The sequence below is a fragment of the Pelobates fuscus genome, chromosome 10, assembly GCF_036172605.1.
Source record: "Pelobates fuscus isolate aPelFus1 chromosome 10, aPelFus1.pri, whole genome shotgun sequence".
NCBI lineage: Eukaryota > Metazoa > Chordata > Amphibia > Anura > Pelobatidae > Pelobates > Pelobates fuscus.
This window is the reverse complement of record NC_086326.1, coordinates 10,053,942-10,198,120: the sequence shown is the minus strand read 5'-3', so window position 1 is coordinate 10,198,120 and position 144,179 is coordinate 10,053,942. Positions and strand designations below refer to the sequence as shown.

The window sequence follows — 144,179 nt, the reverse complement described above, 5'->3', positions numbered from 1 at the left end:
GTGCCGCGAGCGGACAACCTGCAAAGGAGAGAAGAGACAAAGTAAGCAGGGTGAATAGAAGAATGGAACATATTAAGGGATAAAGATGAGGGGGACAAATGCGAAATGGGGAGGGTGATGAATTGGACCTCATCATGGGACCTTGGAGGGGCATACTTGCCAGCCTCTTACCCTGTGACTATTATCTCTGTGTTAAACCCTGGTTGAAAACACTATTTGTGCCTGTTGGGACTTACAACAGCAACAATTTGAAATTTCGAAGCAACACTTCGAACTTCCGAAGCCATTCGAAATAGCATTCGAACACGTGGTGGCGGCCATCTTGTTTGCATGGACCAAAACCGCGAATAGACTTCAGGGGGACTTAGCCACGAATGCCATGGAACTATTTTCGGCATGAAAACTTTGCGGTTCCCGGTCGATTCCCCAGCGACACTTAGCCATGATTCTATGGAACTATTTTCAGCTATGGGACCATGCCTGCGGTCAGTGAAAACTATGACTTTCATAAAATTTCTGAACCCCTGAACCGTTCTGGGTGATTTTTGTACATGTTGGTCACCCAGATCAGGGCTATCAGGAGATGTAACTTGTATGGGGATTTTATGTGTTTTAAGGTATTTTGGGGGGTTTTGCAAAAATTTGTGTTTGGAGATAATTGAGTTTAGTATAGTGCTTGACTCAATTATCTCCTAAGTAAAGGGGAAGGCTTATTGTATTATGTGTGGGAATGCATTAGATTGTAACTCTATTGTGATTGGTTTGTAAGCTTTGTGTCCCTGTCCCCAACAAGGTCCATGTGGGCGTACACCTTGCTTAGGGACTTGCATTAAAGGCCAGTGTGGCTACCATTAAACAAATCCTGTTTTACCCTCAACATAGAGCCTTGCCTCGTGTTTGTAGGGACTTACTATACAAGCTATAACCACTAGCTCTTGTAAGAGCTTCACAGCTATACCTGCTATACTCTCTTGGAGGAGAGGCCTTCCCTCTGCCCACTGGAAGCAAAGTCCTGGTTTTGGGTCCGGGGTGGGTGGAGGACGGCAAGACCCCCAGCCAAGCTATGGCAGCTAGGGGGCTACAGCTGCCATAGGTGTCTGGTGGAGTGCTTGGAGTCCTCGGTGAACACTAGGAGCATCAATTGATGGAGGTACCCGGTTGGGGTGGCAGGTGGTCCGTCACATTTGGCGGCAGCTGTGGGATGGTTTCCTAGTGTGAGGAACAGCATCCTGGAGACACCGGTTTTGGATTGGAGGGATAGAGCTAGCTACGTGCAGCATCCTTGTCTACAGTGATATGGAACCTGCTAGTTCTCGTACGGCATTCGCAAAGGAAGAGGAGTTTCACTGTAGGATGCAGGACCTCTTGGCCCTACAGGATGGGCCTGTATCAGAGGAGGCCATGTTGGACTACCGAGAAGCCCTAAAGGGTGTACAGTATCGGCGGCTGTGAGCATCCCCAGCAAGGAGCAGCGGCTGCAGTTACGAGTGGTGCTGCAGATGCCTCTCCTTGGAGAGCAGCCCCTGGATGAATGGGTGATGAACCTTGAGAGACTGGTATAGAAGGAACTGTGGATCGACGACGCATACCAGGCGCTATGGTGGTACGCAACTCGGTGTGTTTCCTGGATGGCTGAGTACGACAGGCCTGAGGGTGATGATTATAATGGCCCTGGCCTGTTATGGGAGGCCTTTGCTGAACCGGAGTTCGGTAGTGCTACCGAATCACGTTTTTGGGTCATACACAACCACAGCGAGACCATACTTTTATGTACGTAGTGGGGAATCGCGATGCAGCCTAGAACAAAACTAACCCCATTCAACCCCCCAATAACGACAGACCACTTAGTATGGATGAAACAGGCCACAGCATTTATTATCACAAACTAAATTACTGCATAACACATCCATAACTTTATTTATTAAATCTCTTCTTTTTCTGTAACCAAAAACGTTAGACATAAATAAGCATAAATTAACATATATACATATATAACTCCACACATAGTGTTATACAGTGACCCAACCATCCTTGCGAATAAACATCCAGTGGTTCCTAATCACCACTTCCTCTCACCTCTCCCCTCGTCATAAAATCATATCTTTCCAATGCCCGCCATCAGCCGACCTTATCCACGCTCGATGGGCACGAGACCTTAAGGCAACCTAATGTTAAACCTTTGAAGCAGGGGAGGTTGAGACCTTAAAAACTTGTTCATCTCATTCCATATACTTAAACGTAACCCCTCAAACTCAGTTGGCAAGGACATACCCCCGGCTAGCTGTGACTAAATATACCAATAGGGTGGGCGAGAGGGAAGCTGTTTGCTGGCACGAATCCCAAGTGGCACTGAGTTAAGACCTCCCCCACACTAACTTACACAGACGATAATCCCACCCACACACTCTTTTCCAGCCAATCCCATGCATCTATCCCCACACTCCTACATGTGCCCTTGTCCGCTTAGCTGCGCTATCACCCCAGGGCCTGAACCTCCCTCGAGCTGGCGACCTAGGGCCAGACCTGATCCATCTGGCCAACCTGGAATGGGATCTAGAGCAGGAGTACCAGCACCTACTCAGCTCAAATCAGCCCCAATATACCCTGCAGGCAGAGCCCTACAGCTGGAGAGACATCAAAGACTGGTCCTGGGAAGACCCCCCCGAGGCGAAAGTGACCTCGCCACTGGTTTTTGGAGGGGCCTGGTTGCCAGCCTCCTGCCCTGTGACAGAAGAGGGGGGCAAGTAAAGGATAGGGAGAAATAATGATCACACTATGATAAATGTAACAATGATTTGTGAAATTCCACAATACCTCTAGTAAAAATACAATATGTAAGAAGTTCAAACTCTAATAAATAACATACGTACCTGGGTGCAGAGTTCAGGACCCATGGCCAGACATGAACAAAGAGAAAAAGAAATGGACTCTGCAACACCAGGAATTATCCGTGACTGCTCCTTTATCTCACCCACAAAGTGGCCCGGCCCATGTTTCGACCTGTGACAGTCGTAACATCACACAAGTAGGCTTATAATAACCAAGGCATCATGTGATTGGTTATAGACCATGGAGACTGCAGGGCACTCGAATTAAAACAACTTTAAAGGGGGGCTATGATCTAAACAGAACGAATGTTAAAAAAAATAGATATTAATTTCTGTTATTGTATCTTCAAAATTTAAAAATGGCTGATCTGAAAAGGTCTAGGCCGACTTTGACAATTCCACTTTGTACCCAAGTTGGGTTCAATAAGGTAAGCGTTATCATGAACACAACGTGTCGTGGTCCAGGTGGGAGGGCAATACACCAGCGAGCCAACGGGCTTGGGTGCGCATGTATAAAACGAACGTGTCTGCAGCTTCCTCTTTAACTAGAAAGATCTGCCATTTCTAATAAAATAATAACCATAATGTATTACATGGCTTTCCTTTCCAGAGATTCTAACCTTTGTGTTTAAAGAATTGTGTTTGATTATTAACTCCTAGCATCACGTGACATGTAGCAAGCTCCATTCTCGCCCTCTTTCTGTCCTATGTTGGTTTTTACAGCTCAGACAATGACTCACTCTCCTGCAATGCAAACATTCTGGAACTCTGTGTGAATTCCAGTCGTCCGGCCCCGCTGAGCCAAACAGAATTTACTGGCACATTACTCCCAGGTAGAGACTTGCAGAGACAGAGGCCGGTCGTTATTATCCGGTGACTGCTACAAACATATCCCTTCATTGACTTTTCTAAAAACTATTTATTGACAAGAGAAAGTTTTCTATGCACTGCATGTAACTCTGTGTTGTAGTCATTTCAAACATTGGGGGTCACATCGAGGGCTAAATGATTTATTTCAGTCCTTGACAGGGATACTCCTTTGTTAAACATATAATTCTAACCATTTGGAGGATTTTGAACACTATTTAATACTGAGCCCCGGAGCTGACATTTTTTTTCCCTGTAAGCTGTACTATCAGACCCCATGCACATAATTTAGTAGATCATGCTCTTGTGTGCATGCCCATGCATGGGCTGTTCTGAAAAATTTTAGGTGACTTACTAAGAACAATTTAAAAAACTAAAATGTTATTGATGACAAGAACAATATATCTAATATACACAGCCTGTTTGATGACACATAACTGGGAGTATTATTACTGTGGGGCTCTGTTATACACTCAGACACATTACTGGGAGTATTATTACTGTGGGGCTCTGTTATACACTCAGACACATTACTGGGAGTATTATTGCTGTGGAGCTCTGTTATACACTCAGACACATTACTCAGAGTATTATCACTGTGGAGCTCTGTTATACACTCAGACACATTACTGGGAGTATTATTGCTGCGGAGATCTGTGATACACCCAGACACATTACTGGGAGTATTATTACTGTGGAGCTCTGTTATACACTCAGACACATTACTGGGAGTATTATTGCTGTGGAGCTCTGTTATACACTCAGACACATTACTGGCAGTATTATTGCTGTGGAGCTCTGTTATACACTCAGACACATTACTGGCAGTGGCGTACATACCAGGGTCGCAGGGGTCGCGGCTGCGACAAGGCCCGGCCCACCAGGGGGCCCGGCCGCCCCTGCGACCCGGTATGTATGTCACTGGGCCAGCCTCTTCTCCTGGGGGGCCCAGGAGCCACCCACCTCCGGGCCCCCCGAGGCTGGCCCTGCTTACACCCGGCGGGCAGGCTGGCTGGTCTTGCGGGCGCGCGAGGGAGCACTCTCCCCTGAGTGCTTCCTCTTCAGCTCCCTCGCGCACCGCAATGTTACCGGAGCCGGAAGATGACGTCATCTTCCGGTGCCGGTATCATTACGCGGCGCGCGAGGGAGCTGAAGAGGAAGCACTCAGGGGAGAGTGCTCCCTCGCGCGCCCGCAAGACCAGCCAGCCAGCCTGCCCGCCGGGTGACCGCCCCCCCAGGAGCCCAGCAGCACCACTGGACCCCAGGGAATCCCCTCAGCACTCCAAAAGGTAAGGAGGCTGGGGGGATTAAATTGAAAAAAAAAATGTGTTAGTGTGTGTGTGTGTGTGTTACTGTGAGTGTTACTGTGACTGTTAGTGTGTGTGTTACTGTGAGTGTTAGTGTTACTGTGAGTGTTAGTGTTACTGAGAGTGTTACTGTGAGTGTTAGTGTTACTGTGAGTGTTAGTGTTACTGTGAGTGTTACTGTGAGTGTTAGTGAGTGTGTCTGTTGAGTGTGTGTCTGCTAGTGAGTGTCAGTGAGTGTGTTACTGTGTGTGTCTGTTACTGTGAGTGTTAGTGTTACTGTGAGTGTTAGTGTTACTGTGAGTGTTAGTGAGTGTGTCTGTTGAGTGTGTGCCTGCTAGTGAGTGTCAGTGAGTGTGTTACTGTGTGTGTCTGTTACTGAGTGTGTTTGTGTTAGTGAGTCTGTTTGATGTCTGTTAGTGAGTGTGTGTTTGTCAGTGAGAGTGTATGTTTTGTAAGTGAGTGTGTATGTATGTCTGTCTGTCGCTGAGTGTGTCTCTGTCAGTAAATGTGTGTGTCTGTTAGCTAGTGTGTATGCGTCTGTTCGTGAGAGTGTGTGTGTGTGTCTTCAGCACTTACCTTTCTCCAGTGCCGGACTCCCTTGGCGCTGGGGATCCCTCCGCCTCTCAGCTCCGAATGCGCATGCACAGCAAGAGCCGTGCGCGCATTCAAACCGCCCATAGGAAAGCATTACTCAATGCTTTTCTATGAACGTTCAGTGTCTTAGAATCGCGGAAGCTCCTCTAGCGGCTGTCAGTGAGACAGCCACTAGAGGCTGGATTAACCCTCAGTGAAACATAGCAGTTTCTCTGAAACTGCTATGCTTTCAGCTGCAGGGTTAAAACTAGAGGGACCTGACACCCAGACCACTTCATTGAGCTGAAGTGATCTGGGTGTCTGTAGTGGTCCTTTAAGTGTGTGTGCATCTGCATGCACTGGTGTACATACAGGGGTCGCAGCCCTGCAACCCCTGCGACCAGGTGCCCGCCGCCCGCCGCCATGTGTTGCGGCCCCGGCCCCGGCCCGCGCAGATTAAGTGTGCGGGGATCGGGGGGGGCCCACAGATCAATTTTCGCACCGGGGCCCCATAGGTCATGTGTACGCCACTGATTACTGGGAGCATTATTGCTGCGGAGATCTGTGATACACCCAGACACATTACTGGGAGTATTATTACTGTGGAGCTCTGTTATACACTCAGACACATTACTGGGAGTATTATTGCTGTGGAGCTCTGTTATACACTCAGACACATTACTGGGAGTATTATTACTGTGGAGCTCTGTTATACACTCAGACACATTACTGGGAGTATTATTGCTGCGGAGATCTGTGATACACCCAGACACATTACTGGGAGTATTATTACTGTAGAGCTCTGTTATACACTCAGACACATAACCGGGAGTATTATTGCTGTGGAGCTCTGTTATACACTCAGACACATTACCGGGAGTATTATTGCTGTGGAGCTCTGTTATACACTCAGACACATTACTGGGAGTATTATTGCTGTGGAGCTCTGTTATACACTCAGACACATTACTGGGAGCATTATTGCTGTGGAGCTCTGTTATACACTCAGACACATTACTGGGAGTATTATTGCTGTGGGGCTCTGTTATACACTCAGACACATTACCGGGAGTATTATTGCTGTGGAGCTCTGTTATACACTCAGACACATTACTGGGAGTATTATTGCTGTGGAGCTCTGTTATACACTCAGACACATTACTGGGAGCATTATTGCTGCGTAGATCTGTGATACACCCAGACACATTACTGGGAGTATTATTACTGTGGAGCTCTGTTATACACTCAGACACATTACTGGGAGTATTATTGCTGTGGGGCTCTGTTATACACTCAGACACATTACTGGGAGTATTATTGCTGTGGGGCTCTGTTATACACTCAGACACATTACTGGGAGTATTATTGCTGTGGAGCTCTGTTATACACTCAGAAACATTACTGGGAGCATTATTGCTGCGGAGATCTGTGATACACTCAGACACATTACTGGGAGTATTATTGCTGTGGAGCTCTGTGATACACCCAGACACATTACTGGGAGTATTATTGCTGTGGAGCTCTGTGATACATCCAGACACATTACTGGGAGTATTATTGCTGTGGAGCTCTGTTATACACTGAGACACATTACTGGGAGTATTATTGCTACGGAGCTCTGTTATACACGCAGACACATTACTGGGAGTATGTGGAGCTCTGTTATACACTCAGACACATTACTGGGAGTATTATTACTGTGGTGTTCTGTTATACACTCAGACACATTACTGGGAGCTCTGTTATACACTCAGACACATTACTGGGAGTATTATTGCTGTGGAGCTCTGTTATACACTCAGACACATTACTGGGAGTATTATTGCTGTGGAGCTCTGTTATACACTCAGACACATTACTGGGAGTATTATTACTGTGGAGCTCTGTTATACACTCAGACACATTTCTGGGAGTATTATTGCTGTGGAGCTCTCTTATACACACAGACACATTACTGGGAGTGTTATTGCTTTGGAGCTCTGTTATACACTCAGACACATTACTAGGAATATAATTACTGTGGAGCTCTGTTATACACTCAGACACATTACTGGGAGTATTATTGCTGTGGAGCTCTGTTATACACTCAGACACATTACTGGGAGTATTATTGCTGTAGGGCTCTGTTATACACTGAGACACATTACTGGGAGTATAATTACTGTGGCGTTCTGTTATACACTCAGACACATTACTGGGAGTATTATTGCTGTGGAGCTCTGTTATACACTCAGACACATTACTGGGAGTATAATTACTGTGGCGTTCTGTTATACACTCAGACACATTACTGGGAGTATTATTGCTGTGGAGCTCTGTTATACACTCAGACACATTACTGGGAGTATTATTGCTGTGGAGCTCTGTTATACACTCCGACACATTACTGGGAGTATTATTGCTGTGGAGCTCTGTTATACACTCAGACACATTACTGGGAGTATTATTACTGTGGAGCTCTGTTATACACTCAGACACATTACTGGGAGTATTATTGCTGTGGAGCTCTGTTATACACTCAGACACATTACTGGGAGTATTATTGCTGTAGAGCTCTGTTATACACTCAGACACATTACTGGGAGTATTATTGCTGTGGGGCTCTGTTATACACTCAGACACATTACTGGGAGTATTATTACTGTGGAGCTCTGTTATACACTCAGACACATTACTGGGAGTATTATTGCTGTGGAGCTCTGTTATACACTCAGACACATTACTGAGAGTATTATTGCTGTGGAGCTCTGTTATACATTCAGACACATTACTGTGAGTATTATTGCTGTGGAGCTCTGTTATACACTCAGACACATTACTGGGAGTATTATTGCTGTGGAGCTCTGTTATACACTCAGACACATTACTGGAAGTATTATTACTGTGGAGCTCTGTTACACAGACACATTACTGGGAGTATTATTGCTGTGGAGCTCTGTTATACACTCAGACACATTACTGGGAGTATTATTGTTGTGTATCTCTGTTATACACTCAGACACATTACTGGGAGTATTATTGCTGTGGAGCTCTGTTATACACAGACACATTACTGGTAGTATTATTGCTGTGGAGCTCTGTTATACACTCAGACACATTACTGGGAGTATTATTGCTGTAGGGCTCTGTTATACACTCAGACACATTACTGGGAGTATTATTGCTGTGGGGCTCTGTTATACACTCAGACACATTACTGGGAGTATTATTGCTGTGGAGCTCTGTTATACACTCAGACACATTACTGGGAGTATTATTGCTGTGGAGCTCTGTTATACACTCAGACACATTACTGGGAGTATTATTACTGTGGAGTTCTGTTATACACTCAGACACATTACTGGGAGTATTATTGCTGTGGAGCTCTGTTATACACTCAGACACATTACTGGGAGTATTATTGCTGTAGAGCTCTGTTATACACTCAGACACATTACTGGGAGTATTATTGCTGTGGGGCTCTGTTATACACTCAGACACATTACTGGGAGTATTATTACTGTGGAGCTCTGTTATACACTCAGACACATTACTGGGAGTATTATTGCTGTGGAGCTCTGTTATACACTCAGACACATTACTGAGAGTATTATTGCTGTGGAGCTCTGTTATACATTCAGACACATTACTGTGAGTATTATTGCTGTGGAGCTCTGTTATACACTCAGACACATTACTGGGAGTATTATTGCTGTGGAGCTCTGTTATACACTCAGACACATTACTGGAAGTATTATTACTGTGGAGCTCTGTTACACAGACACATTACTGGGAGTATTATTGCTGTGGAGCTCTGTTATACACTCAGACACATTACTGGGAGTATTATTGTTGTGTATCTCTGTTATACACTCAGACACATTACTGGGAGTATTATTGCTGTGGAGCTCTGTTATACACAGACACATTACTGGTAGTATTATTGCTGTGGAGCTCTGTTATACACTCAGACACATTACTGGGAGTATTATTGCTGTAGGGCTCTGTTATACACTCAGACACATTACTGGGAGTATTATTGCTGTGGGGCTCTGTTATACACTCAGACACATTACTGGGAGTATTATTGCTGTGGAGCTCTGTTATACACTCAGACACATTACTGGGAGTATTATTGCTGTGGAGCTCTGTTATACACTCAGACACATTACTGGGAGTATTATTACTGTGGAGTTCTGTTATACACTCAGACACATTACTGGGAGTATTATTGCTGTGGAGCTCTGTTATACACTCAGACACATTACTGGGAGTATTATTGCTGTGGAGCTCTGTTATACACTCAGACACATTACTGGGAGTATTATTGCTGTGGAGCTCTGTTATGCACTCAGACACATTACTGGGAGTATTATTGCTGTGGGGCTCTGTTATACACTCAGACACATTACTGGGAGTATTATTGCTGTGGAGCTCTGTTATACACTCAGACACATTACTGGGAGTATTATTGCTGTGGAGCTCTGTTATACACTCAGACACATTACTGGCAGTATTATTGCTGTGGAGCTCTGTTATACACTCAGACACATTACTGGGAGTATTATTGCTGTGGAGCTCTGTTATACACTCAGACACATTACTGGGAGTATTATTACTGTGGAGTTCTGTTATACACTCAGACACATTACTGGGAGTATTATTGCTGTGGAGCTCTGTTATACACTCAGACACATTACTGGGAGTATTATTGCTGTGGAGCTCTGTTATACACTCAGACACATTACTGGGAGTATTATTGCTGTGGAGCTCTGTTATGCACTCAGACACATTACTGGGAGTATTAGTGCTGTGAAGCTCTGTTATACACTCAGATACATTACTGGGAGTATTATTGCTGTGGAGCTCTGTTATACACTCAGACACATTACTGGGAGTATTATTGCTGTGGAGCTCTGTTATACACTCAGACACATTACTGGGAGTATTATTACTGTGGAGTTCTGTTATACACTCAGACACATTACTGGGAGTATTATTGCTGTGGAGCTCTGTTATACACTCAGACACATTACTGGGAGTATTATTGCTGTGGAGCTCTGTTATACACTCAGACACATTACTGGGAGTATTATTGCTGTGGAGCTCTGTTATGCACTCAGACACATTACTGGGAGTATTATTGCTGTGGAGCTCTGTTATACACTCAGACACATTACTGGGAGTATTATTGCTGTGGAGCTCTGTTATACACTCAGACACATTACTGGGAGTATTATTACTGTGGGGCTCTGTTATACACTCAGACACATTACTGGGAGTATTATTGCTGTGGAGCTCTGTTATACACTCAGACACATTACTGGGAGTATTATTGCTGTGGAGCTCTGTTATACACTTATACACACCAACAATATGGAGCTCCTAGAAAAGAGGGACATTAGGATAAAAAAGACAGATTTGAGTCCAAAATAGGGACTGTCCCTTCTAAATAGGGACACTTGGAAGGTATGTTCTTTAATTCACAGTCTGAAATGAAAGGAGAACAATTATAGCATATTTCCTTTTACAAGTTTGACAAATTTTCAGTTCATACACAGTTGCATTGACAGAAAAAAAAGTGATTTATCTCCTAAATGGCAGAGAGTTGAGCGGTGAGATTGCAGAGGAACAATCTATACACCAAAACTGCTTCATTAAACTAAAGTTGTTTTGGTGATTGTAATGCCCCTTTAAGTAAAAACACGGAATTGCATTGGTTTAAAAACTGAATTGCAAAACTGCAGATTTGTGACTATTTTAGAAAGAATAAGAAGAGGGGGTAGTGCCTTGGTATATTTTCTGAGGTAGGTACATTCTCAGAGGTAGTTAAATACCAGGAAACAGAAGAATACAACAATATAGTGTAATACGTCCCACTTCACGCCTACACCTTTGAAAAAGCCTCTGTGAAGGTGAAACATGTTAAGTATTCTATTACCGCTTTGTACTGCTTTTATTATTTTATTAACTCTTAGATTGAAGTTTATTAAATAAATTAGTTAATTTTAATGCACCTTTGGACTTTAATGCAACTCTGGACACGCATTCCTTTGGTGGGGAAAAAACACCTGAATGCTGTGGATTGAGAATAACCTTAATTTTGCTCTTTACTTATGTTTCCAAAACTTTTTATCATTGTACAGTAACATCAGTGAGCACTATATTTTAATTTCTGTTTTTTAAATATATTACGAATCTGCCTAGAAGCCTGCCAGACCCCAAGGTGGGGTTTACCCTGAGCCACCATGCGTGCGTGAAGATCCTTTGCACAGAGCACTTAAATAAGACACTGACTATCCCAAAGCACATCACAGTAGCTCTAGCTCTAAAATCTGTAAGTGCGTTTTCAGTTTTTACATAATCTTTATATATGCAATATTTTGTTGTATTCTTCTTTTTCCACATATTCAACTACCTCTGAGAACTATCTTCCTAAGAAAATATATCAAGGAGCTTCACCTTCTTCTTAGTTTACCTACCTTCTGCTGGACCGGAATAGAGAGATTCTGGTTTGGGTGTTTGAACTGCTAATCCGTCTCAACTAGAAACCTAGTACCCAGGTATTTTAGAGATCATTTTGTCATTCACAGTTCAATTTCACCTATCAAGAGCCTGTCTCAATACTTCCTGAAAACCTAAGTTCAAGTCTATACCAACATCAGAAAGATGTTCTCCATCATACCTGAAATAGCCAGGAAGCATAGCTTCCAATCCTTTGTGCTTAATCAACACCCCCCAATCAGTGGCGGATCCAGAGCCTGATCTCGGGAGGGGCACTTGTAGATAATTTAAAGAAATAATCCAGGCACAATAACCACTACAGCTCAGCGTAGTAGTTATGGCACCAGTAGTGTCAGGATCCCATCCCAGAGTACGTAGTCAAACCGTTTAAGAACAGTCTGACAACTTATCTGGGGTCTGCTGGGATATGGGGCTGTATTAGGGCATAGGAGCAGTGATGTGTGTAAAAGGTGCAGTGTGTGTGTGTGTGTGTGAATGTGTGAGGGCGGCAGTGTATGTCAGGGTTGCAGTGTGTGAGTTGGGGCAGTGTGTGTGTGTTTGGGGCAGTGTGTGTATGGGGAGCACTGTATATGTGTGTGGGGCAGTGTGTGTATGGGGGGCACTGTATGTGTGTTTGGGTCAGTGTGTGTGGGGGCGGGGCAATGTGTGTATGGGGGCAGTGTATGTGTGTATGGGGAGCACTGTATGTGTGTGTGGGTGTCAGGGTGGCGGTTCAGATGCCCGGGACCCAGACACTGTCCGGGCGGCGGTGCAGGACCGGGACCCAGTGTGCCTGATGTTCAGAGTAGGAGTCACAGCGTGGAGGTGGATTAGCAGGGTCTGGTGCAGGGTAACCGCACGCCCCCTGGTGTTGAGCACCAGCGTTTGTGCAGCCACATACCAAGACCCTGAATCAGCTTCAGCGGATACCAGGAACTAGGAGCATGGAAATTAAGCAGACCTCACAGGAGCTTAATAGGGAGGCTCTGCAGCAAGATTGTATCCAGTACTAGAAACAAGGCTAGACTAGAGATAGGCACCAAACATGAAAACAAGACAGAACTAGTAGAACCCAGAACCAGAGAAGGATAGTAAGCTAAACCCAGAACATATACACAAGACAAGAGGAAAACATGAACATAACATGGGCATGACTGGACAGGACTGTACATGGGCTGGGTATACAAACTAAAACAAGACAAGAAAACATAGGTAAAACAAGAGGAGCAATAACTAAGTACTACATATGAAATCATGGGGATTTAGTCACACTATATGATCATACATTGCATAAGCCTGCCAACAACGCCAATGTACCTCATATCCCATATCTGCCTAATGTATGCTAAAACAACCAGAAGACATATATAGCACTTACCTGCAAGAAAGGGCAGAAGCCTTGAGGAGCTGCCTGCAGGAACACTGAAACAGAGTGAATGAAGGAAAACAAACGGGTGTGGCAACATAAAACAAACATTTAAATGAAACCTGGAGACTGGGAATCCCAGGAATCGATTGCAGGAATGAACCCAGAAATCCCAGCATAAAGAAAACCAGACATAGAATAGAAAACCAAAAACCAAGAAAAACTAAACAAGAATTGTAACAAGAGTACTGGATACTAGAAGCCATTGCCAGACATCTCCACAGAACAGAGCAGGACGTGACACTGGGGCAGTGTGTGTGTGTGTGTGTGTGTGTATGGGGGGCACTGTATGTATGGAGGGGCAGTGTGTGTATGGGGGGTTCATGTGTGTGTGTGTGGCAATGTGTGTATGGGTGTGCAGTGTATGTGTGTGTGTGGCAATGTGTATATGGGTGTGCAGTGTATGTGTGTGGGGGGCAATGTGTCTATGGGTGTGCAGTGTGTGTGTATGGGTGGCAGTGTGTGTGGGGCAGTGTGTGTGGGGGCAGTGTTTGTGGGGCAGTGTGTGTATGGCAGTGTTTGTGGGGCAGTGTGTGTGTGTGGCAGTGTTTGTGGGGCAGTGTGTGTGTGGGGGGCAGTGTTTGTGAGGCAGTGTGTGTATGTGGCAGTGTTTGTGGGGCAGTGTGTATGTGGGGCAGTGTGTGTGTGGGGGCAGTGTGTGGGGGGCAGTGTGTGTGTGGCAGTGTTTGTGGGGCAGTGTGTGTGGGGCAGTGTGTGTATGTGGCAGTGTTTGTGGGGCAGTGTGTGTGGCAGTGTTTGTGGGGCAGTGTGTGTGTGTGTGTGTGTGTGTGGAGGGGGAGGGTAGGGAGGCTTTTTAATAATGTTTTTTATTTTATTTAATAAAATAAATATAGATTATGTCCCCCCTCCCTTCTTACCTTTATTGAGGAGGAGGGGGGACATTTCTTGATCCCTTGTGGTCCGGTGGGGATTCCCTGGTCGTCCCAGTGGTTACAGTGAACTCTAGCCCGCGTACCAGGGATAGAGTTCACTCTCGCGAGATTTGGAGCGCTGCCGTGGTAACGGCAATGGCACTGATCTCTGATCTCCCCGGTCCGCAGGCACATTGCAGGGCTGGCACTTGGACAATGCATTAGCCGGCAGGAGAGAATCTCGGGGGGGCGGGGCAATTGCCCCATTGCCCCACCCCCTGGATCCGTCACTGCCCCCAATCTTTTAATGTAAACTGCCATCGACTGATTGACCTTAATGCGACTTGTAGCTATCGCCGCAGGAGTTCTAGCAAAATTCCAATGTATCCCCGGCACCAACACAGACAAAAACATAATTACTCCGGGAACCAAACCCCTCACCCTATCCACGTCCTTCTTCATGGACCATATCAATTCCCTTTGGGGTATAAGCCCTAAATCATTACCCCCGGCATGGATTAAAATACAATCCAGGACTATGCCCTGCCCTATTTTTCTAAATAATTCAGAGCATATGTTACTCCAACAAAAACCACAAAAACCAAACCAATGTAATGTAAGTAAATCATGAGGAAAGCAGGTCTGACATAAGACCTAAACCTCACCGATTCCCATCAACCAATCTTTTTAACCAGCTCATCAGTGAAACCCAACCGTGCTTACCAAATTGTGACACAACCAGACAGAGTTTACACGGGTAAACTGATATTTGGACATGTATGCACGTAGTGGGGAATTACGATGCAACATAAACATAACTAACCCCATTTAACCCCCCAATAACAACAGACAACTTAGTATGGATGAACAGGCCACAGCATTTATCATAACATAAATAAATTACTGTATAACACATCCATAACTTTATTTATTAAACTCTTCTTTTCTGTAACCAAATTGTTAGAAATAAATAGTCATAAATTAACATATATACATATTTAACTCAACACATAGTGTAATACAGAGACCCAACCTTGACAATAAACATACAGTGGTTCCTAATCACCACTTCCTCTCATCTCCCCCCTCGTCATAAAAACATATCCTTCCAATGCCCGCCATCAGCCGACCTTATCCACGCTCGATGGGCACGAGACCTCAGGCAACCTAATGTTAACCCTTTGAAGCAGGGGAGGTTGAAACCTGCAAACATAATGAACTTACTCCATCCTTAAACATAACCCTTCAAACTTAATTGGCAAGGACATACCCCCGGCTCGCTGTGACTAATCCTACAAGGGGTGGGCGGGCGGGAAGCTGTTTGCTGGCCGAATCCCAAGTGGCACTGAGGTAAGACCTCCCGCCTACCAGCTCACATAGCCCTAACCCCACCCACACACACACACACTTCCAAAGACACTCCCACGCATCTATCTCCACACTCCTACATGTGCCCTTGTCCGCTTAGCTGAGCTATCTCCCCAGGGCCTGAGATGATCCATCATTGTGAATGAAAAAAGAACCCCTCGCTCGCGAACAAATGGCCAGATACCGTGAAGTGCATCACACTGGACATGCCCACTGGCCAGGTAAACAAGACAGTTTGACCAGGCAGCACATACCGAACACATCAGTTTCAGAACGACGTAGATAAATACCAACCTTATCTTCTTCAACCTCCACATCAGAAAATAGAATGCCCCCCGCCTGCACCCAGCTCCTATTCACCAATTCACTAATACGAAAGGCTCAGAAGAATGCCCAAAGAAATTCCACCGTAAACAAAAGCACTCCATATTGCTAAAACAAAGATCTTGCAATGCCCCAACCAGCCAGAGGAACAAGTCAAAGGAGACCGGTCTTCCAGTATCAGGAGCTTTCTTCCCTTTATGGAACCTTTAAGAGCTTGACGGACCAGAAAGTGCTTTGTCAAGTCTTCCCAACCATTTGAATAGAAATGCGGCTAGATTATGGTCAACAACCGACGGGGAGTCAGCTGACGCTGCAACAGACACATAAACCATAACAAAACATCTAGACATATTTCCGCCGAGTGAATCCCTTCAATACAGCCCCAAGCCCAATCCTATGAGTCCCATACTTTACTGTATGCTGCCCACATGCTTGGCGCCAATGACTCTCTGATTAGTCTTCCAAGCATGAATCCCGAGATGCCACAGCTCAGCCGGGCAAGATAAACCTTCCGCCTGTGCTTCCGGAGCCTCCGCTCAGAATCTCGCCCACTGGAAACGAGAAAGCGCATCAGCAATTACATTCAAGAAACCCGGCACATGGCGCGCATGAAAAACAATTTTAAATTGCATGTAATGTAGGACAAATTTACGTAACAACCGCACCACTGGTACTAAAGAGGCCGACAAATTGTTTACTGCGTCCATTACAGACATGTTATCAGTGAAGAAGACTACTTTCCTGTCCCGCAATATAGGACCCCATAGTGACAAGGCCACCAGTAATGTAAACCGTTCTAAAAACGTCAAATTCTGAATGAGCATGCTGGCCACCCAAGATGCAGGCTATCGCTCAGCGCACCATTGGCTGGCGAAGAAGGCGCCAAAACAGCACTACCTAAAGCATCTGTCGGGCAGCTCCAAGTCAGGCAACGAGACTGATTTCTCCCAAAAGAAAACCTGGCCATTAAACTCACGCAAGAAACGTTCCCAAATTCCCAAGTCCTCCTTCATGGTTCCTGACACCCTGATGAAATGGTGTGGTGACCGTACACAGCCGGTGGCTTTAGCCAAGAATCTATTGAACACCCTCCCCACCAGGATCACCCGGCAAGCGAAATTGAAGTGCCAAATTACCTACTGCAGCGTGCATAATGTCACTTTCTTAGCTCCCCACACCTCTGCAACATGTTCCCTAAGAGCAACCAATTTGTCTTGTGGCAAGCAACATTCACCTGCCACGGTGTCAATTTCAAGCCCCAAGAAACTCAAACAAGTTGCTGGCCCCATGGTTTTGTCCCCCGCCAGTGACACCCCGCAAACGATAGCCACCCATTCCAGTGTTCTTAAACCGATCCTGCAAGCATCGGAATTAGAGGGACAGATGCAAAAGAAGTCGTCTAAGTCAGTGTTTCCCAACCCAGTCCTCAAGGCACACCTACCAGTCCAGGATTTAAGGATTACCCAGTTTTGTCTAAGGTGTTTTTTCTTTTTTTTTCTAAAAATACCTTAGACAAAACTGGGTAATCCTTAAATCCTGGACTGGTAGGTGTGCCTTGAGGACTGGGTTGGGAAACACTGGTCCAAGTAATGGACCACCAACTTAGTGCCTGCCTACATCGTGACCATCAATTCTAGGAAGGTGCTACATTTTCAAAGTACGCACATGAGATGGAGCAACCCATGGGTAGACAGAGATCAACGTAGTATTTGCCTTCAAAGAAGCAACCTAATAAATGGTGGCATGCGGGATGAATGGGCAGCATGCAGAATGCCGACTCCACATCAGCTTTTGCCAACAGCGCACCTGGATCCGCCTTTTTAACCAATTCAACAGCTTGGTCGAATGATGAATATAACACAGAACAGAGAGCACCATCAATATATTTGTCATCATTCACTGATGACCCTTTACGGTAAGAAAGGTGGTGAGTCAAACGGAACCTACCTGCTTCTTTCTTGGGCATGACACCCAAGGATGAAACTCTTAAATCCTGGATCGGCGGTTCTACAAAAGGTCCCGCCATCTGTCCCAACTGTATTTCTTTAAGCAATTTGTCACGCACGACTTTAGGAAAGTGACAAATCAAACGTAGATTATGTAAACGATGCTCCGCCACCCTATTTTGAAATGGAATCACGAAGCCCCAAGTGAAACCGTCCCAAAAAAGCACCGCATCCTCACGATTACCGTACTTGTTTAACCATGGGAGCATCTGGGCGACCCTCACTGGTGGGAACCCCAGTGGCAGAGGGTGATGCATTGGCACCTCCAGTGACTCAGGCAGGTGCATTTTTCCCAGTTTGAAGCATCGATTGAAACCGTGTCCACTGCCACACCCTGAACATTCATGCTTAAATCTACATGCTGTCCCCCCATTTACACTGTCCCTCATTGAAGAGCCAGCAATATCCCCTCATATGCATAGCTGACAAGGCGTCAAAGGAACTGGCGCCAGATTCAGATTGAAAGCACGATGCTTTTTGCGCCATCATCAATTTCATTCAGAGTGTCAGATCCATTTGATCCCAAATCATGCCTGTATTTACAGAGAGACGCTAACGGAACTGCTCGTCATATATCCACCATGCAAGCCCCCCATATGTGTGACAGGCCTCCCAAACACCATCCTGATAACAGAACAATTGGGAGCACTTATCCAGTGATTTATCTCCTAACATGCTAGCCAGGATACTGAAAGCCCTAAGCCAATTTCTGAAAGTTTTCGTAATCTTTCTATACTTACGTCTTTTTCTTCCTCCTCCTTCTTGTAGTCCTTCTTGTCCTCTTTTTTTAAGTCTAAATATTCCTCTACGGGGAGGAGAGAAAAAATTGCTACAAACTCACCTTTCCAGATCCTTTCCTTGACTTCTGGCTTTAGATGGCAGCCCAAAGGACCCGCAAAAGAGACGTGCACGTTTTGCGAGCATCCTCAGGAATATCCCCTACTAACAATGCCCTTTCGGCCACTGCTTCAGTTAACACGGATGTTGCTGAAGGTTTGACCGAATCACCACCCGCAATAGATACCGCCTCAGCCTCATCTAGCGTACTCACTGCCCCCCCAAGATGCTTTGCTTACCCTTTTCAACCCCAGCGATCCAGGAGCCCAGACCTGACCGAAAGAGCCTTTTCCACCTGTACCCGCCTAGGACATGCTGCCCTAGATGTAGAGCCACAGTGACTTGCTTCTTGAATAGAGTTAGGTGAGGCTCTGCTATTGCTGCCATGTCTGCTTCTATGGCTGCTCCTGGAGCGAGTGCGAGATGCACGGCTATCTCCCCCGTTACTTACTGATGAACCTGGTGAGCTGGCGAAGCGCTCCCGGGTGCGGCCTGCCCTGCCCACCTGCTTCCTTATAGACCTAAGGTCACCCCCATTGGCCTTTACTTGTTTGGGCACCCTGTTGTGGTGTAAAGTGACTGTCTTAGCATCTGCACTGTTCTTAGTTCCCTGTAGCCGATGTGCAGTATGGTACGGTTGTTTGGATGCTGTGGGGACAAGCCCTAAATTAAGGCGTGTAGAGTCTGGGGCACCCTGGAACTTTTCTAGCTGTGTAATGTGTCCCCACTGCTTTCCAACCCCCTCCCCACCATGCCTGCATTGTTCCTTTTATCCCTGGGGGCCGAGTCACCCGGTAGCTTCAGGACAGGTTCCTTTGGTCACCTGTCCGTTTCCTTTGGAATATAAGCCTCCCAGGAGTAACCCCAATGGCCTCACCGAGGCGTGCGGCCACACATTTGAATTGTCCTCTACCCGAAGTTGGTAACCGAGCGCCTTTATTACCCTTCCTAGATGTGTGGGTCATGCGGGAAGGGGTTCTCCTCCGGCACACTGGTGTCTCCTCTCCATGGCTGAGCATCTGCAGCGGCCTAGTCTGCTGTGCTGTCCATCACGACTGGAGCCCAGCCAGGCATGCTGAGCCAATTGTCATTCACTGGTCCTGCAACCAAGCCACATCATGATCCATCGCGGCAGCCCAAATACTTTCAATGAAGGTGTCCACATCACGCTCCGAATCCCTGGAACCTGAAAGACATAAGAAAGAACTACACACTAACATGCTGCAGCAACAACAGGTAAGTGGGAATTATTTAAAAGAGGGCTCTCCTTAAAATGGCCGCTATTTATGTGGCTATAGACCACACCTTCCCAAATTCTATATTCCACGACCCCTATCCATATGCCTGCCTTCTAGCTGGGTCAAGGCCCACTCCACTTAGCTGTTCCCTGGGCTTCATTCTGTTTAATATGATTTTGTGTGACACTTTTTGTCATTGTTTTGTTACGATTCATCTTGCCTCATCCTTTCCGAGTGCTCTAAAATGTCACCGAAAGGCATGATGTTCCCTGTTAATATCACAGTCAGGCTAAGAGCAATCGACTCCCCGCCGCTGCCTTCCACAAGGACCACATTCACAGATATCATTTTTGCCTCCGTATGATGCGGATAATTGCACAGTAACCACAGTTGCTTGGGGCATTAACATGACACAAGGTGTAATGACTGTGAAATACTTTGCGTCACCACACTAACCACATCGCTATTGGCGTTGGACATGCCTGTCTCAGAGAGCCAAGTCAGATGATGTTCATTTAGAGCACACTATAAGCAATGAGCGGCCCAGGGGGAATGTGTGATGCCCCTTAACTCTCTAACACTAAAATGAATAGAATACACAGCTGGACACTGCTTGAAACCTTTTACTTTCTAGACTCTACAGCCAGCCATTTTCCTGTCTGCGGGGATTCGGCATGTGACATGACAGCAGTGCATCGTGGGTAATTTGAAGCTTGGACAGCCATACATTGTCTGCTCTAAACACAATGCCTAATATATACTTACGCTATCACCGCTGCTGTTAGGGCACGTGTTGATTTCAGCGGTGGGATGGCTTCCTAGTGCGAGGAGAAGCATCCTGGAGACACCCGTTGGATTTTACAAATTGAGGGCAACGCTAGCACTCGTGCAACGTCCCTGTCTACAGAGGAACTGGAAAAGGAGAATGGAGCGAGCAAACGTCCCCACATGAGGAGGTGTTTCTCTGGAGGATACAGCAACACTTGGCCCAACAGAATGGGCCTGTATCATAGGAGGGCATGCTGGACTGGAGAGATGCCATTCGGAAGGTTCTGATTATGAATGGACAGATTCTCAATGTTAATGGACAGGTTCTCAATGTTTATGGACATATCCTTAATGTTAATGGACAGGTTTTCAATGTTAATGGACAGATTCCCAATGTTAATGGACAGAATCTCTGAGTTAATGGGAAGATTTTCAATGTTAATGGACAGGTTCTCAATGTTAATGGACAGATTCTCAATGTTAATGGACAGGTTCTCAATGTTAATGGACAGGTTCTCAATGTTAATGAGACAGTTAACTTTTCTCATAGAAATGCATTGATTAAATTAATCTCTATGAGGAGATGCTGATTGACCAGCACTATTTGGTTTGTGGTGGCTCTGCCCCTGATCTGCCTCCTTGACAGTCTCAGCCAATCCTATGGGGAAGCATTGTGATTGGCTCAGACCACCACTTCTGATGATGTCAGCAGACAGAGATGGTTCACAGGCAGACAGTGGCAGAGGTAACATTGCAGACTTGAATATTTGTAAGATTTTACTATAGTTAGGGAAGCAAGAGGGGCCAGGGGTCTAGATGGTGGTTTTAACACTATAGTGTCAGGAATGCATGTTTGTGTTCCTGACCCTATAGTGTTCATTTAACAAGTGAACACAGGAGAAATAAAAAGTTATTTAAAATATTGACAATCTAAGAAATTGAAACCCTTTGGCCTAAAAGTTTTTTTGTTTTTCCATAATTTCCTGGTTAGTGAACTCATCCTTTTGGAAGTCTCACAACTGATACTTTTTACTTACATTTTGCGGTGCTTTGTTAACTTCCCACAATGCACTTTTCTATTTGTGAATGCACTTGAGAAGAACTAGCTGCAAAATACTTCTACGCTTGAAAAGCAATGACGTTGTGCCTAACCTGCCGTACTAAACTTTTCCACTCGACCAATTCTGTTCCATTCCAGATCTCCAGAGAGATAACTTACTGGTAGAATCCTTATCGAAGATTTCTTTTTATCACCAGGGTTAATCAACAAATACATAAAGGGACCTTTGAGAAATTGTGAACTTCCTTTTAGTATTGATCACAACAATCACGACAAACGATGGTAACGAAAAACAATGTTTTTGAAAAAGTCAGCTGAGAATAAGCAAAGAAGCATCTCAGATGAATTTAAAGAACACTGTATTCACATGCTTTCTTTCCTTAATCATGTAGGTGGTAGAATTGAATTCTGAAACGACTTCTTCTAGTTTGCCATGGGATCGGCAGCGCAGATTCAGACCCCTTCACAGCCAGTTCCTCTTTTGCAGTAGATTCACTTGAGAGACATCCCATGGTGCCTGTCATCCTGTTTAAAAGCATCACTGGAAAATGACAAAACACAGTAGGCACGCAAAACACCATGCCTCTCATTGCTGGCAGCTGGGAAACAGAAGACGGGGCAGAGGAGAATCCTTGGGGCTTTGCTGAGGCGCAAAAGTATAGATTTAAAAGAACACTTTTAGTGTTAGTAATAGAAGTCTGTATTCCTTACACTGTGGTGTCCTAGTGACAGAATAGATTTCGGACCCCTCTGCAGTATAGAGATAAAGGAGATAAAAGATGAACGAGATGTACAAACAGAAGCACGTGTAGCAATTCTCATACTGACAGCCATTAAGGGTGTTATACATGTAATGAAACCATCGCCGTATCTACAAAACGCCAATGTTTGAATATTAATGGATCAAAATAGAGATGGAGTGTTCTAAGTGTCTAGAGTGGCCCATTCAAATAAAAAATGTGTAACCTATGGCTTCTATAGTGTCATACTAGCAGTTTAATCAAAGAAAGACAATACAGACCTGCACTTTTTCTGCACTTGAGCCATTACATGGGAAAAGATTGTCGAGATTATATTACATTGAACCCACCAATTAGTTCAGTCAAGATCGGAAACATCAGGAAAATCTCCCAACATGACAGAAATAGCTCCTCAGTCTTGTGTGGTGTTCAGCTGAGCTTTGCCTGCCCCACCATGTGCTCATTTGAATACTCTACCTTTGAGTAACCACACATTCATGAATGAGATACCCAACTGCAGAGTCTGGAGCAGTAATTTATTTAAACAAATTACTTTCCATGGCATTTGCTGGGCGAGAGATTATGATGTTGGGAAATTAGCTCAGTGACCCATTATTGGAGTGTAATCTAATTAACTTTCACAAAGTTGTTAAACACCTTAATTAGATTCTTCCCAGTGTCGAATGAGTCTCTACTGACCTGGGAAAACGAACTACAGGGAAATACTTAATAATGAATTACAAATTAATAACTTTTAGTGAGCAGTGCTTTAGGTACTTTTTAAATTGGGGCTGCTGGGGTTGCTTTTTAAATTATGGGTTGATTATTACATTAGGGGTGCTGGGGTTGCTTTTTAAATTGGTGTTCTGGAGGTTGCTTTTTAAATTGGGGTGCTGGGGTTTCTTTTTAAATTGGGGGTGCTGGGGTTGCTTTTTAAAATGGTGTTCTGGGGGTTTCTTTTTAAATTGGGGTGCTGGGGTTGCTTTTTAAATTGGGGTGCTGGGGTTAATTATTAAATTGGGGTGCTGGGGTTGCTTTTTAAATTGGTGTTCTGGGGGGTTCTTTTTAAATTGGGGTGCTGGGTTGCTTTTTAAATTGGGGTGCTGGGGTTAATTATTAAATTGGGGGTGCTGGGGTTGATTATTAAATTGGGGGTGCTGGGGTTGCTTTTTAAATAAGGGATGCTAGGGCTTGCTTTTTAAATGGGGGGTGCTTTTTAAATTGGGGTGCTGGGGTTGATTATTAAATTGGGGTGCTGGGGTTGATTATTAAACTGGGGGTGCTGGGGTTGCTTTTTAAATAAGGGAGTGCTGGGGGTTGCTTTTTTAAATTAGGGGTGCTGGGGTTGGGCTTGGTGCCATGCAGAGTGGAATTATGTTGTCACAGCTCCTCTAACACAATTTGATTTTTACTTATTACTGCTGGTTGAATGACTTCACCGACATACATCGGTCATTTTTTCAGCTGGTACATCATAGTGACCATGGCTCCTGTGTTGAGCGTACAATCACTGCCTTAGGTAAGGTGCAGAACACCATCAAACTCAAGACAATAACCCCTCAGGCCATTCTTTCCTCCAGGAGAATGACTATGGCAGATGTGTGGCTTTTGTGAATGATCGTCCAACATACACCAACTCAGGAAGTCATCTAGCATATATTCCCTCTGTTTGGGTAAATAGAGTGGCTGACTAACTTTTTTCCCGCACATTTGGTTTGCTATAACCTTGGGTTTCTCACATGATAGATGATTTCAGAAAAGTTTGTTTATTACCCTGATCAGATCATGCCTCATTAAGTCACTCTTGGAAGACTTACACTAATATGTTTATTGTCTCTATAGGAAAGGTGGTGAGGTTTGACTGGTATAAAATGTCCCTCAATACGTAAATAAAATAAATTAGGTCCAGGCACTCAAGATTGCTGCAGGAAGGCAGGTTTATTGAAGGAAAAACTGCATTGTTTCGGCCTCCACACAGGACTTCATCAAGCCACACAAGCTAGATATTCATAAATGAGGACATTTACTGCCTGTTCTGCTGTTGTTAAACTGGATGATCAAACAGGACTGTGGTGCTTTACAAAGGTAATAAAACTGGTGGTGGCTTGCCTCAGAAGAAGAGTCTAACCCTCTATCTAGACCACAATCTTCTATTGTCGAAGGATATGAACACTAACAAAAACACCTCTCTATGTCCGGGATTGGCAGGTGGCCTGGTCAATGTCAGGGCTATGATCTCACCTATTATTAAGGTTGGTGGGGAGCAGAGCTTGCCGGCACTGTGTGCTCCTGCTAGTACAATTTTTTATTGATACTATTTTATTTGTAACCAGGCTGGCTGGTACACACAGTACAGGAAGGAGCCTCCATCGAGAGCTCAGCCATGCTACAGGTGCAAGGGAGGAAATTTAAAATGTGAATGTGTTGATTTACGTGTATGTGTGTGTTTGTATTGGAGTACGGATTTGTGTACAGTGTGACAAACTCCCCTTTCCACGTGAGTTTGCCACAAGCTCATGGAGGAGCCTGCTTGCCAGCCTCCTGCCCACAGACTGTGGGCCCTGTAATATGCCCTGTAAAAGTCTCCATTCGTGTACTTGGACTATATGGTTCGGGAACCAAACAGCCGCACGAACCGGAGACCACCCGGGAGCTTGTTAAGCCTAATTGATAATTTGTAGCAATTTCCACCGCAGTGTTCTAAGTGTTCGTCTGGGTGGCCGCATTTCCTATGGACAACCACGAGGTGGCGGCCATCTTGTTCGCACGAATGCAGGCAGTGGTGTTTGGTCATCGAGTTCATGGAACTGAAAACGGACGCAGAAACTACTATTTCGGTTTTAAACTACCGAACTAGCCCTGATCTTATGGAACTGTTTTGGGCAGGAGCCTCGTGTGTGGTCAATCAAATTAGAACTTCTAGGAAATTCGTGAACCACTGAACCAATCTGGGTCATTGTTGGATATGTTGGTCTCCCAGATCGGTGCTATCAGGGGATGTAACTTTTTTGTGTCTGAAGATACAAGTTTTGTACAGTTCCTGACTCAATTATCTCCCAGGCATAGGGGAGGGATTATTCTGTTTTCTGTGGGAGTGTCATGGGTGGGCTTCTCTGTGTTTAAAATTGTATAAAAGCAGGCCATCTGGCCAGATTATAGCATTCCAGCTTCTACTCCCAGAACTATGTGTTGTCTGGTTACTGGGAGGGGAAAGGATTCAACGGGGAAAGTCCTTGTAAGGACTAGAGCGCACAGGACTGAGGGTTGTCCAGTGCCTGGGGTTGCTAGAGCGCGTTCCCCATTCGTCTCCAGGTCCCCAGTCAAGCCACAGCGACTGTGGGCAGAAGGTTTGTCCTCTGTTCCAGCTAGGAAGCAGTCCTTGGCAGAGGTACCCAGCCAGGGGTACAGGGAGCCTCGTCACATACAGGTATAAGAATCTGCGGCCCCAATGGGAGATAATGACTTGTACAGTGGTCCCCCAGCTAAATGTACTCAGAGACCCCTTTTTTAAAGTGTTTCTCTTTGCTGAGGGAAGGAAAGAGAGAGAATAACATGAAATTCCATGTCTGTAATAAAATCACGACCTGACGTCATGAAATAGTAAAATCCAGTCATTTTAAAACTCATTCTTGATAAAGAAGTGATAATGAAAAGACAGGCATTAAGGAATGAGAGGAGGCCAGGGCTGGGCTCTGAGCTGGGATAAGTGGGAAGGTCAGAGGTCAGAAAGCCTGCAGTGAGTTCATGGAGGGCAGTGGGGTAGGGGGTTTTAGGAAAAAAAAATGTTAAATCTTTGGTTAAAGGAAGTGTGGTAGGGGCCGGAGAATGGACGCTCAGCTAAATAAAACGTGTTTTTGAAGTAAAGTCTAGGAATGATATAAGGAGACTTGGTGAATGTTCCAAGAAGGGCATTATGGGCTGAAATAAAGAAAAACAGGCTATGCGGATTGATGTATGCGGTGTTTGAAGAGGTAAAGAAGAATAATGGCCTCGCATTAGGTAAAAATACGAATCATGTTAATTGCTTGCGTGTACAAACCCAGTGACCACTAGCATAAAAATATGGTATTTTGGGTTTTTTATTAAGTGGATACTTAATTTAGAAAAAACTAAATTTCAATAGCAGTTTGTATTTTATTGAAAAAAATAAAAAATAATAATTACTGGGTGCATGTGAACCCCAACAATGGCAGAACAGAAGAAATGCAGATATCCAAACTCAACTGGAAGTCTCTTATGGTTCCAACTCGGTCTGACGTGACTGACAACGCCTCTGCATTCCTATTCTGTTTTCCGGGCCAGTATTGTATGTTAACATTAAAGGGTTGAGGGCCAAGCTCTACCTTAACAGCCTCCTGTTATCTCTGGATACCCGATTTAACCAGAATAGTGGGTTGTAGTCAGTGGTGTATATTTAATATGTGCTGCCCTAGGCAGGACAAAACTTGGGTACACCCCCCCATCTAAGTTTGCCCCGCCCTTACCTGTTTAAGACGAACACGCAGTTTGACTGACAGACACACACTGACACACCCATTCACTGACAGACTCACACTCTCAGATACACAGTGACATACATGTTACTGATATACAGTGACATACATTGACCAACACACACTGGCAGACACACATTCACTTAAAGACACACTCACAGACATACAGTGACATACACACACATTCACTCACAGACACAGTGACAGAAACACTCAGCTGCTGGTGGCTGGGCTGGGAGGTCTGGCTGCTCCTGCTGGGCTGGGAGAGCTTGCTGCTGGTGGCTGGGCTGGGAGGGCTGGCGGCTCCTGCTGGTGCTGGGAGGACTAGCTTCTGGTGGCTGGGCTTGCTGGGAGTGCAGGCAGACAGGCTCACAGTTGTGGCAGCGAGGAATCTGTATTCCTCCTGCTCAGTTCCCTCGCGTGCTGCTAAGTGATGCCAGGAGCCAGAGTCACATCATTTCCCGGCTCCAAGCATCATTGCGGGGCGCGAGGGAACTGAGCAGGAAGAGCTCAGAGGACTTCAGATTCCCCAATGATACATTTATCAGGCCTCAGGATCAGGCCATCAGTCTAGATCGGATCCAGAATAAAACCCAGGTGACGTAAGTGGTCCTCCCAGGTGTGGCTATAGATCGCATTGTCATCCAAGTATGAACACACATAATCGTGGAGTCCATCAAGGAGTCGTGAGTTGGAATGTAGCCGGAGCATTGTTTATAACGAACGGCATTTCTCAAAACTGGTATAAGCTAAACGAGTGATGAAAGCCAACTTCTGAATTGCTTCCGGATTCAACAGAATTTGCCAGTACGCCTTACATAGGTCAATGGTGTGAGATAAGTCCCCCCAGCTATCTGATCTAATAGGCCATCTACCCAGGGCATAGGGTAGGCATCAGTGGTGATCCAGTCATTTTGTCGGTGGTAATAGACACAGTAGCGGGTAGTGCCTTCCCACTGTGGTACCAACAGCACAGGTAAAGCCTAAGGACTATTGGAGGGCTTGACCCATTAACCCATTATATATCCCAAATCAAGAGAATACCTAAGTTCTGTTTGAATACACTCCTGAATCGATTTGGGGATAAAGTAGGCTGGTTGGCTTAGTGGCACCTGCACGGGTGTTTCTTCACAGTGCACTGCTGACAAGGCAGCGGCATACATACTGCGGTCGCAGGGGTCACAGCTGCGACTGGGCCCGTCACTGCAGGGGGCCTGGCCGCCCTGCGGACTCCCGTGACCGGGTACCAGCCACCAGCATGTTAAGGGGTCCATCGGGTGGCCCATGGTGTCAGGGCCACCCGATGGATATGGATTGTGAGGAGGCCCGGTCTGACCGGGCCCCCTGTGATGACATCACTGCTGGGAGGAAGTGACTACCCGGTCACTCCTCCCAGCATACAGAGAGCCCGCGCGGGAGGAATCAGGAAGGAGGAGGGAGTCAGAATGGGAATTCTAACTCCCATCAGGCTGAGACCCCACTGGACCCCAGGGAAAGTAACAAAAGGTAGGAAGCATTTTGTGTATGTGTGTGTGTGTTTCTGTTTTGTGTGTTTGTGTGTGTCTGTATGTATCTGTGTCTCTGAATGTGTGCGTGTGTCTCTCTGTATGTGTGTATGTGTGTCTCTGTATGTGTGTGTGTCTCTGTATGTGTGTGTGCGTGTGTCTCTGTATGTGTATGTGTGTGTGTGTGTCTCTGTATGTGTGTATGTATGTGTATATGTGTGTCTCTGTATGTGTGTGTCTGTCGGGGGGGTGTCTGTCTGTGTGTTTGTGTCTATGTATGTGTCGGGGGCCCACGGATCTGGGGAGTGAAGGGGAGAGAGGCGAGAGGGGGGGGGGAGGCCCACGGAGCAGTTTCGCACCGGCGCCCCATGGATTGTGTGTACGCCACTGTGACAAGGCATACATTGGGTGCATAGAAAACATTTCAAGTCGCTCCTGTAGCAACTGCCAAATTTCCTGTCTCTGTCGCTCCCCTAGGCCTTTGCCTAACTGGACCTTTTCCACCTCCCACTCAGTGGTTCCTTTCCTGGGCAGCTCCGGAATAGGAAGATACTCAGAATCTTCTGCTGCTGGGGCGCATATGGCTGCTACTGAGATGTCCCTCTACTAGTATGCCTTCAACATGTTCACATGAAAGGTCTGCCAAACTCTTTCATCCAAACAGTTTGCAACTACATAGGTAGTGTTGCATAACTGTTTCACAAGCTTGTGGGGGCCTTGCCAAGAGGCATGCAACTTATCCTGCTTGGTGGGTCGCAATCCAACACCTTCTGCCCAACTGAGAAAACACATGCACGTGCAGTACAATTGTACCACACCTTTTGCCAATTGTGGGCTGCCTGTAAGTTCTCCTGAACCGTGTCAGTGAGATCCTTCAAAAGAAAAAACAAACTCAAGTACAGCTGGTGCTGGAAACAGACCAAAGAAGTAATAGTGAGAAGCTGCACCTACCACAGTGTACAAGCTCAATAACACTGACAAAAATGGAATAGAAACATAGAAACATAGAATCTGACGGCAGATAAGAACCATTCGGCCCATCTAGTCTGCCCAATAGATAGTAAACAACAAATAAGGTGACTATTATATTTTTAAAATATGTCCTTAAAAATATTTTATAAAATCGTCTGCAAATATAATGTACTAAAGTGCATATTTTATAAAGTGCAATAGTGCATCGGTGCAAAAACCACAATGCAATAAAGTGCAACAATATTTGTGAAAAAAAACTACGAAAACAAAGTGCCACACTCACTTACATGCTCATACATAAATGTATGCATGGATATTGGTTGGCTGCAATAGGAGGGTCGACATGAAAGAGAAAAAGACAAGAACAACCTCATAGCGTAATATAGCAAGGTGAACTGCACTAGATATGGTAGTTTTCAGAAAGGAACACTTACACGTGTAGAGCAGAGGAGCCTGCTCTAACGTAATGGTTTCAAGATATACCACTATGGACAGAGGCGTAACTAGAAACCACGGGGCCCCGCTGCGAAAATTGCCCTAGGGCTCCCCATACATCTACCTCCTACCCCACACGTCCCGGCCCCACCCCCACATGCAGACAAACAGATACACTTGCAGACACATACATACAGACAAACACACACACACAGAGACCCATACATACAGACACATGTAGAGACACACACACATACACTCATATACACACACGTACACTCATATACACACACGTACACTCACAGACACACAAACTCACAGACACACACACTCAGACACACATACACTTACAGGCACATACACTTACAGACACACACAAATATTAATATTAAATGTCCACCCAGCCTCCCTAACTGGAGAGCTGGCGTGGATCTGTCTCTGGGGTCCAGTGGGGCTTCAGTGCGGCGGGCAGCAGAGTACCTGTCAGAGGCGGCAAGGGAGCTATAGAAACATAGAAACATAGAATGTGACGGCTGATAAGAACCATTCGGCCCATCTAGTCTGCCCGGTTTTCTAAATACTTTCATTAGTCCCTGGCCTTATCTTATAGTTAGGATAGCCTTATGCCTATCCCATGCATGCTTAAACTCCTTTACTGTGTTAACCTCTACCACTTCAGCTGGAAGGCTATTCCATGCATCCACTACCCCCTCAGTCTTAAATTAGAGGGGCAAAGGTTTAAAAAATATCAGGAAGTATTACTTTACTATGTCCTCTTGTTGTGGTCGATTTTCTTCTTTTAAATATAGTCTCCTCCTTTACTGTGTTGATTCACTTTATGTATTTAAATGTTTCTATCATATCCCCCCTGTCTTGTCTTCCCTCCAAGCTATACATGTTAAGATCCTTTAACCTTTCCTGGTAAGTTTTATCCTGCAATCCATGAATCAGTTTAGTAGCCCTTCTTTGAACTCTCTCTAAGGTATCAATATCCTTCTGAAGATATGTACTCTCTGCTCTGCTCCCTCGCTGTGTCTGATAGGAACTCTGCCGCCCGCCGGGGGGGGGGTCCATTATGTGATAGGGGGAACAGGGAGGGGGCAGCTTCTAGGCGGCCCACGGTCGCAGGGGTTGTGGCTGCTGCTGGGCCCCCTGCAGTGAGGGGCCCGGTTGCAGCTGCAACCCCTGCGACCATGGTAGGTACGCCACTGACTATGGACTTAACTGTGGTAGTAATAAAGTCCAATCTTTATTGTGACTTTTAAAATAGCAGCAGCTGTCAGCATATACTCTTTGCTTCTCACCTCACCGGTAGAACTCTTCTTAGATTTCACCACTGCCGGCTGTGGGATCAGGTAGTAGAAGTTCCGGTGGTTCCGGTGTGCGTGGCTAGAGTAGCGTGTGTGCGAGTGACCTCAGGGCGTGATGATGCGTTTCGCCAGTGTGCCAGCTTCCTCAGATCTGCCCTCACTCTGCCCACAGTTCGTATTTATGCCCATAGGATGGGTGTGGGTCACCATAACAGTTCGTAATAGATACTAGTCCATAGGTTGAGGCTTGGTGTCTCATGTATGGCCATTGATTGAGGTAAAAGGCCTCACACATATACATAAGTCCCAAAGCTTATCTCTGCTCCATTAGAACAAAGGGGTATATTATCTAAATGTCTTAAAAAGCATGACATTTAAAAAAAAACTAATAAATGTAAAGAAAAGAGCATTTTAACAATTACATCTACTAGGGGGAAAAAGAAGACAACCAACGTTAAGAATAATCTTACTAAAAACACCCTAAATAAGTTGAACTGGTAAATTTTTAATTTTCACTTTGTTGTAGGTATAATAAGAAGTAAGTACCTATTAGTAATACTAAGATTACATATAACAACAACAACAAAAATATTATAAATAATTAAAACGATTATATAAAACATACATAGTGTAAGAAAAAGCTGTTATATGAAAAGGGTTAAACAATTTATAAACATATATTTTTAGAACATAAAAAAAACTGGTAGCGTTGGTTTTTTTTTTCAAGTTGTGTCATGCGTATGAAATATATATATGACAAACAAATCCGTAATTTGTCTCAGTTTATCTTTTGACTGCGTTGCAATTTCAGTAAAATCCCAGCACAGTCAATGTGATTATATTATAAAGTTTGTATCCTATGTTATCATGTTTTTGTGTGTTTGTGTGTGTTTGTAGGGGGTGAGAGTAATTTTAAGTAAATAACTCTTTATATCTAATAAGCGGTACCTTCATCCACATTAACCCATTATATATCCTATCCCAGAATTCCCAGCTCGGCATGCAAATGAGTACAGACTGGTATTGTTCATTTGGCAGCTTTACACAGTGCTTAGCCCTGGCAAGGGTTAAAACCAATGTTTGTTTTGTACTCCGCCCACATTAGACATTGTCGTATGCAGTTCCACAACTTTATAGCCAATCAGGAAGCAGGGGTTTATTATTTGTCGCTAAGACAAACTATGTGTCAGATATGATCAAAATGATAATAATTTCATTGTGTGGGCAGATTTTACAGGGAAATACAAATATCTCACCCAAACTGGTCTGATCTAATCTGTCAAGGTTATTGACTGTGAGCTCGCAAGAAAATAAAAAAGTGGGGGACAGCACATATTCACTGACATAATGCCATTGTATCACATGAAATGACTCCCCACCGATCAGGCTCCACATTGTCCAATCTGCCACAGACTGATGTTAAAGAGCAGATACAGTCTGTTTGATGAACAGGCACTTGCACTGAGCTCCCTCAAACTTTGGAAATGGTGGTTAATAATTCATGTATGTACGTAGTGGGGAATCGCGATGCAGCCTAGAACAAAATCTAACCCCATTAAACCCCCCAATAACGACAGACCACTTAGTATGGATGAAACAGGCCACAGCATTTATTATCACAACTAAATTACTGCATAACACATCCATAGCTTTATTTATTAAATCTCTTCTTTTCTGTAACCAAAACATTAGACATAAATAAGCATAAATTAACATATATACATATATAACTCCACCCATAGTGTTATACAGTGACCCAACCGTCCTTGCCAATAAAAACATGGAGTGGTTCCTAATCACCACTCCCTCTCACCTCCCCCCTCGTCATAAAAATCCTTCCAATGCCTGCCATCAGCCGACCTTATCCACGCTCGATGGGCACGAGACCTCAGGCAACCTAAAGTTAAACCTTTAGAGCAGGGGAGGTTTGAGACCTTAAAAACTTGTTCATCTCATTCCATCTACTTAAACGTAACCTCAAACTCAATTGGCAAGGACATACCCCCGGCTAGCTGCGACAAAATATACTAATAGGGTGGGCGGGAGGGAAGCTGTTTGCTGGCCCGAATCCCAAGTGGCACTGAGGTAAGACCTCCCCCACACTGTCTTACACAGAACATAATCACACCCACAGACACTTCCCAACCAATCCCATGCATCTATCCCCACACTCCTACATGTGCCCTTGTCCGCTTAGCTGCGCTATCTCCCCAGGGCCTAAACTGGAATTATTCATATGGACATGCGTGTTCTCTCCACCCCTCTACCCTCCTCTACCCACCCTATACCCCTACTTGATGTTCAGTTACACAAAAAAGAACCGAGGCACAGTGTATATGGCACTTAATGTAAGAACATTTGAGACGATGTTATGTTTGTTGTCTATGCCATTGTGTATTCTTTACCTTTCAACGGAATGTATCACTTTACGTTGGATTTACAAAAATGCTAAAAAAAATAAACTGGAATAAACAACCAAATCAACATTAAACACAGAGTCTGGGTAGAGTTAGGAAGAGGCGCTTTCCTGATTGTGGGTGAAATTGTGGGCGATGTCTTCTGATTTTATTAACCCCTTAAGGACACATGACATGTGTGACACGTCATGATTCCCTTTTATTCCAGAAGTTTGGTCCTTAAGGGGTTAAAAGAGAATTGCAGAGAGTTTAAACGAGCAACCCAACACATAGATATGACAATGTGCAATGTGACATGAAGATACACACAGTAAGATCAAAATAAGCCTCTGTTCCTGTTCCTGTTTCTGGGAAAACAATGATTATTTTTAAATAGATAAAGAGAAACTCTGCTCTCGCGCATTTTACTTGTTTTACCGTAATGTAAAACCATCAGTAACGCCATTCTGACACACACAATGGGCACACCGCCATCCCAAAATCCTAATACATTTCTTTATTTTATTCTCATTATTTAATTAATACCTAAGAATTACAGTAAAATAAACAATATATATTTATGTTATTGTTATGTCGATGCTATTGCAGCCTGCAGACCCTCGACGTACCATCCATCACCTAAAATATTCTCAGATAAAAGCCATAAACCAGAATAGGAGACATGAGATTGGCCAATTCAGAGCTTGTTTTATTATTATTATTTTATTATTTATATAGCGCCATCAGAATCCGCAGCGCTGTACAATTTAATGTCCAGGTTAGCTGGCTCGATCTCTCAAGCCGTCTTTAATATTTCCAATATCCGAATGGGTTAATTCACTACAGTGACAATTCAAGGCTAATTTCAAATGAAGACAGAACTGGAGATCTTTTCCAATTCGGCGATTTTTGTCTTACATTTTAAATTCACTTTTAATCGTCAGTTTATTAAATAATGATGTGAGTATCTGCTACCTCTCCTACTGACTTTTCCAGGCATCTATAACTGGCAACAAAATGTAAAGGGTCATTCTAATCTGCAACTAACACGTTCAGTTTTAATACAATATATATAGATCATGTGTTTAAAGAAAACTTATACAAAAGTAACGAATTCCAAAAAACAATATTTGTAGTTTTTGTGCAAACCCTCACATTACATTTTCACTTTGTCCAATGCCAGGGAGTGGGTTGGCAAATCCAGTCTACGGAGTTTGACCTGTGGACATGTTTAACCCAATACAATCTCATTACTGCTTAGAGCAAGGGTTTCTGGGTCTTGTAGTTGAGTTATTAGAATTATAGGAGCTTAACTACAACTCCCAGAAATCTTTGCTGTGCTCGTTTGTGTGACCTATGTTTTTAGACAGTGCAGGTTAGGAGGGAGGGTCAGACAGGAAGCAGTTCGCAATATTCAGCAAGAAGGAAGTTTGAGTTTTTTTGGCTAGCTTGATAAAAAATATTGGGCAAGAAAAAAATATATAGCTAGCATTTTAGGTGAGGCGCTATAAAATGAATAAAAGTTGTTTTGGTGGCTGGAGAGTCTTGACTTTCCCCCTGCGTGCCCCACCCTTCATTCTGACTGCTCTCCCACTACCAGCACTGTGTTAAATCCTCAGAATACAAACATTTCTTGCAGGAAGTAAAACTCGATCACCTTAGGACAGAGAGAGAGATTAATTCCTTCCTGAAAAAAACACTTCGAAATAAATATGTAAATATTCAAGATAAATACATGGCCAAACCGTGTTCGATGTTTTCCTACATTTTGCTGGTAACGGTAAATTCATAAAGGATAATTTCATTTGTATAAAAAGAAAACGAATTACCAAACGCTGACTTTGAATCTGGTTCCACAGCTTAGATCGAATAGCATTCCCCTATACAGCTACTTTTAACTGCAGAGATTTACATAAACTACAAAAAAAAAAAAAACAATGGCTACTACGGCTGTCCCCAGCTTCAATGACATTACAGGAGGAACTGAATTTACTGCCAACGCACAAGTTACAGAAAGTGGGGTGTACAGTGATCTGCCCATCCAAATTGTTTAATTTAAAGCCCCCCACCCAATGCCCGTGGTTGGTCTAAACCCCCCTTATTATTTCATGTGTGTACTTTACACATACACACAAATACTGACAATCACATACTGACCTTACACACACACACACACACACAAATACCGACAAACACATACTGACCTTACACACACACACACACACAAATACCGACAAACACATGCTGACCTTACACACACACACACAAATACCGACATACTCTTACACACACACACACACACACACACAGATATACACATACTGACATTACTCATACGCACAAATAACGACATACACACACAGAGATACTACATACACACACAAACAGCGATATACACACAAACTGACATTACATACACAGATATACATGCTTAGTGATATTACAAACACTGATATAGGCACATACTGACAGTACATACACACAGATATACACACATACTGACAGTACATACACACACAGATATTAGTGATGTACCGAACTGTTCGCTGGCGAATAGTTCCTGGCGAACATAGTGTGTTCGCGTTCGCCACGGCGGGCGAACATATGCGCGGTTCGATCCGCCCCCTATTCGTCATCATTGAGTAAACTTTGACCCTGTGCCTCACAGTCAGCAGACACATTCCAGCCAATCAGCAGCAGACCCTCCCTTCCAGACCCTCCCACCTCCTGTACAGCATCCATTTTAGATTCATTCTGAAGCTGCATTCTTAGATAGAGGAGGGAAAGTGTAGCTGCTGCTCATTTGATAGGGAAATGGATAGCTAGGCTAGTGTATTCAGTGTCCACTACAGTCCTGAAGGACTCATCTGATCTCTGCTGTAAGGACAGCACCCCAAAAAGTCCTTTTTAGGGCTAGAACATCAGTCTGCTTTTTTTCCCTATGTAATCTAATTGCAGTTGCCTGCCTGCCAGCTTCTGTGTCAGGCTCACAGTGGATACTGTGCCCCCTTGCCCAGTGCCACCACTCATATCTGGTGTCACAATAGCTTGCATTTATAAAAAAACATTTTTTTTTCACTGTTATAGATTGAATAGCAGTTGGTTGTCTTCAAGCGGATGTCAGGCCTACAGCGTGTACTCTGCCAACCTCTGCCAATGCACATTGCCACTCATATCTGGTGTCACAATAGCGTGCATTTAAAAACCCCAAAACTTTTTTTCACTGTAATAGATTGAATAGCAGTTAGTTGTCTGCAAGCATCTGTGTGTCAGGCCAATAGCGTGTACTCTGCCAACCTCTGCCAGTGCACAGTGCCACTCATATCTGGTGTCACAATAGCATGCATTTAAAAACCCCAAAACTTTTTTTTCACTGTAATAGATTGAATAGCAGTTAGTTGTCTGCAAGCATCTGTGTGTCAGGCCAACAGCGTGTACTCTACCAACCTCTGCCAGTGCACAGTGCCACTCATATCTGGTCTGGTGTCACAATAGCGTGCATTTAAAAACCCAAAAACTTTTTTCACTGTTATAGATTGAATAGCAGTTAGTTGTCTTCAAGCGGGTGTCAGGCCTACAGCGTGTATTCTGCCAACCTCTGCCAGTGCACATTGCCACTCATATCTGGTGTCACAATAGCGTGCATTTAAAACCAAAAAACATTTTTCACTGTTATAGATTGAATAGCAGTTGGTTGTCTTCAAGCGGGTGTCAGGCCTACAGCGTGTACTCTGCCAACCTCTGCCAGTGCACATTGCCACTCATATCTGGTGTCACAATAGCGTGCATTTAAAACCAAAAAACTTTTTACACTGTTATAGATTGAATAGCAGTTAGTTGTCTTCAAGTGTGTGTGTCAGGCCTACAATGTGTACTCTGCCAACCTCTGCCAGTGCACAGTGCCACTCATATCTGGTGTCACAATAGCGTGCATTTAAAAACCCAAAAACTTTTTTCACTGTTATAGATTGAATAGCAGTTAGTTGTCTTCAAGCGGGTGTGTCAGGCCTACAGCGTGTACTCTGCCAACCTCTGCCAGTGCACTGTGCCACTCATATCTGGTGTCACAATAGCGTGCATTTAAAACCAAAAAACTTTTCATACTGTTATAGATTGAATAGCAGTTAGTTGTCTTCAAGCGTGTGTGTCAGGCCTACAGCGTGTACTCTGCCAACCTCTGCCAGTGCACAGTGCCACTCATATCTGGTGTCACAATAGCGTGCATTTAAAAACCCAAAAACTTTTTTCACTGTTATAGATTGAATAGCAGTTAGTTGTTTTCAAGCGGGGGTGTCAGGCCTACAGCGTGTACTCTGCCAACCTCTGCCACTGCACAGTGCCACTCGTATCTGGTCTCACAGTAGCTTGCACGCATAGTACCACTAATCCCCCAAAAAATGACAGGCAGAGGCAGGCCACCCCGCAGGGGCCATCGTGGTCGTGGTGCTGTGATTCCCTTATGCCCTAGAATAATGCCCAGTTTTCAGAGGCCACGTACCCTGAACTTGAAAAGTTCTGAGGACATAGTTGACTGGCTAACACTGGACACCTAATCTACTACAGCTTCCGCACGAAACCTTGATGCACCATCCTCCTCCAGCTTAGCTTCGGGCACCTCTCAAGATACCACTCACCCGCCTGCCGCCACCACCAACACTAGCACCACAGCCGCTTCACATTATCTGTCAGAGGAGTTATTTACACATCCGTTTGAAGAAATGAGTGATGCGCAACCATTATTGCCAGAGGATGTAGATAACAGGGATATGTCTCAGTCAGGCAGCATTACACACGGACGTACGGTGTGATGATGATGATGTTGTACCCGCTGGTGCTTCCTTTGCTGAGTTGTCAGATACAAGTGAAGCGGTTGATGATGACGATGCGTCCATGGATGTCACGTGGGTGCCTGCTCGGCAAGAAGAAGAACAGGGTGAAAGTTCAGATGGGGAGACAGAGAGGAGGAGGAGACGAGTTGGAAGCAGGGGGAGGTCGTCGCAAGGAGCTAGTGGCACAGTCAGACAGCATGCATCGGCACCCGGGGTCAGCCCGGCAGCACGCCAATCAACGCATGCAGTGTCCACCACCAGAATGCCGTCATTGCAGAGCTCAGCAGTGTGGAATTTTTTTTGTGTGTCTGCCTCTGACAACAGCGATGCCATTTGCAACCTGTGCCAAAAGAAACTGAGTCGTGGGAAGTCCAACACCCACCTAGGTACAACTGCTTTGCGTAGGCACATGATTGCACATCACAAACGTCTATGGGATCAACACATGAGTACAAGCAGCACACAAACTCAAAGCCGCCATCCTCCACCTGGTCCAGCATCTTCAGCCACATCAACCACTGCTGTCCTCCTTGCCCCCTCTCAACCATCCGCCACTCCGACTCTCGCCTTGAGCAGTTCCTGCTCATCTGCCCACAGTCAGGTGTCTGTCTCAAAGTGAGCATGTTGGTTCAATGCTCTTCCAGGGCAGATGATGTGCAGAGCTCTGCTAAAGAGCTCTAGCATGATAAAAAAAGGCCCTGTATGTGTTCTGCACATCGCAAGCAAATTCATTAGCATGCTTGCTCTGTGTTTGCTTGTAACTTTTCTCTGGTGTCTCCATAAATGGGATACCAGGAGACAAAAGGGCCAGGGAAGTGTAAAATCCATGTGTTTGGAGCCTGCTTGTGGGATTGCGTGTGTGTAGAGTGAGCTGATTGTGGTGTGGTATTGTGTAAACAGGTCGGTTTCAGTCATGTTGTGTTTTTGGTGTAATATGTGTGTCTAGGGGCTGTAAAGAGTGAGACAGTGTGTGTCTATAGGCTGTAGTGTGTGTAGGGGTTGTAGAGAGTGTGTGTTTAGGGAATGTAGTGTGTTTCCTTACAGGAATGTAGTGTGAGTGTAGGTGGTGCAGTGTGTGTGTAGGGGATCTAGTGTTTTTTTGAAGGGCCTAGAGTGTGTATAGAAGATCTAGTGTGTTGTGTGTGTGTGTGTATAGAGGATTCAGAATGTGTATAGAGTATCTATTGTGTGTAGATGAAACAGAGTTGTGTGTAGGGGTGCAGTGTGTGTGAGTGATTATGTAGTACATATGTTTTATTTGTGTGTGTTTGAGAGGTGCAGTGTATATGTGAGGGTGCTGTGTGTGAGTGAAGGGTACAGTGAGTGTGTGAGGGATGCGGTGTTTGTGTGTGGTGCAGTGTGTGTGAAGGGTGCTGTGTGAACGGTGCAGTAAGTATGTGTGTGTGTGTGTGTGCTATGCATGGGCCGACAGCCGACAGGGGACATCCTAGCCTACTATGTGATCTGTGATCTCCCGTGCCAGACCTCGGCACATGACCAGTCGGGGCCTGTACAATATATGTATAGAAACGCCACTCCCTGCATGGAGACACTAAACTTTCCTTACAGAGATGCATTTATTCAATGTACTTCTATGAGGAGATACTGATTGGCCTGGCCGGAATTTGGCCCTGCCCCACCTGCCTCCTTGGCAATCTTAGCCAACCCAATGCATTCCATATGGGAAAGCATTCGATTGGCTGAGATCATCAATTCTGATTATGTCAGCCAAAGAGGCGTTGTGGGGGGTTGGACCAGAGCTGGCGCACCCGCAGCACCAGAAATAAGGTCAATTTTAACCCTTTCTAAGGGGGCACGATACCTAAATGGTGGGTTTAACTCTATAGGATCAGGAATACATGTGTGTGTTCCTTTAATTAAAATAGCAGGGTCAGTAGCACTCCATGAAGCTTCCATGGGGCTGAAGGTAGTTGATTAACAGAAAATCATTTTATAATCAGCTGTGATGTATTACTAACCAATCATGGATTGGAAGGGTATAATAGGTCATTGTGAAGGCTGAAGATGTCTGGATAATTCCCTGGGGAGAGTTAGTGACAATGATGACTCAATGGCGATTGTGAGAAGGACACACAGTCACAGCATGGGGCACAGTCTGGCTTTATACACAGTGTGCAGGAATCTATAGCAGGAAGCCATGGCTCTATTAACATGCTCTGCTTTCATTTAACCTTGTGATAAAATAAATGGCGTTACAGCAGGCGCTGCTCAGCACACGGATAGAACAGATATCATTTATTTATTTTAATTTAAGTTACTAAATAAATATGGTAAATGTGTTCTGTTTAGTGGTAATTAAGAAATTAAAACATGCATCATTACTGCCCTCTCCCCCTGGTGTAAGAGAACATACAGTGAGGTATGCGAGTACAGGGACACGCAATGAAGTATTTGAGTAAGAGAACATACAGTGAGGTATGTATTTAAAGGGACACGCAGTGAGGTTTGTATTGAAAGGGACACGCAGTGATGTATTTAAAGGGACACGCAGTGATGTATTTAAAGGGACACGCAGTGATGTATTTAAAGAGACACACAGTGAGGTTTGTATTGAAAGAGACAGGCAGTGAGGTATGTATTTAAAGAGACACGCAGTGAGGTATGTATTTAAAGAGACACGCAGTGAGGTATGTATTTAAAGAGACACGCAGTGAGGTATGTATTTAAAGAGACACGCAGTGAGGTATGTATTTAAAGAGACACGCAGTGAGGTATATGTGTAAGGGGACATAGTTGCAGTCCAGGCAGAGACATGCAGTGAGTGAGGTGTGAGTGTTCAGAGAGGGAGGGGTAACTCTGGTATTTCTCCTCATTTCCTGCTGATTTGGGAGTTTGTTCCTTATATGGGCAAACAGAGCAAGCAGGGTGAGGTCACAGCAAGACAGCTGGAGCAAGAGGTGATTACACATTACATAGCTGTATATTGTGCTTCCACCTCTCTGAACACTATCACACTCTGTTATATATCTCTCACACACAGTGTGTACCTCTATAAGCCCTCGTCAGCCTATTATTCCAGTAAGTTTTTGTAATTGTCTCATTTGTTGTTAAATCTCCCCCTTTGATAATATTGTAAAGCGCTACAGAATATGCTAGCGCTATATAAATACCAGTAATAATCACACACACACAGCATATACCTCTATCACTCACACAGTATATAACTCTTGATACACAGTATACCTCTATCACACAGTATATAACTCTGATACACAGTATACCTCTATCACACACTATATAACTCTGATACACAGTATACCTCTATCACACACTATATAACTCTGATACACAGTATACCTCTATCACACACTATATAACTCTGATACACAGTATACCTCTATCACACACACTATATAACTCTGATACACAGTATACCTCTATCACACAGTATATAACTCTGATACACAGTATACCTCTATCACACACACTATATAACTCTGATACACAGTATACCTCTATCACACAGTATATAACTCTGATACACAGTATACCTCTATCACACACTATATAACTCTGATACACAGTATACCTCTATCACACACTATATAACTCTGATACACAGTATACCTCTATCACACACTATATAACTCTGATACACAGTATACCTCTATCACACACACTATATAACTCTGATACACAGTATACCTCTATCACACAGTATATAACTCTGATACACAGTATACCTCTATCACACACACTATATAACTCTGATACACAGTATACCTCTATCACACAGTATATAACTCTGATACACAGTATACCTCTATCACACAGTATATAACTCTGATACACAGTATACCTCTATCACACAGTATATAACTCTGATGCACAGTATACCTCTATCACACACACTATATAACTCTGATACACAGTATACCTCTATCACACAGTATATAACTCTGATACACAGTATACCTCTATCACACACACTATATAACTCTGATACACAGTATACCTCTATCACACACACTATATAACTCTGATACACAGTATACCTCTATCACACATTATATAACTCTGATACACAGTATACCTCTATCAAACACACTATATAACTCTGATACACAGTATACCTCTATCACACACTATATAACTCTGATACACAGTATACCTCTATCACACAGTATATAACTCTGATGCACAGTATACCTCTATCAAACACACTATATAACTCTGATACACAGTATACCTCTATCACACACACTATATAACTCTGATACACAGTATACCTCTATCACACAGTATATAACTCTGATGCACAGTATACCTCTATCACACACACTATATAACTCTGATACACAGTATACCTCTATCACACATTATATAACTCTGATACACAGTATACCTCTATCACACACACTATATAACTCTGATACACAGTATAACTCTATCACACAGTATATAACTCTGATACACAGTATACCTCTATCACACAGTATATAACTCTGATACACAGTATACCTCTATCACACACTATATAACTCTGATGCACAGTATACCTCTATCACACACACTATATAACTCTGATACACAGTATACCTCTATCACACATTATATAACTCTGATACACAGTATACCTCTATCACACACACTATATAACTCTGATACACAGTATACCTCTATCACACAGTATATAACTCTGATACACAGTATACCTCTATCACACAGTATATAACTCTGATACACAGTATACCTCTATCACACAGTATATAACTCTGATGCACAGTATACCTCTATCACACACACTATATAACTCTGATACACAGTATACCTCTATCACACATTATATAACTCTGATACACAGTATACCTCTATCACACACACTATATAACTCTGATACACAGTATACCTCTATCACACAGTATATAACTCTGATGCACAGTATACCTCTATCACACAGTATATAACTCTGATGCACAGTATACCTCTATCACACACACTATATAACTCTGATACACAGTATACCTCTATCACACACACTATATAACTCTGATACACAGTATACCTCTATCACACACACTATATAACTCTGATACACAGTATACCTCTATCACACACACACTATATAACTCTGATACACAGTATACCTCTATCACACACACTATATAACTCTGATACATAGTATACCTCTATCACACAGTATATAACTCTGATGCACAGTATACCTCTATCACACACACTATATAACTCTGATACACAGTATACCTCTATCACACGGGCATATACAATGTATATTGTACATAGAGAGCCTCTCCCATGGATCTAGTTTGTCTCTTTGTTCTGACTCCCTTAGAGTGATGCCCTCTCCCAGGTCTGTCTCATGGTGCTGTCTCTCTGAGAGTGCTGCCTCTCCCAGGTCTGTCTCATGGTGCTGTGTCTCTTAGAGTGCTGCCCTCTACCATGTCTGTCTCCCTTAGAGTGCTGCCCTCTCCCAGGTCTGTCTCATGGTGCTGTCTCTCTGAGAGTGCTGCCTCTCCCAGGTCTGTCTCATGGTGCTGTCTCTCTTAGAGTGCTGCCCTCTACCATGTCTGTCTCCCTTAGAGTGCTGCCCTCTCCCAGGTCTGTCTCATGGTGCTGTCTCTCTGAGAGTGCTGCCCTCTCCCAGGTCTGTCTCATGGTGCTGTGTCTCTTAGAGTGCTGCCCTCTCCCAGGTCTGTCTCATGGTGCTGTGTCTCTTAGAGTGCTGCCCTCTCCCAGGTCTGTCTCATGGTGCTGTGTCTCTTAGAGTGCTGCCCTCTCCCAGGTCTGTCTCATGGTGCTGCCTCTCTTAGAGTGCTGCCCTCTCCCAGGTCTGTCTCATGGTGCTGTCTCTCTGAGAGTGCTGCCCTATCCCAGGTCTGTCTCTCTGAGAGTGCCTCGCCCATGGGGTTGTCTAATGTCCCAGGCCGCTCCCCCTGTGTTTCTGACTGTCTCTCTGAGAGTGCTGCTCCGCCCTCTCTCTCTCTAGCCCCCTCACCCCAGCCCTGCCCCTTGCATGTCTCCCTGTGAGAGTGCTGCCCCTCCCCCAGTCCTGCCTCTGGGCTGTCTCTCTCGCTCTCACTCTGTCTGTCTCGCAGCTTGCACTCAGTCTCTGATCCTAAGAGGTAAGATACAATCACTGCTGTCTCTCCCGGGTCTCTAATAATGGGCTGTCTCTCGCCCTCTCTTTAGCTCTCTCTATCTCTGTCTCTCGCTCTCTCTTTAGCTCTCTCTCTTATCTCGGGCTGTCTCTCGCTCTCTCTTTAGCTCTCTCTCTCTTATCTCGGGCTGTCTCTCGCTCTCTCTTTAGCTCTCTTATCTCGGGCTGTCTCTCGCTCTCTCTTTAGCTCTCTCACTTATCTCGGGCTGTCTCTGTCTGTCTCTCTCTCTTATCTCGGACTCTCTCTCTGTCTCTCTCTCTGTCTCTCTCTCTCTCTCTCTCACGGGGATAATGTGCTCACAAAGGGCAATCAGTGTCTTATCGGGCAATATGGGGGGTTACAAGATAATATGAGATAATTGTACATTATGGGGTGTATTGGGGTAACTGGGGTGTGTTTATTGGGGTAACTGTACATTATGGGGGTGTATTGGGGTAACTGTACATTATGGGGGTGTATTGGGGTAACTGTACATTGGGGGGGTGTATTGGGGTAACTGTACATTATGGGGTGTATGTATTGGGGTAACTGTACATTATGGGGGTGTATCGGGATAATTGTACATTATGGGGTTTATTGGGATAACTGTACATTATGGGGTGTGTTTATGGGGGTAACTGTACATTATGCGGTGTATTTATGGGGGTAACTGTACATTATGGGGTGTATGTATTGGGTTACTGTACATTATGGGGTTTATTGGGATAACTGTACATTATGGTGTGTGTGTGTGTGTATTGTGATAACTGTACATTATTGGGTGTATGTATTGGGTTACTGTACATTATAGGGGTGTATTGGGATAATTATACTTTATGGGGTTTATTGGGATAACTGTACATTATGGGGTGTATTTATGGGGGTAACTGTACATTATGGGGTGTATGTATTGGGTTACTGTACATTATGGGGGTATATTGGGATAATTGTACATTAAGGGGGGTGTATTGGGGTAACTGTACATTATGGGCGTTTATTGGGATAACTGTACATTATGGGTGTGTTTATGGGGTAACTGTACATTATGGGGTGTGTTTATTGGGGTAACTGTACATTATGGGGCTTTATTGGGGTAACTGTACATTATGGGGTGTATGTATTGGGTTACTGTACATTATGGGGGTATATTGGGATAATTGTACATTAAGGGGGGGTGTATTGGGGTAACTGTACATTATGGGGGTTTATTGGGATAACTGTACATTATGGGTGTGTTTATGGGGGTAACTGTACATTATGGGGTGTATGTATTGGGTTACTGTACATTATGGGGGTATATTGGGATAATTGTACATTAAGGGGGGGTGTATTTGGGTAACTGTACATTATGGGGGTTTATTGGGATAACTGTACATTATGGGGTGTGTTATGGGGGTAACTGTACATTATGGGGTGTATTGGGGTAACTGTACATTATGGGGTGTATGTTTTGGGTTACTGTACATTATGGGGGTATATTGGGATAATTGTACATTATGGGTGTGTTTATGGGGGTAACTGTACATTATGGGGTGTATGTATTGGGTTACTGTACATTGTGGGGTATATTGGGATAATTGTACATTAAGGGGGGTGTATTGGGGTAACTGTACATCATGGGGGTTTATTGGGATAACTGTACATTATGGGGTGTGTTATGGGGGTAACTGTACATTATGGGGCTTTATTGGGGTAACTGTACATTATGGGGTGTATGTATTGGGTTACTGTACATTATGGGGGTATATTGGGATAATTGTACATTAAGGGGGGTGTATTGGGGTAACTGTACATTATGGGGGTTTATTGGGATAACTGTACATTATGGGTGTGTTTATGGGGGTAACTGTACATTATGGGGTGTATGTATTGGGTTACTGTACATTATGGGGGTATATTGGGATAATTGTACATTAAGGGGGGGTGTATTGGGGTAACTGTACATTATGGGGGTTTATTGGGATAACTGTACATTATGGGGTGTGTTTATGGGGGTAACTGTACATTATGGGGTGTGTTTATGGGGGTAACTGTACATTATGATGTATGTTTATGGGGGTAACTGTACATTATGGGGTGTATGTATTGGGTTACTGTACATTATGGGGGTGTATCAGGATCATTGTACATTATGGGGTGTATGTATTGGGATAACTGTACATTATGGGGTGTGTGTGTATTGTGATAACTGTACATTATGGGGTGTATGTATTGGGTTACTGTACATTATTGTGTTTGTGTGTGTGTGTGTGTGTGTGTGTGTATTGGGGTAACTGTACATTGTGGAGTTTATTAGGGTGAATGTACATTACAGGGTGTGTGTATTGGGATAACTTTACATTATGGGGTGTGTGTGTATTGTGATAACTGTATCTTATGGTGGTGTGTGTATTGGTGTAATTGTACATTTAAGGGGGTGTGTACTGGGGTAACCACATTATGGGGTGTGTGTATTTGGTTACTGTACATTATGGGGTATGTGTATTGTGTTACTGTTCATTATGCGGTGTGCATATTGGGGTAACTTCACATTATGGAGTGTGCATATTGGTATAACTATACATTATAGGGTGTGCGTATTGCGATAACTGTTCATTATGGGGTGTATGTATTTGGGTAACTGTACATTATGGGGTGTGCGTATTGCGATAACTGTTCATTATGGGGTGTATGTATTTGGGTAACTGTACATTATGGGTTGTGTGTATGTGTATTGGGATAACTACATAACTATATTATGGAGTGTGTTTATATGGGTAACTGTATGTATTGGGCATTATGGTGGTATGTAGATTAAGTGTGTATTATGGGGTGTATTTATTGGGATAACTGGTCATTATAAGGATGTATTGGGGTGAATGGGCATTGTGGGGTATATTTCGGGATAACTGGGCATTATAAGGATGTATTGGGGTGAATGGGCATTGAGGGGTGTGTTTTGCGTAATCGGCCTGCCTTCAGACAGTTGCCACAGCCCTTACTGGGGCCCGCCTTTGTCTAGTTGCCTCATTCCTAACTGGGGCCCACTCTTGGCTAGTTGCCTCATTCCTTACTGGGTCCTGCTTTTGGCTACTTTCCTCATTCCATAATGGTGCCGTTCTATGCCACTTACCTCATTCCTTACTGCCGGGTTCCACTATTGACTATTACCTCATTCCTTATTGGGGCCTGCTGTCGGCTAATTGTTTTGATTCTTTCATGGGGCCCTCCTTCGGCTAGTTGCCTCATTCCTTACTGGGGCCCTCCTTCAGCTAGTTGCCTCAGCCCTTACTGGTGCCCATCTTTGGCTACTTACCTCATTTTTTACTGGGGCCGGCCTTCTACTTGTCGCCTCATTCCTTACTGGGGCCCGCTATCCGCTGTTTGCTTTATTCCTTACTGGGGCCCGCTCTCGGCTAGTTGTTTCTTTCTTTGCTGGGGCACGTTCTTGGCTAGTTGCCTGTTTCCTTACAGGGGCCCCCTCTAGGCTAGTTGCCCTCATTCCCTACTAGGTCCCGCTCTTGGCTAATTACCTCATTCCGAACTGGGGCCCGCTCTCGGCTAGTTGCCTCATTCCGAACTGGGGCCCGCTCTCGGCTAGTTGCCTCATTCCGAACTGGGGCCCGCTCTCGGCTAGTTGCCTCATTCCGAACTGGGGCCCGCTCTCGGCTAGTTGCCTCATTCCGAACTGGGGCCCGCTCTCGGCTAGTTGCCTCATTCCGAACTGGGGCCCGCTCTCGGCTAGTTGCCTCATTCCGAACTGGGGCCCGCTCTCAGCTAGTTGCCTCATTCCGAACTGGGGCCCGCTCTCGGCTAGTTGCCTCATTCCGAACTGGGGCCCGCTCTCGGCTAGTTGCCTCATTCCGAACTGGGGCCCGCTCTCGGCTAGTTGCCTCATTCCGAACTGGGGCCCGCTCTCGGCTAGTTGCCTCATTCCGAACTGGGGCCCGCTCTCGGCTAGTTGCCTCATTCCGAACTGGGGCCCGCTCTCGGCTAGTTGCCTCATTCCGAACTGGGGCCCGCTCTCGGCTAGTTGCCTCATTCCGAACTGGGGCCCGCTCTCGGCTAGTTGCCTCATTCCGAACTGGGGCCCGCTCTCGGCTAGTTGCCTCATTCCGAACTGGGGCCCGCTCTCGGCTAGTTGCCTCATTCCGAACTGGGGTGTTGGATTGCCTGTATACTGCCCCCCTGTGTTGGATTGCCTGTATACTGCCTCGCGGTGTTGGATTGCCTGTATACTGCCCCTCGGTGTTGGATTGCCTGTATACTGCCCCCCAGTGTTGGATTGCCTGTATACTGCCCCCCGGTGTTGGATTGCCTGTATACTGCCCCCCGGTGTTGGATTGCCTGTATACTGCCCCCCGGTGTTGGATTGCCTGTATACTGCCCCCTGGTGTTGGATTGCCTGGATACTGCCCCCCGGTGTTGGATTGCCTGGATACTGCCCCCCGGTGTTGGATTGCCTGGATACTGCCCCCCGGTGTTGGATTGCCTGGATACTGCCGCCCGGTGTTGGATTGCCTGGATACTGCCGCCCGGTGTTGGATTGCCTGGATACTGCCGCCCGGTGTTGGATTGCCTGGATACTGCCCCCCGGTGTTGGATTGCCTGGATACTGCCCCCCGGTGTTGGATTGCCCGTATACTGCCCCCTGGTGTTGGATTGCCCGTATACTGCCCCGCAGGTGTTGGATTGCCTGTATACTGCCCCGCAGGTGTTGGATTGCCCGTATACTGCCCCCCGGTGTTGGATTGCCCGTATACTGCCCCCCGGTGTTGGATTGCCTGTATACTGCCCCCCGGTGTTGGATTGCCTGTATACTGCCCCGCAGGTGTTGGATTGCCTGTATACTGCCCCGCAGGTGTTGGATTGCCTGTATACTGCCCCGCAGGTGTTGGATTGCTCGTATACTGCCCCCCGGTGTTGGATTGCCTGTATACTGCCCCCTGGTGTTGGATTGCCCGTATACTGCCCCCCCCGTGTTGGACTGCCCGTATACTGCCCCCCGGTGTTGGATTGCCCGTATACTGCCCCCCGGTGTTGGATTGCCTGTATACTGCCCCCTGGTGTTGGATTGCCCGTATACTGCCCCGCAGGTATTGGATTGCCCGTATACTGCCCCCCGGTGTTGGATTGCCCGTATACTGCCCCCTGGTGTTGGATTGCCCGTATACTGCCCCGCAGGTATTGGATTGCCTGTATACTGCCCCCCTCCGTCGCACTGCACCCCAATACACCATTACACTGACTTATAGCAATGACACTCTTAGAACTCCCAAATCCCTACTCAGAACTGGGATCCTGCACTCCAGTGCGCACCTCAGCGAGCTGCACTCACATACCATTTAACCTCTTCTTCTGGACGCTGCGACGCTCTGGAAATGACACTCAGCTGCGACACTTCACCCCCATAGTCTAGGATTACATGCCCCCCCAGTTCTGTATTGTGATTAGAGACTGTCTTGGTTTAAATGCTGAGATCTACAAAAACCCCCGGGAAGGTTTCCATGGAAACGAGTGGAGATAGCGGACGGCGTTCAACCTTGGGCTGCAGCATGGGCTGTTCTGCAGCATCACAGAGAGCGTAGGATTACAGAGCTCTGCTATGCATTAACCTCTGCGCGGCCGCCACGCATACCTGTCACATGCACCATGCACGCCGTGCTTCCCACAGGAAACACATGGGTTAAATGAAGAAATCATACACAGAGCTGAGTAATGTCCCTAGGGAACAAAGAGAGACGGCTTAACGCTAATTTAAAACTTGTTTGTGTGTGAGTGGGGGGGGGGGTGTTCTTTTACAAATCCCTTTGGTTATGTTGTTTTCTGCTAAAGACCGTATAATTGATGTTTAAATTATACTTTTTTTTTATTCTATTTCTTTTTAGACTTTAAGATGGATCCAGCTGCGCCGGCCACACGCATGACATCATCATTCACCATCAACATTTCCACTCCATCCTTCTACAATCCTCCCAAGAAATTCGCTCCAGTGGTCCCCCCCAAGCCGAAAGTCAACCCATTTAAAGCATCTGATGAACCAGAGCCCCCACATTCCTCTGTAGGCCCCCAGGAACATTCGGCAGGGCCTGGGGTGCGAGCATTTCTGGGAAAAGTTGGAGAAATCCCCTCATCAGCACCACCTAGTGTTGAGCAGGAAGGTGAGACAAGCATCTGTGGGTTACGTGATCCCCATACGCTGTACACATGCTTTCTTTATCCTCGTGTCTGCGTTGTGAACGCGCTTCCCTTCATTGTGTGAGCTGATTTATATTTTTTGTAGCTACAAGTCAGTTAGGATTGTATCACTGGTTTTATTTGTCTAGTTTGTGTTCCATACAAAGTGTCATCATGAAACTACCATCCTTTGAGCATTGTGTTTCTGTGATGTCACACAATGTTAAACATGGAAATAATAAAAACCCAGAGAGGGCCGATTTAAAGAAAGGTGCCCCAATGCTGCTACCCTTAGGGCATGACCGGTAAGGGTTTTGCTGGGGTGCTTCAAACTGGCATTGTGATCCTGGAGCTCCTGCAGGTAGTGGAGAGAGGCCGGCGCTGTTTATTTTGAACTTTCTGTTTTGGGATATTCAGTAAAATGACGGTACTGATGGTCACAGTGTGAGATACCAGTGACGTCACTGTGCCTTTTGTCATAGAGATCTAGTTCGTTCAGTCTTTAACCTGTGGACTCTTTGCTGGCAGCTTCTCGGTCTCCCCTGAGGGGTTCAAAGGCCGGCCCTTTCTAATCTCCAGGGGTCAGGATTATGCTCTTTAACAAGAAGCATTGCCTACAGGCAAATAACTTAAGGTAATTTAAATGATATCCTTCTCAGGATTCCCCCTCCATAGTATATCACATACCTACCCCCTCCCTGACCTCCATAGTATATCACATACCTACCCCTTCCCTGACCTCCATAGTATATTACATAACTACCCCTTCCCTGACCTCCATAGTATATCACATACCTACCCCTTCCCTGACCTCCATAGTATATCACATACCTACCCCTTCCCTGACCTCCATAGTATATTACATAACTACCCCTTCCCTGACCTCCATAGTATATCACATACCTACCCCTTCCCTGACCTCCATAGTATATCACATACCTACCCCCTCCCTGACCTCCATAGTATATCACATACCTACCCCCTCCCTGACCTCCAAAGTATATCACATACCTATCCCCTCCCTGACCTCCATAGTATATCACATACCTACCCCCTCCCTGACCTCCATAGTATATCACATACCTACCCCCTCCCTGACCTCCATAGTATATCACATACCTACCCCCTCCCTGACCTCCAAAGTATATCACATACCTATCCCCTCCCTGACCTCCATAGTATATCACATACCTACCCCCTTCACCAACCTCCTAAGTATATCACATACCTACCCCTCCCTGACCTCCATAGTATATCACATACCTAGCCCTCCCTGACCTCCATAGTATATCACATAACTACCCCCTCTCCCTCTCTGACCTCCATGGTATATCACATACCTACCCCCTCCCTGACCTCCAAAGTATATCACATACCTATCACCTCCCTGACCTCCATAGTATATCACATACCTCCCCCTTCACCAACCTCCTAAGTATATCACATACCTACCCCTCCCTGACCTCCATAGTATATCACATACCTACCCCCTCTCTGACCTCCATGGTATATCACATACCTACCCCCTCCCTGACCTCCATAGTATATCACATAACTACTCCCTCTTCCTCTCTGACCTCCATGGTATATCACATACCTACCCCCTCCCTGACCTCCATAGTATATCACATAACTCCCTGACCTCCATAGTATATCACATAACTACCCCCTCCCCCTCTCTGACCTCCATGGTATATCACATACCTACCCCCCTCTGACCTCCATGGTATATCACATACCTACCCCCTCCCTGACCTCCATAGTATATCACATAACTCCCTGACCTCCATAGTATATCACATACCTACTCCCTCCCTTACCTCCATAGTATATCACATAACTACCCGCTCCCCCTCTCTGACCTCCATAGTATATCACATACCTACCCCCTCCCTGACCTCCATAGTATATCACATACCTACCCCCTCCCTGACCTCCATAGTATATCACATAACTACCCCCTCTTCCTCTCTGACCTCCATGGTATATCACATACCTACCCCCTCCCTGACCTCCATAGTATATCACATAACTACCCCCTCCCTGACCTCCATAGTATATCACATAACTACCCCCTCCCTGACCTCCATGGTATATCACATACCTACCCCCTCCCTGACCTCCATAGTATATCACATAACTACCCCCTCCCTGACCTCCAAAGTATATCACATACCTACCCCCTCCCTGACCTCCAAAGTATATCACATACCTATCCCCTCCCTGACCTCCATAGTATATCACATACCTAGCCCTCCCTGACCTCCATAGTATATCACATACCTACCCCCTCTCTGACCTCCATAGTATATCACATAACTACCCCCTCCCTGACCTCCAAAGTATATCACATACCTATCCCCTCCCTGACCTCCATAGTATATCACATACCTATCCCCTCCCTGACCTCCATAGTATATCACATACCTACCCCCTCCCTGACCTCCAAAGTATATCACATACCTATCCCCTCCCTGACCTCCATGGTATATCACATACCTCCCCCTCCCTGACCTCCATAGTATATTACATACCTACCCCCTCCCTGACCTCCATAGTATATTACATACATACCCCTCCCCCTCCCTGACCTCCATAGTAAATCACATACCTACCGTCTCCCTGACCTCTGTAGCACGTCCCATACCTCCCCCTCCCCTGACCTTGTTGAGGAGACGTGTAGAATTTCTAGTAACTGCATATTAGTATATTGCACTAGAGAGTGACGGTTTTATTGGAGCGCTGTGATTCAGGAATGTTTCATTCAGCTGTAAATATGCAGTTTAAGGAAATGAAGGTGACTGTGTGCATGGTGTACACACGTATCGTACAATAATAAATCGAATGGAAGCCAATGTGTGCGTTACGCAGTAATGATGCCCAGCCGAGGAGTTTATTGTGCAATAAAATGAATTCCTAGTCAGCTGTCTCTTCTGAAGACACCCTCTAAAATACTTTATTATCTCTCTTTAAACATTATTTCCCTCTTTTAATCACTTTTTAAACTATTATCCTAGAACACACTATAAACGTTCTGCAGCTCTGTATCTGGAGCCACGTATTATCCCATTGAAACACGTATAAGCAGTGTTGCTTTTAAGTGCAATATCTGTAGTGAGGGGTAAAATGTTTGCCACTGGTTTCCAGAGTTGGGGTTTCTAGCAGCGGATGTGCTGTTCTTGGTTGGAGGTTGAAGCGGTTGGGGGTAGAAGGAAGTATAAAGTGATTACTCCGGTGCGTGGGCGACGCTCCCGACGCGTTCATGCCCATCTACTTGGAAATTGCAATATTAGCAGATCGTTCCTGGACGTCCTTCCCATAATGCTGTACGCTGGCATGCGCCCTGACTGTGCCTAGCACTATAAGGGTTAAGCAAATTTCCACTGTATTCTCTGACTGTGCCAGGACAGTCTATCTTACTAAGGGAATTTCTCTATTAATGTGAATACGTGATTAGTAATGGGCAATGTACCAACACGGAATTATTTTAGGAAATGTTGTCAGAGAGATTCCAGAGTATATTATCTTCGTCCTAGTAACCTTGGGGGTAAGCAAGTCGGAGACAGTGTGAACAGTTGGAGGTATCGCAGTGCCAATCTCGAACCTTACTATGTTTTCACTTTTCAGATCTGCAAACCGAATAGCAGCTTCTGCCCCATCGCCCGCTGGTCGGCGTATTGGGAGGGGCCTGGCCTATGCAGAGCGGTTTTGAGCTACTTGTACATGGGCGCAGCCCACAAATGGTCTACATGTTTTAGGAATATTCTCTGCTTCTTTAATTACTCCAGAAATATCTCTGGACTGCTAAACACTAGCGTTTTATTTGTGTAGTCATGACGATTCCTGGAAATCTCGCGGTTTAAAAAATGATTACTGTCCTAAGAAATGGCAACAAAAAATACATTTTGAGGATTTTCTTACTAATTAAGAATAAAGTGTAAAATGCTCAATTTAAAAAAAAAAAAAATCAAACCCAAAAAACATTATTTTATAGATCTAACATTCTGCACCAGCATATTGTCTGAATTAATAAGGGTCTGTTAGTTCACATCCTTTCTTGCTTGGGGTTATCTTGAATGCAGTTTTTATCTTGAAGCTGCTAAAATCTTAAAAGCAGTTGTTTTGGTTTTTAACTATTTCCTGTTTTCTGGTTTTGTAGCCTTCATCTTGTATACATTCGAATCATTTCCTTAATATCTCTAAACATTCTTGGATACAGTGTAACAGGCTTAGTTTATTCTTAACATTGCGCCTGGTTGAGTGCAGTTATTTTCCAGCAGTGCCGGTGGGTGTAAATGTCTGGAGCTGTGCCAGGCTCTGTCTGTCCGTGACTCACTGTCTCCCTATACAGCAGCCACGCCATACTCGCCTGTCACTTGTTTGATACACGTCTTTCCCTTGAGGTTTCCTGTCTTTAATATAGCGCCAGGCGTGAATGTTACGTGGGTGTCTTTGTGCTGATATGTTTTAATAGGGAGATAATATTCTATGAGCAGCTGCTGTTTGATAATCTCTACTGAGCTGTTAGGGTAGATTGAGAAATGAATGGGTGGGCGAGTACATGTATTATGGAGAAAGTACACACACTACTTCTAGTATTGCAGTGAGGAGACAGAATACACGCATCTCCTCTAATATGAAAACCAAGGTGACATCATCTTATATGGAGATATGTGGGAGAAGGTGAAACATCTACACTGGGTATAGGGGATAGACCCATAAACTATGGGTATAAGTATGGAGATAAAGGGGGTTAGTAGAAGCCGTGGGACATAGTATGGAGATAAGGGGGGGCGTTGGTGGACTAGTGGAAGCCGTGGGTTCTGGTATGGCGATATAGGGGGTTAGTAGAAGCCGTCGGCCTTACTATGAAGATATTAAGGTTTAATAGAAACCGTGTGCCTCTAGTATGGATATATAGGGGGTTAGTAGAAGCTGTGGGCTGTAGTATGGAGATATAGGGGGTTAGTAGAAGCCGTGGGCTGTAGTATGGAGATATAGGGGGTTAGTAGAAGCTGTGGGATGTAGTATGGAGATATAGGGGGTTAGTAGAAGCCGTGGGCTGTAGTATGGAGATATAGGGGTTTAGTAGAAGCTGTGGGCTGTAGTATGGAGATATAGGGGTTAGTAGAAGCCGTGGGATGTAGTATGGAGATATAGGGGGTTAGTAGAAGCCGTTGGCTGTAGTATGGAGATATAGGGGGTTAGTAGAAGCTGTGGGATGTAGTATGGAGATATAGGGGGTTAGTAGAAGCCGTGGGCTGTAGTATGGAGATATAGGGGTTTAGTAGAAGCTGTGGGCTGTAGTATGGAGATATAGGGGTTAGTAGAAGCCGTGGGATGTAGTATGAAGATATAGGGGTTAGTAGAAGCCGTGGGATGTAGTATGGAGATATAGGGGTTAGTAGAAGCCGTGGGATGTAGTATGGAGATATAGGGGTTAGTAGAAGCCGTGAGATGTAGTATGGAGATATAGGGGGTTAGTAGAAGCCGTGGGATGTAGTATGGAGATATAGGGGGTTAGTGGAAGCTGTGGGCTGTAGTATGGAGATATAGGGGTTAGTAGAAGCCGTTGGCTGTAGGATGGAGATATAGTGAGTTAGAAGAAACCGTAGGCTGTAGTATGGAGATATACGGGGTTAGTGGAAGCTGTGGGATGTAGTATGGAGATATAGGGGGTTAGTGGAAGCTGTGGGATGTAGTATGGAGATATAGGGGGTTAGTGGAAGCTGTGGGCTGTAGTATGGAGATATACAGGGTTAGTAGAAGCCGTTGGCTGCCATATGGAGATATACGGGGTTAGTAGAAGCCGTTGGCTGCCATATGGAGATATAGGGGGTTAGTAGTTGCCTTTGGCTGTACTATGGAGATATTAAGGTTTAGTAGAAGCCGTGGGTTGTGGCATGGAGATATGGGGCAGTCCTAATAGTTGAGTACAAATAGCTGTACTTTACATCTTTTGAGGGAACACTTTTTTCTAGTCTTTTATCATCTGTCTGTCTTTGTATCTATCTCTCCACACTAACGGTGACAACTACATTTTTTTCTTTCAGATTTTATCCTTCCGCCTCCTCCACCCAGTGATGAACTTGTCACATCTCCCACTGCATTCTTCCCGCCACCTCCACCCTCCTTTGGAGATGACATACTTGGGTCGCCCACTTCCAGTTTCCCTCCACCTCCCCCTGTTGACTTTTCAGAAGCTTTCCCTCCCCCGGTAGAAGATTCCTTCCCATCCCCTCCACCTTTTGAGGATTCACCTGGTGAAGTCACTGTAGGACGGGACAGTCAGGTAAGTTGGATAAAGTATATTTAAATGGTTGCCTACTCTGAAAATTCATCTGATTGCTTTTATTGTTCCTTTTTGCAGGTTCCTCCACCACCCCCAGCTCCTCCTATGTTTACTCCTAAGCCAGCGGGTCCCCCTTTGTTTTCTCCTAAGCCAGCTGTCCCTACATTTTCACCTAAGCCAGTTGCCCCTGTATTTTCTCCTAAACCAGCTGTACCAGAAGTTTCTGCCTCTAGTGTCTTTACCAAACCCTCTGTCCCTGTATTTTCTACTAAACAAGCTTTACCAGAAGTATCTGCCTCTACTGTCTTTCCCAAACCCTCTGTCCCTGTATTTTCTCTTAAACCAGCTGTTCCAGAAGTACCCACCTCTACTGTCTCTCCCAAACCCTCTGTCCCTATATTTTCTCCTAAACCAGCCGCTCCAACATTTGTCCCTAAACCAGTTGCTCACACGTTTGTCCCTAAGCCAACAGCCCCTACATTTGTTCCTGAATCACCTGTACCTAAGTCAACTCCCCCTTCAGCAGTTGCCCCTAAGCCAACTGCCTCTTTTGCAGTTTCCCCTAAACCTTCTACTCTTTTTCCTAAACAATCTGAGCCACAGACATTTTCATCTCCCCCTTCTGCCCCTACTCCCCCATCTTCTAACATATTCTCTCCTAAACCTGTTGGCCAACCCTCATTTTCTCCAAAACCTCCAGCATTCACACCTAAATCTGTCCCTTCCACATTTTCCCCCAAACCATTAGATACAAACATAGACATTTCTCGCCCTCAAAACAGATTTCCCCTATCTCAACCTGTCACTAAAGTGCCCCCTTCTGTCACGAGTGAAGCTGCTCTGCCACCACCAGTACCAGGACCAGGGTTTAACTTCGTGCAGCAACGCGAGAAACCTCGAGTGCTGGAGAAGCCAAAGGCTGATACGGAAGTACCCCAGTTTGAGACTGTCAAGAGTCAGGGGCCCCAAACTGAGAATATCAAGAGCCATGGGTTGCAGTCCAATGGCTTCAGGCCACAACCGGAAGGGTTCTTGGACACAGGATCAAAGGCCGGTGGCATTCCAGTGAAAGAGCCTCCACCCAAAATGCAGAAGTCTCCTGAACCAGTGAGTTGCACCTTATATTAAACAACATATTATTACAGCTGTCAGACAGCTAAAGGTTTGTTTCAGAGTACGGGATCTACAGGGATTTTGTGCTTTGAGCAGCTTTTCATTTTAACATCAACAATAAGTGGAAGAAAGACAATTATGTATAAATAATCTTATTAAATTAGTGAAGTAAAAACCATGTGCCCCTTTCAAGTGCAATAACTGCAAAGCATGCAATATATTGTGACACAAAACATGGTGCAAATGTCCAATGTTTAGAGGGACATATCCACCAACATACTAAAACAACTGCAGTAACGAACACAGAATGCAAGCAAATATCTCTTTAAGTCATAACCCAAATGTTGGTGCTCAAAAAAGTGAATAAATACGAATAATCCATATGTAGTGATATTCCTTAAAGTCTCTTGAGTTGCACCTTAGGAACAAAATCTAGGAAAAAATCTATTGTAGAAAGTTTAGGTAAATTGTATCACGCTCACAAATATCAAGTGCCACTCTCACTATCCAGGCACCGGAGGGATCAGGCTCCTTGTGTTTGATGGAACCAATAGACAGAAGAGTAAGTATCCGGACCGGAAACGCGGGACGCCAAACTGCACTCAGTGCCGTGGTATAGCCGTAGTATGGATCCTGCACTGCCTGCCATGGTATAGCTGTAGTATGGATCCGGCAATGCGTGCCATGGTATAGCCATAGTATGGATCCTGCACTTTGTGCCGTGGTATAGCCATAGTATGGATCCTGCACTTTGTGCCGTGGTATAGCCATAGTATGGATCCTGCACTTTGTGCCGTGGTATAGCCATAGTATGGATCCTGCACTTTGTGCCGTGGTATAGCCATAGTATGGATCCTGCACTTTGTGCCGTGGTATAGCCATAGTATGGATCCTGTACTTTGTGCCGTGGTATAGCCATAGTATGGATCCTGTACTCAGTGCTGTGGTATAACCGTAGTATGGATCCTGCCGTGCCTGCCGTGGTATAGCCGTAGTATGGATCCTGCACTTCGTGCCGTGGTATAGCCATAGTATGAATCCTGCACTCAGTGCCGTGGTATAGCCATAGTATGGATCCTGGACTTTGTGCCGTGGTATAGCCATAGTATGGATCCTGCACTGGGTGCCGTGGTATAGCCATAGTATGAATCCTGCACTTAGTGCCTTGGTGTAGCCGTAGTATGGATCCTGCACTCAGTGCTGTGGTATAGCCGTAGTAAGGATCCTGCACTTCGTGCCGTGGTATAGCCGTAGTATGGATCCTGCACTGGGTACCGTGGTATAGCTGTAGTAGTATGGATCCTGCACTCAGTGCTGTGGTGTAGCCGTAGTATGGATCATGCACTCAGTGCCGTGGTATAGCTGTAGTATGGATCCTGCAGTGTGTGCTGTAGTATAGATCCTGCACTGGGTGCTGTGGTATAGCCATAGTATGGACCCTGCCCTGCACTATTTGCAACTCTGTGGTGAAGTCGTAGTGTAGGACCCTGGAGACAGAAGAAATATTAGCTTGCTTACATGCATTCACACGACTTGTGAAATTATATTAAGCATGCTGTGGTACCATGTCATATAAGGCAGGGCTCAAAGTTTCCACTAGTGAGTGGAATATCCGCCGTGGTGAGTGTGCATGGACACTCCAGGCTTTCAGCAGTAACTCCATTTTGAGACCTGGCTAGTAACGTAGAACTAGTAGCGTAGAACTTGAAATTTAAAGTCAGAGTTTGGAGAAGGCTAAAATATCATCCTGTACCCCGACAAAAATGACAAAAAAATTGAATTCTGTATTGATCTGTATACAACCAAATAAAAGTTCACTATTACTTCAAAGGGACTCTTTAAGTATTTCATGTACCATAGCAGCTCTGTAGTGATTATGGTGCCATTACGCGTTTCACAGCTCTGATTATACTTCACTATTATGAAGTGCAAATTTGTGTAACCTTGGGTGGCATTGAAGTGCTGGACGCAGTGGGAGTAGCTTAGCCCAGTGCTCTCGGATGATTATCACCATCAGTGAATGTTATAAATTGCTCCCGTGTGCCACATTACAGGTTTTTAGTGATAAATTGACGAGCGCAGCACACACTGTCCTAGTTGTCACTGAAAACACTGTCATGCCATGAGTTGACTGAGAGGTTGCTGACCCTTGGTGGCGACTTGGCTAGAACTCTGGCACTCATGGCTTATTTTGGTGGAAGGATGTACATTAAGCGTGTGTGCTTGGACAGTTCTCGAACCCTATCAGTCTACAACTGTTTCTATTTGCTTTGCAGGAACGTGCAGGTCCTCATGGGTTAAACATGAATGAGGTCATGGAGCTGGAGAAGCTGACTCAGCAGCTAATGAAGGAGATGGATAACCAGCGCACGGCTAGCACACAACCGATGGGTACGGGATCACGTTCTGCCGGCTTCCTGAAATGGATCATTGTTTGGGGGGATGGGCCCTCTGCTTTCTAGATTCTAGATAAATAACAATCTTCTGTCAGCCTGGGGTTCTGCTGGTTACATCGGATTAAAGCTCCTCTTGCAGAGCTTTTGCATATAATCATGGCGTGCATTCTAAAAATGAAAGCTTAAATGATAACTGCACATGATCTACAGAATCTGATGGCGCTATATAAATAATAAAATAATAATAATATTGATGTGAAGTGGTCATGGTGCCTGGAGTCTGTTTGGGCAGCGATTCTTTAATTAACCGCAGTGGCCTCTTCTACAGTTAAGGAGATACATTGAGGAAGAATGAAATGTTTATGCAGCTTTTAGTATAATCGGACGAGGAAAGGATTGCAGAGGGTCTCTACTGTAATTAATATATATATGGTGCATCATGCATCCCATTCACTGCACACATCATTCTCCCAAACAAACATTTCTTATTGAACAATAATTTCTTCATTATTGTGCCAATTAATATCATATCCTGTGTGTCACCCTGAATAGCGTCATATCCTGTGTGTCACCCTGTATAGCGTCATATCCTGTGTGTCACCCTGTATAGCGTCATATCCTGTGTGTCACCGTGTATAGTGTCATATCCTGTGTGTTACCCTGAATAGCGTCATATCCTGTGTGTCACCCTGTATAGCGTCATATCCTGTGTGTCACCCTGTATAGCGTCATATCCTGTGTGTCACCGTGTATAGCGTCATATCCTGTGTGTCACCCTGTATAGCGCCATATCCTGTGTGCCACCCTGTATAGCACTTTGATTTATATTAAATATAATGCATATTACAACTTTGAACATCTTCTGTTCCCTCAGATCGATGTGGATTCTGCAAACAGGGGCTTTCTCGGACAGAGACCATTGTGAAAGCTGGTGAGCACCATTATCACGTGGCGTGTTTCACCTGCTCCAAGTGTGACCAGCAACTCCAAGGCCGCCAATACTACGAGAGCGCTGGGAAGCCATTGTGTGAAGATTGCTATGAGGTGTGTCTTGCACTATATATTATACGTGTGGAAAGAGTGAGGTCCGGCTTTCTAGTTAATATAAAACTGGGCCTGTGTGACATCAGACTGTGTCTCTGGATTAGTTGTGACATCAGACCGTGTCTCTGGATTAGTTGTGACGTCAGACTGTGTCTCTGGATTAGTTGTGACGTCAGACCCTGTCTCTGGATATTTTGTGACGTCAGAGCGTGTCTCTGGATATTTGTTGACATCAAAGCGTCTCTCTGGATATTTGTTGACGTCAGACCATGTCTCTGGATTAGTTGTGACATCAGACCATGTCTCTGGATTAGTTGTGACGTCAGACCATGTCTCTGGATTAGTTGTGACGTCAGACCATGTCTCTGGATTAGTTGTGACGTCAGACCATGTCTCTGGATTAGTTGTGACGTCAGACCATGTCTCTGGATTAGTTGTGACGTCAGACCATGTCTCTGGATTAGTTGTGACGTCAGACCCTGTCTCTGGATTAGTTGTGATGTCAGACCCTGTCTTTGGATATTTCTTGACGTCAGACCGTGTCTTTGGATATTTCTTGACTTCAGGCCGTGTCTCTGGATATTTCTTGACGTCAGACTGTTTCTCAGGATATCTTGTGGCGTCAGACTGTTTATCTGGATATCTTGTAGCGTCAGACCGTTTATCTGGATATCTTGTGGTGTCAGATGGTTTCTCTGGATATCTTGTGGCGTCAGATGGTTTCTCTGGATATGTTGTGACGTCAGACCGTGTCTCTGGATATGTTGTGACATCAGACTGTCTCTGGATTAGTTGTGACGTCTGACTGTGTCTCTGCATATGTTGTGACATCAGGCCGTGTCTCTGGATATTTTGTGATGTCAGAGCATGTCTCTGGATATTTTGTGATGTCAGAGCGTGTCTCTGGATATTTTGTCACGTCAGAGCGTGTCTCTGGATACTTCTTGACATCAGAGCGTGTCTCTGGATATTTCTTGACGTTACACCGTGTCTCTGGATATGTTGTGACGTCAGACTGTGTGTCTGAAGATGGTTGGTTTGTGAGGTCAGACCGTGTCTCTGAAGATGGTTGGTTTGTGAGGTCAGACTGTGTGTCTGAAGATGGTTGGTTTGTGAGGTCAGACTGTGTCTCTTAAGATGGTTGGTTTGTGAGGTCAGACTGTGTCTCTTAAGATGGTTGGTTTGTGAGGTCAGACTGTGAGGTCAGACACAAGGGGAGTTTTCCCCAGATTTTCAGTGAGGTGTGTGATTTGGGGAATAGAAGGGATTAATTAGATGCATAGAAGACTGTTCTTTCAAAATATTTTGATATGACATGTCCAGAAGTGGGATAGTCTGTTCTCATATCATATTTTGCTTGGAACTCAAGGGGTAGCAATTTTGTGTATTCTAATTGGTGTCTTCCTTTGATCGCAGTCTGAACCAGAAGAGTGATCCCATTCAGTCATTCTGGGATGCTCTTCGGATAGAATCACTCTTGAGTGCCAGAGTTTTCTAAGTTTGTCCCTAATGCTTAAAAGGTTTATGTCATAAAATGCGTTGGTTCACGTTTCTCATAAAGCGTGTGAGGGACGAGATTGCAATTGCTGCCCGTGCATGGATAAAAACATCTATTACCCCCAGAAAAAGGCACAATTGTGACAAAAAGGCAAAAGAAAAACTCTTGCCTAGTGTTCTGTTTTTATTTATTTACGTGTTGTTCATGCTATTAAAATACATTATAACTGTGCAGGCAATTTGTTTAGACAAGTATTATGGGCAGTGATTCCTACTTCCGACACATTTCCCATCATGCTTAGCTAGCCTAAAGCTCGGATCTGTGTTTTTTTGGGGAAGTTAGTCAGATATCTGCATCTGTCATAGGAAATGTGTACATATAAAAGACGGGGTTTTGACCACACCCCTTGCACAGCACGTCCAAGGGCAGGGTCTGAATTCTACCATTTTATTAAACTTATGAAGTAATCTTGCCCAATTTTTCCGTAAAACTGGATGTTTTGGATTTTAAAAGCAGTAATTAAACAGCCCTGCAAGCTGTATAGTTTATAATCTATACCAGCCCAGACCTCTCAGGGCAGAGTGGATTACTGTACCAGTCAGAGTGCCAGAGGGCTGAATAAAGGGGTTAATAAGCGACAGACGTTTAAATCTTGTATTTTATAGTTATATTGCCGGACGTGCTCTGTATCAGCTGCCGCATTATGATGACATAAATTGAAATTAATGTCCCTGTCGGGGGAGCTGAATCGACATCCTGTGCCCAAATAGCATCTAATTAAAAACTGTACATAACATCACCCACTGCTTGTATGTCCAGAACTAAGAATCTATATTCCCACGTTTGGACGTCCAGATTCTTCTCTGTCTCAATCAGTAACTCTCTATTGTGGTTTATATCAAAGCTCTGTACAAGTTTTTTTATTTTTTTATTTGAGCTCTACACAGGGTTTTTATATTGGCACTCTGTACAGGAGGTGTTTGTGTAAGATTATATCAGAGCTCTGTGCATGGGTGAGCTGTATGTGCAATTATATCGGAGCTTTGTGTGGGATTATATATTGGAGCTGTGTGTGGGATTATATCTGAGCTCTGTGCACGACGGGTGAGCTGTGTGTGGGATTATATCAGAGCTCTGTATATGGGATTATATCAGAGCTCTGTGTGTGGGATTATATCAGAGCTGTGTGTGGGATTATATCAGAGCTCTGTATATGGGATTATATCAGAGCTCTGTGTGTGGGATTATATCAGAGCTCTGTGTGTGGGATTATATCAGAGCTCTGTGTGTGGGATTATATCAGAGCTCTGTATATGGGATTATATCAGAGCTCTGTGTGTGGGATTATATCAGAGCTGTGTGTGGGATTATATCAGAGCTGTGTGTGGGATTATATCAGAGCTCTGTATATGGGATTATATCAGAGCTGTGTGTGGGTTTATATCGGAGCTCTGTGCATGGGTGAGCTGTGTGTGGGATTATATCAGAGCTCTGTGCAGGAGGTGAGCTGTGTGTGATTATATCAGAGCTCTGTGCACGGGTGAGCTGTATATGGGATTATATCGGAGCTCTGTGCAGGAGGTGAGGTGTAGGATTACATCGGAGCTCTGTACATGGTTAAGCTGTGTGTGGGATTATATCAGAGCTCTGTGCAGGAGATGAGCTGTGTGTGGGATTATATCAGCTCTGTGTGTGGGACTATATCAGAGCTCTGTACACGGGTGAGCTATGTGTGGGATTATATCAGAGCTTTGTGCAGGAGATGAGCTGTGTGTGGGATTATATCAGCTCTGTGTGTGGGATTATATCGGAGCTCTGTACACGGGTGAGCTATGTGTGGGATTATATCAGAGCTTTGTGCCGGAGGTGAGCAGTGTGTGTGATTATATCAGAGCTCTGTGCACGGGTGAGCTGTATATGGGATTATATCGGAGCTCTGTGCAGGAGGTGAGGTGTAGGATTACATCGGAGCTCTGTACATGGTTAAACTGTGTGTGGGATTATATCAGAGCTCTGTGCAGGAGATGAGCTGTGTGTGGGATTATATCAACTCTGTGTGTGGGATTATATCGGAGCTCTGTACATGAGTGAGCTATGTGTGGGATTATATCAGAGCTTTGTGCCGGAGGTGAGATGTGTGTGGGATTATATCAGAGCTCTGTGCCGGAGGTGAGCAGTGTGTGGGATTATATCAGAGCTTTGTGCACGGGTGAGCTGTGTGTGGGATTATATCGTAGCAGTGAGTGGGATTATATTGGAGCTCGGTACACGGGTGAGCTGTGTGTGGAATTATATCGGAGCTGTGTGCAGGAGGTGAGCTGTGTGTGGAATTATATCGGAGCTGTGTGCAGGAGGTGAGCTGTGTGTGGGATTATATCGGAGCTGTGTGCAGGAGGTGAGCTGTGTGTGGGATTATATCGGAGCTGTGTGCAGGAGGTGAGCTGTGTGTGGGATTATATCGGAGCTGTGTGCAGGAGGTGAGCGGTGTGTGGGATTATATCGGAGCTCTGTACAGCTGTGTGGAATTATCTAGAGCTTGGTACTAGGAGGAGCTATGTGTGTGACTGTTTTGGAGCTCTGTGCAGGGAGTGATCTGTTTGAGCTCTGTGACTGATTCCATCTTCCTTGCTCTCTGTTAGGACACGTTGGAGCGCTGTGCAGTATGTGATAAGAAGATTACAGAACGCCTGCTGAAAGCGATGGACAAAGCGTATCACCCTGGCTGCTTTACCTGCGCCGTCTGCCATTGCACTCTCCAGGGAGTGCCGTTTATTGTGGACGACAATAATCAACCTCACTGTGTGGCAGACTATCACAGGTCTCTCTCTCTTATCTTTGTGTATTTCTTACTTTAATTCCCCTGGGCAATCTGGGCTGGAAAAATAGCAACAACCAGTCGATAATAATAAACGGTAAAAAAGATACATGCGCCATAAATTCCCAGACGTTTCAGAGTCACCAGCCAACCAGGATGCGCTATTAACTTTCTGTTACTCTGAACAAAGTGCCGATCTTTCCCCTTAATTCACCAGAAAATGTCTTTATGGGCAGAGCAGGGGGTTAACACACAGAATATATAGAAGATAAGCTATATAAAATGCCGCCTGCAAGAAATGCAGCTAATTGGGCTGAAAGCTATAAAATGTATACATGTTATGTTATTAAGCTGTTTCCTTCCCTCTCACAGGAGGTACGCCCCTCGCTGCTCTGTCTGCGGTGAGCCCATCGCCCCCGAGCCTGGCCGAGACGAGACTGTGAGAGTATTTGCCCTGGAAAGAAACTTTCACATGATGTGTTATAAGTGTGAGGTGAGACTAACTCCTATCACTCCATTACGTCAGCTGCATGATGGATCCGAGGCTTGTGAAAAATAGGAAACTAATGTTTCTCATTCCTCTCAATGGATCATTCACTTCTAATAATATAGACATTTCTGGTAAAATTTAGAGAAACACTATAAGGCAAGGGACACAAACATGTATTCCTGACTCTATAGTGTTAAAACCATTGTCCGCCCTCCTGGTCCCCTTTACCTCCATAAATATAGTAACATATTTCTTGTATTCAAGTCTGCCGCTGCTTGCTCTGCCCCTGTCTGCCTTTGACCTGCCTGCTGTCTGCTGACATCAGAAGTGGTGGTCTGATCCAATCGCAATGCTTCCCCATATGATTGGATGAGACTGTCAAGGAGGCAGATCAGGGAAAGAGCCAGCACAAGTCAAACACAGCCCTGGCCATTTCGCATCTCCTCATGAATCAATTAATCTCTATGAGGAAAGTTCAGTGTCTGCATACAGAGAGTGACGACACTGAATTGCAGTGCTGCTTACTGTGCAGCACTGCCTCATAAAGCACCTCTAGAAGCCATCTGAGGAGTGGCCAGTGGAGGTATCCCTGGGCTGTAATGTAAACACTGCATTTTCTCTGAAAAGACCAAAAAGCTTGCAGGGAATGATTCTACTTGCCAGAACCAATGCAATAAGCTGTAGTTGTTCTGGTGACTAGTGTGTCCCTTCAAATATACACAACAATTATGTAATTGTAAATCAGGGATGTGTTCTATGTAGTTATTAATTATACATTGAATTTTCTAAATATGAGCTCTCACTTTAAATTGTCAAGGGATTCAGTGGGGTAAAAAGAAAAGATACCATAGACTAGTATAGGGGAATATGAATTTATTTGCTGGAAAAGCATGGAAATATATGAAAGAGACACTGTAGGCACTATTTAAACTCATTGGAGTGGTAACAGTGCCCGGAGTCCTCTGGCACTGTCCCTCCATGCAGTGTTAAACCATTCCATTTCATTGAAGTGGTTATAGTGCTTGTAGTCCCCTGACACTGTCAGTGTTAAACCATTCCATTTCGTTGAAGTGGTTATAGTGCTTGTGGTCCCTCGACACTGTTCCTCTATTCAGTGTTAAACCATTTATTTTCGAACAGTTTAACACTGAATGAGGGCCCTGGCCACCCATAGCCCAGTGCCCACTGGATGTGTGGCTAAGGCAGAGATTGCCCCCTTCCTTCTAGCCATACCAATTCATCCTGACACCCCTCTCCCAACCTCTCTTTGCAGGACTGCGGTATTCCTCTCTCCGTGGAGGCAGACGATTCAGGCTGTTTCCCTTTCAATAACCACGTCTTGTGTAAGAAATGCTACACTGTGCAGGCCCGTGCCGCACTCTGATGCTCCTACGGCAGCCATCTAACCTACGCTCAGGAACTGGCCACCAAAGACTCCTGGACCCTTGAACCACTCCGTCCATTTTGCTGCTTGTAACGTAGATCAGTGTTATGATAAAAAACAGTTTACAGCTTCTTCAGAGACTGCTAGTCAATTGCTGGTTAGTGGTTCATCAGCTACTAGCCATTAGTTAGTACATTTTATCTCATAGCAAGCTGGAACACAGCTGGTGCCCATAAGTGCCAGCACCTATTCCTATATACTTTTTTTATAATTCTGTATAAAATTCTGTTTAGTTTTTTTGATGTTTATTTTTATTGTTTTGTATTTTTTTAAATCTTTTAGAATTTTTCTTTCTTTGATCTATGCACCTTTATTCTTGGGGGGGTGGGGGGGGGCAGCCAATCAGAGGGCAATGAATGTGATTGGAGGGCTGGGCAAGATTTATTAACCCCTTTCAGGGTAATATTTCAGATGAGCACAGTCCCCTGCTGTGATTGGGATTTACAGGCCATTCTAATGAGTGCAAGTATCGCTGTATCGACTGTCAAGATATTGCGTGTCTATGGTAGATTGGATTTTGAAGAATAGAGGATGGCCTGGTGATGAGTGGGGGAGCCAAGACAGATTGATGCGCTATTTTTTACATTTGGGAGGAATTTCAGATAACCAATAAAGCATTTTATACAAATAACCACTTGTGTTGTATATCTTTTCTTTTACGATATCAAAACAGACTATACCTGGTTAGGAGAGCAAGGGGGGAATGAAATGAATCTCCTAATGTTACTCATACAGGGAGGGGCAGATCGCTAAGCCATGACGCCATAAATCATTGGTCTATAAGAAATTCTATTAATTCCCAACCGATCAAATAAACAATGTACCACAATGTAATTTGAGGAGAGGCCGTTTATTGGTTACAAGAAGAAAAAAACATTAGAACAAATAAAAGAATGTTCCAGTAATGGAGGGCCCAACACCCGTTTCTACATGTTTAGACATGGCACTCGTATGCTTGTGTATGTTACTGTATCTGCTGTATATGTTAAATAATATTTAATAGAGTGTTACTGGTTAGTGTCTGTTGTAGGGTAGACATGTGGTGGTGGATTAACGTTGTGTTAAAAACTAAAAGAAAGGTCATAATATTTCCAATGGTAAACTCGCCCACCAGCCCTGGATCTGATGGTTTCCCGTGACGTTGTGCCACCTCGCACAGCGTCTCAGTGTGGGACTCCAGGTTATGTCTCCCCTACCCCCCATGCTGAATGTTTATGAAAAACCTAACATCAGACAATTGCCATAAATGCTCAGCCTCCCTTCTTTAACCCAATGCCTAAAACCGACCCTATGATAACACACATTACATGCCTCGTTGCTTCACTCTCTCATTTGCCCTATTAAATTTACTCCCTTCAGAACCCAGAAAGCAAACTATTAAAGGGATAACAATATATACAAAAATGTATGTGGATAATAGGAAAAAAATTACATTTAGTGAAAATTTGCAGAACTGGCTTGTGCTGTTAACGCTTGGCATTGCCCAATCAAATGCTTCTCATAGACAAGTACTGAGAACACATCTATAGTGCAAAGGTTCTCATCAATAGGAGGGGTTATAACTGAGATTTAGGGTTTCATACAAAAAAAAATTTTTTTATTGACCATTGGTGCTCAATCGACTATTGGGTGAGATTGATTGGAGTTCTATTCTACATAAGCAAGTGTTTGTCTCAATAATAATTCTATTATATTAGATTTATATTTTAACTCGCCTCAGCCAGATTCTCATTGAACAAGGTATGAGTTGTTGGCAAACAGGGGCAGGCAAGTTATAACACTCAGTTTGACGTACATTTCCAAGAGAGGGGATTGTGATGTTTATTTTATTTTCTTCTGATAGGAAGGGCCAAGCTCATAAACCAGATTTGATTTATATTTTTACTTTAGAGAGTTACATTTCCTGAGAGCCAGACCCGTGGCACTGCCAGGGTGATCACTAAATTCTAAGCCTATAATTCACAAACATTTGTAGCTTAGTTAATAAACCTGCGTGTGTAAGTCACCCAGCCACAGGCAGCTTGTGTTCGCTGTTGGGTGGTTAGCATGGTGTCGGTGCAAACATCAGACGCACAAGTTGCACAAAACCAATTTAAACACATCAATATCGTAACGTTTGGAGGCGCAGAGCCTTTTGACAATGCTGGCATAAGACCTTTTTATTTAACGGAATTCAATCACACAGTAGAACACAAGCGAAGTCTGTGATATTGATTAGGGATTAGAGCAGTTTGTTCTAGGTTACGTGAGGTGTGGTCTATATACATCATGCAGGGATGGAGATGGATTTTAAGAAAGGCATGTTTGCCTGTTGACATGTTCTCGGTAGATTATTTACATTTTTTTTATATTGCATGGTTATTGTGGATTCTGCTTTTACCAGATCTATTGAAGAACGGGGGACTATGGATCTATATAGTGACTGCCATCCCAACATGTAAGCAGCATAAATAAAGACAGTGAACCAGTTTCTCCCCCATGGACAGACATCTGATATTCAAGTCGGTCTTAACTCGGTGAGTCGCCATGACTCCTGGTAGCGTTTTGGGTTCTTGGCGCATGTCACTCATATTAAGAGAACAACCTGGTGAGAGAAAGAAGATGTAAAATCTAAATTCATGCTGTTTTCAAGGATTTTCTTAATTCAGTTGCTGTGAAATCGTGAACGCGTTCAGAAGGCTGGGGACCATTGCACTTTTTTCTGATGCTTCACTCTGTCTTTATTAAATCAGTGTTCCGTGCTGCAAATTGTATTGTATGGTGCTTAAATCTCGCTACCTTGTTTGGAGGTGAGACCCTCACTATAGTGCAGCGATAGAGTGACGCGTTGGGTGGGGCTTACTGCATATTATTAAAATAGCTGTTGAAAAGCACAGCAGCACAACCAGGATCAAACTGAATTGCTAATTTTATTAATTAAAAAGGCACCAACTTACTCTGTAGCGCTGCATAATGGGAGGACAAGACATACCAATTCAACAGGACAAGTTTGTCTCGGATTAAGAAGTTGCTCATGCAAGCTTTCAATAAAAGTCCTTGCACTGGCGTCCCATTTCTCGCCGACTGAGTGGTTTACCACAGTCCCCCATTAACCTGCTTGCTGTCCTAGTGAGAAGGCCCCATTTTTAGCAAATGCTCAGTGGGAGCTCTCTCGCAGCTGCAGCATTGTCCCCCGAGAGTTGGTACAGTTTTAACGAGTCCATACTGAGCTCTGCATGATGCTTTAACCCATAACTAGTCCTTAGGGCACCTTGCGCGGCTAGCTTCTGTGTCCCAGGTTCCTGAGCATTTTTAACATCGAGTTATGTACATAGCATTTCAATTACAATGTATTCCTAAATATTAATATTATAAATAATAAAAACAGCAGTCTTCCCATTAGGACTGGTGTCCTCACTGTGTTGAGCAATAAACAGCTTATTATAGAAAGTTGCCTGGGGCGTGATTTGTTTCAGACGTTGGGGACTCACTGAAATAGCACGGGGATTCACTTTTGGACAAATTTAAGAACCCTCCATACTCCTTACAGTGGCAATTATTTGCCTTTTGAAAAACTGATTCATCCCAACATGGAGGTTATGGGGCCTAGCCTGGAGTGAGCAGTAACACGAGGCGGACCGGTGGGGGTATATCATGGATGCCCTGAGTATACCCAGAGCAGTGCGAGTGTGTGTAATGATATACTGATCAAGAACATTTCCCTGGTGTCCACAGACACGGAACACTAGGGAACAAGCCCGGGAGGGCAGGATAGACCTGAATTGAAGACATTGCCATCAAAACTTGAACAGTTTGTGGTATGAAAAAGAAATTGCAACATATTAGTACATATGAGTAAGACCCTGTTGAATTACTGGATAATTGATCATCTGCGCATTATTGGTTATGGGCTTCAATTCTCTTTATCTAATCGTGAAAATGATGCGACTGCTCTTATCCGGCTGCTATTTCGCAGCCGTTCCAGCAGAGCCAGAGCTAAGAATTTAATTGTGCATTTACGAGGTAAGTGCTGTCTCCACTTAGAGCTTAATAGAACAAACTGGCGTGCAGAGCGAGACCGCGCTGTGTTCATCAATGGATAAAACTGCCTGGTCTAAGAAAGCTTCTGGTATAATTGTGTGTGCAGCCACCAAGGAAGGTGTAAAAAGTGGCCGCATTGAGGCGTTGCTCATGATCGGGCATTCTTACAGGGATATTAACCACCAGTCCAGTACTAGCTAGGGCTTTCAGGAATTGGCTATTATTTTGGTTCACATTGTTGCCAAGACAAACAAATTCTTCATGCTGTGGGGAAAGAGTGTGTACTAGTCGATTTTACTTAGGTAGCACTTGAATTCTGCACTTTGCTGAGTAGCAAAGATCAATCCTTTCATCGCAAGATAAGGAATTTCTTAAATCTCCTAAAAAAATTGTGATGCAGAAACTCAAAGCTAAGTTGTGTGTCTTTTGCACCAAATTAAATTGTAGGGGACCACAGATAACCCGACAGGTTACCTCCGCTAACCCCCTTCCTTCAGCCAGTCAGGAACTATTTAAAGCACAAAGAGATCCATCCCCCCCCTCTCCCCCAAGTAACTGGACGACACACAGTCTTGGCGGCACAATACAATTTTATTGACCACACATGGCTTTTATGCATAACCCCATGCAAGGGGTCTACCACACATTCATGCAAGGTCACATCCCCCCTCAAGATCAAGATCCTCCCCCCTCCCTGGGGTCCCAGCACGGGAAGGGACTCTGTTCCATTTGTCTGCAACTAAATCCACAATATCCCCCACACCAGCCGCCAGGGGTCTTCTTCCCAAGAGCCTCTGTGCAAAGGGACAGTCCCTTTTTCCTGCGCCTAGACTCCCAGGCACAGAAAAGCCCGCCTGTGGGAAAAGAGCAAATCTCTTTGTCCCCAGGCTCAGGAGAGCCCGCCAAAATTGCCAGTGCCCCAAAAGTGCCCACACCAATTTCAGAGATTCTTTCCTCTGTCCCTCGATTGACTAGTCTCCGTTTGCAAGGTCCTGGTGTGAAACCCAGACAAGGGAAGTGTCTCATTTCGGGGTATGCATGCTACGCTTGGCTAGCCTTCTTCTATACGAATGGCGGCCACCCAGGGGAGCACTCATGAATTACTTCCCTTGCGGTTTCACACCTACATTGCGAGTGCGAACGTTCTGATTAATTGGTGTGAACGTTCTATTGGGGCACCGTGAGGTTCTCGTTCGGGAGACGAATGAGTCGGGAAACAATCCACAAATGCTACTCCTGGTGGCGTTCGTCTGCACGAATGGCGGCCACCCAGGGAAGCACTCATTAATTGTTTCCCTTGCGGTTTGCGGTTTTGACACTTATGTTGCAAGGTGTGAACATTCTAACTTAACATTCTAAATGAGGTATTGCGGTGGTCTCTGTTCGGCTAAGCGATTTCCACCTAAATTGTCAGATTACATTTTTAATTCATTCTAGATCGATGTTTAGTAAATAACCCCCATATGGCTCTCACCTCTTTTCGTCAGAGGAGCTCTCTATGGCAATACTGCTGCTCCGGCACCCTCGGGAGAGAGTGTCTCGTGATCTCTGAGGACTTCGCAAAGCGAGAGAGAATGACTGTGAAAAGAAAGAGATGAGACAACTCAGAGACAGACACAATAATAATAAAGACAGCTTACATGCTGTGTTGGATGGTCAGTAAGAAAAATGCTTAAGAGACAGCTCAGAGAGAGAGAGAGAGAGAGAGAGAGAGAAAAGAGCACTTGGATAGAAAGAGTACAGAGACAATTAGATGGCAGACCAAGTGAGAGAAAGACACCGCACAGAGACACTCAATGAGAGATCTAGTGAGAGAAAGAGACAGCATGGAGACCCTCTGTGAGAAATCCAGTGAGAGAAAGAGACAGCATGGAGACCCTCAGTGAGATATCCAGTGTATGAAAGAGACAGCATATAGACACTCAATGAGAGATCCAGTGAGAGAAAGAGACAGCATGGAGACCCTCAGTGATAGATCCAGTGAGAGAAAGAGACAGCATGGAGACCCTCGGTGAGAGAAAGAGACAGCATAGAGACACTCAATGAGAAATCCAGTCAGAGAAAGAGACAGCATAAAGATACTTAATGAGAGCTCAAGTGAGAGAAAGAGACAGCATAAAGATACTCAATGAGAGATCCAGTGAGAGAAAGACACAGCAAGGAGACACTCAGTGAGAGATCCAGTGAGAGAAAGAGACAGCGAGGAGACACTCAGTGAGAGATCCAGTGAGGGAAAGAGACAACAAGGAGACACTTAATGAGAGATCCAGTGAGAGAAAGAGACAGCATGGAGACCCTCAGTGAAAGATCCAGTGAGAGAGACAGTAAGGAGACACTCAGTGAGAGATCCAGTGAGCGAAAGAGACAGCATAAAGATACTCAATGAGAGATCCAGTGAGAGAAAGAGACAGCGAGCAGACACTCTGTGAGAGATCCAGTGAGGGAAAGAGACAACAAGGAGACACTGAGAGATCCAGTGAGCGAAAGAGACAGTAAGGAGACACTCAGTGAGAGATCCAGTGAGAGAGACAGTAAGGAGACACTCAGTGAGAGATCCAGTGAGAGAGACAGTAAGGAGACACTCTGTGAGAGATCCAGTGAGGGAAAGAGACAACAAGGAGACACTGAGAGATCCAGTGAGCGAAAGAGACAGTAAGGAGACACTCAGTGAGAGATCCAGTGAGAGAGACAGTAAGGAGACACTCAGTGAGAGATCCAGTGAGAGAGACAGTAAGGAGACACTCAGTGAGAGATCCAGTGAGAGAGACAGTAAGGAGACACTCAGTGAGAGATCCAGTGAGGGAAAGAGACAGCAAGGAGACCCTCGGTGAGAGAAAGAGACAGCATAGAGACACTCAATGAGAAATCCAGTGAGAGAAAGAGACAGTAAGGAGACACTCAGTGAGAGATCCAGTGAGAGAAAGAGACAGTAAGGAGACACTCAGTGAGAGATCCAGTGAGAGAGACAGTAAGGAGACACTCAGTGAGAGATCCAGTGAGGGAAAGAGACAGTAAGGAGACACTCAGTGAGAGATCCAGTGAGCGAAAGAGACAGTACAGTAACAGTTTAATGACAGATTTAGCCCTGATGTCATGCTATTGGAAGTGTTAAAAGACAAGGCTAATACTATTGAGTTTTTGGGGGTTTCTTTTGCAATCTCATTCCTGCTCAAAAAACAAAAAATATACAAAAGTAAATTCAGTGTCTGCAATTCTTGTGGCTATATTCCCAGAATTATTCCTCCTGAAAGGTTCCACAGGGATTGCCAAGTGATACTTTGTTATTGATTGGATTTACATCCAGCCAATCACATCACAGAAAATGGGCAATCTGACTGCATGGGGAAAGTTGACAATTTTTTTCTTGAGAAAGCCACATTAGGGGGCACTTCATGTCTGCTATGGGTTACTTCCATCTCTTCTTTAGTCACCTTGAAATTTTCCAAAAACCCACTAGTAGTGTTCTCCAGTTTATCCACCGTTCCTTCATCCGCTGTCCCTCCAGCCCCTTCATTCAATGGTCCCAGCACACTCTGACTATGAAGGATAAGTTCCTCATACAGGGTGTCAATAAGAGCGGCCCGTGTGCGTTCCTGAGAGCACAACAAAGAGAGGTTTGGAGATGATGGGATTGGTAAAAGTCATTAAAAATACAAGAAGACAATGGTTTGGCTAATAATGCAGGGTTCAACAGACAATAAACATATTCACTGATAAAGAGTGCAACCAGACAGTGGATTGATTGATTGATTGATTGATTGCTTGAGTGATTGATTAATTGATGGAAGACACAAGCAGACAATTCATTGATCTATTGATAAGGGATAATATAGGATCTTGTATTGGTCCACTGATATATGGACTGATTGACTGACCTGTATCTTCTATGCAGCATACAGGTGAATTAGTCTAGAGATAGAATAACATAATCAGACAATGAAATGATACGATGCAAACGTGTTTTGACTAATAATAGTCTTCCTCAGTGCAAGAGGAAGACTATGATTAGACCATTATTAGTCGAAATGCGTTTGCATCGTAGATATTTTATGAGGACTTGAAATTCATTGCGGTTGTGTATATTATTATTTTCTCTACACACTGCTTACTTAGGTCCTATTTTATTATATTATATTTTAATACTTTTATATCAATAAATACTTTTTTGGACTATGAGATCCTGCATCTGGAGTATTTTCGTAGCCAGTTATTGGCACCCCAACGCTGATCATATAGAGCCTGGTACGGCTCTACACCTGTGAGTAAACATTTCATATTTTCCCTGTTTAACATTGTTATTATACAGATTTCACTATGTGTGGTATAATTTTTCTTTTGTAGACCCTATGAAAGGAATCTCGCTGTAACAACCAGACACAATTATTGGGAAGTATAGCCATATAGGTGTCACACTGAAGGATGTTTAGATGGCCATCTTTCAGTCAGTTCATGAGCTTTCAATGTCACTAGGAACGTGTTTTAATAACGGAGTTTATTTTCACCTGCAGTTTTGAGAACCTCTCAGCACGGTAACAGCTGACCTCCGCATTAATAAGCTTGGTGAGAAGAAATTCCCGGAAATGCTGGTTCTGAGGATAATAAAAAAGGGGTTATTACGATATATTCTACCACTCACTGGAAAACATCCGGAATCCAACAGCCAAACATCAATCACCCAACCCGCAACCTGAGTAGGAAAGTCAAAGCTTTCATATTAGGGCAAGTCCGTACCTAACTAACTCATCCTAGAGACCTTTTGCCATCTACCACTTACTTTATCTTTTCACAGTTCATAGAATGATTTCCTTATTTTATGGTTTTGCACTATATTGTATTTAAAAGATGAAGAAAAAAAATGAGAAAAGTGTGTTTGTGCCTATGTATGTATAAATGATTGTTTTTCTAGGTAAATGGTTTCATATCTATCCATGTAGATGTTTGTGAGGTCAGTAGATTACTATGTATGGAGGGGTAACCATCGGTGGCCTTGGTTTGCCAAAATACATCACTGCCCTTTTGGGTATGAGCAAAACACCAAAAAATGGCAATCTACAATACAGAAATAATAGAGACGGACATAGCGCAATATTGTCACAGAGAATAGAAATAAGTGGTATAGAGGATTGCACTCACAAACATAGTTTGATTGAAGGCAGACGGGGCTTGTTCAGTACAGTGTTTAGAGTATTTTACTGCTGATTTTATTTTACATTTTTATTTTATTTTATGTGTACATCTGGCTTTCCTGCTCCATTGGATTCTTCCATTGGGATTCGTTATTCCATCTGAACCTGATGTGCCTGTTTGACACTTCCATTTTGTAAGTGTATTTGTGAATAAAGCGTGTAACTTTTTTACTTGGATACTCTGCACTATTATTTCTGTATTGTAGATTGCCATTTTTTTGGTGTTTTGTTGTTATTGCCTTGAGGATATAAGAGGAATCCTTTATCTACAATACAGCTAACTAAGGGTAATTTGTGTGTTTGTTTCACCTAATACCCACTAAGTGTGTTTACTGTCTGCACACAGGTGAATTTATATTGTTTTGCTGTTTATTTGATCATTCTTTTGGGTATGAGGCCTGGTAGAGACCCAAAAAGGACAGAAATGTTGCTAGGCCATCACAGAATAGTTATAAAAACTACAACGACTGCTGGTACATCTCCTACAACCTCCAAACAATGTTCCATAAAATGAGTCACACTATGGACTACTGGTGGCACATCATGCATCTCCTACAGCCTCCAAACAATGTTCCATGAAACGGGTCACACTATGGACAAATGGTGGTACATTGTATATCTCCTACAACCTCAACACAATGTTTCATTAAACAGGTCACACTATTAACTATGAGTGGTACATATCACATCTCCTACAACTTTCAAACAATGTTCCTTTAAACAAGTCAAACTATGGACTATTGGTGGCACATCATACATCTCCTACAACCCCCAAACAATATTCCATTAAACGGGTTACACTGTGGACTACGGGTGGTACATAGTACTTCTTGTACAATTTTCAATATTCCATTAAATGAGTCACACTATGGACTATTGGTGTCATATCGTACATATCCTACAACCTACAAATAATGTTCTATTAAACGTCTCACACAGACTACGGTGGTATATTGTGCATCTCCTACAACCTCCAAATCATGTCCCATTAAACGACTCACACTACAGACTACTGTAGTACATTTCACATCTTCTACAACCTCCAGATAATGTTCTACCAAGCAGGCGACACTATGGACCGATCCAATCTATAGGATATTGTCACCAAACGTAACATCTACTATTATCAAACCGTAGATATGGGAAAAACATAAAACTTTCAGAATATTCCAAAAAACAACATTGCACATGGATTCCTTTATAACCAGATAACCAGAAAATAAATATTTGTAACGGTCAGACCTTTTGTTATTTCACACCAGTATGCTATGATTACCTTGGGATATTTCCTGTGTAAACTGTGAGGTCTAGCTGTTATAAAGATTACTTTGAGATCTATATTGTTACTGTAATTCTCAATAAAAACTGATTTAGAGGGAACACCGGTTTTGTTTTGAGAGTTTCCTGAAATATCCTGAGATTTTTCTGGCTATTGTTGGATATTACAGGAACCTTGCTTCCAAACCAGCCACTGCTCTCTTATCGAAATGAAAGACCACGCTCACATAATGCATTCTAGATATTCATAAGTTTCCATTTTTTTCTCAGTATATACTGCTGTGTGATCTGACCTGCCCTTACAAATGGGGAACATGTTTTATTCAGAGTGCTGCTTGCAGTAAATAATTAATGGTGAATTTGATTCACATGAAATGTATAATGTAGTATGATGACAGCACCACCCTTTGGCTGTCTGTGGTACTGATACCTTGACTATCCAATAATGGTTTCTATGTGGTGAATTCATTTGACAAGTTAAAGTGTTCATCTAAATAAGCATAAACAAAAACTCATTAATATTTAGAAGAAAAAAAAATCCCATTATTTCCCAGTCTATAATAAAAGTTTGTTAAACTATTAGTTAACACAATAATGAGTTAGAAAAGGAATTTAATCTTATTGATAACTGAGTCCCCTATCAGACTTTACAATATTATAGTCACTTGGCCACTATAGGCGAGTTGGCAGTCTGGAAAATAAAATTAAATGTAGAAACCAACCTGTGGCAAAGATGCCTCTGCCAAATGTTCCTGGAGGGGCCTGCTGGCTGGCCTCCTGACCAAAGACTATGGGCCATGTAAAAAGAGATGTTAAAAGTTGACCTACCTACCTGGAGAGCTGGCATGAATCTGTCTCTGGGGTCCAGTGGTGCTGCTGGGAGGCATGCTGTTGTGTTTGAATCCGAGGCAGCGAGGGAGCTGTGATCTCCATGCTCTGCTCCCTCGCGCCTGGCAGCAAACGGCATGTAAGGAAGCAGAGCAGGGAAATCAGAGCTCCCTCGCTGCCTCGGATTCAAACACAGCCGCACGCCGTGCCAGGGGTCCATAACATGGACTGGTAGGAGGGAGCACATCCCTCCTGCCAGTCACTAGAATCTTGCGCCCACAGAGCTGGTGCGCCCTAAGGCGGCTGCTTGTGCCGCCTTATGGATGCGCCATCCCAGGATTTAGGGTGGCATGGGGGCAATGCCTTCACCAATCTCAGCCTCTATTGAAATACCAATGTTTGATTATGATTATGATTCCTCTAATTTAGTGAGCTCAAAAGGTCCCTGGAAGGTCTTCTAGCAGTTTGTCTCCTGAATCCAAGCCAAGCAGCCCTCCATAAATTGTCCATTATTGGGTCATCCAGCAGTGGAACTCATGGCCACAGTTCAAAACAGAAGAAATTTGTATGGCAAATATTTGATCCCTTTGCAGAAGAGAGAGATGCTGTTTTGTCTGGCCTATGTTTTTCCTCCAGTTCCAATGATCTTTATTTTACTTAGGAAGCTGTAAAATATGTACTTCTTTTTGGCCCAGGAGAGAGGAGACCTTAGTTCAAGTTGCTACTTCAATTGTCTCCAGGGATCCACTGGAGCTTCCAGTCTTAAAAGATCTTTTAAAACCTTTATGTGCACTCCCAGTCATTCCATCTGATGGCCTGGAAGTTAGGAGGATATGGCTAAAAGGCAAAGGCTTCTCAGATCATGTTACGTATATCCTCCTTCAAATCAGGGAAATGAATACTCCTGCATTCTACTATATGATCTGGGACATTTTGATGATTGAGCTTCTTCACGTAATGCCTCTGTTGTACCTTCCTCCACTAAAGACATCTTTAATTTCTTTCAGAAGGTATTTGAGTCTCAATAGCTGCAAGATTCAGATCTCTACCCTTAGAGGATCGAACCATATATTTCTAGATCCACCTAGATAGCCTTCAATACAATTCTTTGCTCATCCATGGGATCTCCATCAGGTGCTACTCCTTTTGAGCCATTGCAATAAGCCTGCCGCACCTTCGTACTTTAAAATACTATCCCGATGATTTCGGAGCTACACTTCCTGCCTGGAACCAAACATAGTATTTCACATTTATCTTCATAAGTTGGTGTTATTTGAATTCCTGCCACTTTTTATTACTCTTACAAATATTTTGTTCCTTTTTCTCCCCTTTAGGTTTTATCATAGATTACACTAGCAAAATAAGCTAATGAGTAATATTTACTGGGATAAAAGCAGTATTCACAATTTGAAGGATTTGGTTAAACATGAAATAAAAAACTAAGAAAGTGAAAGCTTATTTGCTGTCAATGGAAAATCCGCCACTGTAGAGTGTCCTCTTTTTAATTTACAAACAAAATGCAGATTTCAATTGAAATTGTCACTTTTATAAATTAACCTTGTTACACCCCCCCCTCCCCCCCCTTCCCCCCCCTCCCCCCTCCCCCCCCTTCCCCCCCCTCCCCCTCCCCCCCCCCCCCCCCCAGGTGTCAATCAGAGAACCATTCCTGTTACTTCCTGGTTTGTTTAGCTCAGTGGAGATGAACTCGAGAGGCAGCAGAAGTCTGATTGGACAGCTACAGAAAGTCTGGGCGTGGTTAGAAGGGGAGGGCTTGCAAAGGTAGCAGACAAGAGATTTGCAGGTTTTGCAAGTTGTATTTAAATATAACTCATAATGAAAATTGCATAATTAAATGCATGCATGTTTTCATTAGGAGTATATCTACTAAGTGATTTTTGTATTCTTTATATTTGTGCTGTGGAGGGTCCCTTTAATATAAGTTTAAAGGCATATGAGCATCTCATATAGAGGTTAACATACATAATAGGTGATTTTTAGTGTGTAAAGGGAAAAGCTTGGGAACCAGACCTGTCCTGCTATGTCGCGTGTTGCTTCTCCACTAGCACAACAGACCACCACAATGATTCTTCAGGGTAAGGTCCTCTACCCAGAGGTAACATCACCTGTTCGGAACACTTCTTCTTGTTGAAAAAAAGAATTACCGCTGAGTACTCCTGTCACTATCTTTACAAATATGCTTTTGGCCCACATGCCCAAGTGATTATGCTTTTGACACACAGGTCCACAGACCCTGTCACCATTTGAAAATGTAGTGAAATAGCTTTTCTGTGGTTCTGGCCAGCTTGCGTCCTACATAATAAAATAGTTTACAGTGCACATTGCGCTGAATCCTGTGCCTTTTCCGTGTGCCAGTCACGGACTGTGCCATGTAGTAACAGGAATTGCTGCTGATGCTGTTTCACGTTTCCCTCACTACGTTTCCACTACACTAGACTTGTGTATATAATTTATTCTGAACTACTTATTCAATTTCATAAATATTAACTACCAAAGCAAAGTTCAGCAAGTTCCTGCTCTCAAATGCACCTCTAAGAAACAAGACTTGATTATCTTTGTCAGCGACTGACCCAAAAACCAGAACAAATAGCGCATTTACAATCGTTAAACTGTAAACTGTCCGAAGTTCAGATTGTCCGTAGTGTAGTAAATATATACTATGACATCACAGATCCGACATGTGGGTAGAATTTTATAAAAGTGTCAGAGTGAGATGATTCAAAGTGGAGTAATTACCACTTAAACGAGTGGAACCAAAGAGGAGATTCACTGGTTTCAACTGTTCTGTTGGTCACACTTTTACATCTCTCCCCACTGCGCGCTGGCAACATTATAACCAATGGCTTGTCAGAAAAACATATTCATCACGTGAAGGACATGTTTTATTCTAACCTTCTGAAACACAGCCGGGCTTGGGAGAGCTGGTCCAAACTTTGGCACATCATTCCTGGCTGTGACTGAAACCTGTCAATCACATAAATATGTAATAAAACACCTGTTATAAATGGTGAAACACAAGCTATTTCTGAACGAAGCATCCCTCAAGGTTATCCTATGTTTCAGACCCTTCGATAATACTGGCACCCTCTATTGCTGTGTTTTAGAATGTTTGTTTTTTGTTTTTTTCATTTTGTTTTGTGCAAAAAAAATTAAACAATTCTTTTTTAATGTTTATTGTAAAATTATATTTTGCTACTTTACAAAACAATAGAATATGATTAGCTGGGAAGAGGTAAGACCCAAATTATAATAGCCTTATTTATTATTTACTATTATAAAGATATACCTGTGATCTTAGCAAAGAGATCGATAACGATATCTAAATGTATATATATTAAATATATTATATCTATAAATAAACACACATGCACAAAAATATATATATTGAAGAAATATAAATAAAATAAATTAAAAAGGGAAACGGAGAGGGTTTATTAGCATTAGAAAATTGAACTGTCAAAAGAAAACACAACCCCCTCATACCAAAAAACTAAACAAAAAAAAACCACAAATCCAAGAATTTAGGTGTGTTTCTTTTGCATAAACTTTTTAGATTTTTTTTTTCAAAATATTAACATTTTAAAAATATATCACATATAAAAACATATTAACATATAACTTGTTAAGGGTTTATAACTCGTTAACATTTATAATAGGTTGATACTTGTTTTTTTTCGTAATCTTAAATCATTTCAAATGTTTATCCACAAATATTAAATAATTTGAAAAGCTTAACCAACAATATTAAGTGGACTCCCAAGTTTGCAAAAAATGTTACAACTATGTTTTTGTTTTCCAGTTCATATTTTCTAATGTTACATTTTCTCATTGGGCCAACGTTTCCAATCATTGTAAGCATTCGCCTCCATTCCTGCTAAAGTGAATAGCTGCTACAGACAGGAATAGTAATACATAGATATATTCTGGGTGCACAAAGGGTCGAATGCCAAAATTATAATGACCAATATGGATATCGCACTCTCCTGGATCTTAGGGTGCAACCGGACCTGAAGTTGGCCAATTCTCACAATGCGATTTGCAAAAAAGTAATGATGGTCCAGGCATTCACGTTCAAGTCAGTGGGCAGATTTATTGGGGCAGAATCAAAACAACGTTTCTGCTTACAACAGGGCCTTTATCAAGTCCAAATGAACCATTTCCTTTCATTCACACGTCTAGAGCTTGCTCACCTTGTAGAGAGTGTCTCCGCTGGGACTGAGGTCTGGTTGCACTGCGATAAAACAGTGTAAGAAGTGAGAGGTAATTATATTTGGAGAAAAAACTGCCCCGTCGTCTTGGTAGACAATGGCTACGATATCATTGCCGATGTGGCGCTTCCTCTGTAGCTGGAAAGACACAAAGAGGATGGAAAATAGAAGAGTGGGGACTTACTGAAAATAAATAATGAACTTACTAATATAATCCATATTATTTTATTTCATATAATTATTGTTCTCCTGGTTTATTATTTTATGAAAAGACAGATCTCAGGATATATCAGAACTACACCACAAGGAAAAAAAAGAGAAAAAAGAGGCAGAAGGAGAGAAAAAAAAGGGCAAAAAAGACCAAGTGTGGAGAGAAGGTTAGAAAATTGGGCCATGTTAACATTAGTTGCTCGTTGGTTAATAACATCTGGCAACAATTGTAAAGTGCTGAGGAAGAAGTATGCATGATATAAATAATAACAATCAATTGATGCAGTGAACACCTACCTGCTGAGTGTCTCCAGGGGTGTATGGAAGTTTTGTGGATCCATAATGGATCATTGATGAAGGATGCAGTGAGCACCTACCTGCTGCGTGTCTCCAGGAGTGTATGGAAGTTTCGTTGATCCATTATGGATCATTGATGAAGGATGCAGTGAGCACCTACCTGCTGCGTGTCTCCAGGAGTGTATGGAAGTTTCGTTGATCCATTATGGATCATTGATGAAGGATGCAGTGAGCACCTACCTGCTGTGTGTCTCCAGGGGTGTATGGAAGTTTTGTGGATCCATAATGGATCATTGATGAAGGATGCAGTGAGCATCTACCTGCTGAGTGTCTCCAGTGGTGTATGGAAGTTTCGTGGATCCATAATGGATCATTGATGAAGGATGCAGTGAGCACCTACCTGCTGAGTGTCTCCAGGGGTGTATGGAAGTTTTGTGGATCCATAATGGATCATTGATGAAGGATGCAGTGAGCACCTACCTGCTGCGTGTCTCCAGGAGTGTATGGAAGTTTCGTTGATCCATTATGGATCATTGATGAAGGATGCAGTGAGCACCTACCTGCTGTGTGTCTCCAGGGGTGTATGGAAGTTTCGTGGATCCATAATGGATCATTGATGAAGGATGCAGTGAGCATCTACCTGCTGAGTGTCTCCAGTGGTGTATGGAAGTTTTGTGGATCCATAATGGATCATTGATGAAGGATGCAGTGAGCACCTACCTGCTGCGTGTCTCCAGGAGTGTATGGAAGTTTCGTTGATCCATTATGGATCATTGATGAAGGATGCAGTGAGCACCTACCTGCTGTGTGTCTCCAGGGGTGTATGGAAGTTTCGTGGATCCATAATGGATCATTGATGAAGGATGCAGTGAGCATCTACCTGCTGAGTGTCTCCAGTGGTGTATGGAAGTTTCGTGGATCCATAATGGATCATTGATGAAGGATGCAGTGAGCACCTACCAGCTGAGTGTCTCCAGGAGTGTATGGAAGTTTCGTGGATCCATAATGGATCATTGATGAAGGATGCAGTGAGCACCTACCTGCTGAGTGTCTCCAGGGTTGTATGGAAGTTTCGTGGATCCATAATGGATCATTGATGAAGGATGCAGTGAGCACCTACCTGCTGAGTGTCTCCAGGGGTGTATGGAAGTTTCGTGGATCCATAATGGATCATTGATGAAGGATGCAGTGAGCACCTACCTGCTGAGTGTCTCCAGGGGTGTATGGAAGTTTCGTGGATCCATAATGGATCATTGATGAAGGATGCAGTGAGCATCTACCTGCTGAGTGTCTCCAGTGGTGTATGGAAGTTTCGTGGATCCATAATGGATCATTGATGAAGGATGCAGTGAGCACCTACCGGCTGAGTGTCTCCAGGAGTGTATGGAAGTTTCGTGGATCCATAATGGATCATTGATGAAGGATGCAGTGAGCACCTACCTGCTGAGTGTCTCCAGGGTTGTATGGAAGTTTCGTGGATCCATAATGGATCATTGATGAAGGATGCAGTGAGCACCTACCTGCTGAGTGTCTCCAGGGGTGTATGGAAGTTTCGTGGATCCATAATGGATCATTGATGAAGGATGCAGTGAGCACCTACCTGCTGAGTGTCTCCAGGGGTGTATGGAAGTTTCGTGGATCCATAATGGATCATTGATGAAGGATGCAGCAAGCACCTACCTGCTGCATGTCTCCAGGAGTTTATGGAAGTTTTGTGGATCCATAATGGATCATCGATGAAGGATGCAGTGTGCATCTACCTGCTGCGTGTCTCCAGGGGTGTATGGAAGTTTCGTTGATCCATAATGGATCATTGATGAAGAATGCAGTGAGCACCTACCTGCTGAGTGAGTGTCTCCAGGGGTGTATGGAAGTTTCGTGGATCCATAATGGATCATTGATGAAGGATGCAGTGAGCACCTACCTGCTGAGTGTCTCCAGGGGTGTATGGAAGTTTCGTGGATCCATAATGGATCATTGATGAAGGATGGAGTGAGCACCTACCTGCTGAGTGTCTCCAGGAGTTTATGGAAGTTTCGTGGATCCATAATGGATCATTGATGAAGGATGCAGTGAGCACCTACCTGCTGTGTGTCTCCAGGGGTGTATGGAAGTTTCGTGGATCCATAATGGATCATTGATGAAGGATGCAGTGAGCACCTACCTGCTGAGTGTCTCCAGGGGTGTATGGAAGTTTCGTGGATCCATAATGGGTCATCGATGAAGGATGCAGTGAGCACCTACCTTCTGAGTGTCTCCAGGGGTGTATGGAAGTTTCGTGGATCCATAATGGATCATCGATGAAGGATGCAGTGAGCACCTACCTGCTGAGTGTCTCCAGGGGTGTATGGAAGTTTTGTGGATCCATAATGGATCATCGATGAAGGATGCAGTGAGCACCTACCTGCTGAGTGTCTCCAGGGGTGTATGGAAGTTTTGTGGATCCATAATGAATCATTGATGAAGGATGCAGTGAGCACCTACCTGCTGAGTGTCTCTAGGGGTGTATGGAAGTTTTGTGGATCCATAATGGATCATTGATGAAGGATGCAGTGAGCACCTACCTGCTGAGTGTCTCCAGGGGTGTATGGAAGTTTCGTGGATCCATAATGGATCATTGATGAAGGATGCAGTGAGCACCTACCTGCTGAGTGTCTCCAGGGGTGTATGGAAGTTTTGTGGATCCATAATGGATCATCGATGAAGGATGCAGTGAGCACCTACCTGCTGCGTGTCGCCAGGGGTGTATGGAAGTTTCGTGGATCCTTAATGGATCATCGATGAAGGATGCAGTGAGCACCTACCTGCTGCGTGTCTCCAGAGGTGTATGGAAGTTTTGTGGATCCATAATGGATCATTGATGAAGGATGCAGTGAGCACCTACCTGCTGTGTGTCTCCAGAGGTGTATGGAAGTTTTGTGGATCCATAATGGATTATCGATGAAGGATGCAGTGAGCACCTACCTGCTGAGTGTCTCCAGGGGTGTATGGAAGTTTTGTGGATCCATAATGGATCATCGATGAAGGATGCAGTGAGCACCTACCTGCTGAGTATCTCCAGGGGTGTATGGAAGTTCTGTGGATCCATAATGGATCATCGATGAAGGATGCAGTGAGCACCTACCTGCTGTGTGTCTCCAGGGGTGTATGGAAGTTTTGTGGACACGTGGAACATAATCTCATTGCCTCGGAATCGGGTGTAAACAGACTCTGATCCAGTCTGACCCTGGGAAACGTCCAGGCCACCACGGAACCTAAATCAGTTCCAAAACGGTTAATCATACAGATTCGGGGACCGTCCTCTGCGCTATTATTATTTTATTATTTATTATTTATATAGCGCCAGCAAATTCCATAGCTATGTACAGATATTACATGATCCGCTGTTATCTCACTGAGCACAGCATGGTGATGTCATCCGTGCAATTATTTACTGTTATCAACTGGTAATAATGCACAAACAGGTCATCTCTTGCTTGAGAGTAGTGGGAGTTACTATCACCAATGACAATAGTTTTTAACCCCTTAAGGACCAAACTTCTGGAATAAAAGGGAATCATGACATGTCACACATGTTATGTGTCCTTAAGGGGTTAAACAAGAACAGCTGCAGCTCAGACTATAACTACCGCTATCTCAACTGTAATGTCCCTGTGTTATCCAACACTACCCTAATCCTAACCATTAACCCCTGCACTACCTTAATCCTAACCATTAACCCCTACACTACCTTAATACTAACCATTAAACCCTACACCACCTTAATACTAACCATTAACCCTACACTACCTTAATCCTAACTATTAACCCTACAGAATCTTAATACTATTAATCCCTATACTCTCTTAGTAGTAACCATTAACCCTACACTATCGTATTACTATTAACCCCTACACTACCTTAGTAGTAACCATTAATCCTACACTATCGTATAACTATTAACAACTACACTACCTTAATAGTAACCATTAACCCTACACTATCATATTACTATTAACAACTACACTACCTTAGTAGTAACCATTAACCCTACACTATCGTATTACTATTAACCCCTACACTACCTTAATAGTAACCATTAACCCTACACTATCGTATTACTATTAATCCCTACACTACCTTAGTAGTAACCATTAACCCTACACTATCGTATTACTATTAACCCCTACACTACCTTAATAGTAACCATTAACCCTACACTATCGTATTAATATTAACCCCCACACTACCTTAGTAGTAACCATTAACCCTACACTATCGTATTACTATTAACCCCTACACTACCTTAATAGTAACCATTAACCGTACACTATTTGTATACTATTAACCCATACATTACCTAATAACCATTAACTCATACTGAACCTTATTACTAACCATTAACCCTATATACTACCTTAGTACTAACCACTAACCCTACACTACCTTAATACTATTGACCGCTACACTACCTTCATACAAACCATTAACCCCTAATAGTAACTATTAACCCTACACTACCTTAATCCTAACCATTAACCCTACACTATCTTAATACTATTAACCCCATACACTACCTTAGTAGTAACCATTAACCCTACACTATCTAAATACTATTAATGCCTACACTACCTTAATCCTAACCATTAACCCTACACTATCTTAATACTATTAACCCCTACACTGCCTTAATAGTAAAAAATACCCTACACTATCTTAATACTATCAACCACCACACTACCTTAAGACTAACCATTGAACCCTACACTATCTCACTGCTAACCATTAACCCCTACACTACCTTGATACTAACCATTAACCCCTACACTACCTTTATACTAACTAACCTCAATAGTAACTATTAACGCCTACATAGCATTATCGCTAAACACTGCACTAAACATTAACCACCCCTACAGTACTTTAATACTCCCCATTATCCCCAAAGTACCTTAATACTAACCATTAACCCCTACAGTACCTAAATACTAACCATTAACCCCTACAGTGCTCTACTGCTAAACATCAAACTAGACCTTAGACTATTGCAGGGTTTAATTGTTTGAATTGAGGTAGCAAATAGCTATCGCTAAACATTAACCCCTGCACTAATCCTAACCTAAAAATCTCATGTAATATAAATAATATAAAACAAGCAAAATAAAATATTACAATGAATTAACACTCCCCTGGGGTTCTGGACTTTTTAGGGCATCGTGTAGTCATATAAACCTATAAAAGACATACTGTATACTAGCACATAGTTCTCACCCTTTGAAATTATGTAGATTAATCTGGTCTCCTAAAAAGTTAAGAAATTCAGTGAACCCCAAACTCTCTTCTGTGTTACTGAAAAGTTCTGCTTCATTTACCTGAGGGACAGATTGAGATAAGAATGAATGAATCAGGGACATCAAAGTAAACCAAGACCTTGATTTAATATTCTGGCTAAATGCTTACAATTATTTTTTCAAAATATTAAAATATTAAAAATATATCATTTATGTGACTGACCACCCGGTCACCTAGGGCTAATACATATTTTCCAACCTCTTAAAATTATTATAATCACCACATTTACCCTTCCATCCCATGCCTCCCAGCCAAGCACCCCTTTCCTGCAGCTCAGGAATTATTTCAGGCCAGCAGGGAACCCACCTTTCTCCCTCATCACCATTCCCCGTCACTAAAAAATTCCACAACCACCTATGCACCCTCACCCTCCCCCCACTCCACAAAAAACACACAATTCCCTTTTACCATCCCCCTCACTATAAACCCACCAGCTACCTCTCACCCTTCCCCAAGTTACCTTTCCTTTGCCCCTCACCTGTGAAGCTTTCTGGTATATGACCCCAAACTTGAAGTTGTTGTTTATGAGATGTTCATCGAAAGCCACCAGGAGCTGAGAAGCCTGTGGAGAGAAAATGGCACAATGAAATAGCAGGACCTCAGACTACACCATTTCTAACAAATTCCTAAATTATCAGACACCTCCTTAGAGATATATACTCATAAATCATAATTCCTAGAGTCCGCTGATACATACAGGATCTGTACAAACACAGACACTATGCTACATACAGGATCTTTACATACACAGACACTAATCTATATACAGGATCTTTACAAACACAGACACAATTCTATATACTGGATCTTTACAAACACAGACACTATGCTACATACAGGATCTGTACAAACACAGACACTATGCTACATACAGGATCTGTACAAACACAGACACTATGCTACATACAGGATCTTTACATACACAGACACTATGCTACATACAGGATCTGTACAAACACAGACACTATGCTACATACAGGATCTTTACAAACACAGACACTATGCTACATACAGGATCTTTACAAACACAGACACTATGCTACATACAGGATCTTTACAAACACAGACACAATGCTACATACAGGATCTTTACATACACAGACACTAATCTATATACAGGATCTTTACAAACACAGACACAATTCTACATACAGGATCTTTACATACACAGACACTATTCTATAAACTGGATCTTTACAAACACAGACACTATGCTACATACAGGATCTTTACAAACACAGACACTATGCTACATACAGGATCTTTACATACACAGACACTATGCTACATACAGGATCTTTACATACACAGACACTAATCTATATACAGGATCTTTACAAACACAGACACAATTCTACATACAGGATCTTTACATACACAGACACTATTCTATATACATGATCTTTACAAACACAGACACTATGCTACATACATGATCTGTACAAACACAGCCACTATGCTACATACAGAATCTTTACATACACAGACACTATTCTATAAACTGGATCTTTACAAAAACAGACACTATGCTACATACAGGATCTTTACAAACACAGACACAATGCTACATACAGGATCTTTACAAACACAGACACTATGCTACATACAGGATCTTTACATACACAGACACTATTCTATAAACTGGATCTTTACAAACACAGACACTATGCTACATACAGGATCTTTACAAACACAGACACTATGCTACATACAGGATCTTTACATACACAGACACTAATCTATATACAGGATCTTTACAAACACAGACACAATTCTACATACAGGATCTTTACATACACAGACACTATTCTATATACATGATCTTTACAAACACAGACACTATGCTACATACATGATCTGTACAAACACAGCCACTATGCTACATACAGAATCTTTACATACACAGACACTATTCTATAAACTGGATCTTTACAAAAACAGACACTATGCTACATACAGGATCTTTACAAACACAGACACAATGCTACATACAGGATCTTTACAAACACAGACACTATTCTACATACAGAATCTTTACATACACAAACACTAATCTATATACAGGATCTTTACAAACACAGACACTATTCTATATATAGGATCTTTACAAATACAGACACTATTCTATATATAGGATTGTACAAACACAGACACTGTGCTTCATACAGGATCTTTACATACACAAACACTAATCTATATACATGATCTTTACAAACACAGACACCATTCTATATATAGGATCTTTACAAACACAGACACTATGCTACATACAGGATCTTTACATACACAGACACTATTCTATACACCTGATCTTTACAAACACAGACACTATGCTACATACCGGATCCTTACATACACAGACACTATTCTATATATAGGATCTTTCCAAACACAGACACTATTCTATTTTCTGGATCTTTACAAACACAGACGCTATGCTACATACAGGATCTTTACAAACACAGACACTATGCTATAGAAAATACACACAAGTCCAGGTGTGGAAGTAAATAACCCCTGAACCACCTGGTGATGTTAGTGCAGCACTGTATATTTAAATTTGAAACTCACTATTGGGTCTCACAAACTGGTCAATGCACTCTATTCCCTCAGAATTCATTACAAACCTTAAGGTAGAGGACAGGGAAGAATCGATCCACTGCCAGATCCTCACATAAAATCTAAGAAAGGAACAGAGATGGAGAGTGAGATAACATGGGGATTGAGAGACAGCCATGGGGGTTGAAAGACAGATATGAGGAGTGAGAGACAGGTTGGGTAGTAAGAAACATGATTGGGGAGTGAAATACATGGAGCAAGTGAAATAAAAGCATGGGGTATTAAGATAATAACCCTGTGAGATGAGACGCAGAGATGAAACAGTGAGAGACAGGCATGGGCAATTTTAAGACAGATATAGGGAGATTAGACTGACATGATAAAATAAAGATATGGGGAGCTAGAGGGGGGCATTGACAGACATGGAAGTGGGATAGAGACATTGGAAAGTAAAAAAAAGTTATAATGGACGGTGTCCAACTGTGAGAGTAAGCTGGCATGCTTTGATGGTGATCCACTTGCCAACCCAATAAATGCCAATAAATGTAACTTTCAGTTGTAATTGTTTGCTTTGTTTCATATATTTTATTATTCATCCCCTGGTGGAAAGTCCAGGTATCGACATAAGAAAGCTCACCCCATGCAGAGTGACAATTTGCCCTCTAACCAGAGCCCTTTTTGAGAGACCTCCCCTCTACACCAAAAGCTAAGATGGTGCTTGCCAACATATCAGACTCCAGAAGGCCAGAGGATGGAGGGCCTATGTCTCCTTCTCCTAGCAAAGCTCATGATTCCTCAGATTCAGATCCCAAGGCTGCCCCAGCCACTAGGATAGCTAAGCATCTCATGTCTGGAACCTATACTAGGATGGAAGAAAGACTTGATAAAGGTGCAAAGAGAGGCAACGTTTCTCTAAAAACAAGTGTCAGAGCTTGAAATTTTAGAGGCATATTTGAAGGTGATTCAACTCATCATGGCTGGCTATCCAGCAAGATGACCCGTTTAGCAGTCTCCATAAAGACAAGACATAGGTGGTGAAACTTGGGACTTTGTCTCTATGGTCTGCACTCTTACACCCAACACTGTGTGAATACCATAGTAAGGTAAGGTCCATTGATGATAATCTTGGCATACAGGCTGCTACAGCTGAAGATTAGGCACCAAGAGATGTTATGAAAACTAATTTTATCCTGTGCCCCAACCCTCAATGATACTTAGATCTACAAACTCTCTTTAATGACTAGACATAGCAAAGTGCTTCCGTAAAAGAGAAAGTTATCTCCTATTACAGGATTTTAAATACCAGTGGGGACCACAAAAAGGGGGGACCAGTGACTCTGTCCTGATCGGATAATACAGGTCAAATACTAAAGAGAACAGAGCTTCATTAATATGTTTAAGCCACCCATTAAATGATAGGATTAAGCCCTCAATAGATTATTGAACCAAAAGGGAGCAGTGGGGGGCTTACCATTTTTATTTCTGTATTTAGATAATTAAAATATAACTTTGTCTTATCTCTTGATAAAACCATTGTTAATTAAATCCAAGAAAAAAAAAAAAAAAAAACTAAATGAGTGAAAAGAAAAAATAGAACAAGATTATTTACCAGAAAATAAACAAGGCAGATTATACACAGTATTAACAATGTAACAAATTCTGTTAGAACCCCTTTATCACATGACTGAGCTGCTTTATTGTTATACAACTAGATTAAATAGGACTTTGTCTCCCCCCAGTGGCCACCATAGCCATAACGCGTCAGGTAGAATTCTCAGTGTAGGGAGACCAGGAAAATACATATTTTATTGTACTTTACAAAAACTGTACCTTACAGATCCTTCTGTATTTTATTCTAAGAGATTTTGTTTTTACAGGTTAAGTAAAGCAAATAATATATGCTGATACACCTTTAACTTAGTGAAGCAGTTTTGGTGTGTAGATCGTGTGTAGATCGTGCCCCTGAAGTCTCACTGCTCAATTCTCTGTCATTTAGGAGTTAAATCACTTTGTTTATACAGCTCTCGTCACACTCCTGTTGGCTGAGGACAAAACTGCTTCATTAATCTACATTAATCTACAGTCATTAGTTCTTTTCGTGGTTCAATTAGTTTATTTGTTAATTTCACGAACCAAGGCCACCCCTGAGACTAATTAGAATGTGGAACACCATGTATCAATACGACTAATTGAATGCTCCTAGGTGGCCGCCATTTCGTGCATACGAATACACGTGGTGAGAACAATGGGTGGCAGCCATCTTGTCTCCCGAATGCGGCCAGCGGGACTTGGAACATGACCTCTATGGAACTCAGCTACGTTCTATTTCCCAGCACTTTAGAAGAACGGCGTTCGGGAGTGTGACAAATCCATCTGTATAGACTTATATTGCTGGTTCGTCTGTTTGCCTTGATTTCGTTGGATTTCCTGTCCGTATGCCCCTGTTCGTGTGGTTCCCCAAATACCGATTGAAACTACCGAACAGACGGCCACCCAGGAGAGGAGTGTGCTGCTGGTTAACCTCTTGGCCCCAATTAGAACGTTGTGGTTAACCGCAGACACCTCTCCATTCCATTCGTAGGGGTGGTCGTCGTTCGTATGCCGACCACGAGGTGGCGGCCATTTTGGGACACGAGGAGAATCAGCGGTGTTCGGTGTAAATCTTATGGAACTAAAAATGGATGCTTTATCTGCCGAACACCGCTGGAAGCTGCCGCCCGCCTTCTATTTCATTGAAGCGTACGAACACCGGTCAGTTCGTGAGTTTCTATCATTCGTATGGACTTTACCCAGGTAGTCGTCCCATGGAGTCATTCGTATACCGAAGGACTTATGAAAGACTTTGACTCCATGGTGATTGAACTATGTACATCGGATCTGAGCGCTATTCGGTAGGAATATGCACTCAGATCCAGGCTATCTGGGGATACGTTACACGAACCATATGCAATCGGTATTTCTGAACTTATGTATTTTATTGTATTTTTCTTATTGTATTTTAAAATGGTGGTTGTCTCTATCCTGGGAGATAATTAGGTTTCTTCCTAATTATCTCCGGGATAGAGAAAAAGGATTTATGGGTAAAATGGGAAGGGCTTATATTGAAGCCACAGCGATTGGCTACTGTCCAATATATTGTACAGTCTTCCACAAGGTCCCCTAGGGGAGTGTCCACCTTGTGGAGACCCGCATAAATACTGGGCAGGTAGCCCCCATTAAACACATTCCTGTTTGACCTTCAAGACGGAGCTTGGTCTCGTTTGTGGAGGGATTTATTATTGGGACAGTACTTTTCATTATTTCTAGCTGTGGAAGGATTTCGAATGAATTGCTGATCGGGAGTTGCCACGTTCGTATGCTCCGTTCGGGAGTTTGACGATCGGCTGGATTAAAACTGCATTTCTGGAGAAAAGGGGATTATTCACTAATTCATTCCCCTGGCGGTGAGAGTCGTAACAGGGAGTTTCAAACTACCGAACACAAGGAGTATTCTTCATGAACCAGCTATATTTCACCTATTGCGGTTTTCGGATAAAAACCCACGAACGGAGACCGGCTCTTGCTACATTTCCTCTGGAACTGTTTCTCGGCTACAACCCTGTGGCAAACGTCTACAGCATGAAATAATAGTTAAAAAACAGAACCAAAAATAAATTATAAATAAATATTAAATAAATAAATATACACTGTCCACCAAAGAAAAAGTGCATGGAAGAATATAAAGTGCTAAGTGCCAAACTACCATAATACCTGTAAACCTGTACACATAATATAAATTGCATCAATAAATAACTATACAATATAAAATAGTGTCTGTCAGTTTCCTTATGCACTGAGATAAATGTTCTAATACTCTGAGGGCACAAAGAAATTAAAAATCTATCAAGCAAATTTTCTGGAATACTCTCTTGTCATAGTCCTGCCGCCTGTCCAAATCACGCATATACTCCCACAAACCTAAAAATGCAAAAATCCAAAGATAAAACTACAAAAGTAGAAATAGTGCAAAAAAGGAATAAAAAGGGAAAAAAGGCAAAAAGGTGGAAAAATGCTGATATAAGGTAGTGTATCAACAGAATTTGATCGTATGGATTCCTTATGGTGCAGGAAGAAAGCCAAATAGTACCAGGTCGTTTTCACTGTGTGGGTATCTTTGTGAAGTCCTTCAAGTGCAAGAAAGCGAGGGCAGGCAGTTCCGGGGCTGTGCACTCAGTTCTTTAAAAAGGCTAATGCTCCGGCTATTCCCTCAGGCGGTGCGTCCTTCCATCGTCATAGCTTTGCTACGTAATGACGTCAGTATGTCTATGTTAGCCGCTAGAGTACATTACTGTGAAACATAACATAGAAACATAGAATGTGACGGCAGATAAGATCCATTCGGCCCATCTAGTCTGCCCAATTTTCTAAATACTTTCATTAGTCTCTGGCCTTATCTTATAGTTAGGATAGCCTTATGCCTATCCCACGCATGCTTAAACTCCTTTACTGTGTTAACCTCTACCACTTCAGCTGGACGGCTATTCCATGCATCCACTACCCTCTCAGTAAAGTGCTGTGTATCTCTTCAGTCCTGCAGCATCCTTAGCCTATAGTGCAGTGTTCCCCAACCCACTCCGCATTAACCACGAACAGTCCAGGATTTGTCAGTATCTCCATTGCAATAAAACAGGGAAATACATAAATCCTGGACTGGGTTGTGGAACACTGCACTATAGGCTACGGGCGCTGCAGGACCCAAGAGATACACAGCACAGCAATGTACTCTGACAGCTACCGTAGACGTCATTACATAGCGACGCAATGACGATGGAAGGATGCACCGCTTGAGGGAGTAGTGGGAGCCTTAGCCTTTTTAAAGAACTGTGTTCTTCTCTAAACCAGAGCCATTTCCATTCCCGAGCGTGCATCCCTGGAAACGGCCTTCCCTTGCTTTCCTGCACTTGAAGGACTTCACAAAGATACCCACACGGTGAAAACTCCCTGGGACTATTTGGCTTTCTTCCGGCACCATAAGGAATCCATGCAATCAAATTCTGTTGATCTACCTTATATCATCAGGAGGCCTCCATGATGTATTATGGGTAAGATCAGGCCAAGACCCTCACATAGGACTCTTTTTTTGCATTTTCCCACTTTTTTCCCCTTTTTAAATTTTTTTCCCACTTTTTCTATTTTTGTAGTTTTTTCTTTGGATTTTTGCCTTTTTGGGTTTGTTGGAGTATATGCATGATTTGGACTGATTGCAGGACTATAAGAGAATATTCCAGGAACTTTGCTTGATAGATTGTTAATTTTTGTGCCCTCAGAGTATTAGAACATTTATCTCAGTGCATAAGGAAATTGACAGACTGTATTTTATATTGTATAGTTATATGTTAAAGCAATTTATATTATTATGACGGACCGCCTGGAACCCCGACTGGGTACCTCCATCAATCGCTGCTTCCTAGTACTTGCGAGCACCATAAGCACTGCACTGGAACACCATAACCACTGTAAACTCCACCCACCCTGTACCTAAGACCATGGATCCAGCTTCCAGTGGGCAGACCTCTCCTAGTGCAGAGAGCGTAGCAGGAACAGCTCTTATAAGAGCCAGTGATTATACTCAGGGGAGTATTGTGATATAGCAATCCCCAGAGTGAATGTAGTTCTCCAATCCCCCAAAACATGAGCCAAGACTTCATGCAGGGGTAAAGCATTCTGTTTTAATGGTAGCCACACTGGCCTTTTATGCAAGTCACATTGTTGGGGACTGTGACACAAAGACATAGACCAATAAGAACAGTGATTAAATGCCCGGCACTCCCATAACACACATACAATCAATCAATCCCTCCTCCCTGCTTGGGAGATTATTGGATCAGTAACTGTACTAATTCTAATCCAATTATCTCCAAACACCCCAAAAGTACCCTAACAATACATAAAACCCACATCAATGTTACATCCCCTGATGGCACTGATCTGGGTGACCAACATATCCAAAAATCACTCAGATCAGTTCACGGATTCAAAAAATGTATGGAAGTAATAGTTTTTACCGACCGCAGGGATGGTCCCAGAGCCGAAAATAGTTCCATAGAATCGCGGCTAAGTGCCGCCGGAGGACTGACCGGGAACCGCGAGGTTTTCATGCCGAAAATAGTTCCAGGGAATTCAGGGCAAGTCCCCCTGAAGTCTATTCGCAGTTTTCTTCCGTGCGAACAAAAGGGCCGCCACCTCGTGATCGTCCATAGGAATTGCAGCCACCCAGACGAACCCTTAGACCATAGAGGTGGAAATGGCAACCATGTATCAATTAAGCTTAAAAAGCTCCAGGGTGGTCTCTGGTTGGTGGGGCTGTTTGGTAAACGAACCATATAGCCCCAATTGCACAAACAGAGCATGTTATAAGTCCAAGAGGCACAATTTTCCAATAGGATTTGACACAGGGGCTATAGTCACAGGGTAGGAGGCTGGCAAACAGGCACCTCCAAAAGCTAGTGGCAAAGTTACTTTCGTCACAATTATGTGTACAGGTTTACAGGTATTATGGTGGTTTGGCACTTTGCACTTTATATTCTTCTATGCATTTTTTTTTTTTTTTGGTGTACATGATATGGAGCTGTTGTGTCTGTATTTTAGTCTTATTTTCTGGTTTATAGATTCACTTTTGGACACTTTTGTTATATTAATAAATTATATACTTTGTGCATTATCATAAATGTTGAGTGCGGTATGATTTGGTATTTGATATATTAGGAGGTGACCCAGATACCTGCACCTATGTTGTCATTATGTGCAAGCACACTTTGGATCTTTTTGACACACACCTGCCAAAATCAGGTAACCGTGTCTGAATTGCAAGATTACGAATGGCCCCATTTGCAACCAGATGGTTTTTCCCCGTTTAGTATGGGACCAATTGGAGTTTAGTGAATAATCCTGTGTGTTTATTTGTATGTTATAATGCATAGACAGGCACTTTGCTGAGACTGCTACAATGTAACTTGGGTTAAAGAGCTGGATAGATGAAAAGATTGAATCTGGAACGCGTTGTATTATTATTATTATTATTATTATTATTGCCATTTATATAGCGCCAACAGATTGCGTAGTGCTTTACAATATGATTGTATTCACTCTTTAACTTACTTGTGCCATCTCCACTGTGCTGGGAAACTGGGAAAAGTTTGACAACTCAGTTAACTGGTGTTTGGTCCCCGATTTGGATCTGGAATACATTGTAACAGAGTAACGTAGATATGAATGAGCAGAATGTAGCAGCCCAAACAAGTCTGTGCTCTGGATTGAGATCTTCTATTTACTAACGTTTTACTCTCTGCCTAGATCTGGCAGATTTACTAGTACGTCCTGGAATCAGTGCTGACCGGTCAGGTGTAAAGATGGTGGAACACAAGACTTGCCCCCCGAGAATAGGACTCTCTCCCCCCACTTAATGGGGCATCATAGACATCAAAACAACTTTAGCTTAATTAAGCAGTGTTGGTGTATAGATCATGCACCTACAGTCTCACTGCTCAATTTTCTACAATTTAGGAATGAAATCACTTTTGTTTCTGTTTATGCTGTCCCAGTCACACATCCCCTGGCTGTGACTGACACAGCCTGCATGAAAATATGGATTTCAATCAGACATTAATTTACTTTAGAATTTTTTTATCTCTTGCTCTGTAAATTGAACTTTTATCACACACACACACACACACACACACACACATACACACACACACACACACACACACACACAGCTCCTGCAGGGTATAGCAGGTTATAAACAGTGCTGGAGATAAATTCTAAATTAAACAGACTGTGCAATAAAGAATGTGTAAACATTAGAGCTCTCTTTACAGGAAGTGCGTAGAAAGGCAGATCATTGAGCAATGAGACTGCAGGGGCATGATATATGCACCAAACCTGCTAAAGTTGTTTTGTTGCCTACAGTGTACCTTTAACCCCATGTACTCAACCCCTGACCCAATAAAATATCATGCTCTCTTCAACACCAATAACCTGTGCATTCACTTATTTGGAAAAAAACAACACAAGAAATTCTCCAGGCACTCAAGGTGTTCAAGCCGCAGGCAGTTTAATGGAACAGAAAAGAGCAGCAACGTTTCTACCTGCTAAGAGGTCTTTTTCAATCTAGCTAGAAAAATACCTCTTGGCAGGAGTGCCTGGAGAATTTCTTGTGTTGCCTTATCGTTGTGGGATTGCTGGTCCAGCTACAGAGCACCAGGTGGCTGCTGGGATTGAGTGCGGCTAATACCATCACTTTTGCAATTTATTTGGAAAAAACAACCACAGGTCTAACTTAGGTCAGTATTCTAAGACATCCAGTATCTGATAGCCCAATTAAAAGCCAATAGGTGAAATCAGAAATCCTGTTAGAACACACCAAACATATCTTAAGAATCTAACCCAGAAAATGGGTTTTATTTTTTCACCCCCAAAGTGCCCAAAGTCCTGACATGAATAGTAGCTCAGCCTTTCATCAAAATCTCCAGCCATCACTAGAAAAGTGCATAACTATTCTCCTCTGACGTTAGCCCCCGACTCTAACTTGCTGTGATGTTTTTCTATTTTTACATGGGAGGAATTAGTAACATTTAGTAGATATGATAGCCCCAATGAATATATTTAGTTCTTTTTTTCTTTTTTAACTTTTAACAGATATGGGGGGGGGGGGGGGGGGACTGTATGTTTGTTATATGAATTCGGATTGGGGGGCTGTATGTTTATTGTATGAACACAGATTGGGGGGCTATATGCTTATTATATGAACACAGTTTGGGGGGCTATATGTTTGTTATATGAAACAGATTGGGGGCTATATGCTTATTATATGAACACAGTTTGGGGGGCTGTATGTTTGTTATATGAATACAGATTTGGAGGCTGTGTGGTTGTTATATGAATCATGATAGGGGGCTGCATGTTTGTTATATGAATACAGATTGGGGGCTGTATGTTTGTTATATGAAACAGATTGGGGGCTATATGCTTATTATATGAACACAGTTTGGGGGGCTATATGTTTGTTATATGAAACAGATTGGGGGCTATATGCTTATTATATGAACACAGTTTGGGGGGCTGTATGTTTGTTATATGAATACAGATTTGGAGGCTGTGTGGTTGTTATATGAATGATGATAGGGGGCTGCATGTTTGTTATATGAATACAGATTGGGGGGCTGTATGTTTGTTATATGAATACAGATTGGGGGGCTGTATGTTTGTTATATGAATACAGTTTTGAAATTGTAATTTCTCTGCCCTCACCTTAGGATCAGACGCACGCGCTCTGATTTCTGCTCGAGTTTCACAGAGAGGATGAGGGCTCCAAGCTTCGGATCCTTGGCACAGAAATTCTGATGTTCCTAAAATAAGTAAAAAAAAATCAGTTTTAAGGTACACAAGAAGCATCATGTAACTGTCTCCCAGAGAAATACTGCTGTGAATATGTCACGTTTAAAATATTACTGACCATCATTTGACTCATGCTGGAACTGCGTCACTTGTCTCACACAAAGTGCTAAACACACGAAATGCGTAAGACAGTGGTCCTGGTTTCTCAGTGTGTGGTCCAACACTTAATCTCCAGAATATGTGTTTTTAAAATTAAGAAATAAAAGTGCTGAAATGTTATTTATCTTGGGGGGGATGTGTTTCTTTGTTGTTCCTATGTGGGGACTGACCAACGTGGACATTTAAATGGCGTTTTTACACACAAAGCTCTGCATCTCAATATAAAAAATAGTTATAGTCTTGTGGTTCTCTATTTATAGAGCAGGTATAAGGTGGCCATACCTTACCGAGGAAGTGCCGTCTGTAGAACCGTGCATTGGGATCTGATTGAAGAATTTGCAGTCTGTCATTGGACACTGGGAGATCGGATCCCGGAGGAGGCAAGGAATGGCTGGTTCCCTCAATCCAATACCCACCAAATGGGTGTGGGATAAGGAGAGGGAGAGGACGGCCTTGTTTTAATATCTACAAGGGAGAAGGCCTTTATGTACGAAGAGGTTTATTCACTAAATGACAAATATTGAGGACTAACAGGGGAGTTGCACATTCTAAATCTGGAAGATAACAGGGTAGGAGAATTTTCCATTTTGCAGTAAACCCCAATTCCCGATTTAGTAAATAAACTCCGTAGAGAAAACAAGAAAGCAAGAACATACAGATGGTAAACAATGATAAGATGAAACAAATAGAGCAACGATGAGGAATTAGTCACCTCGTGAATCCCAGGGTGCACTGCTTCGTCCCCTTTACGCTGCAGAAATAAATATTTGTGAAATAAAAGATTAAATTTAAATCCATTTAAAAGAACAGAGAGTCCACATTCCTAGGAAATTCAACAAGATTTATGCAGAAAGATTCAAAGTTCTTCAGCATGCAAAGATCATTAGACTATATCTGTCTGACTTGATTAATCAAGGATAATAAGAACACACAATGAATCGTTTAGTCTGCATTGGGTCCATTAAGGTTGGAGACTGGAGTCCAAGGATGGTTAGGAGTTCTGGGCTGTGAATTTGGGCAAATTTACTTCCCACTTGTCAGAGATATTGTGTAGGAAGGAAATACATACATATATTGTGTGATAAAAAATAATACATGCATAATAGCAAAAAAGGCAATTTAGCTAATATGCCATGAGGTGCTAAAACAAAGAAACAAGATGTTTTTAAAGTATAACCATGTCAGCTAAAAGAGCCAGACAGTGAGTAAATACATCTGTTTCAATAAAAGATAAGAACACAGATAAGAACACAGATAAGACAAGTATGTGTTAGTTAAAAGTACTTGTTCAGCAAAAACATATATATTGCTATGAGGTCTATAAATTAAGTTTAATTATATATAAAAATAGAAATATAGTGTGATATATCCTAAGTTAGCAATTTACATATATAGAAACTATATATATATATATATATATATATATATATATATATGTGTGTGTGTGTGTGTGTGTGTGTAATTAGCAAAGAGATAAATTAAGTAAGACAGCTTAAATATCCTGCAATTTCCATAACACTTAAGTGAACAAGGACACATTGGTTGAACAACCAAAGTCCACATGAAAAGAAGAAATTCTGACCAAAACATCTTGAAATTAAACATTCCTAAATAGTCCTGAGCAAGGTTTAACCCTATATGATAATAGCTGGTAATATTCCTGACGTAAGCCAACAGCTCCACCTGCTGTTTGAGACATATAGAAATATATATATCAAAATGACGTCAACAGCCATTAACATAATGACTTGCCCCAAAATTTCATTGGACCAGGTCAGAAGGTTAGCAGATAAGGAATGACATATAACCCCAGGATGTACATACATAAGGGGAGACAAAGAAAGAAAAACACTACTAAACGGAGAGACAGAGAGACACACATAAGGAGAAAGGAGATAGGACACAAGACAAGAGATGGACAAGAAGACATCTTGAAACAATCTTAAAAATAACATCCAGAACATCTACCAGTAAATATAAGCCAATTATACTAACTGAAAATTACATAACTAAAAGCTAATATTTTCTGGGTAAAAGCTGATACAAAATCCACCAGATTGGGTTTCATGATATCTCATAATAAAGATTGATATCTCAAACTGCAGACTGGAATATTAATCAAAATCACGAAATTAAAAAAATAGAATATCAAGAGTTACCCAATTTAGGGAATATTTACCAGATAAGAACTGTTATAACTAAACCTGCAAAAATGTAGTTACTAGATGAATTACTTAATCAGAATGAATTACTCTGAAACAGCACTGAGCTGGTCAACATTCTATGCTAGCTGGTAAAACTTTGTCATAGAACTTTGTGTATAGATCACCTGAGTAAATAACGAACTCTGTCCAGCTCTAATGAATGGTGTTTACAATAAGCAAACAATCCACATGTGTTTGTAAATTGTACTAAGAAGTAAAAGGCTAAGATTGTATTATGTATTTTAAGATCCTGAAAAATTCTGTTTTTAAATTATAATAATGCATATGCTGATAAACTCATATGGTTCTTTATAATTTAACAAATAGTAACATTCTATTTATTGACTGTCTCAATCAATAGTGTATGAAGAACATAGTCCACATACGAACTTGGTTGATAGAATTTTCATGAACTAACTATCCTATCACTTTAAAGAGTATGAAATTGTTACTGAGATTGTGATACTGTACTATGCCATACCTTATTCAATATTATTGAAAAGCTATTCACTAATTACCTTGTATATTTACAATTATTGACAAAAAGAAATATTATAATTTTTATAAAAAGTTGTGATATTAATGTATGAAATATTAAATTTGAACAACGTGCTCTAAATCTAAGAGTTAAACAGTGAGACCTCTTTGCTTTTAAATTAATAGTTGGGTATTAGCACCAATACAATTTTAACCCCTGATGTTTTAATAAAGATTACTCATTTTAATAATAATAATTAATCCCCATAAATATCCTCACACACTCTGGTAGTTGCCCTTGGCCTTTTATTCTTCTTTGTTTGAAAGTAAGTGCTAATGGCGACAGGAATTTCTTGAGCCTCCTCTGGCTTTAAGTCACCTGAGCAAAGTGATGTGAAATGTATTCAACTATTCAACATATTAAAAAAGAGCAGGACTGACCTTCAAAGGGGAGGGGAAGACACATCGCTGGTCCTCCAACCGGCTGCACTGCAAATAAACCATACACAACATTCTATGTTACTCTATATAACATACACAGTATTCTGTCACTCTATATAACATATACAGCATTCTATGTTACTATAAAACATACACAGCATTCTATGTCACTCTATATAACATACACCACATTCTATTTTACTCTGTATAATATACACAACATTCTATGTCACTCTATATAACATACAGAACATTCTATGTCACTATACAGATGATACTCGAAAAATTTGAATATTGTACAAAAGTTCATTTATTTCAGTAATGCAACATAAAAGGAGAAACTAAAATAAGAGATAGACACATTACATGCAAAGCAAGATAGTTCAAGCCGTGATTTGTCATAAGTGCGATGATTATGGCTTACAGCTCATGAAAACCCCAAATCCACAAATTTCAGTAAATTAGAATATTGTGAAAAGGTGCAATATTCCAGGCTCACGGTGTCCCACTCTAATCAGCTAAGTAAGCCATAACACCTGCAAAGGGTTTCTGAGCCTTTAAATGGTCTCTCAGTCTGGTTTAGTAGGAATCACAATCATGGGGAAGACTGCTGACCTGACAGTTGTGCAGAAAACCATCATTGACACCCTCCATAAGGAGTGAAAGCCTCAAAAGGTAATTGCGAAGGAAGTTGGATGTTCCCAAAGTGCTGTATCAAAGCACATTAATAGAAAGTTAAATGGAAGGGAAAAGTGTGGAAGAAAAAGGTGCACAAGCAGCAGGGATAACCGCAGCCTGGAGAGGATTGTCAGGAAAAGGCCATTCAAAAGTGTTGGGGACTTTCACAAGGAGTGGACTGAGGCTGGAGTCAGTGCATCAAGAGCCACCACACACAGACGGATCCTGGACATGGGCTTCAGATATCGTATTCCTCTTGTCAAGCCGCTCCTGAACAACAAACAACGTCAGAAGCGTCTTACCCGGGCTAAAGAAAAACAGACCTGGTTTGTTGCTCAGTGGTCCAAAGCCCTCTTTTCTGATGAGAGCAACTTTTACATCTCATTTGGAAACCAAGGACCCAGAGTCTGGAGGAAGAAAGGAGAGGCACACACTGCAATATGCTTGAAGTCCAGTGTGAAGTTTCCACAGTCTGGGTTGATTTGGGGAGCCATGTCATCTGCTGGTGTTGGTCCACTGTGCTTCATTAAGTCCAGGGTCAATGCAGCCGTCTACCAGGAGATTTTGGAGCACTTCATGCTTCCTTCCACAGACAAGCTTTATGGGGATGCTGGCTTCATTTTCCAGCAGGACTTGGCACCTGCCCACACTCCCAAAAGCACCAAAGCCTGGTTCAATGACCGTGGGATTACTGTACTTGATTGGCCAGCAAACTCGCCAAGAGAAAGATGAGACGTGAGACCGAACAGTGCAGAAGAGCTGAAGGCCGCTGTTAAAGCATCCTAGTCTTCCATAACATCTCAGCAGTGCCACAGGCTGATAGCTCCCATGCCAAGCCGCATTGAGGCAGTAATTGCTGCAAAAGGGGCCCAAACCAAGTACTGATATGCATTCTTATACTTTTCAGAGGTCCGATATTGTTCTATGTACACTCCTTGTTTTATTGATTGCATGTAATTTACTGAGATTGTGGATTTGGGGTTTTCATGAGCTGTAATCCATAATCATCACACTTATGACAAATCACGGCTTGAACTATCTTGCTTTGCATGTAATGCGTCTATCTCATATATTAGTTTCCCCTTTACTGTTGCATTACTGAAATAAATGAACTTTTGCACAATATTCTAATTTTTCGAGTATCACCTGTATAACATACGCAGTATTCTTTGTCACTCTGTATAATATTCACATAATTCTATGTCACTATATTTAACATGCACAGCATTATATGTCACTCTGTATAACATTCACAGCATTCTATGTTACTCTGTATAACATACACCACATTTTATGTCACTCTATATAACATACACCACAGTTTATGTCACTCTATATAACATACACAGCATTCTATGTCACTCTGTATAACATACACCACATTTTATGTCACTCTATATAACATACACCACATTTTATGTCACTCTATATAACATACACAGCATTCTATGTCACTCTGTATAACATTCACAGCATTCTATGTCACTCTGTATAACATTTACAGCATTCTATGTCACTCTGTATAACATACACAGCATTCTATGTTACTCTGTATAACATACACCACATTTTATGTCACTCTATATAACATACACAACATTCTATGTCCCTCTATATAACATACACAGCATTCTATGTCACTCTATATAACATACACAGCATTCTATGTTACTCTGTATAACATTCACAGCATTCTATGTCACTCTGTATAACATACACCACATTTTATGTCACTCTATATAACATACACCACATTTTATGTCACTCTATATAACATACACAGCATTCTATGTCACTCTGTATAACATTCACAGCATTCTATGTCACTCTGTATAACATTTACAGCATTCTATGTCACTCTGTATAACATACACAGCATTCTATGTTACTCTGTATAACATACACCACATTTTATGTCACTCTATATAACATACACAACATTCTATGTCCCTCTATATAACATACACAGCATTCTATGTCACTCTATATAACATACACAGCATTCTATGTTACTCTGTATAACATGCACAGCATTCTATTCTACACAACTTTCTAACATAGTTATTTACTAAAGCTAAAATTGTAAGTGAATTTGAATTTTATTTGAACGTTAAAGGGACGTTAAACGTCACCAGAGCAACTACAGCTTCTTGTATAGTACACAGCTTATTGTATTTGTTCTGGGGAGTAGAATCATTCCCTTCAGGCTTTTTTGTACTAAACACTGTCTTCTCAGAGAAAATACAGTGTTTACATTACAGCCTAGAAAAAACGTCACTGGCCACTGCTTAGATGGCTACTAGAGCTGCTTCCTGGGGCAGTGCTGCACAGTGTGACTGACATTTAGTGTCTCCACCCTCTGCATGCAGACACAGAACTTTCCTCATAGAGATGTATTGATTCAATGTATCTCTATGAGGAGATGCTGATTGGCCAGGGCTGTGTTTGGCTTGTGCTGACTCTGCCCCTGATCTGCCTCCTTCTCAGTCTCAGCCAATCCTATGGGGAAGCATTATGATTGGCTCAGACCACCACTACTGATAATGTCAGCAGACAGCAGGCAGTTCAGCTGCAGACTTGAATACAATAAAGCATACTTCATTGAAATACACACGATTTCCAAAATAAAACGATTACCTGCATTTTCTCGATCATTTCGAACAGATCAGCTGGCTGGAAAAAAAATGGAAGAATAAACGAGAGTTTTGGAGAAGCTTTCTAGTTATCCGTTTTTAATATAACATTTTCACTGACCAATGCCATGATATGTCCCACCGTTCTCCTTTGTGATGTTTAATAGCTTCCATTTGGCAAACGCCCTCTTATCGCTCGTCTCGCACCTTATTACACTGGTTCTATCCCGCACCCCCCGGGTTATATCTCCAGATTTCCCAATTCATTAACTTTATTCCTCTTACTTTCTTTCTGCTCTCACCTTCCAAACTCTTGTACTTTTTCCACAAGACAAAGCTGAAAATAACATTTAAAAAAAAACAAGACTCCCCGCAGCTGCATTGGAGGGTGCAGAGCCCTGCCAAACTAAGAAGGATTTGTAATGTAAAAAGAAACATCCCTCCTCCCCATCACAGGCATAGCCTGACGAAGACCCTATTAAGGTGGAAACGTTGTTGTGAAAAGGCAAATCATTGGAGGAGTGCCGGGCCACAACTGTAAATGAATCTACTAAGAGTGTGGCATGGTGGCATGGTTACTGCATTTAATCCATTTACTCCTACTTTCCATTGGCTACTGCCACTTTCTGCTAACAGCTCTCTCTATTATAAAACAATCCCAAAATACGTACCTCGGCGTGTAAACATTTTATTGATTCTGTGAAAAATGATGGTCGCCAGGATGTTTTAAAACTGCTGCAATGCCTAATGTATTGTTGAAAAATAATTCCTACCTGTCCTTGGGGTCCAGATATTTCACCTTTCTTTAATGGCTGTAAGGGTGGCCCATAAATTATAATTAACTTATGTCGCAATTCATGTATATTGCTGGGTTTCATTACATAACATACTAGATATTATTATCAGCAAACGACACAGGTGGATTTACAGAATGTTGATATTAGCCAATAGAGGAAGGACAATTAGAGGTCTTTGCTGGGCAGTAGCAAATAATGGGAAGAGTAGTATGGTCCAATGAGTGGGAATAATGGGAGGAGGTAGTGAGGTTCAGTGAGTGGGAATAATGGGAGGAGGTAGTGAGTTTCAGTAAATGGTGATAATGGGAGGATGTAGTGAGGTTCAATGAGTGGGAATCATTGGAGGAGGTTGCGAGGTTCATTGAGTGGGAATAATGGGAGGAGTTAGTGAGGTTCAGTGAGTGGGAATAATGGGAGGAAGTAGTGAGGTTCAGTGAGCGGGAATAATGGGAGGAGGTAGTGAGGTTTAGTGAGTCGGAATAATGGGAGGAGGTAGTGAAGTTCAGTGAGTGGGAATAATGGGAGGAGATAGTGAGGTACAGTGAGTGGGAATAATGGGAGAAGGTAGTGAGGTTCAGTGAGTGGGAAGAATGGGAGGAGGTAGTGAGGTTCAGTGAGTGGGAATAATGGGAGAAGGTAGTGAGGTTCAGTGAGGGGAATAAGTGGTGGAGGTAGTGAGTTTCAGTAAATGGTGATAATGGGAGGATGTAGTGAGGTTCAATGAGTGGGAATAATTGGAGGAGGTTGCGAGGTTCATTGAGTGGGAATAATGGGAGGAGTTAGTGAGGTTCAGTGAGTGGGAATAATGGGAGGAAGTAGTGAGGTTCAGTGAGCGGGAATAATGGGAGGAGGTGGTGAGGTTCAGTGAGTGGGAATAACGGGAGGAGGTAGTGAGGTTCAGTGAGTCGGAATAATTGGAGGAGGTAGTGAGGTTCAGTGAGTGGGAATAATTGGAGGAGGTTGTGATGTTCATTGAGTGGGAATAATTGGAGGAGGTAGTGCGGTTCAGTGAGTGGGAATAATGGGAGGAGGTAGTGAGGTTCAGTGATTGGGAATAATGGGAGAAGGTAGTGAGGTTCAGTGAGTGGGAATAATGGGAGAAGGTAGTGAGATTTAGTGAGTCAGAATAATGGGAGAATGTAGTGAGGTTCAGTGAGTGGGAATAATGGGAGAAGGTAGTGAGGTTCAGTGAGTAGGAATAATGGGAGAATGTAGTGAGGTTCAGTGAGTGGGAATAATGGGAGAAGGTAGTGAGGTTTAGTGAGTCAGAATAATTGGAGGAGGTAGTGCGGTTCAGTGAGTGGAAATAATGGGAGGAGGTAGTGAGGTTCAGTGAGTGGGAATAATGGGAGGAGGTAGTGAGGTTCAGTGAGTGGGAATAATGGGAGGAGGTAGTGAGGTTCAGTGAGTGGGAATAATGGGAGAATGAAGAGAAATGGGAGAAAACATCCAGTAAGTGGGAATAATGGGAGGAGGTAGTGAGGTTCAGTGAGTGGGAATAATTGGAGGCGGTAGTGAGGTTCATTGAGTTGGAATAATGGAAGGAGGTAGTGAGGTTCAGTGAGTGGGAATTATTTGAGGAGGTAGTGAGGTTCAGTGAGTGGTTATAGTGAGGTTCAGGAGTGGAAGTCTGGTGGGAAGTTCGGGTGGTAAAATTAACGCTCATGGGAGATATGGTTAAGGGCCTATCAGTGGATCTCTTTCATACTCGTTCTTGTTTGAAGATGGGGGGGATGTACAGGACATAAACCAATGCGGTGATTTACACTACATTTATGAAATAAAAATAAAGATGGATTAAATCTAGCTGTGATTTGTCAATCAGAAACAAATTGCAACTTCACCGGGATATTTACCTAAATGAATATTTAATGTGAATTTCTATTTTAAGGTCAAAGTTGGCAACGCTAGAATCAGAGCTGACTTAGAGAACGTTTCAAGTTTGACTTTTTTAACCTTATATTTCAAATTCATTTTGCATTCACCTTAAATTCTCACTTTAGTTAATAGGCTACATAAATCCTGGTTACCTTTGAGCACAGTCCGATGAGATTAATACTGTCCAATGAAAGAATAAATATTGTATATATTCCATGTGTCCCTTTATCTATTTAGGAAAATATTAGGGAAAATAGCACAGGAAGATAAAAAGAAAGTTTTTGAATGGTCACTTACCTTTATTCCAGCGCTGAGAGATCGATTTGATCCTCCTCCCATGAAGTCACCGAGCTCGGTGGCTCCGATCCTTCTCATAGAAATCAGAATATAAATGTTGATGACGTATCTCGCAATAGGCACAGTTTTCCTTTGTAAGGCTGCAGGGCATCAACTACCCCTCACAATCACTTCATTACGTTGAAGAGAAATTCTATTTCATACACAACATGCAGACAAAACGGTTGACTTTTTGTAGTTCCATCTGTGTTTGAATCCCAAACTCCTAATGCTGTCAATCCCCAGCCTAAACCAGGCCGAACACAACAACCAAACAACAGTTTGTTTAAGGTAGACATCGTTTGCGTTACTATTGTTAGACACAAATTTAATGCACATCTTACAAAGTGTATCACAAAAGATACTAAAGTGTATCAGGGTTAGTTACCCAAGTCAGAATTCAGTTTCAAAAGTAAGGCTCCTACTTTGAATTCTCACTTCAGTGAATAACTCTGCAAGTCTTTCAATGATAAATATGAGTTGGTCGATACTTAGTGAGACAGCCTGACCTTGCTGCGGGAGCTTGGAGGATTGGACATTTCTTCTGCGTGTGTGTTCAGTACATGGGCAATGTACAGGCTGTCTGGTTTCCTGCAAAAAGACAATAGATATCCACAAAAAAAGGAACAGACAGTGTCTGAAATGACGAATGCAATGGACAAACAGGTGGCAGATCGTTTAGTGTTTGAAATTCATCAAACATAGAGCAAGTTACATACTGAGACCTGGAAGACTCAATCCACCCGTAGAAATAAAAATTAATGAGCCGAATCTATAGGACGGGTCAAGAAAGGACAGATGGGTCCAAAACTGAAACCAAGCCCAAGCAAAGATTAAACGGTGTGTGAAGCAAGGGAGAGACAGAGGGAAAGGGAGAGCGAAATTACAATCTATGCTCATTTGGAACTGTGGTGGAAAGAGACAACTGGCAACTACTTACCCTCCATAGGCACCAATGGGGAAGCTATGTTTTCTAGAAAACATCCAGAATCTGTGTATATTGAGGGCTCTCTTCCTGCCTCGTACATTACGCAGTGCGACTGCTTGGCTTGAAGGTGCACAAGAGAATACATGAGTCAAGGAGAGACCACCTGCAAGGCCATCAGCCTGCCTAATGAATGCCAAAGTCTCCACTTGAAAGAGAGATGAAAATGTCAGATAGACAATCAGTGTGGGATTACTGGGCCCCCCAGCCGGAAACAGACAAGATCCTCTCTCTGATGGCCTTTCCCTGCTTGGAATAGCATCAGCAGTGTTTTCTAAGCTCCTCTCATTGTCCCTCTCCTTCTAAACGGACACATTTTATATCTCCTCCCGCTGCGTTCATTGTCCTGCGGTGAGGATGACATTAACTAGAAAAGCCATAAAGGAACAAGCACTGCATATATTTCCCTATTTAAAACTATGGCAAGCTCTCACAGAAACAGAAATACTAAACATTAACCATTTCTGTAAGCAGAAACCCAAAGGTTATCAAAGGGTATTTATTTCCGATGCACTCTGATGGAATACCTGGGGTGTCTAAAAACAGAGATTCTGTTAAACATAACACAATCTGCAGAACAACTGTCAGAAAATGATCAGAAGCAGCATAAGCCATTTTTATGGTAATGTTTATAATTAACATCAAATAGAACTGGGCTCACTCAAAAATAAAAAACAAAAAACAAAACAAACAAAATATCAAACAGAAAACTGCTTTTCAGGGAATTGATATTAGAGATATCGGACTGAGTTACATTCTTCTGGCTCCTAATTACTGGTCAGCTGCTTCCTTCTAATTGCCTGTCGTTACTTTTAGAGCGACGGAGAGTTACTGAAAAGCCGTTATTAACAGTTCTCATCATTCTCTCTGGGAGCCACTAACCACTACTTAGTGACTGGTCTACAACCTGACACTACTCAATACTGGCTGCCACTAAACCAAAAACTCAACAGCAGCACCTGGAATGGTGGAAGGAAGTTAATTACAGCTAAATCTCTCTACATCCTATTGAATTGAAAAATCGTGTTCCAGCTCTGTCACCAGGGGTGGAGGTGGGGGCTGGCAAGCTTTAACTTGTGAGCCTGTATTGTTCAAATGAATGGCATCATATCTCGGTGAGGATGGTTGTACTCAGATAAAGCACAATACATAAATATTGCCGTTGGCACCTGGTGAAGTTGCACAGATAGAGCAATGATGGAGATAGAAACATAGAATGTGACGGCAGATAAGAACCATTCGGCCCATCTAGTCTGCCCAATTTTCTAAATACTCTCATTATTCCCTGGCCTTATCTTATAGTTAGAATAGCCTTATGCCTATCCCACGCATGCTTAAATTCCTTTACCTACCACTTTAGCTGGAAGGCTATTCCATGCGTCCACTACCCTTTCAGTAAAGTAATACTTCCTGATATTATTTTTAAACCTTTGTCCCTCTAATTTAAGACTATGTCCTCTTGTTGTGTTAGTTTTTTTTTAAAATATAGTCTCCTCCTTTACTGTGTTGATTCCCTTTATGTATTTAAATGTTTCTATCATATCCCCCGTCTCATCTTTCCTCCAAGCAGTGGCGTACATACCGCTGTCGCAGAGGTCGCAACTGCGACTGGGCCCATCACTCTAGGGGACCCGGCCGCCCTGCAGACCCCTGCGACCAGGTACCCGCCATTATCTTATGCTGGGCCCCTGCCTAAATAATTTGCCATTTGGCAAACATAAACCCTGTTACATATCTTAGTATCATCAACTAGATCTCTGCACCAGGGGCGTATTAGCCGCGAGGCAAACAAGGCATTTGCCTTGGGCGGCATTTTCTAGGGGGCGGCAAAAAAAGCCGCCCCCCACATGCCCAAGGCAAATGTCTTGTTAGCCTTGCGGCTAACAGACATGCTGGGCGGTCGGGCGGCGCTCTTTGGCGGCTGGCGAGGGAGCACTTCATCTGAGCTGTCTGCTCAGCTCCCTCGCGTGCCGCAGAGTGAGGCTAGGAGCCGGAATATGACGTCATATTCCGGCTCCGCCTCCCAGCCTCACTGTGCGGCGCGCGAGGGAGCTGAGCAGACAGCTCAGATGAAGTGCTCCCTCGCCAGCCGCCCAAGAGCGCCGCCCGACCGCCCAGCAGCAGCCCAGCAGCCACTGGACCACCAGGGAAAAAAGATGCGCCCCCCCACCCTCCCCAGCATTCCCAAAGGTAAGGAGGCTGGGGGGGGTTGAAGTAAAAAAAAATAAAAAAAGTGTTAATGTGAGTGAGTGAGTGTGAGTGTCTGTTACTGAGTGTGAGGTGTGTCTGTTAGTGTGTGTGTTTCTGTTAGCGAGTGTATGCGTATCTGTCAGTGAATGTGTGTGTGTGTATTTAGAATGCGGGACGGGGTAAAGGTTGGGTGGGGGTGGCGCGGGGGGGGGGGGGGTGCCTGAGTTTTGTCCTGCCTAGGGCAGCACAAAACCAGGATACACCACTGCTCTGCACACATAATAGACACATGCTCTGCTTCCTGACAACTCCAGTGTCACTAGCGACTGATACACTGTTCTGAAATCTGTAATTTGTTAGCAGGTAAAATTTTAGATCCTGCACCCCAGGCCTAGAGGATTTTGATTGCAGTGCGAGGCGACTAACAGCCATGTGCAATCATTGCCACTGGCTCGCTCACTCCAAGAGTACATCCCAACTCCAACCCACATTCCAACACCAACAGACATCCCAATACAAGCATTCATCCCAGTACCAACACGCAAGGCTAACAGTGACATAGAAAGGGTAGTAGATACCTGGAATAGCCTTCCAGTGGGAGCAGTAACAGTGTTATAGAAAGGGTAGTAGATACCTGGAATAGCCTTCCAGTGAGAGCAGTAGCAGTGATATAGAAAGGGTAGTAGATACCTGGAATAGCCTTCCAGTGGTAGCAGTAACAGTGATATAGAAAGGCTAGTAGATACCTGGAATAGCCTTCCAGTGGCAGCAGTAACAGTGATATAGAAAGGGTAGTAGATACCTGGAATAGCCTTCCAGTGGGAGCAGTAACAGTGATATAGAAAGGGTAGTAGATACCTGGAATAGCCTTCCAGTGGGAGCTGAACAGTGATATAGAAAGGGTAGTAGATACCTGGAATAGTCTTCCAGTGGGAGCAGTAACAGTGATATAGAAAGGGTAGTAGATACCTGGAATAGCATTCCAGTGGGAGCAGTAACAGTGATATAGAAAGGGTGGTAGATACCTGGAGTAGCCTTCCAGTGAGAGCAGTAACAGTGATATAGAAAGGGTAGTAGATACCTGGAATAGCCTTCCAGTGAGAGCAGTAGCAGTGATATAGAAAGGGTAGTAGATACCTGGAATAGCCTTCCAGTGGGAGCAGTAACAGCGATATAGAAAGGGTAGTAGATACCTGGAGTAGCCTTCCAATGGGAGCAGTAACAGTGATATAGAAAGGGTAGTAGATACCTGGAATAGCCTTCCAGTGGGAGCAGTAACAGTGATATAGAAAGGGTAGTAGATACCTGGAATAGCATTCCAGTGGGAGCAGTAACAGTGATATAGAAAGGGTGGTAGATACCTGGAATAGCCTTCCAGTGGGAGCAGTAACAGTGATATAGAAAGGGTAGTAGATACCAGGAATAGTCTTCCAGTGGGAGCAGTAACAGTGATATAGAAAGGGTAGTAGATACTAGGAATTACCTTCCAGTGGGAGCAGTAACAGTGATATAGAAAGGGTAGTAGATACCTGGAATAGCCTTCCAGTGGGAGCAGTAAAGGCTAACAGTGACATTGAAATGGTCGAAGGTACCTGGAATAGCCTTCCAGTGGGAGCAGTAACAGTGATATAGAAGGGGTAGTATATACCTGGAATAGCCTTCCAGTGGGAGCAGTAACAGCGATATAGAAAGGGTAGTAGATACATGCAATAGCCTTCCAGTGGGAGCAGTAACAGTGATATAGAAAGGGTAGTAGATACCAGGAATACAAGTAGCAACAAAGTGGAAACCACATTCACATAGAGTTGAAATACAACCTGAGGAATATATCCAAAATTGGATTATTCTATATAAGAATGCAATAAAATCTGAAATGATAAAAAGTGTATATCATAGCGTAACACAGTAAAAATATAATGGTGGAATATGGAGTAAGTAATGCACTCACAAACAGAAGTGTAAATCAGGCCTCTCACCCCCCTGGGGTATATGCAGTATTGGACTTGATAGTAGATCCAAACATATAAGAGTCTTCAAAGAAATAGGAAAAAAGAGCCATACATGGTGAAGTATGTATAAAAATATCAAAAGGGAATTTATTGGTTACACTTACAGACATAAAGTAGTGGTAAGCTTGTCTCCACTCTCAGTGGAACTGGAAGGTAGAGTAGAAATACCGGACACTGATCCAATTGGAGCAGCAGAGTACAGGAACAATAAATGAGAATAAAACAAATAAAAACAAGAAACAGTCCAAAAAGTTCAATATCCAACGCGTTTCGTCCGTGGTAAATAAAGGACTTCTTCAGGGATATGTGTAGATTCGAGTGTGAAAGAACTTTTTATACCCAATTCAATCTTCTTCAATGCCGTTCACCGTTGGCGTGCGTTCCAGACTGGAATGCAAAAGCATACTTCCTATGACGTCCATCCGTTAGTGGAAAGAGTTCTATGCGCTTGTGAAAAACCAGCGCCTCAATACTAGACATATTTTGCAAGATATTAACAATATGCCATGGAAACCCACATATATTCTGGCTACTGCTGACATAACTGCCCTTTATTCTAATATTCCACATGACAAGGGCACTTCAGCTATACAGGACACGCTGGAACATCATCAATTTCTTTCATTGACTCAAATTGAATTCTTGATGCGATGTATGACATTTGTATTAACCAAGAATTTTTTTTGGTTTAGTGGCCAATATTTCTTGCAGAAGTGTGGCGTCGCCATGGGTACCAAATTTGCCCCCAGTTTTGCCAATATGTATGTTTCCCATTGGGAACAGCGTCATATTCGGCTGGGTGCTCATTCTGGGGGCAGTTTGGTCCTATGGCGACGCTACATAGATGATGTGCTGCTGGTATGGGAGGGTTCTGTTGAAAGTCTGGAAGTATTTTTTGAATGTGTAAACTCCAATAACTATAATCTCAAATTTACTTATAATATCAGTCCAACCTCATTGGATTTCTTGGATCTTTCTATTTATATAGAAAAAAACAACTCAAAACTAAAACATTTTTTAAACCAACAGATTGTAATACTGCTATAGATCTGTCTAGTGCCCACCATCCTCCCTGGCTTTCAAATATACCAAGAAGCCAATTAATTCGTCTCAGACGAAATTGTTCAGACGATACAACATTGTTACAACAGGCTCAGACAATCAAAGTACGATATTTGGAAAAAGGTTACGATCAAGATCTAATTAATTCCGATATACAAAACATAATGGATATTGATAGAACACAATTTTTGAAAAATAAAAATAAAAATAAAAAGCGATTTGATAATGGTTCAGAAGCTTTGAAGAACGATTTTCAATTTGCTTTTATAACCCAATACAACCCACATGCCAAAAAGATTAAAAAAAATTCTAAACAAGTATTGGTATATTTTACAGAGAGATAGTGTACTTAGAGAGATCATTCCAAATAGACCTAAAATTATTTATAAACGAGCATCTAATCTTAAAAATAAATTGGCCCCCAGCCTTCTCCCTATACATCCTGCATCCACTTCCAGTAGTTCCTTTCTTCAACCTCCAAAGGGCTTTTACTGTTGCGGTCATTGTTCCACGTGCAAACATCAAAAAAGGAAAATAACAAGCTTTATGAGTACTCAAACTAAGAAAACATATGTAATTAAGAAACATATCCAGTGTTCCACCACTTTTGTCATTTATTTACTTCAATGTGGATGTGGAGCCCAATATGTAGGCCGCACCACTAGAAAACTCCATATCTGAAGCCCATGGAATAAGCAAAGCTAGGTGGAATGGGCCTTGACAGAGCTAGGAGGCAGGCCTATGGAGGAGTGTTCTTGATTGGTCAATTGTAATAAGGGGAGTGGCTTAGCCATATAAATATTCGCCATTTTAAAATTGGGTTCCATTTTAATTCGAAATCTTTACCTGTTGTTAGCTGTTGCTGGCTTCTGGTTGGGATTTCTTCTCTTTTGTCTTTCAGATGGATTCCGTGGCTGAGAGTGATATGGCAGCGATCCTCGAGGGCGTGAAGGCGGCGATCCGGCAGCATGGCACGGCTTGGATGGAGCAGCAGCTGGGGGCAGCACTGAGCATGGCGGGTCCGTCGGCGGCGCCGGCGCGGAGGACTTCGCGCCGGACCAGGCCTCCACAGCGATTGAGCCCTGAGGCCGGTGCTGGCGCGGTTAGGAGTCGCAGCCCGTCAGCAGGCGGGACAAGGACCGGCACTAGGAGAGGTGGTGGCCGGGCTAGGATCCGCGGAGGTAGCGGCCCGGAGGCGACCGCGCAGCAAGGTCGGCAAGCAGCATCTGAGGTGTGCGGTCAGGACAAGATGGCGCCTAGGACCTCGGAGGCAGCGGGCTCGTTATCGGCAGCGGGTCCCGTTGGGAGCAGGGAGCAACCTGCAGGACGGAGTAGACGCGGTGAGTCGCCCCCTGGGTCAGTTAGGGCAAAAAGGGGGAAGAAGCAGGGGTTGTCAAATGAGGCCCTCTTAACCCGTTCAGGTTCAGCGAATGATGGGGCAGCCAGTAAGGGCTTGGACAGCGGGGGACAGTCAGCACCTGCCGCACATTCCCGGGCGGGTGGGGCGGCACCCGGAGCACGCAGCGGGTTGCAGCAAGCGAGGGCTAGGCCGCAAGCGCCCCTTCCATCCGCGCAGCGGCCGCAGGTGACAGGTGATAGGACTGCTCATAGGGCACTAGTGACGGGTGGCGGGGTCGCAACAGGCAGTGGCATGGCCCCCTCCAGAACTGGCACTGATATGGGGCGCTGTAGGCCGGCGGATCAGCGGGCGGGCAGGGAAGGCCGCGCTCAGGATAGGTTGGACAGCCCCGTTAGTTGGCGCAGGGACCGGGGGGGTGTTAGGGGATCGCGTCATCGCTCCAGGAGTAACCGGCGGAGCAGACAGCGCAGCAGCAGCGGGGAGTCGTCGGTTGGGCAGTACCGCGGCTCTCCCGTTCGGGGTCCAGTCTCGCGGGGGAGTGCATCTAGGTCGGCGAGCAGGGGCTCTCCTGACAGGCGAGACAGAAGTTCGTCCAGGGACAGGTGTGGCAGAAAGGGCCGGCAGGCCAGGAGTAGCAGTACGCATAGGAGCGCGAGGGTTGAGGTTAGGGAGGATTTGGATTCTGAAGACGGCCTCCCCAGTTGTGCTTCTTTCGCCACAGGTCACGGGATGTCGGGTCAGCGGGCCGTAGGAGGCCTAAGGACGGCGGAGAATTCGCAGCAGCATCGCCAGGCCCATCGCATGGCGGAGTTCGGGATGCAGCCCCAGGATCAGCAACACCTCGGGGTTTGGTCGGTGAGTTGCACAGTACACCACACTCTGGAGATTTATTAGAGGGTTTAAAATCTTTCCTTACATCTTGGAGTTCAGGGCTGGATAAGGGGGCTTCTTTTAGCAGGGCTTGGTTGCCAGGATCGTCGGGTTTGGGGTCGGGGGCGCTTCCGGTCCCCGAGCGGGCTGGGAGCGGGGCAGGTGAGTTGGCAGCAGCGTTAGGGGGGTCAGTAGCCTCAGAAGTGGCTGTGGAGAGGGACACGCTAGTGGGGGAGATTCCGGATGCAGCACGGCAGAACGTACACGTGTCGTTTGCGGGTCCGCTAGGGTGTCACCTTAAGATGGAGGTTAAAGAAAGGTTGTGGAAGGGTGAATTTGTGGAGATCTTCTCCCTTCTCCCTTTAGATGAGTACCTGGATTTAAAGGAGGAGGATAAAAAGGACGCTAAAAAAGAGGAGGAGGAGAAGCGGCGTCGGTATAGGAAAATCCCGAAAACTTTCGGGAATTGGTTGCGAGCATTTTGCATACTGGCGAGTGTGCTGGGGGAAAAGGCCCCTGAAAAATGTTCCCAGCTGTTTTGTTACTTAGACGGGGTGTGGGAATCTTACCGCACGTATGGGGGGCTGGCCTGGTGGCGGTACGATGAACAATTTCGCCAGAGGCTATCAGCGAATCCAGGGATGAGATGGGACCAGATGGACCTACCATTATGGATGAAGCTGATGATATCCCAAAAGGCGGCCCCCTTTCAGGGGGGGGCTGGCGCCGGTGCCTCTTCCACCGCGTCGGCTGGGCAAAAGAAGGGGTTTTGCTGGCTCTATAACGAGGGCCAATGTAAGTGGGGTGCCTCATGCCGCTTTAAGCATGAATGCTCCGGTTGTGGAGGGGGGCACAGTTACAACAAGTGTTTCAAGCGGGGTAAGTCTGCAGCACCTAGCTCGGCTGGAGGGGCTTCGGCACCATCCGCTGCCGCTGGGTCGGTCTCCAGTGAAGGTAGACGCGATGCTCCCGTGGCTAAACAGCTACGGTAAACGAGACGATGCCAGTTTGTTGTTTGAGGGATTTACGAAGGGTTTTATCATTCCCTTCCGGGAGCGGGTGGTGGCACCTCGTTTCCGTAATCTGCGCTCCGTTGGCGAACATCATGATGTAGTGTGTGAGAAATTGCTTCATGAGGTTCGCCTGGGCCGGATGGCGGGGCCGTATAAAGTGCCTCCGCTGCCTGATCTCAGGGTTTCCCCTCTAGGCCTAGTGCCAAAGAAGGAGGCGGGAAAATTTCGCCTCATCCACCACTTGTCATACCCGAAAGGGTCATCGGTCAATGATGACATTGACGGGGCGCTCTGTTCTGTTTCCTACGCATCATTCGACCAGGCGGTTGAGCTGGTACGGGAGGCAGGACGCGGAGCGTTGTTGGCTAAGGCGGACATAGAAGCGGCTTTTCGCCTTTTGCCCATCCACCCAATGTGTCACCACTTATTGGGTTGTTTTATCGATGACAGCTATTTTGTGGATCTGTGTCTACCCATGGGTTGCTCCATTTCATGTGCGTACTTTGAGAAATTTAGTACGTTCGTGGAATGGGTAGTGAGGAAGGAGGCGGGCACCAAGTTTGTGGTCCATTATTTGGATGACTTCCTGTGTGTGGGGCCGGCCGGCTCCGACGCTTGCCGTTTCCGGTTGCGGTGTTTGGAATGGGTTAGCCAGGTTTTTTGGGATACCTCTGGCTCGCGACAAGACTGTGGGGCCTGTTACTTGCCTTAGTTTCCTAGGACTTGAGATTGACACGGTCGCCGGTGAATGTAGGTTGCCAGCGGATAAGTTGGAGTCCCTGCGCGACGCTATTTCAGAGTTGCGGGGGGCAAGAAAGGCGACCCTGCGAGATATTCAATCGCTGTTGGGACGGTTGAATTTCGCTTGTCGCATTATTCCGGTGGGTAGGGTGTTTAACCGGTTCCTAGCCAAAGCCACGGCGGGAGTGCGGTCCCCCCATCATTTTATTAGAGTCACCGCTCCGATCAAGGAGGACTTGGGGGTTTGGGAGACCTTCCTGAAGGATTTTAATGGGAAGGTCTTTTTCAGGAAAAAGAGTATTGACTCGCCCGAGTTGGAATTCTTTACCGATGCATCTGGGAGTGTAGGCTTCGGGGCCTACTTTGCGGGTCAGTGGTGTGCGGAAAGATGGCCTGAAAAATGGGCAGTCAGCCCGCTGATTCGGAACTTGGCTTTCCTCGAGCTGTTCCCATTGGTGGTGGCACTCTCGTTGTGGGGCCAGGTTTTACGCAATAGGAGAGTGGTTTTCTTTACTGACAACATGGCTGTTGTGGAGGCGGTGAACAACCTGTCAGCGTCCTCGGTCCCAGTGGTCCGCTTGCTTCGTCGGTTTGTGTTGTACTGTATGCAGTTGAACATTGTATTTCGTGCACGTCATGTCCCAGGTTTCTTAAACGTAATTGCGGATGCTCTTTCTCGCTTTCAGTGGGAAAAGTTTCGGGCGGAGGCCCCGACCGCACAGGAGGAGGGTCTGCCATGTCCGGATCAGATGTGGCGGCTCGGGACATCTTGCTTGGAAGACTGATCAGGGATTCGTTGGCCCCGGGCACGTGGGCAGCGTACAGTAAAGTATGGGAAAGGTGGGACGAAGCAGTAGGCTGTACAGGGGGCATGGTATCGGCAAAGGTACATTTAGAGACTTTATTATGGTTACTTTGCCGGCTGTTCGCAGGGGGTGCTTCCCCGGCAGTGGTTGGTCGAAACTTGGCAGCCCTAGCGTTTCTCTTCAAGCTCCGCGGGTGGGAGGATTTGACGAAGTCGTTTATTGTACGGCAGGCAGTTAAAGGTTATCGCAAGGGGAGGTCTGTCCCTGACAGTAGACGGCCGGTGTCTTTCACGGTGCTTCTGCAGCTTCTGGGGGCCTTGCCAAGTTTGTGTTTTTCGCTGTTTGAGGTCTTGCTATTTAAGGTGGTTTTTGTATGGGCCTTTTTCTGGGCTTTTCGGGTGAGCGAGATTGTGAGTGGGAGTAAGCTTAAGCAAGGGGGTCTTCAGTTCGAGGACGTGGAATTGAGGGTAGCAGAAGTAGCTATTCGGCTACGGCGCTCGAAGACTGATGTCTTTGGGAGAGGTCGGACGATTAAGCTGTCTGCTATACCTCAAGTGGAGGCTTGCCCGGTGGGCTGTGCTCAGCGATATGTGGAAGTCCGCCCTGAAGGGAGGGGTTCCTTTTTTCGCCATGCTGACGGCTCGGCGTTGTCAAGGTTCCAATTTACCAGGGTGTTTAAGTTGGGTTTGGAGCGCTTGGGCATGGATCCCTCGCAATTTGGCACCCACTCATTCAGGTTCGGGGCTGCCACGGAGGCGGCGAGATTAGGCTTGGGGGACGAGCTGGTTAAGAAAATTGGGAGATGGGAATCGGTTAGATTCCGTTCATATGTACGACCTGACCTGTTATTATAAATCATGTGGGTGTTTTGGCGGTACAATTCAGGTTGGCCGTGGTTATAAGTTATTTCCTTTCTTTTCAGGTGGAGTCGCATGGATAGTAGGCCATTCATATGTCTACTGGGCGGAACGGAGGGCTGCAGTTCGGAGACAAGGCACGCAGCTCGGCTTTCCGTTGGAGGTGTTACGTGTGTTGTGGTTTGGCTTTCGGGGTTATGGTTGGAGAGATACGTGTTTGGATTTATTTCGGAGGATAGGGCAGGGGGAAGTCCCCGATTTGATATTGTTCCACACGGGGGGGAATGATTTTGGGTTGGTCCCGCAAAGGGAATTAGTTCGTGGAATTAAAAGGGATTTGGATAAGTTGAGGTCTTTGATCCCCGGGGTGGTTATGGTTTGGTCGGAAACGGTGCCGCGTTTCCATTGGCGTCATGCGAGGGATTTCGCAGCGATGGCAAGATATAGACGTAAGTTCAATAAGTTGTTGGCGATTTTTATTAAAAGATCTGGGGGGGTAGTTGTGCGGCACAGGGAGCTGGAGGATATGTTACCGGGATACTTCCGGCGTGATGGGGTGCACTTGTCTGATGTGGGTTTGGATTTCCTTAATTTGGGTTTTCAGGATGGTTTGCGACAGGCTTTGTTTGTTCGGGGTGGGGGCGCCCAGGAGGCTTGAGGGGTCAAGCTCTGTGCTGTGGCGGGGGATGGTTTAGTTTAATTGGGGGTAGGTCGGTTTTTGGTAAGTGGGATAGGTCAAGAGGAATACTTACCTTTAGATTTGGTGGTAGGTTCGAGCTCGGCGGTAGCTACGAACCTGGGGGTGTAGGGGTGTCTCGGTATGCCCCTACACTGGAAATGGATGCCCTTGGTGGCTGGGTCAATGGTGTAGGGGTGTCTTGGTATGCCCCTACAGTGGAAAGGGATGCCCTTGGTGGCTATGTGATGGTGTAGGGGTGTCTTGGTATGCCCCTACTGTGAAATGTGAAATGGGATGCCCTTGGTGGCTATGATAATAGTGTAGGGGTGTCTCGGTATGCCCCTACAAGTGGAAATGGTTGCCCTGGGTGGCTGTGTTAATTGTTATGTTATTTATGATATGTTATATTGTTATATGGTATTATGTAAATATGTTTGAGGTCATTGTCTGGGTAATTAGTTATGTTAATTGGGGGAACGTCTGTTCAAATGTTGGTGACAATTACCTCTTAAATTTTATATTTTAATTTATATATTTATGTAATTAATAAAGCCGTGGAATATTTTTGCCAAACAATCCTGGTGTCTGTGTTTATTGGAGGTAATTGGTTATAACTGGAATAGGCCAAAGAGACGACAATGCGCATGTCATGAAGCCCATGGAATAAGCAAAGCTAGGTGGAATGGGCCTTGACAGAGCTAGGAGGCAGGCCTATGGAGGAGTGTTCTTGATTGGTCAATTGTAATAAGGGGAGTGGCTTAGCCATATAAATATTCGCCATTTTAAAATTGGGTTCCATTTTAATTCGAAATCTTTACCTGTTGTTAGCTGTCCCGCCCACCCTCCCTAATTTAGTGGGTTAATGGTTAAGATTTATGTCTCCCCCGTTTTGTCACGGCGGCGGGGGATGGTTTAGTTTAATTGGGGGTAGGTCGGTTTTTGGTAAGTGGGATAGGTCAAGAGGAATACTTACCTTTAGATTTGGTGGTAGGTTCGAGCTCGGCGGTAGCTACGAACCTGGGGGTGTAGGGGTGTCTCGGTATGCCCCTACACTGGAAATGGATGCCCTTGGTGGCTGGGTCAATGGTGTAGGGGTGTCTTGGTATGCCCCTACAGTGGAAAGGGATGCCCTTGGTGGCTATGTGATGGTGTAGGGGTGTCTTGGTATGCCCCTACTGTGAAATGTGAAATGGGATGCCCTTGGTGGCTATGATAATAGTGTAGGGGTGTCTCGGTATGCCCCTACAAGTGGAAATGGTTGCCCTGGGTGGCTGTGTTAATTGTTATGTTATTTATGATATGTTATATTGTTATATGGTATTATGTAAATATGTTTGAGGTCATTGTCTGGGTAATTAGTTATGTTAATTGGGGGAACGTCTGTTCAAATGTTGGTGACAATGACCTCTTAAATTTTATATTTTAATTTATATATTTATGTAATTAATAAAGCCGTGGAATATTTTTGCCAAACAATCCTGGTGTCTGTGTTTATTGGAGGTAATTGGTTATAACTGGAATAGGCCAAAGAGACGACAATGCGCATGTCAAGACTTTTGGAGCACTTTAATAATATCAAAAAAAGTAAATTGGATCACAGTGTGTCAAAACATTGTAGTACCTGTCCTCTTTTTCAGTGGGAACAATTACAAGCTTTTGGTATAGAACACATTACATTAGGATGTAGAGGAGGAGACAAACTCCAAGAATTAATTCGTCAGGAAGTGTTTTGGATTTACACCCTTAAAACATTACATTGTGGCCTTAACGCTGAAATAGACCTGTTAGGTCTGATTTAATTGGATATAGGTATTATTTATCCATTATTCAGTACTTTCCCCCTCCTTTTTTTCTCTCATCTTATGTATTTTTGCACTTTTTTCTGTATGTATTGACATCTGTTTTTTTGACTATAACCATATATTTATTATCTGTATCAACAGGTTTATTATGTTTAATACCAATATACTCTGAGACTATGATTATTATCTATTTTGGTTGGTTTATTCTGCACATTGTACTATGTTGTTTTGAGATTATTATATACAGTTTGAGATTATTACATATAGTGATTCTGAGACCATGGTTATTATCCATATTTACTGATTTATTCTGTACATTGCACTATGTGGCTTCGAGATTATCACACTTGGGTATGTATATAGATACATTTACTGGTAGTGGGATATTCATACTGGGTACTGGGATACCTATATCCAATATGTCTGCTAGATTTATGCCCATCTACTTGTCTAATTTTTTGTCTCTCTGTAGATATATATACATGCATATTATTCTGTTATCATCTTTATTATGCAGCTTTATATTAGCCAATTTCCGCGGCGAAATTTCGCCGTTTTTTTCTGTTCAAATATTCTACTAATCTCTATGGCGACATTTCGCCTGTTGTGTGTGCATTTTTCTCCATTACTTAGATCTTTACGCATGCGCATTGAGGCGCTGGTTTTTCACAAGCGCATAGAACTCTTTCCACTAACGGATGGACGTCATAGGAAGTATGCTTTTGCGTTCCAGTCTGGAACGCACGCCGCCGGTGAACGGCATTGAAGAAGATTGAATTGGGTATAAAAAGTTCTTTCACACTCGAATCTACACATATCCCTGAAGAAGTCCTTTATTTACCACGGACGAAACGCGTTGGATATTGAACTTTTTGGACTGTTTCTTGTTTTTATTTGTTTTATTCTCATTTATTGTTCCTGTACTCTGCTGCTCCAATTGGATCTGTGTCCGGTATTTCTACTCTACCTTCCAGTTCCACTGAGAGTGGAGACAAGCTTACCACTACTTTATGTCTGTAAGTGTAACCAATAAATTCCCTTTTGATATTTTTATACATACTTCACCATGTATGGCTCTTTTTTCCTATTTCTTTGAAGACTCTTATATGTTTGGATCCTCTATCAAGTCCAATACTGCATATACCCCAGGGGGGTGAGAGGCCTGATTTACACTTCTGTTTGTGAGTGCATTACTTACTCCATATTCCACCATTATATTTTTACTGTGTTACGCTATGATATACACTTTTTATCATTTCAGATTTTATTGCATTCTTATATAGAATAATCCAATTTTGGATATATTCCTCAGGTTGTATTTCAACTCTATGTGAATGTGGTTTCCACTTTGTTGCTACTTGTATTCCTGGTATCTACTACCCTTTCTATATCACTGTTACTGCTCCCACTGGAAGGCTATTGCATGTATCTACTACCCTTTCTATATCGCTGTTACTGCTCCCACTGGAAGGCTATTCCAGGTATATACTACCCTTTCTATATCACTGTTACTGCTCCCACTGGAAGGCTATTCCAGGTATCTACTACCCCTTCTATATCACTGTTACTGCTTCCACTGGAAGGCTATTCCAGGTATATACTACCCTTTCTATATCACTGTTACTGCTCCCACTGGAAGGCTATTCCAGGTATCTTCGACCCTTTCAATGTCACTGTTAGCCTTTACTGCTCCCACTGGAAGGCTATTCCAGGTATCTACTACCCTTTCTATATCACTGTTACTGCTCCCACTGGAAGGCAATTCCTAGTATCTACTACCCTTTCTATATCACTGTTACTGCTCCCACTGGAAGACTATTCCTGGTATCTACTACCCTTTCTATATCACTGTTACTGCTCCCACTGGAAGGCTATTCCAGGTATCTACCACCCTTTCTATATCACTGTTACTGCTCCCACTGGAATGCTATTCCAGGTATCTACTACCCTTTCTATATCACTGTTACTGCTCCCACTGGAATGCTATTCCAGGTATCTATCTGAACAAACTACCGAACGACCAGACCACCCGTATGTGGAATGTGCCACTCATTAACCTCTATCACCTCAATTACATTTCTAAAACTTCAAGCGTTCTAAGTAGTCAGCTGGGTGGTCGTCGTTCAGTATACGAACACGTGGCGGCGGCCATCTTTTGCTGCGGACACATACAGCGTTTTTTGGCGTTGAGTGCATGGAACTATAATCGGACACGGCGCGAACACCGCTGGGACTACCACATCTACGTATGTTTGACTAGATTCATATGGGAAGAGCATTGTTCGCTGGGAACAAGCTCCCGAACAAGAAACATAGACTGAGCAAACCCACGAACCCCTACGTTCGGTATTTTTAGACTGTATGGTGTATTCATGAAAGACCGACTGCACAGCATGATTTCATGGAACTCTTTCGGGCCGGAGCCTTGTGTGCGGTCGGTCAAAATGTGCCCTCCATGGAAATTTTGAACCCCTGAACCAATCTGGGTGATCTTTGGATATGTTGGTCCCCCAGATCAGGGCTATCAGGGGTGGGGTTTCCTTGGGTTTGAAGGGTACTTTCGGGGTACTGCTAAAATGTATGTTCTCTGGGTCTGGAGATAATTGAGTTAATGCAGTTCATGACTCAATTATCTCCCAGGCACAAGAGAGGGATTGTCTTATTCTGTATGGGAGTGTCCTGGATCTGAGAGCCGTTGTAATTGTGTAATTGTTTCTACAGTGGATAACTCTCAGGTCCAGAGGGGAGTGCCCCTTGCATGGGGATTGACATAAAAGGCTGTGTGTGGCTCCATTAAAACCAGTTATCTCACAGCATAGAGCCTCGTCTCATGTTTGTGAAAGCTCTCTTCTGCTTGGAGTGCTAAATCACTAGCTCTTATAAGAGCTGTTCCTGCTCTGCATTACAGCATCCCTTCCAGTAGGGGGAAAAGAACCGACGGCAGAACCCCTCTTCCCATTAGGGTGGCCGCCACAGTTGAATTAATACTGAAATGTTAGGGTCACTATCCCTGTCAATTAAGTGTTCTGGGTGCCAAGTCTGCCCATTTTGCAGGAGAGCAATGTTTTCATTGCAGGATTAAACCGCCTCTAGTGGCTCTCTCTGCACCATGTATAAATGTGACACTATAGCGTTTTAAAGCATTCTTCCTGTTAACTTTGATTCCTCACTGTGTCTTTTATTACCTTTATTAGATTGGCTGTTTCTATATATATATGTAAGGTAGATCACAGCCTGGAGGGTTCCTAACAACGAACACTATACTCACTATAACAACTTTGTCTAAATTCCCAGGCTCCAAAAAAAGTAATTTAAAAAAAATAAAATTAAATGGCTTGGAAGCGCAGGTGTGACTGTTTCTTCTCGGCTCTCACACTCTAGCATACCGCGACGTCAAACATTTATGCACAGTGCTGTCTCAGTCTACCAAAATTGATCCTTGTATTCAATGCTATGGCAGAATCCTAGGAGCATCACAGCCAGTGCCTTGCATGCACTTACAATTTAGACCATCATCCTGCAGGTGTACCTCACTCTAGGACAGTTGCTGCTGAAGAAACGACATATTTTTGTCATTTGGGTTTGTTTTATGTCGTTTTTTTTTTGTTTGGGGCAGGGAGGGGTTGCTTAAATGAACTAGTAACCGTAAGATTACCGTAAGATTACAGTGTCCCTTTAACCCCTTAAGGACCAAACTTCTGGAATAAAAGGGAATCATGACATGTCACACATGTCATGTGTCCTTAAGGGGTTAAGGTTTTTTTTTTACTTGACATTCACAGGGTTAGTTGTTAAACTGGGTATTTTGAACAAACATAATTAATGTATTAGTTAATTACCTCATGTAAGCAAAGCTGAAATTTAAAGGTCTCTGTGAGACTCTATGTTGAGGCTAAGCAGGAATTTGATTAATGGCAGCCACAATTGACCTTGTATGCAGGTCTCCATGCAAGGGGCACTCCCCTCTGGATCTGAGAGTAGACTACAGTAAAAACATACACACGATTGCATTGGCTCTCAGGTCCAGGGCACACCCATACAAAATAGGTCAATCCCTCCCCTGTGCCCGATAATTGAGTCAGGAACTGTACTAAACTCAAATATCTCCAGACACAGAAAACATACATTTTTAAAAATACCTTTAAACACACAGCCCCTCCCCCCCCCCCCCCCCCCCCAAACATTACATTCCTTGATAGCCCCGACCTGGGTGACCAACATATCCAAAAATCACCCAGATCAGTTCAGGGGTTCAGGAATTTTCTGGAAGTCATAATTTGACCGACTGCACGCATGGTCCCATGCCCAAAACAGTTCCAGAGAATCAGGGCTTGCGGTTGGTCTAGTTTAAAAAATAAACAAACTGACGAACATAGTCAAAGTTTGTACCCTGGAGCTTGAACATTTCCACCAAACAGTGCCCTTCTAAGTTCTGTACAACCGAACGCAAGCGATCCTAGAAGCACAGTGGCGTTCGGGTGTGTCAGTGTCTGAAACCCGTTCCATGAACTCAATGACCAAACACGGCTGCCTGTGTTCGCGGGAACAAGATGGCCGCTACCTCATGGTCATTCATGCGAACAGCGGCCACCCAGAGGAACACTTAGAACACTGCAGTGGTAAGTGTTACAAACTGCCAATTAGGCTTAGCTCCTGTGTGGTCTCTGGTGCATGAGGCTGTTCGGGAACCGAACCATATAATCCCAATAGCACGAGCAGAGCCTTTTAAAAGTATTTTAGCCAAGTTTATTGCAGGGGGCAATAGTCCTTGGGAGGAGGCTGGCCAGCAGGCTTCTCCAAAAGCCCGTGGCAAGGTTCTGTTTGCCACAATAAATAAATGGGAATATTTCTGCAATATGTCTCCAGTCACAGCTCGGTTATTTAAGTTTGTGATCTTTATTTAAATTTAGAACCGAAATGCAAAATTCAGCTTACTGAGTAAACTTTAACTGACAAGGACCTAATAGGAAACATTTGGAAAACCCAGCAATCTCTCTACAGCTATAAGTACTGCAGGTCCTGGTTTACTGAATAACTGTCAGGATCGGGACAGGGATCCAACACGCAGAGTACAAACAGGTACAGGATACGTATACCGGACCTTAGAATGCCGGACTAACGTACGGAGAATAAAGAGAATAGTCAAGACAAGCCGAGGTCGAGGGAACGAGAAGACAGGTAAGCGAGGAACAAGCCGGGTCAAGGGTAACAGAGATAAACAGAGTAAGTCAAACAAGCCGGGTCAGAACCAAAGGGATAACAGAAATACAAGAGCACTGTGTGACTAGGCAGACTAGAACCACGACAGGGCAATGAGCAAATCGGAGAAGCAAGTTTAAATACCCTGGCTCGGAAGGGTAGACACACCTCCGACGAGTCCTGATTAGTCTCTGAAGGATTGAGTGACAGGTCGTTCCGGGTCGGCGTCATGACGTCGGTTTCCGGACGTCCTGCTAGAAAAGGAAGTGAATCCCTCGCGGCCGGCGTTTACGTGACCGGATGGACCGCAAGGAACAGAGGAAAGAGCCCGTCCGGACGGATGAACGTCTAAGTCTCCACCTCTCTCGGAGGTAGAGACTTCAGGTACCCTGACAGTACCCCCCCTCTCAGATACGCCCACCGGGCGGAAGGAACCGGGCCAAGATGGGAAGCGGGAGTGAAACGCCCTGCGGAGACGAGGAGCATGAACATCCTCCTGAGGTACTCAACTCCTCTCCTCAGGACCATATCCCTTCCAATCGACCAGATATTGTACTCTCCCCCGGGAGATTCGAGAATCGATAATAGAGTTAACCTCATACTCCTCCTGACCCTCCACCTGAACAGAGCGAGGAGAGGATGATGCAGAGGAAAATCTGTTACAGACTAGTGGTTTCAACAATGAAACATGAAATGAGTTAGGAATGCGTAAGGCAGTAGGAAGAGATAGACGATACGCAACTGGGTTAATGCGAGTTAGCACCCTGTAAGGTCCAATATAACGAGGAGCGAACTTCATGGAAGGCACTTTTAAACGGATGTTTCTTGTACTCAACCATACTCTATCACCTGGAACAAACACCGGAGCCGCCCTTCTACGTTTATCAGCGTGTTTCTTAACCAGCATAGAATTGTGCAGAAGAATCTGTTGAGTCTGATCCCACAACTTCCTCAAATTGGCAACATGAACATCAACCGACGGCACCCCCTGGGAAGAAGAAGCCGAAGGAAGAATGGATGGATGAAAGCCATAATTCATGAAGAAGGGGCTTGAACGAGTAGAATCACAAACGAGATTGTTGTGTGCAAACTCCGCCCAAGGAATCAAACCAACCCAATCGTCCTGGTGTTCGGAAACAAAACAACGTAAATATTGTTCAATCTTTTGGTTGGTGCGTTCAGCAGCTCCGTTAGACTGAGGATGATAGGCAGAAGAGAAATTCAATTTGATACCCAGTTGAGAGCAGAAGGACCTCCAAAAACGGGAAACAAATTGAGAACCTCTGTCAGATACAATTTGGGAGGGTATCCCATGTAATCGAAAAATCTCCCTTGCGAATATCTCCGCCAATTCGGGAGAAGACGGGAGTTTAGGCAGCGGAACGAAGTGAGCCATCTTGGTGAATCTGTCAACCACGGTGAGGATAACAGTCTGTTTTTTAGAGATAGGTAAATCGACAATAAAGTCCATAGCCAAACAGGACCATGGCTTCTCTGGAACCTCTAAGGGGTGCAGAAATCCACAGGGAAGGGTATGAGGTTGCTTGGTCTTAGTACAAACCTCACATGCACCGATGAAATCTTTAATATCCTTCCGTAAATCAGGCCACCAGAAGTCCTTAGAGATCAAAGCACATGTCTTGCGAATACCAGGATGTCCAGCCACCTTGCTGTTGTGGAAACATTGCAACAGTTCCAGTTGTAGAGCAGGAGGAACGAAACGTCGACCTTCAGGAGTCTGTTTAGGAGCTAGATGTTGCAGTTTAATGATCTCGGCAAGTAACGGAGAGTGAATCCTGAGATTCGTGTTGGCGACAATATTGCATTTCGGAACTATAGAGGAAAGAACCGGTTCAGATATAGTAGAAGGTTCATATTGGCGAGACAAAGCATCGGCTTTGGAGTTCTTAGAACCAGGTCTATAAGTAAGCACATAATTGAAGTGGGTCAGGAATAAGGACCAACGGGCTTGTCTGGCGGACAGTCGCTTTGCTTCCCCAATATAAGACAAGTTCTTGTGATCCGTTAAAATAGTAACAGGATGTAAGGTCCCCTCCAATAAATGTCTCCACTCTTTTAAGGCCATAATGACCGCTAAGAGTTCCCTGTCGCCAATGTCATATCTACTCTCAGGGCCAGACAGTTTCTTAGAAAAAAAACCACAAGGGTGTAGTGGTTTATCCACCCCTAACCTTTGCGACAGAACAGCCCCTACGCCTGTCTCAGAGGCATCGACCTCGAGTAGGAACGGCAGAGTCGTATCAGGATGGACTAGAATTGGAGCAGAAGCAAAAAGATCCTTGAGAGTCTTGAAAGCAGTGAGAGCTTCATTAGACCAAGTCTTAGTGTCAGCCCCCTGTCTGGTCATATTGGTAATAAGTGCAATAATAGAAGAGTATCCCCTAATGAAGCGCCTGTAATAATTGGAGAAACCAATAAACCTCTGAATAGCCTTGAGTCCCTTAGGCAAAGGCCATTCTAAAATGGACTGGAGTTTGTCAGGGTCCATCTTAAAGCCTTCCCCAGAAATCACGTATCCAAGAAAGTCTATCTGAGACTGGTCAAAGCTACATTTCTCCAATTTACAGTATAAGCCATGTTGCAGGAGTTTGTGTAATACCTTTCTGACCTGTCTGTGGTGGGTCTCAACCTCTCTAGAGTGTATCAGTATGTCATCCAGGTATACAATAACACAATCATGTTGAAATTCCCTAAGAACCTCATTAATCAAATCCTGAAATACTGCAGGTGCATTACAAAGACCAAAAGGCATGACCGTGCATTCATAATGCCCATAACGGGTATTGAACGCTGTCTTCCACTCGTGTCCTTGCTGGATTCTCACCAAGTTATATGCCCCTCTGAGGTCCAACTTGGTGAAAATTTTAGAGCCTTTCAGACGATCAAACAGCTCGGTAATCAAGGGAATCGGATAGGCATTTCTGATGGTTATCTTATTCAAACCTCGGTAATCAATGCAAGGTCTTAGTGAACCATCCTTCTTTTTAACAAAAAAAAACCAGCCCCGGCAGGAGAAGAAGATCTCCTAATGAATCCCTTCTCTAGATTCTCCTGAATATACTCCTCTAGAACTGAATTCTCCTTAGTGGATAGGGGGTATACATTGCCCCTCGGAGGCATGGTACCAGGTAGTAAGTTAATTTTACAATCAAAGGTCCTGTGTGGAGGTAGAGTATCAGCATTCTTTTTGTCGAATACTGCTTTTAAGTCTAGGTACAGGGACGGTATCTGTATCTCTGTAGACTGGGTAGAACTACCTGGTGTGTTAATTACACCCAATGGGGAAACCCTCCGTAATCAATTCTCCTGGCAACCCTGGCCCCATGAGAGTATCTCCCCTAACTCCCAATCAATAATAGGGTTATGTCTTTTTAACCATGGGTAACCCAGGACTATGGGAACAGAAGGGGATGAAATAAGCATAAGCGATAAGTTTTCCTCGTGTAAGATACCAACAGTTAAGCTAACTGGGATGGTCTCACGAGAGATAACAGGCTCAAGTAAAGGTCTACCATCTATGGCCTCAACGGCCAAGGGTGTATCCCTTAACTGGGATGGGATAGTGTGTTTAGTAGCAAAGGCTTGATCGATAAAATTCTCAGCAGCACCGGAATCTATCAAAGCCATGGTCTTTAGTACTCCCCTCTCCCAAGTTAGAGAAACTGGTAGCAGAATCCTGTGATCTTTATAATTATGCGTAGAGGACAAAATAGAAACACCCAAGGCCTGTCCTCTAGAGAAACTTAGGTGCGAGCGTTTCCCGAACGATTAGGACAATTCAGGCGTAGGTGACCTCTGACTCCACAATACATGCATAATCCCTCCCTTCTCCTGTACTGCCTCTCCTCCTCTGAGAGGCGAGTATTGCCTATCTGCATAGGTTCAGGACATAGTGAGGTAGTGGAATCAGGACTTTGAAATGCGGGAGCTAATTTAAATGAAGGTCTAAGGTTCCTCTCTCGAGTGTTCTGTCTCTCTCTTAAACGCTCATCAATACGAGAAATGAATGAAATTAAATCCTCCAAATTTTCAGGAAGCTCTCTAGTAGCAACCTCGTCGAGGATTACATCTGATAGCCCATTCAAAAATACATCTATATATGCCTGCTCGTTCCACTTAACTTCTGCCGCCAAAGACCTGAACTCTAGTGCATAATCCACAAGAGTTCGGTTCTCTTGTCTCAGGCGCAACAGTAATCTAGCTGCATTGACCTTTCTACCAGGGGGGTCAAAAGTTCTTCTAAAGGCAGCTACAAAGGCATTATAGTTATATACCAAAGGGTTATCATTCTCCCATAATGGGTTGGCCCATCTCAGAGCTTTCTCAATGAGTAAGGTGATAATAAATCCAACCTTCGCCCTATCTGTAGGATAGGAGCGAGGTTGTAATTCAAAGTGGATACTGATCTGGTTAAGGAAGCCACGACACTTCTCAGGTGAGCCGCCATAACGTACTGGTGGTGTAATACGAGAAGAGGCACCTACAGTGGATACCTCTAGGCCTGAGCTCACAGGAGAAATAGAAGTAGTACGCGTCTCCTCTGGCGGGTTATTAGCACGAGACAATAACGCCTGTAGTGCTAGCGCCATCTGATCCATTCTGTGCTCCATGGCTTCGAACCTAGGATCAGAAGGACCAAGCTGACTGTTTGTACTTGCAGGATCCATTGGCCCTGTCGTAATGTCAGGATCGGGACAGGGATCCAACACGCAGAGTACAAACAGGTACAGGATACGTATACCGGACCTTAGAATGGCCGGACTAACGTACGGAGAATAAAGAGAATAGTAAAGACAAGCCGAGGTCGAGGGAACGAGAAGACAGGTAAGCGAGGAACAAGCCGGGTCAAGGGTAACAGAGATAAACAGAGTAAGTCAAACAAGCCGGGTCAGAACCAAAGGGATAACAGAAATACAAGAGCACTGTGTGACTAGGCAGACTAGAACCACGACAGGGCAATGAGCAAATGGGAGAAGCAAGTTTAAATACCCTGGCTCGGAAGGGTAGACACGCCTCCGACGAGTCCTGATTAGTCTCTGAAGGATTGAGTGACAGGTCGTTCCGGGTTGGCGTCATGACGTCGGTTTCCGGACGTCCTGCTAGAAAAGGAAGTGAATCCCCCCGAGGAACAGAGGAAAGAGCCCGTCCGGACGGATGAACGTCTAAGTCTCTACCTCTCTCGGAGGTAGAGACTTCAGGTACCCTGACAATAACGCCACAATATACAATTTGTTGGCTTTCCTGTCTCTGCATCACATAGTGGACGTAGTGTTAACTTTCAATCTAATAAAACACTGCAAACAAGTCATTTTCATTTCATATATTAATTTATTACCTTTTGGAAGACATACAGAGTATCATATAAAATATACATTTCCAGCATTTTATATATAATAAGCTATTTTACAAAAAAACTCAAAACATTATTTAAAGTGCATAGTGAAAGGGTTAACGTAACTTGTCCAAATTGATCGATTTGAGAAACAGACATTTTAACTGAGCAGCTGCAGTTATATACAATATATATCTGAAATAGATACCATGGTCGTATTCTGAAAACGACCACTGATCATCATTGAGCTATTATTCACATTATAATCACCCGGGATCTGATGTGTTCTCTGTAGTCAGCAGTCAAACCCTAAAGTATTGCCACTTTCGTAACACTGTTATACTGTGACTGGCCAAACATGGGAATGATCTCTGATTTATTTTTCAAAAGATTTGTTTCACCGGGATCCGATGGCTGCATTTTCTGAAAAAGACTTCTCTACCTGTTAATGTTTATTGAACTGAGGATGAATAGTAAAACTAGTATCTTAGCCTATGATTTATTACCTTCCTCGGGCATTCGCCAACTTCAGAGACAGCCACAATAATATATTAACAAGAAGAATAGGAAAGCCCCATAGTAATAAAACTCGCAGCATGTCCTGTGAGTATGAATGTATCACAGGGCTCTATTGCAATAAAACTCACAGCAATGCACAGTGTTCATGAGTATATCACAGTTACAAAAGGATTTGAGTAAATCCAGTAAATATGTTAATTATCATGGCATATTAATTAGTTAGATATTTATGAACATGAAGTGAATTAACCTAATGCTTTCTATAATGTCCAGCTCACTAGCCATTATGTTTGTCTGCTCCCTCTAAGCCAAGTAACATATTTCTAAATCCTGCCAGTTGTAGGAATCTACTAGTTTTGTGCTGCATTCCATGCAGAATCCGAGTAATCCTTGGATGTAACAATTGGCGACCTTGCAGAGCACCCCAAAAAACACACAGGTCACAAAGCAAATCCTAACAAGAAGTTAACTAATGCGGAAGAATGGACTGACAGACGCAGATGAAATCTGTTTTGGAGACCTGGAACAGCTGACGTCAGACCTTCCTTCTATTGATCTTTCTTGAGAATCCTAGAACTGTCTTGAAATCCTTTTGCGTTTATGTCTCTGTATTTAAACTGTAAAAGCACGCATGATGCCCGCTGGATAATGCCAACCATAGTTACAGCTATGGAGCCATCTCCAAATCGCCATCGACTGCAATATCATCAATACATTGTAATACATTGAAACCCTGAGCATAAATATAACTATAATTCACATATACACTTAACAAAACATATAAACAATTACAATGAGCACACACATCCCCCCATGTTTCCTATATATATTTGGGAGTCTAGCCAACTCCTTGGTTTTGCACCCCTCCCTGTTACAGGTGCCTCATCTCAGGTCCCTATTTAGCCTTGTACTGCAGAGAGCCTCAGATGGATTTTTTTCCCAAGTAAGTGGTTAATCTCATAAGAGCAGACATTAGACTGTGAGAGTAGGACCTGCCAAAGATGGGGTACATTGACGTTGTGGCAGGCTTATGCAATGTATGATCATATAATGTAACTAAATCCCCATTTTTTTGCCTAGATTAGGTGTTTTTAAAAAAACTTTTACAAACTAATAAAATCTGTCAACATTGAAGTTGCTGTTTAGTGGATAGGAGAGTGCGCTGGATCTTGTGTATTGTTTATTGTATAATATGGCCCCCAGCAGCACCCCATTTAAGCATGTTTAGGTGAGTGCAACCATCCCCCCATGTTTCCTATATATATTTGGGAGTCTAGCCAACTCCTTGGTTTTGCACCCCTCCCTGTTACAGGTGCCTCATCTCAGGTCCCTATTTAGCCTTGTACTGCAGAGAGCCTCAGATGGATTTTTTTCCCAAGTAAGTGGTTAATCTCATAAGAGCAGACATTAGACTGTGAGAGTAGGACCTGCCAAAGATGGGGTACATTGACGTTGTGGCAGGCTTATGCAATGTATGATCATATAATGTAACTAAATCCCCATTTTTTTGCCTAGATTAGGTGTTTTTAAAAAAACTTTTACAAACTAATAAAATCTGTCAACATTGAAGTTGCTGTTTAGTGGATAGGAGAGTGCGCTGGATCTTGTGTATTGTTTATTGTATAATATGGCCCCCAGCAGCACCCCATTTAAGCATGTTTAGGTGAGTGCAACCATCCCCCCATGTTTCCTATATATATTTGGGAGTCTAGCCAACTCCTTGGTTTTGCACCCCTCCCTGTTACAGGTGCCTCATCTCAGGTCCCTATTTAGCCTTGTACTGCAGAGAGCCTCAGATGGATTTTTTTCCCAAGTAAGTGGTTAATCTCATAAGAGCAGACATTAGACTGTGAGAGTAGGACCTGCCAAAGATGGGGTACATTGACGTTGTGGCAGGCTTATGCAATGTATGATCATATAATGTAACTAAATCCCCATTTTTTTGCCTAGATTAGGTGTTTTTAAAAAAACTTTTACAAACTAATAAAATCTGTCAACATTGAAGTTGCTGTTTAGTGGATAGGAGAGTGCGCTGGATCTTGTGTATTGTTTATTGTATAATATGGCCCCCAGCAGCACCCCATTTAAGCATGTTTAGGTGAGTGCAACCATCCCCCCATGTTTCCTATATATATTTGGGAGTCTAGCCAACTCCTTGGTTTTGCACCCCTCCCTGTTACAGGTGCCTCATCTCAGGTCCCTATTTAGCCTTGTACTGCAGAGAGCCTCAGATGGATTTTTTTCCCAAGTAAGTGGTTAATCTCATAAGAGCAGACATTAGACTGTGAGAGTAGGACCTGCCAAAGATGGGGTACATTGACGTTGTGACAGGCTTATGCAATGTATGATCATATAATGTAACTAAATCCCCATTTTTTTGCCTAGATTAGGTGTTTTTAAAAAAACTTTTACAAACTAATAAAATCTGTCAACATTGAAGTTGCTGTTTAGTGGATAGGAGAGTGCGCTGGATCTTGTGTATTGTTTATTGTATAATATGGCCCCCAGCAGCACCCCATTTAAGCATGTTTAGGTGAGTGCAACCATCCCCCCATGTTTCCTATATATATTTGGGAGTCTAGCCAACTCCTTGGTTTTGCACCCCTCCCTGTTACAGGTGCCTCATCTCAGGTCCCTATTTAGCCTTGTACTGCAGAGAGCCTCAGATGGATTTTTTTCCCAAGTAAGTGGTTAATCTCATAAGAGCAGACATTAGACTGTGAGAGTAGGACCTGCCAAAGATGGGGTACATTGACGTTGTGGCAGGCTTATGCAATGTATGATCATATAATGTAACTAAATCCCCATTTTTTTGCCTAGATTAGGTGTTTTTAAAAAAAACTTTTACAAACTAATAAAATCTGTCAACATTGAAGTTGCTGTTTAGTGGATAGGAGAGTGCGCTGGATCTTGTGTATTGTTTATTGTATAATATGGCCCCCAGCAGCACCCCATTTAAGCATGTTTAGGTGAGTGCAACCATCCCCCCATGTTTCCTATATATATTTGGGAGTCTAGCCAACTCCTTGGTTTTGCACCCCTCCCTGTTACAGGTGCCTCATCTCAGGTCCCTATTTAGCCTTGTACTGCAGAGAGCCTCAGATGGATTTTTTTCCCAAGTAAGTGGTTAATCTCATAAGAGCAGACATTAGACTGTGAGAGTAGGACCTGCCAAAGATGGGGTACATTGACGTTGTGGCAGGCTTATGCAATGTATGATCATATAATGTAACTAAATCCCCATTTTTTTGCCTAGATTAGGTGTTTTTAAAAAAACTTTTACAAACTAATAAAATCTGTCAACATTGAAGTTGCTGTTTAGTGGATAGGAGAGTGCGCTGGATCTTGTGTATTGTTTATTGTATAATATGGCCCCCAGCAGCACCCCATTTAAGCATGTTTAGGTGAGTGCAACCATCCCCCCATGTTTCCTATATATATTTGGGAGTCTAGCCAACTCCTTGGTTTTGCACCCCTCCCTGTTACAGGTGCCTCATCTCAGGTCCCTATTTAGCCTTGTACTGCAGAGAGCCTCAGATGGATTTTTTTCCCAAGTAAGTGGTTAATCTCATAAGAGCAGACATTAGACTGTGAGAGTAGGACCTGCCAAAGATGGGGTACATTGACGTTGTGGCAGGCTTATGCAATGTATGATCATATAATGTAACTAAATCCCCATTTTTTTGCCTAGATTAGGTGTTTTTAAAAAAACTTTTACAAACTAATAAAATCTGTCAACATTGAAGTTGCTGTTTAGTGGATAGGAGAGTGCGCTGGATCTTGTGTATTGTTTATTGTATAATATGGCCCCCAGCAGCACCCCATTTAAGCATGTTTAGGTGAGTGCAACCATCCCCCCATGTTTCCTATATATATTTGGGAGTCTAGCCAACTCCTTGGTTTTGCACCCCTCCCTGTTACAGGTGCCTCATCTCAGGTCCCTATTTAGCCTTGTACTGCAGAGAGCCTCAGATGGATTTTTTTTCCCAAGTAAGTGGTTAATCTCATAAGAGCAGACATTAGACTGTGAGAGTAGGACCTGCCAAAGATGGGGTACATTGACGTTGTGGCAGGCTTATGCAATGTATGATCATATAATGTAACTAAATCCCCATTTTTTTTGCCTAGATTAGGTGTTTTTAAAAAAACTTTTACAAACTAATAAAATCTGTCAACATTGAAGTTGCTGTTTAGTGGATAGGAGAGTGCGCTGGATCTTGTGTATTGTTTATTGTATAATATGGCCCCCAGCAGCACCCCATTTAAGCATGTTTAGGTGAGTGCAACCATCCCCCCATGTTTCCTATATATATTTGGGAGTCTAGCCAACTCCTTGGTTTTGCACCCCTCCCTGTTACAGGTGCCTCATCTCAGGTCCCTATTTAGCCTTGTACTGCAGAGAGCCTCAGATGGATTTTTTTCCCAAGTAAGTGGTTAATCTCATAAGAGCAGACATTAGACTGTGAGAGTAGGACCTGCCAAAGATGGGGTACATTGACGTTGTGGCAGGCTTATGCAATGTATGATCATATAATGTAACTAAATCCCCATTTTTTTGCCTAGATTAGGTGTTTTTAAAAAAACTTTTACAAACTAATAAAATCTGTCAACATTGAAGTTGCTGTTTAGTGGATAGGAGAGTGCGCTGGATCTTGTGTATTGTTTATTGTATAATATGGCCCCCAGCAGCACCCCATTTAAGCATGTTTAGGTGAGTGCAACCATCCCCCCATGTTTTCTATATATATTTGGGAGTCTAGCCAACTCCTTGGTTTTGCACCCCTCCCTGTTACAGGTGCCTCATCTCAGGTCCCTATTTAGCCTTGTACTGCAGAGAGCCTCAGATGGATTTTTTTCCCAAGTAAGTGGTTAATCTCATAAGAGCAGACATTAGACTGTGAGAGTAGGACCTGCCAAAGATGGGGTACATTGACGTTGTGGCAGGCTTATGCAATGTATGATCATATAATGTAACTAAATCCCCATTTTTTTGCCTAGATTAGGTGTTTTTAAAAAAACTTTTACAAACTAATAAAATCTGTCAACATTGAAGTTGCTGTTTAGTGGATAGGAGAGTGCGCTGGATCTTGTGTATTGTTTATTGTATAATATGGCCCCCAGCAGCACCCCATTTAAGCATGTTTAGGTGAGTGCAACCATCCCCCCATGTTTCCTATATATATTTGGGAGTCTAGCCAACTCCTTGGTTTTGCACCCCTCCCTGTTACAGGTGCCTCATCTCAGGTCCCTATTTAGCCTTGTACTGCAGAGAGCCTCAGATGGATTTTTTTCCCAAGTAAGTGGTTAATCTCATAAGAGCAGACATTAGACTGTGAGAGTAGGACCTGCCAAAGATGGGGTACATTGACGTTGTGGCAGGCTTATGCAATGTATGATCATATAATGTAACTAAATCCCCATTTTTTTGCCTAGATTAGGTGTTTTTAAAAAAACTTTTACAAACTAATAAAATCTGTCAACATTGAAGTTGCTGTTTAGTGGATAGGAGAGTGCGCTGGATCTTGTGTATTGTTTATTGTATAATATGGCCCCCAGCAGCACCCCATTTAAGCATGTTTAGGTGAGTGCAACCATCCCCCCATGTTTCCTATATATATTTGGGAGTCTAGCCAACTCCTTGGTTTTGCACCCCTCCCTGTTACAGGTGCCTCATCTCAGGTCCCTATTTAGCCTTGTACTGCAGAGAGCCTCAGATGGATTTTTTTCCCAAGTAAGTGGTTAATCTCATAAGAGCAGACATTAGACTGTGAGAGTAGGACCTGCCAAAGATGGGGTACATTGACGTTGTGGCAGGCTTATGCAATGTATGATCATATAATGTAACTAAATCCCCATTTTTTTGCCTAGATTAGGTGTTTTTAAAAAAACTTTTACAAACTAATAAAATCTGTCAACATTGAAGTTGCTGTTTAGTGGATAGGAGAGTGCGCTGGATCTTGTGTATTGTTTATTGTATAATATGGCCCCCAGCAGCACCCCATTTAAGCATGTTTAGGTGAGTGCAACCATCCCCCCATGTTTCCTATATATATTTGGGAGTCTAGCCAACTCCTTGGTTTTGCACCCCTCCCTGTTACAGGTGCCTCATCTCAGGTCCCTATTTAGCCTTGTACTGCAGAGAGCCTCAGATGGATTTTTTTCCCAAGTAAGTGGTTAATCTCATAAGAGCAGACATTAGACTGTGAGAGTAGGACCTGCCAAAGATGGGGTACATTGACGTTGTGACAGGCTTATGCAATGTATGATCATATAATGTAACTAAATCCCCATTTTTTTGCCTAGATTAGGTGTTTTTAAAAAAACTTTTACAAACTAATAAAATCTGTCAACATTGAAGTTGCTGTTTAGTGGATAGGAGAGTGCGCTGGATCTTGTGTATTGTTTATTGTATAATATGGCCCCCAGCAGCACCCCATTTAAGCATGTTTAGGTGAGTGCAACCATCCCCCCATGTTTCCTATATATATTTGGGAGTCTAGCCAACTCCTTGGTTTTGCACCCCTCCCTGTTACAGGTGCCTCATCTCAGGTCCCTATTTAGCCTTGTACTGCAGAGAGCCTCAGATGGATTTTTTTCCCAAGTAAGTGGTTAATCTCATAAGAGCAGACATTAGACTGTGAGAGTAGGACCTGCCAAAGATGGGGTACATTGACGTTGTGGCAGGCTTATGCAATGTATGATCATATAATGTAACTAAATCCCCATTTTTTTGCCTAGATTAGGTGTTTTTAAAAAAAACTTTTACAAACTAATAAAATCTGTCAACATTGAAGTTGCTGTTTAGTGGATAGGAGAGTGCGCTGGATCTTGTGTATTGTTTATTGTATAATATGGCCCCCAGCAGCACCCCATTTAAGCATGTTTAGGTGAGTGCAACCATCCCCCCATGTTTCCTATATATATTTGGGAGTCTAGCCAACTCCTTGGTTTTGCACCCCTCCCTGTTACAGGTGCCTCATCTCAGGTCCCTATTTAGCCTTGTACTGCAGAGAGCCTCAGATGGATTTTTTTCCCAAGTAAGTGGTTAATCTCATAAGAGCAGACATTAGACTGTGAGAGTAGGACCTGCCAAAGATGGGGTACATTGACGTTGTGGCAGGCTTATGCAATGTATGATCATATAATGTAACTAAATCCCCATTTTTTTTGCCTAGATTAGGTGTTTTTAAAAAAACTTTTACAAACTAATAAAATCTGTCAACATTGAAGTTGCTGTTTAGTGGATAGGAGAGTGCGCTGGATCTTGTGTATTGTTTATTGTATAATATGGCCCCCAGCAGCACCCCATTTAAGCATGTTTAGGTGAGTGCAACCATCCCCCCATGTTTCCTATATATATTTGGGAGTCTAGCCAACTCCTTGGTTTTGCACCCCTCCCTGTTACAGGTGCCTCATCTCAGGTCCCTATTTAGCCTTGTACTGCAGAGAGCCTCAGATGGATTTTTTTCCCAAGTAAGTGGTTAATCTCATAAGAGCAGACATTAGACTGTGAGAGTAGGACCTGCCAAAGATGGGGTACATTGACGTTGTGGCAGGCTTATGCAATGTATGATCATATAATGTAACTAAATCCCCATTTTTTTGCCTAGATTAGGTGTTTTTAAAAAAACTTTTACAAACTAATAAAATCTGTCAACATTGAAGTTGCTGTTTAGTGGATAGGAGAGTGCGCTGGATCTTGTGTATTGTTTATTGTATAATATGGCCCCCAGCAGCACCCCATTTAAGCATGTTTAGGTGAGTGCAACCATCCCCCCATGTTTCCTATATATATTTGGGAGTCTAGCCAACTCCTT

The 144,179-nt window shown here is 43.5% G+C and overlaps 2 protein-coding genes and 1 long non-coding RNA gene across 5 annotated transcripts; 2 read left to right on the top strand and 1 right to left on the bottom strand.

Annotated features, from left to right (window-relative positions):
* The first annotated feature begins 41,534 nt into the window (after positions 1–41,534).
* LOC134575448 (zyxin-like) lies at positions 41,535–68,635 on the top strand. 2 transcript variants are annotated; one of them, XM_063434747.1, is made up of 9 exons: positions 41,535–41,555; positions 50,624–50,896; positions 56,966–57,204; positions 57,283–58,311; positions 60,594–60,708; positions 61,588–61,757; positions 65,895–66,073; positions 66,443–66,563; positions 67,834–68,635. In XM_063434747.1, the coding sequence occupies exons 2-9, from the start codon at positions 50,632–50,634 to the stop codon at positions 67,942–67,944; spliced, it is 2,229 nt and encodes a 742-aa protein (XP_063290817.1). In that variant the 5' UTR covers positions 41,535–41,555; positions 50,624–50,631; the 3' UTR covers positions 67,945–68,635. The 2 variants fall into 2 exon arrangements, with proteins under 2 accessions (XP_063290817.1, XP_063290816.1); XM_063434746.1 differs by lacking the exon at positions 41,535–41,555 and adding an exon at positions 44,606–44,741.
* On the top strand, positions 64,274–65,888 carry LOC134575450 (uncharacterized). 2 transcript variants are annotated; one of them, XR_010085665.1, is made up of 4 exons: positions 64,274–64,359; positions 64,680–64,764; positions 65,023–65,207; positions 65,493–65,888. It is a non-coding gene; the product is annotated as an uncharacterized LOC134575450 (long non-coding RNA). The 2 variants fall into 2 exon arrangements; XR_010085666.1 differs by having other exon boundaries at positions 65,470–65,888.
* A 219-nt stretch (positions 68,636–68,854) lies between the features above and the next one.
* On the bottom strand, positions 68,855–111,969 carry LOC134574468 (rap1 GTPase-activating protein 1-like). Its single transcript, XM_063433562.1, has 18 exons — positions 111,858–111,969; positions 111,427–111,508; positions 107,911–107,946; positions 104,596–104,643; positions 102,186–102,224; positions 101,756–101,938; positions 101,228–101,325; positions 99,077–99,155; positions 92,008–92,061; positions 89,859–89,942; positions 89,300–89,400; positions 87,174–87,303; positions 83,525–83,680; positions 82,227–82,298; positions 76,527–76,613; positions 75,456–75,617; positions 73,499–73,602; positions 68,855–70,588 (listed from the first exon to the last, which is right to left on the bottom strand). The coding sequence occupies exons 1-18, from the start codon at positions 111,899–111,901 to the stop codon at positions 70,576–70,578; spliced, it is 1,572 nt and encodes a 523-aa protein (XP_063289632.1). The 5' UTR covers positions 111,902–111,969; the 3' UTR covers positions 68,855–70,575.
* Positions 111,970–144,179: the final 32,210 nt, after the last annotated feature.

Bases quoted from the DNA above. Each gene is read 5' to 3' on its own strand.
- LOC134574468 (XM_063433562.1), bottom strand. From the start codon at position 111,901: ATGTTTTCTAGAAAACATAGCTTCCCCATTGGTGCCTATGGAGG. The intron at 82,299-83,524 runs GTGAGCAAGCTC...TGTGATTGACAG, and splicing joins GCGGAGACACTCTCTACAAG to GTTTCAGTCACAGCCAGGAA. The intron at 75,618-76,526 runs GTGAAAATAAAC...TTGTGCTCTCAG, and splicing joins AGAGGTTCTCAAAACTGCAG to GAACGCACACGGGCCGCTCT.
- LOC134575448 (XM_063434746.1), top strand. From the start codon at position 44,633: ATGTCTCCCTGTGAGAGTGCTGCCCCTCCCCCAGTCCTGCCTCTGGGC. The intron at 58,312-60,593 runs GTGAGTTGCACC...TTTGCTTTGCAG, and splicing joins TGCAGAAGTCTCCTGAACCA to GAACGTGCAGGTCCTCATGG. The intron at 61,758-65,894 runs GTGTGTCTTGCA...GCTCTCTGTTAG, and splicing joins TGTGTGAAGATTGCTATGAG to GACACGTTGGAGCGCTGTGC.